This window comes from Quercus robur, chromosome 3 (genome assembly GCF_932294415.1).
Source record: "Quercus robur chromosome 3, dhQueRobu3.1, whole genome shotgun sequence".
In the NCBI taxonomy this organism is placed as follows: domain Eukaryota; kingdom Viridiplantae; phylum Streptophyta; class Magnoliopsida; order Fagales; family Fagaceae; genus Quercus; species Quercus robur.
Window position 1 is genome coordinate 16,556,087 of NC_065536.1, and position 144,179 is coordinate 16,700,265.

At 34.3% G+C, this 144,179-nt stretch overlaps 4 protein-coding genes, 2 long non-coding RNA genes and 1 pseudogene across 8 annotated transcripts; 6 read left to right on the forward strand and 1 right to left on the reverse strand.

The window, feature by feature from the left end:
- Positions 1-9,179: 9,179 nt before the first annotated feature.
- LOC126720047 (uncharacterized) lies at positions 9,180-11,591 on the reverse strand. The gene is made up of 2 exons (XR_007653222.1): positions 11,089-11,591; positions 9,180-9,801 (listed from the first exon to the last, which is right to left on the reverse strand). It is a non-coding gene; the product is annotated as an uncharacterized LOC126720047 (long non-coding RNA).
- A 17,143-nt stretch (positions 11,592-28,734) lies between these two features.
- On the forward strand, positions 28,735-30,374 carry LOC126719320 (probable leucine-rich repeat receptor-like protein kinase At1g35710; the record flags this gene model as incomplete). The annotated part of the gene is made up of 1 exon (XM_050421890.1): positions 28,735-30,374. A coding segment is annotated over exon 1 (1,575 nt), but the record flags the coding sequence as incomplete, so codon positions are not given.
- On the forward strand, positions 30,352-83,587 carry LOC126717290 (MDIS1-interacting receptor like kinase 2-like). 3 transcript variants are annotated; one of them, XM_050418814.1, is made up of 3 exons: positions 30,352-32,370; positions 34,394-34,798; positions 83,342-83,587. In XM_050418814.1, the coding sequence occupies exons 1-2, from the start codon at positions 30,387-30,389 to the stop codon at positions 34,774-34,776; spliced, it is 2,367 nt and encodes a 788-aa protein (XP_050274771.1). In that variant the 5' UTR covers positions 30,352-30,386; the 3' UTR covers positions 34,777-34,798; positions 83,342-83,587. The 3 variants fall into 3 exon arrangements, with proteins under 3 accessions (XP_050274771.1, XP_050274772.1, XP_050274773.1); XM_050418815.1 differs by having other exon boundaries at positions 34,394-34,793; XM_050418816.1 differs by lacking the exon at positions 83,342-83,587 and adding an exon at positions 34,900-35,148 and having other exon boundaries at positions 34,394-34,793.
- Positions 66,213-66,887, forward strand: LOC126719321 (uncharacterized). The gene has a single exon (XM_050421891.1). It carries the CDS (start codon positions 66,213-66,215, stop codon positions 66,885-66,887), a length of 675 nt encoding a protein of 224 aa, XP_050277848.1.
- LOC126719322 (probable leucine-rich repeat receptor-like protein kinase At1g35710) lies at positions 71,380-73,891 on the forward strand. The gene is made up of 2 exons (XM_050421892.1): positions 71,380-73,777; positions 73,878-73,891. The coding sequence occupies exons 1-2, from the start codon at positions 71,473-71,475 to the stop codon at positions 73,889-73,891; spliced, it is 2,319 nt and encodes a 772-aa protein (XP_050277849.1). The 5' UTR covers positions 71,380-71,472.
- On the forward strand, positions 73,997-75,061 carry LOC126717291 (MDIS1-interacting receptor like kinase 2-like; annotated as a pseudogene).
- A 76-nt stretch (positions 83,588-83,663) lies between the features above and the next one.
- Positions 83,664-85,951, forward strand: LOC126717292 (uncharacterized). Its single transcript, XR_007652502.1, has 2 exons — positions 83,664-84,029; positions 85,655-85,951. It is a non-coding gene; the product is annotated as an uncharacterized LOC126717292 (long non-coding RNA).
- Positions 85,952-144,179: the final 58,228 nt, after the last annotated feature.

Here is a 144,179-nt window from a genome sequence, read left to right on the forward strand (position 1 = left end):
ATAATATAATAATACCCTCTAAAATAAAGTGGCATAAATTACAGTTAAAAAAAAAATACCGTAAATTACATGGAAAACTTGTTTACATAATACCCTCTAAATAAGAGTAGTGTAAATTACTTTAGGGAAAAAGTAGCGTAAATTACCACTTCAAGCAGCCTAATTCCCTTAAAACCAAACACCAAATTGGCCAATGATGAACACAATGCCTCCATCAAATAGGTTGCCAGGGTCCACTTCACTTCTACAACACATCTCTACTTGAGTTCGGATACCTCTTTTTTATGTTTTTTTTTTTTTTTTTTTTTTTAAATCAAACGCCTTTTTGACCTTCTAGCTCGTGCTTCGTCCATAACTATCTCAAATAATATACTTGTTCCATAATTATCGAACCAGAAACACAACATTACTGCTAACCACTCACCATATTTGTTAGTTACTTGAAAATTAAATAACTGTGGTATTGACAAAGTTCTGGTAGTTTGTCAATACCATAAAAAACGAATATGTTAAAAGCTCTAACGAAAATCGTATTAACAAGAAGTCATATAATTTACGAATAATAATAACAATAGTATCAGTAAAAAAGTAGCTAACCTTTTTCAAGAGAATAAGAAATTTGATATACATTATTAGGGTTAAATACTAACCACACTGCAATCACAACATAAACAGGGGAAAAAATTGACCTTTGTTAACAAAATAAGCAGGTACTATGGAGAATCACAACTAACTACTTGTCACATAAGGCATAGGAATAATTGACCAATAACTAAGAGGTAGCCTTTGGTAAGGAAATAAGTAGTTAAAAAGCCTCAGTTAATTGGCAACAGAGTTTTCCATAAAGTGTAAAAACATTGATGACGACCTTTGTTGAGACAATAAGCTGTGTAAAGACCCTTTATCATATAAGTTACCGGGCATGTACACACATAAAACTGTAAATATACTATTACGCAATTAGGGGAAGAAGAAGATGTGGAACCAAATCTGATACAATTCATTTTCTAAACAAGTTTTTCGAAATACATCATGGAAATATTAATGCATTATCAGAACTCTCAATTTCAATTCAAACACTACTACTGTTTCCTCGCAACTTGTTATGAAACAGAAAATATACATGCAACATAAATCATAGGAAAGAAAATAATTATATAATTACAGAATAAACATTCTTCACCAAGAGGAAGGAAACCATAGGCAGATGAACGAAAGGAGTAATCAAACCTTAGAAATGGTTGGAATTCGTTCTGCATAGCATAAACCAGGAGCAGTTAAATTCTAAGTTTCCTTGCAACTTCCTATGAAATAGGAAATAAACATGCAACATCAATGCTAGGAAAACAAATAAATTATACAATTAAACAATATAATTTTTTCACAACAGCGAACGAAAGCATAGGCAGATGAAAGGAAGAAGTAATCAAACCTTAGGAAGCATAAACCAGGACCATTAAAATTATCAGTTTCCTTACAACTTGTTATGAAACGGAAAAAAAACATAGAACATCAATCATAGAAAAACAATCAAATTATATAATTACACAACAAAATTTTTTGACAAAAAGGAACGAAAGTTTAGGCATATTAAACAAACTAGTCGCTAACCCGTGCGATGCACGGGAAAGTTCCTAAAAATGCTAAATATTTTTTTTAATCAAATTAAATGCATTTTTTGTTGGGTTGAGAGAAATTTAACTTAAATGGACATTTTCCCTTTGGATTTTAAGGAATAACTCACACAAAAAGGAACATACAAATTTCATTAGGATTTGAGCTAGTCAACCAAGGTAGGTGTGTGTGTGTATATATATGGACGTTTTCGCTTTGGATTTTAAGGAATAATTCACACAAAAAGGAATATACAAATTTCATTAGGATTTGAGCTGGTCAACCAAGGTAGGTGTGTGTGTGTATAGTGACCAAGATTACATATCACATTTAAAAGAAACACTAACATAAAGTAAAATATATGACATGCACACAAATGATCATAATATTCAAAGAGTTTTGTAAATCAACAACAAAATATTATTAAATTGCTGGGGGTAGCTTTGCTAACTATATTTTATCAATAAAAAATAACCTTTTTCATAAGACTTGTTTAAGTTGTCATATTAAATATGAGAAAATAGGTGAAGGCATATTGTTGTTGACTCTACACTGTATCACAAAGAGTCTCTCTTGGATTGCTTCATTCTTCTCTCTGCTCTACAACTAAAGCTCCCCCATTATAAGCAACCTGCCTTGCAAAACTATGCAGACAAAAGCAGAATTCTAGAATTTTCATTTCCTACTTTTGCAGCCCTCAACAAAAGTTAAGATTCATGATTTTATCAAAATCTTACATGCCATTATTATTAAAGTTCTCAATATATACACCATTAGCATAGATACAGATTGATTCAAAAGTAGCCTTGTATTAAAAACACCATAATGCAAAAATATCACCAACAAATAATCGTAATATTTGAAGAGAGAAGAACGAAGCAAAATAAAAATAATTAAAATTCACAAAATGAAGAACCAAATATCAAGAACATAGAGGGAGATTGTTGGAAGCAGAATTAACAAACCTAGCATAAATTGTTAAGATTTTAGACTCGATTGGAAAGGAAGTAACTTTAAAAGTTTTAGCTTGCCAAGCTTTCTTAGGTTGTTTTATACCTCCTGGAGCAGGGATATCAAGGGAGTTATAGGATGAGCGGATAACAGACCAAACATAAATATTTGCATAGGTATGTATTTCCAATTATAGCAATCCAACATATTTTTATTAAAGCACCCATCTACCAGTAGAGAATCAAACAATCAGGTAACAAAAATCCATACATCAGTAATCAAACCTAGTCTTCAAAAATACAATCAAGTCAGTTCACCCCATCATCACACCCCATTTTTCATATAGCAAAAAGTGTAGCTTCCATGAATATAAGTTATAAAACAGAAATACATGACTTAATGACACATTGAACAGCAAGAGGGAAGTTAGTGACCATGGGCCATCATCAAATAGTTTATGCCAATTCATTTATTATTCCAATACATGTACAACAGTTCTCTTGTAGGCCCTTTGTCAAATAGCTAACAGATATAGCCAAGAAATAGAACTTGATTGATGTACACTCATCTAAAATAGAGGGACTTTAAAAAAAAAATTTGAATAATGTAATCTAGAAATTAAAAACTTATTGACATATTAGGATAAAAGATATAAAAAAATAAAAATAAAAAGAAATAAAGAAAGCAAAGAATGAAAAAAAGTACGTATATTTATTTTGATTGATGGTATAATGACTTAAAAAATGAATGAAAATATGTAATTTAATTCAAAGTAAAATTGAATCGATCATTCCCTTAATTATGTTGTGCAAACCTAATCCCTAAATCTAATATACGCTTAAGCCAAAAAATCCAATTTATATAAATATTCCTGATTCCCAACACAGCCCTAAATACATGTGAAGAAGAAAAAAAAAAAACAAAAATAAGATAATACTTCAGAGTTATACTTTTGGTTAGAAAACGTTTTTAAGCTCTTTTCAAGATCAATACCAAACACAGAAAAATGATATGGTTTTCTTGAAAATCACCAATTTTCTAATAAAAAACATTTATAATTAAACAAACAGGGCATTATATTCATATGTTGTTCGAGGTTGGACTCCCTCATAGTAGTCCATTATCAAATTTGAATAGATTGGTTCTATTCCCTTAAAGCATTGATAACAATTTTGTACTTAATATTATAACGTATGATATGTAGCTCACAATATATGAATTTGTACGTAAAAGTTATCTACAAGTCAATTAGAAACTGATAAACAATAAAGGACACACAGATGTATAGAACCAAAATGATTTTACCACCTGACAAACAGATGCACTTAAGGACACATTGCTTTTGTAACTCAAACAATCAGAGAACCTTCATTAATATCTCCATAAAAAATTTGGCTGGAAAAGCTAGATCCGTTTGATGCAGTTTGAATTGTGTTAGTACTTTTTGTAGCAATCTACCATTTGAGACTTGTTATAAAAATATTGTGAAAATATTATAGATATACCGATATAGCATTTCTCAGAGAGTATTTGCCACAGCATGATGGTATTATGGGTTCCTATATATAATTTGTATGGATATAGTCTTTTAGAAGAAAAGAATGTAAGCAAAAAATGCAGCTGCGGCCGATGCGTGCATTCTTATAGTCATAACAAACAAATGATAGCTACGTATATAACTGAGAAAGGCAACCTCTCTTAGCTATTGCTTCAACGCTTCCACAATATTCAGTGTCTAAGAGCGTTTGGATGCCAATGATTGGAAGAATATAGCAATACAGTTGAGATTATGGTGATGGTTAAACACTTGTTTTTGGGAATGACACTATTTACTGTAATTGTTAAAATTATATAGTAATATTTCTTAATGAAGAAAGAAAATTTTTAGATGCAAAATATGGAGTATAAATGGATTGTACCATTTACATTATTGGCATTTATATTAGCGCTAGTGAATTGTGACAAACCTTCGTTCGATGGAAAAAACCTTCCTTATGGTTTCCGACGTCCATATGTTCGGAATTCCTATCCTAGCTGCAACACAAAGAAAAGTCGATGCTGTATATTGATGAAGGAAGGCGAAGGAATATGCTGCAACAGGAATGTTAGTCAGAACATCCAGAATACCCAGTTTGGCCGTATGAGTCCGTATGACCGTGCTAGAAAAACTTATATATAAGCCATCGTCTTGGTCAAAAGAGCTTGGGACAGAAACTGTAGATAAGTTTTTATGAGAGAAATATGTGTTCTTATCACCAATTGAATAAAAAGACTGCTTTGTCATCCAAGAATGTTATTTGTTCAAGGATCACAGCTCTGAAAACTTTTTTTCACTCTTCAATGGTTGATTTATGAGTTTTCTGGGTCTCATTGGAGATAGAGATAGATAGAGATTGGAGTGAGAGAGAAGGAAGGAGGTAGTTGAAGGTTTCACCGTGTGTTTTTTTAGGTTTTTCAAAAACTTGGAGTCGGCTGTGTGTTTTTTAGGTTTTTTAGAAGTTTGGAGTCGGCTTGAAGAGAATTGGGTTTGTATTATTGGGTTTTATCACTTTTATGTATTATTATTAGGTTTTAGAGAAAAAAATAAATTAGAATTTTTGTTTTTTTTTTTAAATGATGCTGATGTGGAAAATTGTGGTGCCAGCAGAGACTTCGGTTTTATATATATATATATATATATATAGATGAGTAATCAAACCTTAGGAATGGTTGGAATTGGTTTTGCAGAGCATAAACCACGACCATTAAAGTTGTAAAGAAAAGTAAAATCGGAATAGATGGAGAACCTCTTCCTATATAAGATACATAAATAGCATTCATTGAAAAATAGGGGAGCTGTATGTTAAGGTGGCGTAATCAGTGAGGTAACTGCGACCATGCACCATTAGTTGAGTGGGAGAGGAACAATCTTGGGTTTTGATTATTGTAGAAGGAGAGGTGAACCTGAAAATACACGGGTGTGGGGGAAAAAAAATTAATAAAATAGGAGCACAGCTAACTTTCACCTAACTTCTATCAGTAATAGTAGCGTAATTACAATTGATCCCAGTTAAATTTAGACAGATAGAGGAAAATTAGACACCAATTTCATATTTAAATTGGTGTCGTCCCCACAAGAATCTAGACACATGACAATGGTAACAATTATGACCCTCTTCATACAGTGTTTTTCTAGCCTGTATTGACATGACAAGCTCTACTAAATTTTGATTGTAATGCTTGAACCATGAAACTCGGTTATAAATGCACCACAATAATGACTTTCTTTCTACTCCCACTAAATTCGTAGATTGAGTAAGCTATGAGTCGCAGCGTCTCAATGTCAAAGCGTAAAATGCGAAACAAGTTTGGATCTACTTCAACATATGGATCATCAGAAGCTCCAGCAGATCAACAACTACAGACATACACAGACCACTATGGAGGGAAATGGGTCGGAAAGAAGAGAGATTTCATTAATATGCCAATATACACGTACGAGAGTCTTGGAAGCGTCGGACACATCATGGTCGGCAAACCCACAAAACTAAGTACAGATACAACCGCAATAGAGTTCACCGTAGCAGAACCACCATGGTCAACCCTATACGAGAAGAGGTGTGAGTTGGAGGTGTATTGTCGATGGCACGGGTTACGAGTTCCTAAGGCACGCTCAGCCGAGTTACCTAGAGATGAACCTGCCAACATACTTGCGCGTCTTGAACAAGAGAACAATCAAATGCAAAGGCGACTAGACCGTTTTCACGCAATCCAAAAAGCTAGGAAGCATCTAAAGGGGAAGGTGCAAGAGCGAGCCATGAAGTCTATTAATGAAATTACTGCGTTAGATGATGAAAGAGATATTTCAGACTTCTCAGATTCAAGCAATGATGACTTCCAGAAATTTCTACCTACGAACATTAGACGTTGTTGTTAATGTCTACACATTCTGTTCACTACAAAATGTTGTTCTTAACGTCTGACAAATGATGATTATGTACGTTCAACTTTTGCATTACTAAAGAGAAGCTATTCATTAGTTTTCGCTAAGTTTAAATGAAATCAGTTTATCATTTTTTACCTGCTGTTCTTTGTTGCTACATATGAAAATTTAAACTGAAAATTTCATACATTCTACAATACAGACTCTTCCAAACCACACACACCAACCACTCTTTCACACAAAAACCATATGGTTCCTAAAGCAAGGACTCGCCGAAGTAGAGTAGGGCCCAACTGAGACCATCACCGGTGAGGTGTAAAAACACACCTTTGTTCAAGATAATACTCCCTTCCAACATGCATTCCGTGAAACTGGTACTATATTAAATTGTTATGTCAGTATGTTGCAATGTTTTCAATGGATTAGCTAAGTGTAGTAGGCTGGTAATTCATTCTTTCCCTGTTGTTCTTTGTTGCTACATATGATTCTTGTGCTTTGGTTGGAAAATGTCCTCTGCTTAGAAATGTTGATGTTTCCAATATTCTCTCTGTGTAAATTGAAATGTTACCCACATAACACTCATCACCCAACTTAGATTTATTGCACATTACTTGTAGAAAAATTTAATAGATCCAATACATACAGACTCATCCAAACCACACATACTAACCACACATATGATTCAATAATACAAATAATTCATATATATGACACCATCAGTTGCTGTATCATATACCCGAATCCGTGTATCTTAGTTCTACAACTGTCCTACTTTATATAAATACATTACATACAGACTCATCCAAATCAGGCCAACCACTCATTCTGTCTTCCTCTTTATGTAGAAGAAAGTTTTTTGTTACTTTCGTAACAAACTTTTGTCTGGCTTCATGTTTTATGGGCAAATCAGCTAAGGGATATGTTTCTATCATCTTCATATAAGTCTATTATTTATAGCTGATGATCTTCCAATTTACAGTTGTTATTGGGTGGATATTGAATCTCAATGGTAGTCTTATCAAATATAAGAACATGGAAGCTTGATTTTCCTTCACATCTGAAAACTAGAAAATAAACATAACAAATAGAATGGTATTCAACGAAATCCTGCCAACCATTACAAAACCAAATGTTGTTATCAACAGGGATTCAATCCCACTTGCCAAATACCACCATAGGGAACAATGAGTGTAGCTACCATGGATAGCTTAGCACTGTTGAACCCTGACCACAAGTACCCATCTACACTCACGTGAAAATACAGAGCATCCCTTCAAAGTTTATGCATTGATTTTGGGGGTGAGCTGTCCACCATTTCTACTTATACACTTTGCAGTGCTGCATGTGCTGCTTAACAGTGCGTCACATTGTTGAACCCTATACAGTCATATCACTTACACGCACATGCGCACACAGATATGCATCCTTTCGCAATGCACCGTTTTCAAGGATGCAGAGCATTCCTGAAAAGTTTATGATACATTTAACAAAGCTCGGCATTGTCTCGTCAAGTCATGTCAGACGAGGCACAGGAATGCTGAATAGTCTTCACGTGAACCCTATCTAGTCATATCACCTACACGCTCGTCAATACACAAATATGCAGATTTTTGCAATGCACCGTTTTCAATGATGCAGAGCATCCTTGAAAAGTTTATGAAACATTTAATGCAACTCAGCACTGTCTCGTCAAGTCATGTCAGATGAAGCATAGGAATGCTGAATAGTCTTCACGTGAATAAACACACAACCTCCTTTGCAGTACACATCACCTGCCTTCTACTGTAGCATAAGCTATATCCATATCAAACAGTTGCCTCAGCGAACCACGTGCACCAACAGGTGCCACTGTATAGCCAAGTCATGTTCGCAGTTAGTATGTGCTCCTCAACACCTCACTAAACAATACAATGTCGAGACATATCATCTTTATTCACGTGAATACTTACCCTTACATATAATCACATCCACGTGAATATTTACCCTTACAAAACTCCTATATATAGTCCTAGTCCCATTTACATCTACCCTTGCAAAACTCCTATATAAAGTCCCACTCCCATTTACATCTACCCTTGCAAAATATCTACAGATACCGATCATAAGTCACATTTTCCAATGTCAATGCGCAATTGGATGCTACCTCGTTTTCCAGATAACTATAGGAGGGAGAGAGATTCCGACGAGAGGGAATACTATGCCGGACTGCAGCGGGAGTGGGACTTTCGTGTGAACGAGTCCAACGCTCTGCACGATGATCTCATGCGAATCGGAGCGCCTCTTGTTGATCGTGTCTCACTCACACTATCACGACAAAATATGCATCAATATGAGCGTGCAGTGACAAAAATAAAAAAAGAGAATAATCTGATGATACTGCGTAGGTCCAGGTATCACATGCTACAGCTAGCGGAAGAGCTGGCCGCCGCCACAAACCGGCAACTCACTCCGACGGAACGTAACAATGTCCTCAACTACGAGGACTACCTGTCAGAGTGAATGCCTATGTGGTATGTGTGTTATGTCTAGGTTAAGTCAATAATGTTAGTAGCATTAGTGTTCGATATGCAATGCATGCATATTGGTGACATCGTGTAAGTTACTTTAAGTTTTCTGTGTTATGTTGTAGGTGCTTATTGTTATGTTCTAGGTGCTTATTGAAAAACATCAATCATGTGTGGGAATATTTGACTTTTATGCGTTCTGTGGGAATAAAGTAGATTACGAATAATGTGCATGGTCCTCACAATCAATAATAAGGTTTACATAGTACAAATGCAACAACAGTGACCCACATACATTTAAAACATAGTTAACAAAAATAGTTAAATAACAAAGTCTAATTACACCACGACACGATTAGTCTTCATCTGACATCTCCACGTCTGACTGATAAATGGGATCAGCAAGAACTGATTGCATGAATTATGCGTGCTCGTACCACCCTCGCTCCACTGACTCTCGAATCTCGACTTGGGTCCGATATCGATTAAGACGTATCTTCATTCGATTATTTTCTTCTCTTATGCGGTTCAATGCTTTACGAAGTTCGTCAATCGTGTCTCTAGGCATCTGCGATGCGAGTCGCCGAGGCACTGGCAACTTAAAACCAGTCAACTCATCATAAAACATTTGTTGTTCACAAAATAACCAATCCCACTCCTGTCTCATGGTATTGTGAACATAAGCACTATTTCGCAGATTTGGATTGATTGGATAGCTAAACTCATCTTCCAATACCCAGCAACGACCCATAGCAGTGAACACATCGTGAGGCCTATAGAGTTGTGGGTTGCCAGAACCAGACATTGACACTGAATACAATAACATCAACTGATCAAGTTAATAGTGTGCATCAATTGTTAGTAAATAATGTAATGCTGCATAAGATGGTACATGACAGTGGCGGAGGTAGGATTTCAATTCAGGGGGGGCAAGCTTAGAAGTCAATATTAACCCAAAAAAAATTATATATATATATTCAAAAAAATTATAAAAACAACTATAAGTGTCATACAAAAACTATGTAAACTATATTTACACATTTAAGTTAATACTATAAAATAAATTGTGGAAATAAATAAATTTTAAAAATATTTAAAATATAGCAATTTACTTGCAAAGTTGTATACACATCTCACTATCTTTTCTTGATTGTTTTTGAAACTATAGGAAAAGTTCGACTTTCTTTTTATTTTACAAACTAATTAAAATTTTAGTTCATAGCATAAACCCACAATTTAAAACTGAAATGTCAACAAATTGAGGACCAAAAAAAAAAAAAAAAAATTGTGTACAATATAGGACTATCGATTGACATATAAGAAAGACACTACAATGCATTATTATTATGCTAGGCTTAAGTGCATGATAATTAAAAGCTAAAAGCTAACAAGTTAAAGCTCTTGGTGTGTGTTATTGTGCCTAACGGAAATTCTTCTAATTATTTTTGCTTCTGTCACGAAACTTTTTCCTTGTTTCCTATTTTTTTTCCTTACACGGTGTCATTGACTTAGGTAAGCTTGTCATTTTCCCTCTATTTCAGCAGGGCCAGGAAGCTTTTTTCCTGATTTGTGTTTATTTTCTGCATCAAGGAGGGTAAAGCATTCTAAATATTCCCTAATAGTAGTACATATGGAATATTTTTGGACAAGTCAAGGGGGGCACTTGCCCCCTCTCCTCCCCCCCCCCCCCCCGACTCCGCCTCCGGTACATGACAAAGACATTCATCAATTTGTGTACTATTACATGCTAAAAATTAAATACTAACACTCAAATTTTACCATAACCATTACACACATAACACGCAATATAACCCAATGTACACACATAACATTTATCACCATTTCTATTGATCCTCGTACGTTTCTTGTAACACCAAACAACTAATATACCTCTAAAATGCCATTCAAGAAAATACACATAACCCTCATTCAAGAAAATACCACAGCATAAGTAATACAAATTATTAAATGAAAATTAAACTCTAACAAAAAACATACATTATGATTGATAAATTTTTATAATATCTACAACTATGTTTACCAACACAATAATAAAATTCTCAATGTATTTCAAAGAAGAGAATGAGTTAGGAAAACCTGAGATGATGGAGAGAAAACGCGTGCCCCTGACCGAAAATTCTAAGAATGAGGAGAATATCTGAAAATGATGAGGAGAACTGCATATAGCAGAAGAACTCGATTATAAAAGAACCGAGTATTAATAACTCGATTTCCTATTAATCGGGTTCAGCTTCACGTGTGTACAACTGATGTGAAATGGCGTCAGAATAGCATAAAACTCGGTTATATAATAACCGAGTAAACCGAATAACTCGATTATCGGTTATTCGGGTTTTAAGTACTCGTTTTCCACATTGACGAGTTCCAAACAGTAACGCTGGAATATTTTATTGCCCAAAAGCCAAGCTGGAACACCAGCGTGGCAAGAACCTGCCCGCAACTCGGTTTCTTCATAATCGAGTTACTTAAGTAACTCGCCGTTACGGAGATTGAGTATACAAACAGGGGCACGCCCCTATATAGTTTCGAAACAGGGGCATTATGCCAAATATGTTTCCCAGAAAGGGCAAAGGGCCAGAATCCTCCGACAATTTAATCTGTTTCCTTTTCCTCCACAGGGCCCATGGATGAGCTCCTTTGCAATGAAATCAGTTGCAGTCCAAAAAAGGCCGATTGCAGTCAAGCTCATATTCAAATTTGTCTTTTGATGAGCACTGTGGGCTCCAGTCACATTCACACATCTGTAAAATAAATAAGCCTTTGCTCACAAATAGACCTGTTCATTTTGCTAGCTTGCCTGGTTAAGGGCTGGTCTCAACCTAGATTCAGGCTCAATCGTGTGCAGGCTTGCACCTAGCCTAGTAGATAGGACCAGATGTTTAAACTTAGGCCTTGTCTTTTATACCGTACTCGACGGAGCCCAACCTAAGCCTCTTGTTAATTTTTCAAGGCTTATTGCACGTGACTAATTTTGGATGATGCAGTTTTCATATAGTTTCATTTCTAGAGAGAGAGAGAGAGTCAGAGAGAGCTTCAAGGTTGCAACTTCCTCTTAATAATAATTAAATAGTAAATACCAATAAGTTATTGCATTATTGTAATATAATCAAAACCTTCAGCATGATCCAAAAATAATGGGAATCTATTACTTTTTCTTATCCTATGAGCATAGCTAAAAGTCTATACAAAATAAAATTTCATTTTTCTCATTCTTCTTTTCAACCTTTAACCAAACAAAACGAAATTTACATCATTTTTTCAGCCTTCAACTTTTTTCTTCTCTACCCTATCAACTTTTAATCAGTAATATTCTTTCTATCCTTCCTTGATATTCTATCTTCCCAACTTTTTATTATCCAGCTCATTGGTGCAGTTTTGCCATATTCAATGGATATATAACATTCTATTGAAACAAATGAATGTGTTCCAATGAATGTGTTCTAACCCATGTAAACGCATGGATACATTTAAAATTAAATACAATTTTTATTATAAAAATATAAATAATTAGACAAATTATTAAAAAAATAGCATTTAACACATGCATTAATGCATACGTATAGATAGATTTAAAATTAAACACAATTTTTATCATAAAAATATATAATTAGTCAATTTTTTTTTTAAAAAGTAAACATAATTAGTCACATAATAAAGTTTTTACCTAAATTTAATACTACTTATGATAATTTTTTTTTTCTAATATTTATTAAGATAGAACGTGTGGTGATTTTTATTGAGTATATGTGATTGGTTTTTTTTTTTTTTTTTTTTTTAAATTATAGTTCATTAATATTAGATTCTTAGTATTTTGCACTCATTAACTCACTTGGCACAAAGATTAAAAAACTTAAGTGGAAACATGACACAAACTTAAGTGGATAATTATAGTGTAGTCCCCACATAAATTAAGACACAACGCAAACTTGGATTTTAATTTTAAATTTTAATTGAACTTTCTCTAAGTTTTGCCTATTGATATATAAATATAAATATATATATATATATATATATTAAAATTAAAATTAATTAAGTTCATTTTGTGGATCCAATAACATTGATGAAGGAATTTAATAAAAAATTTGAAGGAGTGGTCTTTATTCTGAAAACGGAAATTAAATTAAAAAACTAAACTTGAGACTTTCAGATATTGCTGTTTCCATTATGAGCATTGATCAAATGCAGAGGCAGCATACATCATTAAGGTCTATAGCTTTTTCGATTGGGCTAAATTCATAAATCTGGCCTATCACATTCAATAATAAATTTCTAAAGAAATTCGGGGAGAGACATTCCACACCGTTTTAGTAATTTTTGTATTTATTTTGCTGAAACTGAAAAACTATTGTTGAAAGTATTGTAGATAAAGGTAAAAGTTAGTTGAAATAGTATAATGGAGCTCATAAATAGTATCAAAAAGTGCAGTGGGATCTATGAATCAAGGAAGTTAATACCGTACCAGAGGCTGTACCAGTTTGGCTAACGGTACAATATATTTCAAATATTGGTCAATACTAGTATATCGTTTCAAAGTTACCGCTATTTTTATATAAAATCATAAGTCTATGTCTCATTGAATATAAATTCCTAATTTATTCAATTCACCAATAATAATAATAATAATAATAATAAACGTAGTTAGATAATTAAAATAAAAAAAAATTTAAATTTCGAAAGTTGAATAGTTAAAAAGTTACATTCAAATTTTCACTATTTGTTAAATCTTCACAGGTCAAACCAGTGTCAGTCCCTTAAAAAGTGTGCCAATTAGTAGTAAAAAACTGAGGTAATGTGCAAAACAGCAATGCAAAAGAATTGTATATAGTTAGTTAGGCAACGTTTGAAACAAAGAAAAGTAGCATCTCGAGTTTTAGAAACTCGAGATCCATATTACAAAAAGGCCACATAGATCTCGAGTCTTTAAGACTCGAGTTTCATGCGAAAAAAATTTCACCTATAGTGGCGTTTTTAAGCCTTTCAGTGACGTTTTAAAGCCCTATAGTGGCGTTTTCTTGGAAAATTTTTTTTGTAAGTACAGATTTATGGAGTCCTATAGTGGCGTTTTTAAGCCCTATAGTGACGTTTTATAGACCTATAGCGGTGTTTTTATTCAATTTATAGAAATCAAGTCTTTAAAACTCGATTTTCAGCTTAATTTTTTTCCACTTTAGACTAATCCACTTACAAATCGAGACTTAAAAACTCGATTTTTATCTTGGAACACGAGTTTTAGACACTCGAGATGCTCGTTTTCAACATTGTTTCGAAACGTGACAATTAACTAAATTTTTTAATATTTATTGTTATTTAGAAAAAAAATTCATAAAAAACTAATCAACTCTCGTGGGTAGGGGCGGATAAAACGAGAGAAAGGAAGATAAAGAAAAAACTAAGAAAAGGAAGAGAAGAAGAAGAAGAAGAAGAAGAAGAAGATGAAGCTAAAAGAAGAAGAGGACGAAGCAGTAGTAGTAGCAACATGAGGCCGAGAAGAAAAAGCAGAGAACTCTGATATCTTCGTTGTGTCGGTGACTGGATCTGTGGTGGCAAGCGACGACAAGGTTTTTATTTTTTCTCTTTTCATTTCTTTACTGACCGGTTCAGATTTACCGGCCGAAATCTAGATTTTTCTCCAGTACAACCGAAATGGCTCCGATATGGCTGGTATTTAAATCGGTACGAAATGCCAACGTTTCTGTACCGGTCAAGGTAACGGTACGGAAAATACTGGCCAGTACAATATTGTCTTCATAGTAGTAAAAATAAGTTGAATGGTGAAATAATTTTAATTTTTAATCCTAACCTAAACGCACACTTAGTCTCAAACGTTGATGTCCTCAACCATAGGAAAAAAGATTTCTTAGTTCTGACCTTTTCAAAGATGAAAATGAAATTCTACAACAGCATCATCATCTTCAATTTAGTCATCATTTCTAATATATAGATGTGTGTTGTGAAAGGATTCTCATGACACTATCTCATGAGTTACCATCTCAGTCCAAGTCAGTCTTTCATTCATATTTGTGAAATGATGCTTTCCCCTAATGCAGGGGAAGTTGGTCACAGGCACAGCCAAGTAGTCCTCTCTAATGCATGACCAAGTCTCCTTTACCCAAATACACGGCTAGAACAATCCTTTTCCCTGATGCAGTCAATTCTTCCCTCAAATACACGGCCAATTAGTCAAGAAAACAATTGAAAGGGAAGCAAACAGCATCACCTATTAGTCTTCAAGAGACTTTTCTCTAGCGAATCATACGAGAGAAAATAAAAACAAAAACACAAAAACATCCAACAATCAAGTGTTCAAAAAGCTTTGAACACCTATATTAGCTCAAAAATAAAAAAGTATTCAATAGAAATACTGCCTTTGCGACTATCACTTGTAAAGTTTTAAATTTGGTTCAAGCATCTCTTTTTATAAATTGAAATAGAGTATTTTCATACCAAAAATGGTTTGGTTAGCTAAGTTGTAAGGTTTCACAATTGATTTTTTTTTTTTAATAAAAATAAGTAGTTAATATAAAATAATATTAAAAAAATATTGACTTAAACTTTTAGGTCAAGTGATCTACTTATAATAGTCATCTTAATTTTTTTTTTTTTTTTTTTAATGGATAGTTACAATAGGGAGGAGATTTCAACCATGGATGTCTTAAAATCACCAAAAAGTGCTTACCCATCTTATTTGAACTAATTAGTATTTGTCAATACTGAAAATACTGGTGCTAGTAATAATTGACCCACTATGTCGATAAAATATCAAGCTTGATTGCATATAGAAGAATGTGTCATCACTGTACACTCTTGACGTAATAGTCACTTTACAAGTATAAGTGATTGTGGGGTGCTTGTGGGGTGTTGGAGGGAGGGTCGTGATTCAAGTCTCTAGAATATAGTTTCATACACATAAATATTTAGATTAGACTATAGTAGAATTTCTATCATGTATAAAAATGATAATAATAATAAAAATAATATGTTGATGTAGTATATTAGAATTCTTTTTAGGATGGAAAAAAATTTTACAACCATTTTAAATTAGTCTACCATCTCACATATGGGTCATTAAAAAAAATTTAATTGTAGATTGTGGTGAACAGGGGTAAGCTAATTTGAAATATTGTGAAACTGTAGTAATTTTTTATCAGCTCCTTAACTTTATTAAGCCCATAATTCTTGAGGTGTTTGGGTGAAAATGTTTCCAAAATGTAGCTAATAAAGAGGGAGACTTGTGAAAATGACTACCCCATTCTTCTTAACATATTCCATAAATTTTGCTTTCCATTTCTTTCCACGTTAAACATGGAAAAGTAAGCAATAGTAGGGACAGTTAAGTCAAATCCTGTTTCTACTTACTTCAGTTTCGTCGAAAGTGAAATGATTCTTCCCTCTAATGCACGGCCAGTTAGAAAAATGATGATATGGATTGGAGTGTCAAGTAATGACTAATTATTGAGGACCGATCAAATATTTTCTCCAACACATATGATAAGCAAAGTTCATCCCACACCCAACTATCTGCCAATTGAAATAAGCATTCCATCAAAATGAAAGAATGAAAGGTAATTGCTACGTTGTCAATATGAGCATTGCTGCCTTTGCCATCCCTTTCCTTGTCATATCATGTTCATGGTCACAGTTTGAATTGGTCCTCAAAATGCCAATCGAGTATTCATCATGGTCGGCTCACCAAGATTGTAACAGCTTAGTATCTCTTTGTCCATTCATTCAGTTGGGTTGGTTTATTCGAGCTGATATTTTATGATTTATCAACAAGAAATCCAATTGGCCAGCTTTATTAGGTAAATCAAGCAGCTATATTTGTGGATATGCTTTTAATTACAGGATTTTTTTTAAATAAAATAAATTAACTTAATTATTGTCAAGAATCTTGTAATAAAATTGGTGCCTCTTTATGTTTCAAACAGCAACTTTAATTAGAGTTCAAATTTCCCCTCATCCCTTGTAACTATCTAATTAAAAAAAATAAAAAATAAAAAATAAAAATAAAAAAACCTTAATGTTACATATCTCTAGAACACATAGATTGTCATAAGTCACCATTTATTGGGGGTCAAGTGAGTATTCACCAAAAGAATTGATATCCTGGAAGCTTGAAAAAAGCAAATACAATACTCTCTTTTATTAAACAAAAATTAAGCTGTTAATTTTTAGTAGTAAACATTGAATCCACAAGGTGATAGGTCTGAAATCCATTAGAGAAAAAACAATAGACAAAATCTGAATTTTTATTAATAATAATCTGATTTTCCCTTGGAGGCTACAAAGCACATATAAATAATAATAAAGTAAAACCCTAGGACGATTAAGAAACTGTCTAAAACTCTAATTTTCCCTAATCACGAGATTAAGTGGTAAAATTTTGAATTTTACCAAAAATAGTAAAATTGAGTTAAATGCAAAATTATAAACTATTAACCTGGGAGGGGACCCAAAACTTTTAAAAGAGGAGGCCCAAATATATATGAAGTAAAGATGTCATCACATGAATTAAAACAAATGATTATTCATTTGATCATAGGAAAATTCAAGCCTTACTCATAAGCAACTCATTATTTATAATAAATAAATAAATAATTTCTTGATTTCACTTTTACTCTTCAACCATTGCTCCATATTTCCAAATAGTCCCTACCATTTCAAATGTTACATTTTAATCCTTAATATTTTATTCAAGTGTCAAAAAGGTCATCATCATTAACTGGTGGATGGAAAATTTGAGGTGCCAAGTAATATTGACCAATTAATTATAAGGACCGAATTTTTCCTCCAACCCATTTGAAAAGCAAAGTTCATCCGGACCCACCTATATACCAATTGAAATACGCATTCCATCACCCCGGCCCACCCCCACAAAAAGTCACATATCTATTAAAGAATGACAGAATTGATGAAAGGTAATGACAGAATGATCATCGATGGCTTTGCCATCCCTTTCCTTGTCACTTCTTGTTCATGGCCACTGATTGAATTGGTCCTCAAAATGCCAATCGAATATTAATCATGATCAGCTCACAAAGATTGTAACAGCTAAGTAGTTCAAAGTTGGAAGCAGCAGCAACAAGAAACGAGAATGGTTGTATCTCTTTGTCCATTCATTCCGTCGGGTTGAGTTATTCAACCGGATATCCAATTGGCCGGCTTCATCAGGTAAATCAGGTTTGTGGCCACAGCTATATTTGTGGATATGTTTTTAAGTACAGGATTTAAAAAAAAATAAAATTAATTAACTTAATTGTTGTTAAGAATGCGTTTCAAATGGCAACCTTAATTAGAATTCAAATTTCCCCTCATCCCTTATAACTATCAAATTTAAAATTTTAAAAAATATATATATATATATATATATATATATAAAACACATAATTTTTCATAAACCAACCATGTATTCGGGTCAAGTGAGCATACACCAAAAGAATTTAACTAAAAGAATTAGTGCCGACTATCACATGTAAAGTTTTCAATTTCGTTCCAAAAATCCTTTTTATATATTGAAATTAATTATTTTTACTCCAAATAATTATGAGGTATCATATCTCAAAATATTCACTTGTAAATGGTTTGGTAACTTTGATTAGACAAGTAATAATTGTGGCAAAACACAAAAGCCCTTGCGGAAACTCCTTAAATCGTTAATATAACATATAGAGACATCACTTAACCCAAAAAACTTAAACCCAATGGGTATGAGCTCAATTATGTTATATTAATTCTTCATTCTTCTCATAATTATTCAATATGAGACTCCACTCATACATGTATTGTGTACACTCAACACATTTCTCATGTCATGGAACACATAATCAATCAAGCATTCCATAGCATAGTAAAGATGCCATCATATGAATTAAAACAAATGATTTTTCATGTGATCATAGGAAAATTCAAGCCTTACTCATAAGCACCTCATTATTTATAAATTAAAAAAAAAAAAAACATGATTTCACTTTTAGTCTTCAACCATTGCCCCTATCATTTCAAATGTTTTATTTTATTCCTTAATATTATATTCATGTGACAAAAAGATCACATTGTGAGGATAGAAAAATTCGAGGTGCCAAATGGAAGGATTAAAGTAATGAAGTGATGTTGATATGGATGCTAGCTGCATGGCATTTATATATGTAAAAAGAAAAAAATGAAATTACCCTTTTAACATGGATCTCTCTTACGCTTTATTCTGTGACATTTACCTCACTTGTGATTTTCTCCATTTGAAATTTTTGTTAAAGCTTTAACGGAATTTGATGATTTGGTAATTGCCAACTTCAACTACTAGAAAGAATTAAAAAAAGACTATTCTACTCCAATTTACACTGAAGGGCATATAATCCTTTTACTACAAAAAAAAAAAAAAAAAAAAAAAAAAAAAAAAAAACAAAACAAAACAAAACAAAAAACAAAAAACAAACAAACAAACAAACAAACAAACCTTCATAGACATAAAAAGATTGAGCTGAATTTTTAAAAATAAAAATAAAAATAAAAGACCATTCTTTTGAGAATTTTTTTTTTTTTTTTTTTTTCTAATGAGAAAAACATAAATCCAGAAACTTAAAACTGAGCTAAAATGACTACAGAAGAAGAAGAAGAGACCATTCTTTTGAGAATTTTTTTTTTTTTTTAAATGAGAAAAACATAAATCCAAAAACTTAAAACTGAGCTAAAATGACTACCAACTATGTTAAAGTAACAATTTTTTTTGATTAAATGATTTCTTTTTTAGAGAGTGCTAAAGTAACAATATAATTGGTATCAAAATAAGTAATTTAATGTTTGCAACATTAAGAGGGTTAGGTTCACAACCATCTTACATATACATAAAATAAAGGATAAAATTTAGCTACAAAATTGGTTGTAATATAAGACTACAACTTTACTCAATATTATCCATATTATTACATATTTCAAAAATCTAACCCTTGGATTGTATATTCTTTACGCTCTTAATACACATATCAAATTTCAATCGGATATTATTTGTTAGCTCCCAAACTTTATTGAGCCCATAGTTCTTGAGCTGATAAAGAGAGAGACTCGTGCAATGACTACCCCATTCTTCTTAACATCTTCCATAAATTTTGCTTTCAATTTCTTTCCACATTCAACATGGAAAAGTAAGCCATAGTATCCGGCTACTCACTTCAATGTCCTCGAACGTGACATGAGTCTTCCCTCTAATGCATGGCCAGTAAAAAAAATGATGATATGGATTGAAGTGTCAAGTAATAATGACTAATTAATCATAAGGACCGAATTTTTCCAACAACCCATTTGAAAAGCATGCACACCCAACTATATACCAATTGAAATACGCACTCCATCACCCCCACCACCACAAAAAGCCACAGATCTATTAAAGAATGACAGAATTGATGAAAGGTAATGACAGAATGATCATCGATGGCTTTGCCATCCCTTTCCTTGTCACTTCTTATTCATGGCCACTGATTGAATTGGTCCTCAAAACGCCAATCGAATATTAATCATGATCAACTCACAAAGATTGTAACAGCTAAGTAGTTCAAAGTTGGAAGCAGCAGCAACGAGAAACAAGAAGGGCTGTGGCCGAATTCATCAGGTAAATTAGGTCTGTGGCCACAGCTATATTCGTAGATATGCTTTTAATTATAGGAATTTTTAAACAAAATTAATTAACTTAATTGTTGTCAAGAATCTTCTAATTTAATGGGTACATCTTTGTGTTTCAAACCGCAACCTTAATTAGAGTTCATATTTCTCCTCATCCCTTGTAACTATCGAATTAAAAAAACCTTTATGGTTACATAATCAAAAGAACACATAAAATGTCATAAACCACCATGTATTGGGATCAAGTGAGTATCGACTAAAAGAGTAGAGGCCGTGGAAGTTTGAAGAAAACACACACAATGCTCTCTTTGATAAAATAGAAACTAGACTATTAATTTATGATAGTAAACTTCAAATTTGTGAGGGATTTCTTGAATCCACAAGGTGATAAGTCTGGAATCTACATAGATAAACTCTGAATTTTTATTATTATTAATCTAATTTGCTCTTGGAGGCTACTAAGCATATAAATACTAAGGAAGTAAAATTCTACGACAATTAGGAAACCTTCAGAAACCTTAACTCGCACTAATTACGAGATAAGGTGGCAAAATACCTAATTTTACCAAAAGTAGTAAAATTAAGTTAAATGCAAAATCATAAACTACTGACTGTGGAAGGGGCCCAAATATAAAATTGCAATATATATATATATATATATATATTTCACTTCCCTAATGCAAGACAAGTTCTTGTTTTATTCATATACGTGAAATGATGCTCTTTTATTCAAAACTGTCCTCCCCCAATACACGGCCAGTTTGTCCTAATTCAATCCTAATGGATGACCAATTGTCCTTATTCCCCCCAAAAAATGTATAGTCAGTCCTTTCGACAAAGACATGGCCAGTTAATCCTTCCCCTAAAGGCCAATCAGTCAAGAAAATAATTGAAAGGACACCAAACATCAAACCTATATATTAGTGGCAAGTAGAGAGAGACACGAATTAAAGCAATGGTCATAACTCTTCTCTAACTAATTAATCATACGTTAGAAAATAAAAACAAAAGGATATTTAACATGATTAGTGCCTTTTCGACAATCACATTTATCCATGTTTGGTCAGGATGAAAAATAGGAAAAGAAAATAGAGAGGAAAATTTGATTTTCTATTATTCTTTTGGAGTGAAAAATAAGAGAAAAGAAAATGAGGTACTAGAGTTTCCCACCATTTTTTACTCTAAAAAAAAAAAAAAAAAAAGAGTTTCCCACCATTTTCTTTTTAATCCAAATTAGAAAAAAATAGGTGGAGAAATAGCATTTAGAAAAAACAAATTGCAAAATCTTCCCTCATCTTTTTCATCCTTCCACATTTATATATTAAGAGTATAATAGTATATTACTTTCCCTTTTTTACTTCTTCATCCTCCATATTAAGCACACATGGTGGAAACTGGAGAGTACAAATCTTTCTTGTTCTCTCAATATTTTTAATCCTCTAACCCTCTCAATGAAAGTCTTAAAGTGTTAAATATGGTTTTGCAAACCTTTTATATATTGAAATAAAATATTTCCATATAAAACGTTTCAGATGTTTTATATTAATATATATATATATATATATATATATATAAAGGCTCATTAAACTTTCCAAAACCTACAAATCCAAAACTAAAACAAAACAAGAGCTCTTTCTTTTACTTTCCACTTCCCTTTAACTTATTTTGTATATATGGTAAAATATTATTTTCATCCCTAAAATTTGAATGAATTTTGATTTTATTCCCTAAACTTTATGCAAACTTTAGGAACGTATATAATATTTTAATCTAAAAGAATTTATCTTTAATCGAGCACAAAGCCACAAACCCTCCTTTACCCTCGGTTTTCTTGTCTTCTTTTCCCTTAGCACTCAAGTTGAGTGCCCAACCCAATACTTTAAAAAAATTTATCTTTCTTCTCTCTTCCTAATCAAAAAATAATCTCATAAGACGATTCTTACATCACGTGAGACCTGCACGTCTGTTAAGCTTGACTAATATATTATTTCATTTTATGTCTTCAATTCCTTTTTTTTTTTTTTTTAGAAGTTTCTCAAAAAAAAATCCTTTTTTTAGAAGAAATTATGTCTTCAATTCAATTGACCTTGTTGGGACAAAAAACAAAACTTGTGGAGAGCCAAAGACAGAGTTCAAGACATGAGTACTATCTAATGTTCTAAAATCATTGTTTAAAAATGTTAGTTAAGAGAGTCATGATTATAAACTCTAAAAGATCCAAACCCATTTTTTGAACTAATTAGTAATTACTAATACTGATGGCCCTAACAGTTACATTAGCCTCTCTTTATCAGCTAAATTTTGGAACATTTTTATTCAAACACTAGGTCGCTTAGGCAATGGCATTGGCCTAAGGCCCCTAAATGAAAGAAGGATTCACTCTATATACTATTAGAATATACTCCTATGTATCTATATATCTTAAAGTGTAGAAATTTTATTTAAGGTCCCCTTCACTTGGCAATAAATAAATAAATAATGTTCTCTATTGACAAATGGAATGCGCTCTCTATATATTTAACATTGACAAATTTTTATGAAGCCTTAAAATTTTAATCAATAAAAATTATTTTAAAAAACGATCCTTCTTCAACTGTTGGGCACTCTATTAGTATTAACGCATTTTATTCTATTTGTGGCACTTTTAGAGTGCAAATTTCCAATCTCCCTGTAGGGCCACAATTTGTAACGACCCACACATGATAGTGGGCTCATACATAAAGGGCCCAGACAATACAATTTGTAGAGCGTGGTTTAAAAGGTTAGGCCTTGGTCACTAGACAGCGGTCTAATCATGGCTTTTAGGGAAGTTCATATGAAGGTGGGCCTGGCCTGACTAGCTTAAACTTCCATCGGTGCGGCCGGTAGGGTTTTAGTCCTCGGACCCCGTCCGAGGAGCTTAATGCTCTTCTCGTTCTCCCTCTCTTAGGACTTCCTTTTTCTGGGGGGAGGGGGGGGGGGATCCCTTCTCCCCCCGTTCTTTTTCCCTTTTATACTGGTATTTACTCTCCTTTCAATATCCACGTGTTAGTTTCACTTTATGGGGTGGAGATTTGTCCTATCAGCCCATATCTAGAGTGATTAGGAGCAGTTGTAAAAGTTGAACAGCATGGTGAAGAGCATGGACCTGTCAGGCGCAGAGTCCTTTATTACTGTATTGGCAGCTTTTTCACTTGTCCTGACTCTGCACTGAGCTCGTCCTTTCCTTCAGGCGTTCTATGGGGTGCCAAGCATAAGATCGTCCTCAGCCAGATTCTTAGGCCCTTTTTTGGGCTTTCATTGTGCGTCCTCGGCAATTGTTCTCCTCGGCTTAGGTTTTAGGCCCTAATGCAAAGTGGGCCAGGATCGCAGATTCTCTGGCCCCATAATAGTCCCTCAAAATCCTGCTGCCCGACCTCTTGGTTGGGGAGGGGGATTTTGGTGATGTCGGACCTAACCCATGACTCGCCTAGTTTTATCCTTCATTAATATCAGTGTCTCTTCTCTTGTCTGGGAGCTGCGCCGGATTACAAGACATTCTTCTACATTTACTCGCGATGCGCTCTTGCCGGTTCGTCGTTCGAGATGCGTCCTTAATATGTCCCCTTTACGAGGCTACCCGAGTCCTACGGTTGCAGACGGTGTTGGGAGTCGAGCGAAAATTGTCTCGTTCGTAGCGTTTCTTGGAGATCTTCGTAGATTAAATGCCACCAACCTGCCCTCTATATAAGAAGCAGGATAGGAGGTTACTCTCTTCACATACAAACCCTTCACCCCCTTCAAATTCCTAATCCTTCAGTTGTGCTTAAGGTTTTCATTGCCAGTGCTATTAAACCTTAGAGTGATGTTTGAAGCACGAATGGGGATGAAGGAACCACACCCGCTCCAGAAGCACTAGGTCTCTCTGAGTCTTAGGATGGCGCGGTCAGGGCAGGGAAGACAGAGACTCGAGACAGCTCTCTGTTTTCGCAAGGTGGGAGCGATTCCTCAGCCTCTTTTAGTCAAAATCCAAAACAGGTACTGGTCGCGTCAGGTTTTTGGGGCGACAGCAGTGGGATTTCCCGTCATCAGCACCATCCGCTCTATCACGAGAGCTGTTAATATGGAGGCTCATCAACTTCCTGTGTGGCCACTTAAGAATACCCAGCTCCCTGCACCTTTTCTTCAAAAGTGTTTATCCCACGTTAAGTTCTTTTGTTGCCTGAGTTATGAGCATGTAAAAGTATTGAGAAATGGTTTCCTTAGACAAATTTTGGAACTGCTGCATCTCTCTTCTCTGCACCTCTTCTTCTGCTTCTTCTTCTCTCCTTTGTATCTTTTCTTTTTGTTTATGTAGTTAGCTTTTAGTATAGGCTTACTTAAGCTTCCTCATTGTACGTTGTACCATTTCTTTGTCTTAATAAAAGATAATTCTGTTTGCTTCTAAATATTTTCCTTTTCTGCAGTAATTACTTTGTGAATGGATGTATTTCATGTGTATTTTTCTTTAACAATACTTAGGGCAAGAAACCTTGTAACAAACAGTTATTAATTTGAATTTATTGAGACTATCAAATATAATAATATCAACCTATAGTAGATTAAACTTATGAGACTAATCGAGATAACAGCAGAGTGCTCTGTAATGCGTGTGAGGTAGTCGTCCGAGAACGAGAAACCCGAAATAAACCATTCGAGAGGGTTGCCGAGTAGTGAGGGACTTTGGCCGTGTTCTTGATAACACCTGGCCTCTGATCCGAGGACTGAGGTATGGTTGTACCGGTCCCCAACACATTCGCATTAGTTCCCTTGGTATTGAGGATCCGAGGACAGACCGGGACTTCCATTCGGTCTAGGGATTAACCCAATTATTAATGGGTAACCTCTCCATGGGACAGAGTCCGAGGACCATACAATGTCCGGGTTGTGTCCAAAACTCGTAGTTTTTCTTTTAAGTAGTTGGTTTCCCCATAGGCTTGAGTCCAAGGACCATGCAATGCCTTGATTCTGTCCAAAACTTAGTATTTTGCTTCTAAGTAGTTGGTTTCCCCATAGGCTTACAAGGCCTTGGTTCTGTCCAAAACTTATAGTTTTTCTTTTAAGTATTTGGTTTCCCCATAGGCATGAGTCCGAGGACCATGCATGGCCTTGATTTCGTCCAAAACTTGTAGTTTTTCTTTTAAGTAGTTGGTTTCCCCACAGGTTTGAGTCCGAGGATCATACAAGGCCTTGGTTCTGTCCAAAACTTGTAGTTTTTCTTTTAAGTAGTTGGTTTCCCCATAAGCTTGAGTCCGAGAACCATGCAAGGCCTTGGTTGTGTCCAAAACTCATAGTTTTTCTTTTAAGTAGTTGGTTTTCCCATAGGCTTGAGTCCGAGGACCATGCAAGGCCTTGGTTCTGTCCAAAACTTGTAGTTTTTCTTTTAAGTAGTTGGTTTCCCCATAGGCTTGAGTCCGAGGACCATGCAAGGCCTTGGTTCTGTTCAAAACTTGTAGTTTTTCTTTTAAGTAGTTGGTTTCCCCATAGGCTTGAGTCCGAGGACCATGCAAGGCCTTGGTTCTGTCCAAAACTTGTAGTTTTTCTTTTAAGTAGTTGGTTTCCCCATAGGCTTGAGTCCGAGGACCATGCAAGGCCTTGGTTCTGTCCAAAACTTGTAGTTTTACTTTTAAGTAGTTGGTTTCCCCATAGGCTTGAGTCCGAGGACCATGCAAGGCCTTGATTCTGTCCAAAACTTGTAATTTTTCTTTTAAGTAGTTGGTTTCCCCATAGTCTTGAGTCCGAGGACCATGCAAGGCCTTGGTTCTGTCCAAAACTTGTAATTTTTCTTTTAAGTAGTTGGTTTCCCCATAGTCTTGAGTCCGAGGACCATGCAAGACCTTGGTTCTGTCCAAAGCTCATAGTTTTTTTTTTAAGTAGTTGGTTTTCCTATAGGCTTGAGTTCGAGGACCATGCAAAGCCTTGGTTCTATCTAAAACTTGTAGTTTTTCTTTTAAGTAGTTGGTTTCCCCATAGGCTTGAGTCCGAGGACCATGCAAGGCCTTGGTTCTGTTCAAAACTTGTAGTTTTTCTTTTAAGTAGTTGGTTTTCCCATAGGCTTGAGTTCGAGGACCATGCAAGGCCTTGGTTCTGTCCAAAACTTGTAGTTTTTCTTTTAAGTAGTTGGTTTTCCCATAGGCTTGAGTCCGAGGACCATGCAAGGCCTTGGTTCTGTCCAAAACTTGTAGTTTTTCTTTTAAGTAGTTGGTTTCCCCATAGGCTTGAGTCCGAGGACCATGCAAGGCCTTGGCTCTGTCCAAAACTTGTAGTTTTTCTTTTAAGTAGTTGGTTTCCCCATAGGCTTGAGTCCGAGGACCATGCAAGGCCTTGGTTCTGTCCAAAACTTGTAGTTTTTCTTTTAAGTAGTTGGTTTCCCCATAGGCTTGAGTCCGAGGACCATGCAAGGCCTTGATTCTATCCAAAACTCGTAGTTTTTTTTTTAAGTAGTTGGTTTCCCCATAGGCTTGAGTCTGAGGACCATGCAATGCCCTGATTCTGTCCAAAACTCAGTATTTTTCTTCTAAGTAGTTGGTTTCCCCATAGGCTTGAGTCCGAGGACCATAGAAGGCCTTGGTTCTGTCCAAAACTTGTAGTTTTTCTTTTAAGTATAGGGGGTTTTAGCCCCTCAATCAAGGTGTGAGACGTTGATTCGACGTTGAGAGCCCCTAGAACCGTTCGCGTTACTAACGTTTCGAAACGCAGCCCCTAGTGGAACATTACGTTAGGACACGGCAGCAGGCTGCTGGAAGTAATAGAAGGACTTCTCGTTCCACCGCCTGGGCCAACGCACAAGCCTTTCCCACAGACGGCGCCAATTGTAGGGTCACAATTTGTAACGACCTACACATGATAGTGGGCTCATACGTAAAGGGCCCAGACAATACAATTTGTAGAGCGTGGTTTAAAAGGCTAAGCCTTGGTCACTAGATAGCGGTCTAATCATGGCTTTTATGGAAGTTCATATGAAGGTGGGCCTGGCGTGACTAGCTCAAACTTCCATCGGTGCGGCCGGTAGGGTTTTAGTCCTCGGACCCCGTCCGAGGAGCTTAATGCTCTTCTCGTTCTCCCTCTCTTAGGACTTCCTTTTTCTGGGGGGGGGGGGGGTCCCTTCTCCCTCCGTTCTTCTTCCCTATTATATTGGTATTTACTCTCCTTTTAATATCCACGTGTCAGTTTCACTTTATGGGGTGGAAACTTGTCCTATCAGCCCATATCTAGAGTGATTGGGAGCAGTTGTAAAAGTTGAAGAGCATGGTGAAGAGCATGGACCTGTCAGGCGCAGAGTCCTTTATTACTGTATTGGCAGCTTTTTCACTTGTCCTGACTCTGCACTGAGCTCGTCCTTTTCTTCAGGCGTTCTGTGGGGTGCTGAGCATAAGATCATCCTCGGCCAGATTCTTAGGCCCTTGTTTGGGCTTTCATTTTGCGTCCTCGGCAATTGTTCTCCTCGGCTTAGGCTTTGGGCCCTAATGCAAAGTGGGCCAGGATCGTAGATTCTCTGGCCCCACACTCCCAAACACAAAAAAAAGGTGAATATAGTCAATAAACTCTGCTCTCTCTCTCTTATAGTTCTCTAGACAAAGTCATTACTGAAATCCAACATTATTACTTAGAAAAAATTATACAAAAAGTTAAATAAATATTAATTTATAAATATTTGAATCCGGTCCTAATGACTACCCCATTCCCGTTGACATGTTCCAAATAATCTACAATCAATTTCTTAGTATGGTCACTCTCAAAAAAAAAAAAAAAAAAAAAAAAAAAACAACATTCTTAGTATGGTCTACAGGGAAAAGTAAGCAATAGTTAATATTGTTTCTACTCACTTCAATTTATTAGTACGGTCTGTATGGAAAAGTAAGCAATATCTTGGGTTTCGCCAGCTTCATCTGGTAAATGAGGTTTTTGAGTTAATATATATCCGTAAATATTTTTAGATCACAGAATGATTTAATTGTCACGTGATCAATTTAGTTGACTTAATGGTCATATGATAAAAGCAGTAAAGCACACCTAGATAATAACCAAACACGTAAGAAGATTCCTCTAAATATATTTAACCAAAAATTTAGCCAACCAAATATTCCAATCCCTTCTATAAATACCTCTCAAACCATTTGAAATCATTCATCCACTACTCCAACCATAGTGTAAAAGTTCATCCTTCATCCACCGACATGATGACATCCCTTTCAAACAAACCTCTCTTCAACCAATTCATTTTATCTCTAGCCTTCTTCCTCCTTGTTGTCATCATCCTTGATTTCATTTGTTCATCCACTGCTTCTGTTTCCTCTGTAACTTCTCCTTTCGTTCACACTAACAATAAGGTTAAGGTAGCAGAAGAAAGAAAGGATGCAAAGGATCTTTTGAAATGGAAAACCAACCTTCACAGTAAAAGCCAGTCTTTCTTGTCCTCTTGGGCTGGAAGCAATCCTTGCAATTGGGTTGGAATAAATTGCGATGAGTCTGGAAGCGTCACCCATCTAAACCTTTCAAGTCACAGTTTGAGAGGTACTCTTCACAATCTAAGCTTTCATTCCTTCCCCAATCTACTCAGTGTTGACCTTTCTTACAACTCACTATTTGGAACCATCCCCTCAAATATTGTTCACCTCTCTAAACTCTCAATTCTAAACCTTTCTTATAATCAATTCGTTGGGAGAATTCCATCTGAAATAGGCCAATTGACAAGGCTTCACAACTTTTACCTCGCTGCAAATCATATGAGTGGCCTTATCCCTCAAGAATTAGGAGGATTAACTTCTTTGAATGAACTTGATTTATCGTCAAATAATCTCACATGTGTCATCCCTGCTTCTCTTGGAAACTTAAGCAACCTAACCACTCTATATCTTTATGAGAACCAACTTTCTGGTTCCATCCCTCAAGAGTTAGGAATGCTAAGTTCTCTAATAGACCTTGAGTTATCAACAAACAATCTCACAGGTACCATCCCTACTTCTCTTGGAAACTTAAGCAACCTAACCACTCTATATCTTTATGAGAACCAACTTTCTGGTTCCATCCCTCAGGAATTAGGAATGTTAAGTTCTCTTAATGACCTTAGGTTGTCATTCAACACTCTCACAGGTACTATCCCTGCTTCTCTTGGAAACTTAAGCAACCTAACCACTCTATATCTTAATGACAACCAACTTTCTAGTTCCATCCCTCAAGAATTAGGAATGCTAAGTTCTCTAATAGACCTTGAGTTATCAACAAGCAATCTCACAGGTACCATCCCTACTTCTCTTGGAAACTTAAGCAACCTAACCACTCTATATCTTCATAAGAACCAACTTTCTGGTTCCATCCCTAAAGAATTAGGAATGCTAAGTTCTCTAACAGACCTTGAGTTATCAACAAACAATCTCACAGGTACCATCCCTACTTCTCTTGGAAACTTAAGCAACCTAACCACTCTATATCTTCATAAGAACCAACTTTCTGGTTCCATCCCTCAAGAATTAGGAATGTTAAGTTCTCTTAATGACCTTAGGTTGTCATTCAACAGTCTCACAGGTACTATCCCTGCTTCTCTTGGAAACTTAAGCAACCTAACCACTCTATATCTTAATGACAACCAACTTTCTGGTTCCATCCCTCAAGAATTAGGAATGCTAAGTTCTCTAATAGACCTTGAGTTATCAACAAACAATCTCACAGGTACCGTCCTTACTTCTCTTGGAAACTTAAGCAAGCTAACCACTCTATATCTTTTTGAGAACCAACTTTCAGGTTCCATCCCTCATGAATTGGGAATGTTAAGTTTTCTAACAGACCTTGAGTTATCAACAAACAATCTCACTGGTACCATCCCTACTTCTCTTGGAAACTTAAGCAAGCTAACCACTCTATCTCTTTTTGAGAACCAACTTTCAGGTTCCATCCCTCATGAATTGGGAATGCTAAGTTCTTTGACTGTGCTTACATTACGATCAAATAATCTCACAGGTGTCATCCCTACTTCTCTTGGAAATTTAACCGAACTCATGTTTTTATTATTGTTCTTCAATAAGTTGAGTGGTTCCATTCCTTTTGAAATAAACAATCTCACTCACTTAAATCGATTTGATTTATCAAACAACCAATTCACTGGTCATTTGCCTGAAAATCTGTGCCTTGGTGGATTTCTTGAGAGATTCATCGCAAGCAATAATCATTTTATTGGTTCAATACCAAAATCGTTGAGAAATTGCACTAGCCTTATCAGAGTCCGGCTTCAGGGAAATCAACTTAGTGGAAATATAGGAGACATTTTTGGAGTATACCCACACTTAGAATACATGGAGTTGAGTTATAATAAATTTTACGGTGAACTTTCAACTAATTGGGGGCAATGTCAAAACTTGACAAGCTTGAAAATCTCTAACAATGATATTTCAGGTAGAATATCTCCGAAGCTTGGAGATGCAAGTCAATTACATTTACTTGACCTTTCCTCAAATAAGCTATATGGGGAGATTCCAAAGGAATTAGGTAAGCTAACATTTTTGGTAGAGCTTAATCTAGGCAATAACAAAATTTTTGGAAACATTCCTTACAATTTTGGGATGCTATCAAATTTGGAGGGGCTCAATCTTTCTAGAAATAGTCTAAGTGGCCTAATTCCCGAACTTGGGAACTGTAAAAAATTGTGGATGTTGGATTTGAGCAATAATCACTTAAGCAAATATATCCCACTTCAAATTGGAAAAATGAACTTTCTCCAATATCTTGATCTTAGCCTAAATTTTTTAGTCGGAGAGATACCACAACAACTTGGAGAGTTGAAAACATTAGAATTTTTAAATCTTTCTCACAATGCGCTCTCGGGCTCTATTCCATCCAGTTTTGATCAAATGTTAAGCTTACGATTCATTGATTTGTCCTACAATCAGCTAGAGGGTCCTATTCCAAATATTAAAGCATTTTGTGAGGCAACGGTAGAAGCATTTAAAAATAACAAGGGCTTGTGTGGCAATACCACAGGTTTAAAGGCGTGCCCCTCTACAATTAGCCATAATTCACATGTCAAAAAGAGGAATAAAGATATGAAACTAATTTTAGTGTTTTTGGGCGCTGTCTTTCTAATATTTATCATTGTTGGAATTACAATCTGTTTTTGCTCAAGGAAGATGAAGACAGAAATTAAGCCAAAAGAAGAAGAACATCAAAATATGTTTGTAGTATGGAGCTATGATGGGAAAATGGTTTATGAAAAAATTATTGAAGCAACGGAGGATTTTGATGACAAACATATTATTGGTGTAGGTGGCCATGGAATAGTTTATAAAGCTGAATTGTCTACAGGTCAAGTTGTTGCTGTAAAGAAACTTCACCCACTCTTAGAAGATAGTGTGGTCAATCTAAAAGCTTTCACTAGTGAGATACATAGTCTAACTGAAATACGACACCGCAACATTATAAAGCTTCATGGTTTTTGCTCACATCCACGACACTTGCTTTTAGTTTATCAGTTCTTGGAAGGTGGGAGCTTGGAAAAGATACTAAACAATGATGAATTAGCACTGGAGTTTGATTGGGTTAAGAGGGTAAATGCTGTTAAAGGTGTGGCAAGTGCTCTATCTTATATTCATCATGATTGCTCCAGTCCAATAATTCATCGTGATATATCAAGCAAGAATATTCTACTAGATTCAGAATATGAATCTCATGTCTCCGACTTTGGCACAGCTAGGATTATGAGTTCTGACACATCTTATTGGACTTCGTTTGCTGGTACCTTTGGATACACTGCTCCAGGTATGTTATTTAAGTAATGTTGGCAGCATTAAAATTTTCACAATTGCTAATATGACAAGTTATGATTGAAGTAACATCACTTATACATAGACTTTCTTCTTTTTTTCTTGCGTTAGATAAATTGATAATCAGTGGTCGGGGAATTTGAACACTAGGCATTTTAGTTGGAAACATCAGAAGATGTCAGTTCAACTACAAGGCTTTTAGCTTTTACATAAGACTTTCTAACACCGCTTTTTTTTAGTACCAATTATAGTATTTTAAATCACTAATTATGTAAGATATTGTGTCTCTAGTCGTATTCATAGTTGTCAATATTGTATGATACGTGATATGTGTTATGCGATGTGCATCGTATTGTGTACAAAAAATTTTGTATTGTAAGTGTTCATTAATTGTCATAATATTTTAAATCACTAATTATGTAAAATATTGTGTCTCTAGTCATATTCATAGTTGTCAGTATCGTATGATACATGATATGTATTGTATGATGTGTATCGTATCATGTACAAAAAATTTCGTATCGTAAATGCTCATGAATAGTTTGATACATAGGTGTGTATTTTATAAATCAAATAATATCAGTGAATTTTACATATGATGCATAAATATTGTTAGACTTTTTTTAACACAATTATTGGGAATACAAGTTCTTAGACTTTTTATAAACAAAATATTATTGAGATGATACAATTCATGTTTTGATTTATGATACAATTCATGTTTTGATAACTATGTTCGTATTAATGTTGGCATTGTTTGCCTTCAAAGAGGCCTTATTGAGATTCGTCGCAATACATAATGTAATGTATAGTTGTCACAGTTTGAGCTAATAGGTTGGATTCATAATTATGTTTCAGAGGTTCAATTAGTAATTAGAGTAATCTACTTATTTATTGACAAAAAATATATTTTTTTGTAGCATCTTGATTGGCATTAAGGAATTTGGTAGTTGCAATCTATAATATTTTATACAGTCACTTCATTCTTTTTTATTTGTGATCATAATCACAATTACAATTTAAAATAAAAAAAAGTAATGTTGAAATTTAGTTAAGATTTAAATCTATTTGACTAAGTCTTTTTCCCTTTTTTTTGGAATCCTTTTAGATGAAGTTTTTTTTGAGGGACTTTTTAGATGAAGTTAATTGTGCATAAATACCCCCAAATAATTCATGGTTAAAGAATCACATTTTACTTTGTGAAGCTTTGTTTTCTAATTGTACAATTCTTTTAAACTGGATAATTATTTCTTATACGGCCTAGGTTCAATGCAAAGTTTTTAAGATGACATAGAGACCCACCCCTGCTCTCTCTAAAAAATAAAAAAGTATTACCCAAAATTCTAATATTTTCAAGAATTTAGTACTTTCAGCTTAACTTGTAGAGTTGTTCCTATATCAATATATATGTTAGCATATATTACGAATTTGTATAAACTTAAGAAGTAGTACATGTACCACAACCAAAAGATTGTGTGGTAAATTGAATTGCTTGGTGAAAGTAGAATATAACTCTGTTAAAGATCACAAGCTAAACAAGAAGATACAAATCAAGGAAAAACTTTTCACAGAAACTTCAAGAAAGCTCGAGAAACAGAGAATTTCTGAGTGAAAAAAAATCTCATTACTGAATTTCTATGATTACAAGAACTAACTAATTTACATTGCATTACTCTACATTTATACTACTGAATACAGCTCTAACAAGAAAGCAAAAAGAGCGGGAAAATGTAAATAACTCTTAACAACTTTCCTAAAAACACTCCACCAATAATAATTAGCCACCTGTCACTCAATACCTAACTAACGGCTATCTTCCTCACGTGTCTTTCACATGCCTTGCTTTAGCTTCTAAAACTACAAGTAGTTTCTTCAATAAAACAGAAATGCTTCTGTCGTTTTGGTCAGCAAGCTTCCTTTGCACTTTAGCTTTCTTTACCTCAGTCTTGCTTCCTTTCTTACTTCACTCCTTTTCTTCTGAACAGATTTCTTAACAAACTCTGATATTTTACTTTCAGAGCATGCATATACAATGGAAGTAAGTGAAAAGAGTGACGTTTATAGCTTTGGAGTAGTTGCGTTGGAAGTAATTATTGGAAGGCATCCGGGTGATTTGATCTCATCATTTCTATCATCATCGTTCTCATTATCATCCCATGATGTGCTACTAGAAGATGTATTGGATCAACGTCTTGCACATCCTAAAAATACAGTTGCAGAGAAGGTGGTTTTAGTAGCAAAGATAGCATTAACATGCTTACACACCAGTCCACAATCTCGTCCCACCATGCAACAAGTTTATCAGAAGCTATTAAATTGGAAATCTCCTTTCACAAAGCCTTTGCACATGATCACATTAAGAGAGCTCATTGATCTCCGGAATTCGAATGAAGCTTCATAAGTGTTTACATATCTCATGTATGGTATTTTGCTTCTATACATTCCATCCTCATGTAAAGTTTTAAATAATTGTAAGGCCAATACTTCAAAAACCACAATTTACATGACTATTCATCTTCTGCAGCTTCATTGTTCATCTTCGACCCATCCAAGCCTCTATCTTATTGTCGGAGCCTCCATGGCTGTTTACCAAAGCTCCTCAATCCAAATGGAAGCTGAGCTCTTTCTCTTTTTTGTGGTTCTAAAGCTCTCTAGGTGTGGAAAACATGTTTGGTCAAGGTCAATCAGATCACTGGCTTCGAACTTATCATGGTATGTTCTTTGGGTTTCTTCTATTTTATTACAGTTCTTATTGATTATGTTTATATGAGATTGCTATTTGAGATGTTACCATCCAAAACAGGACAGGAATAAAAACAGGACTTCTTCTCTCCTTGTTACCATCGAAAACATGCCAAAAGTAATTTGTTTAGGCCTATGGCAATGTAAAATGGGATTCCGAACATCTAGACAATTATGCATTGAAAGTTTCTTCCAATGGGAATGAAATGAAAGAAACTCAAAAGATAAGGCGAAGGAAACAGGCAAAACTAAACTACAATGGGGAGCCTTAATTTAAATAGGCAGCAATGGAGGGAAGAGGTCACTAGTGGAGGCATGGGACGCATTGCGCAAGAATTACCTACTTTGATTGATTGAGATCCTTTTACAGCCCAGGTAGTTTTTTCTATATATATTTTAAGCTCAAGAATTGTAACAAGTTTTACAATAGATGTTTGGGGTGCAGGTGAACCAAGGCTAAGAAGAATGGAATAAAAAACACTAGGAGCATGCAATTTGTATCCAAGTTCATGAAAAATGATTTGCTTATTTAAAAACAAAAATTTGTATGAAACACATGGCTAGACTTCGACAAGCTATCAAGAAAAACTTAAAATGTCCTGGCTTTTTTTCTATGAATGGGTGGTATGAAATTGTCAAAAATTTTCTTCTATCCAAAAAGTCTTAGAATTTGGATGATAGAATTTTAGGTGTAGAACTCTCACGTAAATTCCCGACAACTAGCAACATTTTTTTTAACCTACAAAAGGATTTTAAAAGAAAAAGAAATAAATCCCATCTTTAAATGTAAATCTTTTACTTCTGTCAAGTCCTGCCATGAGATTGTAGCTAGAAATTTATTCCAGGTTTGGTTGTTGTATTAGTGTTTTTGACCTTGTGGAGTTTTTCTTCAATTGGATTTTTTATTGGTTTTTGATAAATGGTTTCTTACTTACGGCCTCAAGAAACATTCATGGTGAATTGTCTGTTTCTTTTGGTGGAGGCGATCACAGCTATTTTAAAGACAACATTGAAGCTAGGATTAGATTTAAATTATGAAGTCCTGGGAAAAGAGGTGGATACTAAATAAACCATAATTCCAAAATTAATAAGTACCTAAGGATATTAAGAAGCTAAAACTATTGTGTTTGAGCGTAATTAGATGCATTTTGCTTGTATTGGCATATTTGGAGTTACTTTGGGATTATGTGCATTTTGTTCGTTTGTTTGGCCTCTAATTTGGTTTTAAGACCATCTTTGAATGCATTTGGAGCCTATTGGCATATTTGGAAATAACTTGAACTTGGTTTTGTTGGTTGGGCTTGGTTTTGATTTGGCATTTGAAACATTTGAGGCTTGAGAGAAGTCTCTATAAGGTGGACAAGAATTTGATTAAAATTGGTGATCTAATAATTTCTCCATTGTGAAGGATGGTTGTAGAGTTTGGAAAAATTTGTAATTTTTTTTTTTGAATTAAGGAGAAATTATTTAATTAACTTGTCTAAAAGATTGTATGGCAAAGATTTGTTAGATTTTGCATCATATTCATATTTTGAATATTTGGGGTTTGCAATTTGAGATAACCAATAGGGGCTTTGATGAAGATGACAGAGGATTTTTTTTCTTTTCAGGTTTGTATTGAATTCAAGTTAAGTTGTGGTTTTGTCAAATTTTGGCTTGACCATTCATGGGTGGCTTTAGTTTCACACCTACATTAAATGCATATATTTGTGTGTACTGCAGCCCATCCGTCGTTGTTCACTTTGGTTTCCTCTTGATTAAATATATATTTGATGCTCTCTTATTTGGTTTGTGTGGCCAGTCTAACAATTTGGGTGTTGCAGAAATTGTAAAGGAATGGAGTGGCAAAATGTGAGTGTGAGAGATCTCTTTGAAGAGGGCTGTGTGAAGGAGGCTGTGCAGCAATTTTAGAGAAGCAAAAACTTCTCCTTGTTTTAGGTGTAGTATCGAGCTTTTTATTCAGCCCTATGCTTTGTATTGAGAGAGAGTGCTTCTGTTAGGTTCTAAATATTTAGGATAAATGTTTAGATTCTAAATTTGTGTATTTTGGCAAACCAAGAATAAAAACATGTCTAGTTTAGGTGTTAGACATTGCTCAAGATTGTTCAAGTCAAGATTCAAGAACAATTAAGCTGCAGAAAGAAGAGTTCAAATTCTATGAAGCTCGACTGATCGAAAGAAAGGTTCTACCAATCAAAAGTCGTTTTCTACAGATTTTAAATCAGGCCCAAAGCCCATGAAACATGTAGCATTTCAGTTCAACACCACAAGGTATAAAAGGAAAACCCTAACTACATTTTAGAAGTTCTTGGAAGTCTTTTGAGTTACTCCTGTGAGATCTGAGAGGTTTCTGTAACTTTATAACTCAATAAGCATCTATCGGAACAAAATCTACAATGAAGAACTGGTGGAAAGAAGTTGCTGCATAAAGATCAACTACTAACGGTGATCTAAAATCTTTGAGTGGGATCTCAATGTCACAAACGGGGGTGCTTGTGTACTGTAGATTCAAGATAAAAGAGTCTGTGGATTTAGAGCTAGACGTGGTCGTGTGAGTAAGTTCTACATGAGGTCGCTTTAGATTTTAGGGAGAAAATCTATTGTAAACTTCCATTCTATTGTAGTAAATTTGTTTACCTTGAGGATAGTTAGGTTAAATCCTCCCCAGGTTTTTTACCTTGAAACTGTTGGTTTCATTGGTTTTCCTGGGTCATCATATTGCCATCTTCTTTTCTTTTCCGCACTTAGTAATATGATTGCATGAGAGCGGGTTCAATCTCATTTATAGGGGTCTAAATGAATCTGATTTATAGGGGTCTAAACAAACAAACAAGTGGTATCAGAGCGAGTTCACTCTGATTGGATTAACATCTTGAGTGAGACCCTTTATCCCTGCTATCGTGGATAATTTTAAATGTCTTTACAGCTTTTGGCTGTGATAATTTGAATAAAAAGGACTTACGACAACTCAAGTTTTTGTATAAAGTTTTGAAAAGAATTTATACTACAATTTTACCTTTTATTTAATATATATATATATATATATATATTTTTTAATTTGGTACCTTTGAATTATGGTTTTGCTTTTAAATAATAATAATAATAATAATAACTTTGAAGTTTTTTTTTTAAATTTTTTTTAATAAATTTATAGCCGTAGAAGTATTAATGTTGTAAAGGCTTAGTAAAAAATTGAAAAAAGTTCCCAAAAAACGTCCATAAATTCCACACGATATAACTATTGACACTGGTTATGATTTATACAAATAACAATTTTATAATGTTTTAATGTACATAAAGATATGCATAAGAACTGTCATTTGAGTTCATATTTGGCACCAAAAGTCTAATATCTCAACTAGTTTGCACTTCCTAATTGAGCATCATAGATAATTATCATAATAAAAGGATTTGGAAATTATAAAAAAATTAGCTTATAACCCGCACAATGTGCGGGATACTTTTATTTATTACAAAAGACAAACCATAGGTGAAATTTTAAAAATTTCATAATTAGATACTACAATTTTTTTTTTTTTCAAATTGCAAGAAAGAAACCTAAATTCAAGGAGTCTTACATAGAGACAATGAAATGTAATTTTGAAATTTCTTGCTCATTCAACAAAATTTGAAATAGACCCCCAAAAAAAAAAAAAAATGTTTTCCTTCATCACACATGCACTCAAGAAAATGAAAGAAAGTGATTTTTTTTTTTCTTTCTTTTGACTCCAAGAGTTAATTATTTTGTTTCTAAAAAAAAAAAAGAGTTAATTATTTAAAGCATGTTCAAAAGTTCCAAAAAGATAAATTTAGGGTGGGCCAAGAGAGATAATAGTTGTCTTTGTTTTTGCTAGAAGCAAGTACCAGTGTCTTCAACTAACAATAATTAATAATTAAAATATCATGAAATTCAAATCCTTTAGTAATAACCTATGAATTACATCAACTACAGTAGTAAATAGTCTCACAAAATTCACTTAGCCCAAAAAAGAAAAGAAAATTACATTCTCACTATAAGAGTGATTCCAAAAATGTAGTGCCACTAATTTATACCAAATTATCAATTTCATTTTTTATTCTTATTTTTATTTTTTTATGACAATACCTACTACACGAAAGGAAAATGTAGATAATGCTTATAACGTAAAAATATGAAAATGTAAGAAACCATGGGTGAAGCCTACCAATTGTATTAAAGCAACAAAATATTGAATAAAAACCAAATGAAGGCGAGTTTAACTGTGAGAAATCTCAAGCATGTATAAAAATCAAACTGAATATTACAATTTTTTTGTAGATAACTGAGAGATCTCAACCTTGTATAAAACTGAATATGTTATTCATTTAACTACCGATATAGATTATCTATTTAAGGTAGCAAGATCATACGCTTTACCAACAACCTCCTCATCATAATATTCACTTGTATACAAAACGTAAATAAATGAATACACAATTTATATGAGATAACACATCTATTACCAAGTTTATCCCCCATAAGTCTATGGAGGTCCATTTGGATTCTAAAGTCATCTTACTTTTTGAACTTTCACAAATAAGAATGATCTCTTAAAATTTCATCAATAGTATCCAAAAAATATTAGATATCAAGGTCTCATTTTGGCCACAAACAATATAATATTCATATAGTGTTACCAAGTAAAAAGAATAGGTATTTGCTTCGTAGACACCCTTACTTCAATCCAACTATTTTGAGAGTTCAGCTTGTATTTTCTAGGGTTTTTGCTTTATGTTTTGTTTATTGAATTTTTGCTGTGTGATGCAATCAAAGCAAACATGCAATAGTTGTATTTTGCTTTCAGTTGTGATGTATATTAATAGTTTTTTTAAAAAAAAATAAATCAATTTTAGTAGGAAGAATTGAAGCCTTTTAGAGGCAGGGCTATAGAGTTGAGTAAAAAACTATACCAATAAGGATGTAAATTTTGAATGATTTTTGCAATATTTTTGAATGTCACTCTTCTCCCTATGTCTCTAATCGGTGAAATTCACTTGCTGCATCATTACAGTATGTTTACTTTATTCCTTTAATTACAAATATATCCAATTATGACCTTTTTAAAAAACATGCAAATAGAATTTGTATCACTTCTAAAATATGATTTTAGAGAATTAACATGGGGACATGAATATACATGTTTGTATGATCTACAGGACAAATGATGGGAGACTCATTACAAAATCATTTCCTATTGCCATACATGCAAGAAGAGGCACTCATAAAAATAAAATAAAATAAAAGCCTAGTGGAGCTCAAAATCAAGGAACAAAAAATACCCATATCATTTTTGTAATTGGATACACATGCTTTAAAGTAAATATTTGATAAAAGGGAAATACATGTACAAACACATAACAACCCTGTAAGCATAAATACAAGGGAACAAAGACCTGTTCTGCAGAAAAAAAAAAATGCAACAAAATCAATACAGCCCATGGACATACAATACAGGAACAGAAACAGCAACAGATATTACAATTACCCCTCTGTAAGCACAGATTATGCAGAAAATCCTGAACCTGTTCTGTAGAAAACAAAATATGCAGCAACAGAAATACAGCCTATGGACATACATCAAAGAAACAACAACAGATATTACACTCAGCCCCACTGTAAGCACAGATTATGCAGAAAATCCTGAACTTGTTCTGCAGAAAGCAGAAAATGCAGCAGCAAAAATACAGCCCATGGACATACATCACAGAAATAGCAACAGATATTACACTCAACCCGCCTGTAAGCACAGATTATGCAGAAAATCCTGAACTTGTTCTGCAGAAAACAAAATATGTAGCAGCAGAAATACAGCCCATGGACATACATCACAGAAATAACAACAGATACATCGTTTTTCTTTGGGTCCGAATAGATGCATCGATTTTCTTTGAGTGTGGCGTTTCAAGTTTGTTTTTTATGCATGTTTGTTTTTTAAGGGTGTTTTTTTCCTACATGGCAGAACAGCCAAATCTAAATCAATCCAACGAAGAAATTAAAACCTAAATCATATTCCATCAAAAAAAATAAATAAATAAAAAAGCAATAACTTTACCGATTATGGGGTAATGGGTATGCGGCCTCTCTCTTTGTGCCTTCCAAACTATATCTCTGTGTGCATGTGGTTCGGATAAAAAAACCTAAAATAAGATTGAAAAAGAAAAAAGAAATATCAGCATAATATTCAATTCTATACTTATTTGATCCCAATGAAAATTTCATGGAGAACTCAAAAACCCGAAACAAAAACGAATGAAAGCCAAAATCAAATCTATACCTATACAACAACAAAAAACTCAATAAAAAGTAACATTGCATCCCCAAATCTGGAAAAAATAAAAATAAAAATACCGGTGCTGGTTCCAACAATCTGATGGTGGCAGATTTTCTTTCTCTATGTGCTTGCGGTTCTATATCTGTGTGGTAAGTTTTTTTGTTTTTTGTTTTTATTTTTTATTTATTTTTTGTCTCTATATCACAAGTTTTTTTTTTTTTTTTGGGAGTATTGCAAGCCTTTGCCGTGTATTTCAAGCGGTTTGTTTTCTTTTTATTGAAAAAAATACCCAATCCCTAATTTAACTTGAATACCCCAAACTAAAGCATTCTTACCTAGATTCCTTCATCAAAATCAAATTTAATCCAAACACCTAAATTGATATCAATCCGACCAAAATAACCAAATCTAAATAAAAATTAATCCATAAATTTTAACAATGAAATAAGAAACAATAGGTTATGTGCAGCGTATATGTAAATATAAATCTAAACCAATCCAACCAAGAAATTCAAACCTAAACTATATTCAATTCCCAGATTTGAAAACGAAAAGAAAAAAGAGGGTTTGGCTTACGTCCAGTACTTTTTTAATTGAAGATGTCATTTTATTTTAAATACATAATAACAAATGGTAGTGGATTTTAATCTTCACATTTTATTTAGTTAGTGGGTGATGTGTTAGTTCTCATTAAAACAAAAGGACACCTCCAGTTAAAAAAGTACTAGAGGTAAGCCAAACCCAAAAATAAAACAAAAACAAAAACAATAACTTTACCAGTTATGGGTACATGGCCTGTTTCTCTGATGGTGGCAGATTTTTCTCTCTCCCCAATCCCTACTCTGTGTCTTCTCTGTTTACCATTCTGCCAAGGTTTTGGGTCTGCAAAATCTTTTTTTGAAAATTTTTGATTTCGTCGCCTCATTCTTTCTTTGCTTCTTTCTCCGTGTGCTCATTGCCTCTCTCTATTTCATCGTTTCTCTCTATTTCTATCTTGGTGTACATCTAAGTTTGACCGATTAATTTTTTTATTTATAATGAGAGGTTTTCAAACGGTGTACCAATTACCAAACAATGTAATTTATCGCTTTTTAACTTAGCCGTGGCTTTACTCAAAAAAAAAAAAAAAAAAAAAAAAAAAAAAAAAAAAAAAAAAAAACCTTAAACTTGGCTAAAAGTTAGATTGACATTTTCCTACATGGCAATACCACCTTAATTGCAGGAAAAGGCTTCTGCTATTACATATAGTATATGAAATGTTCCTATATATCAACAATTCCACAAATATATAATCATCTGAAAATTTTTGGTACATGCAACTTTTTCAACTAATGTTATGCTTCCTTCATGAGAGGTTCCATTGATGGAACAATAGCAGAGGTTGCACTATGTAATCATTCCTCAACTGCTTCATTTTGTAGTCTTTTTTAGACCTTCGTTGAAACTTGAAAATGGAAGATGTTATGTTTCCATTTTCCATTAGTATTGCTTTCAAATTCTTGTTTTGACAAAATATTGTTTCCCTAAAATGAAAAATATTGCTTTAAAAAACAAAAAAAAATATCAGAAAGATTTTTTTCTTAGTCATGGACAAAGATTTTGTGGCCAAAAAAAAAAAAAAAAAAACAAAATCTTATGTAAAAACAAGTGGCCTGTTTGAAGCATTTGGGGACCAAATCTTATATCCCTCATTTGTAGACCATGGGCAAACTAATGGGCAGGGTGTGACTAAATCATATACGGATCAAGCCCACTCCATGACTGCTTGATTAAAGACTCAACCGCCTAAAGGGCCCAAATCCAATTGACTCACGTTTCTGCTATGATCCAACAGGTTGAACTCTATTCTCCCTATCAGATTATCTCAGCAACACAGACTGCATTCTTTCCTTCCAGTTCCCGATTCACGCGTAATGCTTTAATAGCTCTTGAAATCCTACATTATCATAGGACCGAATAGCACTGCTAATGTTGTTTGCAATTGCTAGGACACTCAGCTTCCAAAAATGGGCTAGATATCAAGCTGATTTACTCACTTTTTTTTATTCATATTATTCTGCAGAAACTGGTGGGTGCAAATATAGAGGGGAAAATGGGCTTTTGCCCTTATTTTTAAAAATATCTAGCACAATGTCTTTTTTTTGAAACTATTAAGCATTGTGTCCCTATTTTGAAATTCGATTTTCTAAAAATCAAGTTTTAATGTAATTTGATTTTCTAAAAATTGAGTTCCAATAAAACTCGATTTTCTAAAAATCGAGTTTCAATAAAACTCGATTTTCTAAAAATCGAGTTTCAATAAAACTCGATTTTTAGAAAATTGAGTTCTAGGTAAGTTCAATCACTTAAATTTTTTTGAAAATTTAAGTGGAACTCGACATTGCTAATGTCAACTTACACTTAAAAATATATACAAAACTCGATTTTGAGAGTATCAAGTTTCAAAAATAGGGTATTTTGCTAAATAGTTTCAAAACAGAGATATTTTACTGCTTAGTTTTAAAATTAGGGGCAAATGCCCATTTTCCCCCAAATATAGAGGGCTTTTTTGTTATGGTCGGGTGCATTTGGCAGAGAAAATCCAGTTACATTTTAATTGGATTATCAATTTTGGGCCATGTGTCCCATTTAATTTTTAATTTTGTAACAAGTGAATTATTGATTGTAAAAATCGAAGAAGTCCAAATTCAATTAGATTCTAAGTTGAATTTCAATTGGAGTCCAATTTTTCGCCCAAATCCATCTAAGTTTTTAATTTTTGTGGTAAGTAAATTATTAAGTGCAAAAACCAAAAATTGTCAAAACAATCCGTTTTAGGAAAGTTTTGATAATACTTTTATGGGAAATAAAAAAAACTGTCAAAACATTAATTAATTTTTTTTTTTTTTTTTACTTTTCCCATAAAAAATTTTTAAAATGAATTATTAACCAATGCCCTAAGGTCATTCGTTAGTATTTCCCATTACACACACACACACACACACATATATAATGATAAAACATTACATACTTTAGAAATGTATGGTTTAAAAAAAGTGTATAATTTTGATTGTTTTTAATTGTACCATGTATAATTTGAATCTCTTTTTTAAAAAATGTATAATTTGAACCATATAATTGTGATTATTTTTAGTTGTACCCGTACATGTGCATGGAGCTACATACTAGTTTTATATATGGAGTTAAATATATAATAGGTTTTTTATGGTTTAATTATAGTGGACTCCTTGTTTTCTACATTAAATTAACTCATTTGGCATAAAAATTAAAAAACTTAGATTAGATAGGATACGTGGTGCAAAATTAAACTTTAATTGAAATCCAATTTTTACACATAATTAATTCACTTGGAACAAAAATTTAAAAACTTAGATTAAATGGGACACGTGACGCAAAGTTAGACTCTAATTCGAATTCCAATTTGAAATCTAATTAGATTTTCTCTTAGTTTTGCCTATTAATATATACTAGTATGTAACTCGTACTAACGCACGAGAATGATAAATTATAGTAGTGCTATTGATGTTAACTTAAGTTATTAAATATATAGGATATTAGTTCGACTAGGACATTTAAATGTACTAAAATGGTTTTTCCTTGCAATTTTCATGATATTGGCTATGCTAAATTTCTCATTACAGTGCTATTACATTTATAATTTTAAAAATCACTATTAGATAGTACACATGTAATATCAATTCACAATCACTGTTCGCAAAATTCTACTAAATACAACACAAAATAAAAGAATAAATAGAATGTGTGGTGATTTTTATTAAGTATATGTGATTGGCTTTTTTTTTTTTTTTTTTTTTTTTTTTAAAAAAAATTTATAATTCATTAATATTAGGTTCTTAGTATTTTGCATTCATTAACTCACTTGGCACAAAGATTAAAAAATATAAGTGGAAATATGGCACAAACTTAAGTGGATAATTATGGTATGGTCCTTACATAAATTTAGACACATGACGAAAAATTAGATTCTGATTTTAAAATCTAATTGAACTTTCTCTAAGTTTTGCCTATATATATGGGTTGGACTCAAGTTACACCCAGTGTAACTCTAAGTAATGTTACACCATCCAATAACTTGTTATAGAAATCATATTTTAAAAATCTCACCATTGAATTATATGTTTTTAACATTCTTGCTAATTTTCATGTTAATTGGATATTATTTACAATTTGATCCATAAACTCATATTTTATGCATCATTTTAAACTACAAAAATTTTAATTTAAACAATTTAATGATGACATGGCTATTAATCTTTGATCACCATGAAAATTGGCAAGGATGGAAAATTAATTCTAAAGGGGTAAATTAAAATTAAAATTAATCTAGTTCATTTTGTGGATCCAAGCACATTGATGGAGGAATTTAATAAAAAATTTGGAGTGGTCTTTATTCTGAAAACGGAAATTAAATTAAAAAATAAACTTGAGACTTAGCTTTTTTCCATTGATAAGCAATGAGCAAATGTAGAGGCAGCATACATGTCACAACCCAAATCCATGGAAAATGAATTTAGATGCATGACTGACCTGCTAAACTTATATAAATCCCTAAACATAATTAATCCAAAATAAATCAATACTCCAAAGAAACAGTACTCTTAAAAACCTCTTACAAAAATCTAAACTCCACAAAAGGGAAATTAATCTCCACCATAACAACAAAACATGAATCACAAAATAAAGGTAACTAAATTCTATAAGTCTTCAATTCATATTGAAGTCGCCTATAACTTCCAAGCTCTACCTTGCACCTTACAAAGCGACCCAACGGTTCTATATTCCCAACTATACTTTAATCTGAAAAATAGTAATTGATGGGGTGAGCCACACATCTATTAAGTAATTATACATAATACACAACGGAAAGGAGTCAAGCAAAGCACGAGTATTTTACTTTTTCACAAACTCATTCAATGATATCAAAAATAATTATTCCACAAAGCATATAATGAATCACTTAATACATATGTAATCACATCTTAAAATCATTTGAAATCACATACATAAAATTGATCAGAGCACAGTGTCACACATACACATCACATATTCTCACATACAATCTTGTGAGTGGATACCAACATCTAACCCCTGCTGGTGAGGGATCAACATATATTCTCACATACAATCCTGTGAGCGGATTTACACATATATCTGATATATCTGATCAATTCTAAAAACACTTATTTTGAGTCACATATCACAAAGCAAAGTTTATACAAAATATAATAATTTACTTGATATTAACAATTTCTTTTCAAATACAGAGGCATATCAAAGATCACAATATCGAATAGAACATAAATCGAAGGATGGTTGACTCTCTTAGAGAACGAATAGAGACTGAGGAGTTTATGTAAATATATTACAATTCTTGAGTAAATCTGAAAATTAAATTTGCTAAAAGAAACATTTTAAATACTGTGGGGGGTAAAATCTGTCAGCTGATGTTGGGCCGTAGTTCATGTACCAAGCCCAACCACGATAAGAAGAAAAGGCATGGGCGCAGGATATCCCATCCTAACCATGATGGGCCGGGCCTGCTTAAGGGCGTCCGAGGAGGAGTACCTCCTCGGACTCACCAAGTGAGTGTAAAATTAACACCCCCTACCTGGCGAAAGGTCACCCAATACGAAGGAATGGTGCGTGGCGTTCAGGAAGGGGGGCAACCACAACTGCCGCATTAAATGCCAAGGAACTACTTTTCCAACCGCATTAATGTGGAAGGGACAGGAAGGCAGAATCATCTTGGCCAGTGCAACTCACAGAAAAGAGAAAGGATGACCTATGGGACAGGCACTCGAGTGGAAGGTCAGATGGTTGACAAGTGTAGGGTCATGATCTTAGAAAGGATGCTATATAAGAGAAGGAGACCCCCATGGAAAGAGGATCGGAAGAAGAGAGGAGGAAAAGATAAAGAAAGAGGAAGGAGATTGAAGTAGAAGAAACAGCCCCAAGGATCGTTACTCCAAAAAGTTTGAAGGAATAATCCTTACGTCCAACTGGTTGCATGGCTTGGTCATAACTACGTTTCCTCTGTCAAGGACCCAGTTCTGCAACCTACTCTCTACAAATTCATTGTTGAGGGACTTTTGGGCCAGAATCACCCACCTGTTGGGCCTGAGCCCCAAAACCGCCCCCCTACAAATACCATTTGGAGAATAGGAATATGACCTTGAAATCACTTGGTTTTAAACAAATTTAAAGAACAAGAACCTTTTTAGAAAACTTACATTAAAACTCAATTATTTACAGAAAATAATTTAGTTTAGAAATCATCTTTTAAATGAGATTTGGACCTTCAAAACTTATTTAAAATTCGAAGTATCTCTTTATTTAATAGTCAAAATTTCTCTTTCAATGATACAAAAATACTTTTGACAAACTTTAGAAAATACAAGTTTGAAATACAAAACTTTTGAAAACTTTTAACTTCTAAGAACCTAATGGACAAAACTTGTGCATATTATGCATAATTACTTACAACACTTGAATCACTCTGAAAGTCCAGCTGAAACACCCTCCAAATAGTTTCAAAATACTCTTAGATAGGACCTAGAATCAATCATGAAAATTACTTAATATCCTCGACAAAATATAAATTTTATTGACCTAAACAAATTGACTCACTAAAATTAAACGTGCTGAACTAAATGATAACACTATTGCAAAACATCTCTACCCAAGAATATGTTTCCTTGAATTATCAAAACTTAGAGCCAGCAGCCAATACTTTAGGATTTAATATATGTCCTAAACAAAAGTAAAACCCGAAACATGAATTTAGGCTCTATAACTGAAGCTTTGTTCTAAAATACACATTATGGGCAAACCTAGGATTTAATATATAACCCCAATGAAGACCGTGGGCCAAAACTAATATGACCTGTTCAAGGACTTAATATCATTGGCCCTAATGTAATACATATCTAAGCATTATTTTGAGATTAAAAAATAGAATTTGGGTAAAAGAATAAGTCTGCCATTAACCTTTGCAAGAATTGAAAACGTGTTGATCTCTAATGGTTCCTTGTAGTCAAAGTCCTAGGCAAAGACTACCAAGGCCATCACTTTATCCATCTCTAATGATTCATTGTAGTCAAAGTCTAGAAAAAGGCTACCAAGGCCATCACTTTATCCATCAGAGAAACTTGAACTTTGACAAAAATGTGAGCAAGCTAGTGTGAACACTATAAAACCTTATTCATGGTTTAATAGCATAATCCCAACGGCAAGGAAAACGGTGGCAGCAATTGTTGACTTATAAATTAATTAATTAATTATATATATATATATATATATATTTATATATATCCTAATGAAAACGTAGAAGTCATGCCTTAGTTCAAGGGTACATAGCGGCAATCTAACCGTAAAATATAAGTAGAATTTTAGGACCAAAATCAAACTTTTGTACAATCTAACATCACAACTGATTCCAAGATAACCTTATAAACTTTTAATTCTTTGTTTTTAATGGTGAGAAATCATACCTTGAAAAATCTGATCGCCTCTTTAATTGTATGTGCTCTAACTCCAAGGAAAACCTCTTAGCCTCTTTGATAAAACCCTTTCTATGAAAACCCTAACGTCTCTTCCTCTACCCTATAGTTTTAATTAGAGATGTGGGCTTAGTGGGGTAGCGGGCTGCAGTTACAAATAAAAAGAATACCTATGGTCCATCAATTAAATTTAAAAGAAATTTAGTAATAACCTTAAATAAAAGTATGTGGGGGTATTACAGTACATCATTGAGGTCTATAGCTTTTTTCATTGGGCTAAATTCATAAATCTGGCCTATCACATTCAATAATAAATTTCTAAAGAAATTTGGGGAGAGACATTCCACACCGTTTTAGTAATTTTGGTATTAGTCTCAAACATTGATGTCCTCAACCATAGGAAAAAAGATTTCTTAGTTCTGACCTTTTCAAATATGAAAATGAAATTCTGCAACAGTGTCATCATCTTCAATTTAGTCATCATTTCTAATGCATGGCAAGTTGGAAAGTTGCCAAATGTATAGATGTGTGTTGTGAAAGGATTCTCATGGCACTATCTCATGAGTTACCATCTCAGTCCAAGTCAGTCTTTCATTCATATTTGTATGTGAAATGAAGCTTTCCCCTAATGCAGGGGAAGTTGGTCACAGTCAAGTAGTCCTTCTCTCTAATGCATGACCAAGTCTCCTTCACCCAAATACATGGCTAGAAGAATAGTCCTTTTTCCTGATGCAGTCAATTCTTTCCTCAAATACATGGCCAGTTAGTCAAGAAACAATTGAAAGGAAGCAAACAGCATCACCTATTAGTTTTCAAGAGCCTTTTCACTAGTGAATCATACAAGAGAAAATAAAAACATCCAACAATCAAGTGTTCGAAAAGCTTTGAACACCGATATTAGCTCAATAATAAAAAAGTATTCAATAGAAATAGTGCCTTTGCGACTATCACTTGTAAAGTTTTAAATTTGGTTCGAGAGTCTATTTTATAAATTGAAATAGAGTATTTTCATACCAAAAATGGTTTGGTTAGCTAAGTAGTAAAGTTTCACAATTGACAGTTTTTTTTTTTTCCAAAAAATAAGCAGTGAATATAACATAATAGTAAAAAAATATTGACTTAAACTTTTAGGTCAAGTGGTGTACTTATAATAGTCATCATAAATTTTTTTAAATGGATAGTTACAACAGGGAGGAGATTTCAACCATGGATGTCTTGAAAACACCAAAAAGTGCCACCCATCTTATTTGAACTAATTAGTATTTGTCAATATTGAAAATACTGGTGCCAGTAATAATTGACCTGCTATGTCAATAAAATATCAAGCTTGTTCATATATATAAGAATATGCCAACACTGCATACCCTTGGTGTAATAGTTACTCCACAAGTACAAGTGCTTATAGGGTGTGGGGGGGGGGTAAGGGTCGGGGTCGGGGTTCAAGTCTCTAGGAGGGAGCTTCACACACATATATATTTAAATTAGACTTGAGTAGAATTTCTATCTTGTATAAAAATAATAATAAAAAAAATAATATGCTAATATAGTTTATAGGAGTTCTTTTTAGGACACAAAAAAAACTTACAACCATTTCAAATTAGTCTACCACCTCACATATGGTTCATTAAAATAATTTTAATTGCAGATTGTGGTTGTGAGTTTTTAGACCCCTTAAAACACAATTGGATTAACCTAGTTAATTAGCCAAGTGATTACTTAGTCCAAATTTCAAATCTAGGTTAACACAATCATATAATCATATCAATGTAAAGTGTGGAATATAAAGAACACAAAGATATGATGACCCAGGAAACCACACTAGTAAAAACCTGGGGAGGATTTAACTTAGCTATCCTCATGGTAAACCTGAATCCACTATGAAAGAATCGAAATTTTACAATAGCGACTTAGACCACTAATATCCTATTACTACCCACCAGTAGAAAAGTTATTGACACGACCACGTGCAAGCTCCGAGACCACGGACTCCTTCTTTCTTGGATTCTCCAACAAATACAAGCACACCCGCTTGTGTATCTTTAAGCTTTTATTGCAGCAACTGAATGATCATCAAGCTTTCAATGAAATCTCCTTCTTGATAATCCTAAGCATGTGTGAAGACAACCACCTCTAGATCTCACAAGAGATGCACACACACAGCAAAATAGAGCAACATCAAAAACATGGCTAGGGTTTCCCTTTTATACTTAGGGCAAAAAATAAAACCCTACACGTCATATGGGCTTAGGGCTGAGTTGGAAATTCTGCAGAAAAAACATTCTGCCCAACTTTCGATCGGTCGAGTCTAATTCTTGATCGATTGAGCCAGACCGAATTGAACAATGAATTTTGCCTCAGCTCGATTCCAACTTTACATAAAACACATAATTTGAGCAAGTCTAAAATAAGACTAAAAAGCTGTTTTGATCATGGTTTGCCAACAATACAAATTAGAGTTCCAATACATTAGTTCCTAAGTACTTAGAACCTAACAATGGTGAATAGGGGTAAGCTAATTTGAAATGTTGTGAAACTGTAGTAATTTTTTATTGGCTCCCTAACTTTATTAAGCCCATAATTCTTGAGGTGTTTGAATGAAAATGTTTCCAAAATGTAGCAGATAAAGAGAGAGACACGTGAAAATGACTACCCCATTCTTCTTAACATATCCCATAAATTTTGCTTTCAATTTCTTTCCATGTTAAACATGGAAAAGTAAGCAATAGTAAGGCCAGTTAAGTCAAATCTTGTTTCTACTCACTTCAGTTTCCTCGAAAGTGAAATGATTCTTCCCTCTAATGCACGGCTAGTTAAAAAAATGATGATATGGATTGGAGTGTCAAGTAATGACTAATTTATAAGGACCGATCAAATATTTCCTCCAACCCATTTAATAAGCAAAGTTCATCCCAAGCCCAACCATCTGCCAATTGAAATAAGCATTCCTTCACCACAAAAAGTCACAGCTATGAAAGAATGAAAGGTAATTGCAATATGAGCATCACTTCCTTTGACATCCCTACCTTTGACAATGGCACAACATACCATCCCTGCCTTTGCAAAGGCAGCTATGAGCATCACTGCCTTTGCCATCCCTTTCCTTGTCACTTCATGTACATGGTCATAGTTTGAATTGGTCCTCAAAATGCCAATCGATTATTCTTCATGATTGTAACAGCTAAGTAGTATCTCTTTGTCCATTCATTCAGTCAAGTTGGTTTATTCGGGCTGATATTTTAGATATTTTATCAACAAGAAATCCAATTGGCCAGCTTTATCAGGTAAATCACGTTTGTGGCCGTATCTATATTTGTGGATATGCTTTTAATTACAGGATTTTTTAAAATAAAATAAATTAACTTAATTATTGTCAAGAATCTTGTAATAAAATTAGTGCCTCTTTATGTTTCAAACGGCAACCTTAATTAGAGTTCAAATTTCCCCTCATCCCTTGTAACTATCTAATTAAAAAAAAAAAAAAAAAAAAACAAAAAAAGAAAGAAAGAAAGAAAAAAACCTTAATGTTACATATCTCCAGAACACATAGATTGTCATAAACCACCGTGTATTGGGGGTCAAGTGAGTATTCACCAAAACAATTGATATCTTGGAAGCTTGAAAAAAGCATATACAATAATCTCTTTGATGAAACAAAAATTAAACTGTTAATTTCTAGTAGTAAACCTCGAATCCACAAGGGATTCCTTGAATCTATAATGTTGGGTTCTAAGACTTTAGGTTTAAATGTATTAGAACTTCAATTTGTATTGTTGGCAAACCATGATCAAAACGTTTTAGTCTTGTTTAGACTTGCCTAAAGTATGTGGTTGTATGTAAAGTTGGAATCGAGTAGCTGCAAGATTTATTATGTAAATTTGCCTGGCTCGATCGATCAAAAATTAGACTCGATCGATCGAAGCTCATGCAGATTATCTTTCTGCAGAATTTTCCAACTCAGCCCAATCCTGTTTGACATATAGGGTTTTATGTTTTGTCTTAAGTATAAAAGAGAAAACCCTAGCCACATTTTTAGATTACTCCTTATGCTGTGTGTGTGAATCTTTTGTGAGATCAAGAGGTGTTTGCCTTCACACATACTTAGGGTTTCCAAGATTCAAGATTATATCAAGAACTAGGTGATTAATTCAGTTGCAAATTTAAGAGCTTAAAGATACACAAGTAGGAGTGCCTGTACTTGCTGGGAATCCAAGAAAGAAGTAGTCCATGGACTCGGAGCTATCACGCGGTCGTGGTAGTAAGTTTCCTACTCGAGGTAGCAATAGGATGTTAGTAGTCTAAGTCGCTATTGTGTAAACTTCAATTCTTTCATAGTGGATTCAGTTTTACCTTGTGGATAGCTAGGTTAAATCCTCCCTAGGTTTTTTACTAGTTTGATTTTCTTGGGTCATCATATCTTTGTGTTCTTTATTTTCCACACTTTACATTAATATGATATATTTGTGTTAACCAAGATTTGTTAATTTACCTAAGTTAATCACTTGGCTAAATAACTAGGTTAATCTGGTTGTGTTTTAAGGGGTTTAAAAACAAACAAGTAACATCAGAGCGGGTTGCTCTCTTGTTGGAGATCCTTTGATCTCTGAGCTTATCCTTGATCCCTATTGTCATAGAACACGAACACTCTCTTGTTATTCCACCTCACTTTGATGGGAATAACTATGCTTATTAGAAAGTAAGGATAAAAGCATTCCTGAAATCTATTGATGAGAGAGTTTGGAACTCCATTGAATACGGATGGGAGAAGCCCACTACTCCTTTGAGTGAGTGGCAAACTTCTCAGAAAGAAGCAGCCGCTTTTAATAGCAAAGCTATGAATGCTATTTTTAATGCTGTTTCTATGGAGGAATTTAAGAGAATCTCTAATGTTGAGATTGCTCATACTGCTTGGAATATCCTTTAGACTGTGCATAAGGGTACAAAGGCAGTTAAAATCACTAAGTTACAACAATTAACAACTAGATTTAAAAGCACAAGGATGTCTGAAGATGAATCATTTGATGAATTCTATGCTAAGCTTAATGATATTGTTAATTATGCTTATAATCTGGGTGAAATCTATGATCAACTTAAAATTGTTAGGAAGAATCTTAGATCTTTGACTAAAGATTTTAGACCCAAAGTGACTACCATTACTGAAAGCAAGGATGTGGACTCCATCCCTATTGATGAACTTATAGGATCTTTTCAGTCCTATGAGTTGGACCTACCTAAGACTAGCAAATCCAAATCAATGGCTCTTAAGTCTATTGATGATGTTGATTTGAGTGGATTTGATGATGAGCTCTCTGCTACAGAGATTGCTTATCTTGCCAAGAACTTTAGAAACTTTCTTAGGAATAATAACAGAAAGGCAAGAGGTAAGAACACTGCTGAACCTAGAAATTTTAGGAGGAATGATCCCACTAAAGTTAATAACACTGAAAAACCTAAAGAGAAAGTATGTCAACCTTCTAATAATTCTATGGGTCAACAATGTTTTGGGTGTCAAAGGTATGGTCATATGAAATTAGAATGTCCAACATTCTTGAGGTCTAAGGGTAAGGCTATGGCTGTAACCCTTAGTGATGATGAAGTTTCTGACAATGAGTCTGGTAGTGATGAGGATGGAAACTTCATTGCTTTCACTGCTACTGCTGTAGTTGATGAAAGTGTTGTTGTTGAGGAGAACCCTTCTGATAGGAAACTCTCTGAGGATGCAGATTTACAAGAAGCTTACAATAAACTTTGCAAAGTTGCTGCAAAGGATGCTATGAGTGTTGATTTAGGCTCAAAGAAAATTGCATCTCTTGAACTTGAAAAGAAAATTTTGCTTGTGTAACTGTTTGATGCTAATGAATTGTTGAATAATGTGAAGACTAAGAACATGCTTTTACTTGATAAAGTTAAGAACTTGGAACTTGAATTATCTACTGCTAGAGAACAAACTAATAGGTCTGCAAGCTCCAAACTTGATCACATGCTAAGTGTTCAAAAGTCCTCTTCTAACAAAACTGGGTTAGGTTTTGTAGAAAACATTAGTGTGTCTGCACCCCATTCCACTAACTTTGTTCCTTCTTCTTCTTCTGAACCCCCTGTTAGTGAGTTTGTGAGTGAGGTGCTCAAACCCATAGAAGTTTCACCTCCTAGGAAGATTAGGGTTGTTCTGAAAGAGTCTGAACCTAATAAGTCTACCCTTTCTAAGGACAAGTCACATGATAAGCCTACCTGGGTTTGTCATTTTTGTGGAAAGTCTGGGCACATTCATCCAAACTGTTTCAAGTTGCAAGCTGCTAAGCGAGCAAATAAGCCAAAAGTACCTGTGCCTCAAGCACAAGATCCTATGGTACTCATTGGTGAGTTGGTAAAGGCTTTAAACCTTTATTCCAATCCTGAAGTTGCTCAGAATTCCACAAATATATAATCATTTGAAAATATTTGGTACATGCAACTTAATGAAATAATAAAGCTAGAAAAATAGAGTGATAATAAAAAATTAATTTAAAAAAAAATCATAATCCACTTAAACCATTTCATGCCCTGGAGAAGTTTTATGGGGTAGAACCCATTTTTAGCACCAAGCATTCTGGCATATATTAGTCAAGTAACTTTTTCAACTAATGCTTCTTTCATAAGAGGTTCCATTAATGGAACAACAGCAGAGGTTGCACTATGTAGTCATTCCTCAACTGGATCATTTTGCAGTCTTTTTTAGACCTAGGTAGATGTGATGTTTCCATTAGCATTTGCTTTCGAATTCTTATTTTGAACAAAATATCGTATCCCTAAAATGAAAAATATTGCTTTAGAAAAACAAATGAAAAATATCAGAAAGATTTTTTCTTTGTCATGGAGAAAGAGTTTGGAGCTCAGTGACATAAAAAAAGAAAATATTCGACATCATTTGAGGACTTATGAAAAAACAAGGGGCCTGTTTGAAGCAATTGGGGACCAAATCTTATACGGATCGTGGGCAAACTAATAGGCCGGGTATGACTAAATCATATACGGATCAAGCCCACTCCATGACTGCTTAATTAAAGACTCAACCGCCTAAAGGGCCCAAATCCAATTGACTCTGGTTTCTGCTATGATCGAACAGGTTGAACTCTATTCTGCTATCAGATTATCTGAGCAATACAGACCGCATTCTTTCCTTCCATTTCCAGATACACTCATCACGTGTAATGCTTTAATCGCTCTTAAAATCCTACGTTATCACAGGACCCATTATCACTGCTAATGTTGTTTGTAATTGCTAGATTTCTTGAGGAAGTTCATATCATAAAAATCCTCATCAATCCTACTTTGCTTTGCGAAATCAAGTTTCCTATACAGAAAAGCAAATTAATTATTTAAAAAAAAAATCCATTTTCACTATAAAACTTACTACATTATATAGATTAAAAAAGACCCATTAGTTAATAAAACAAAATTAAACCTCTAATTTCCATGTCAAAAAGGACATTTTTAACCCAAAAAAAGGGACCTTTGGAGCAGGTGAACCAAGAGACAATATCATTGCCGAGTTCGTGTACAACCATGTGTTATTCTGTAGTGCCATTTGGAGTCCCCACTAGGGAGAGAGGACTAGGAATATCATTTCTCTTAATATTGATAGACCCTCCGCCGACAAAGCTCTTCGAGGATCACCACCTAAATCCAATGGAAACTCTCTCAGCCAAAAACCCTAAACCTCAACTTTCATTTTGGTTAGAATCATTTAGACTTGGCAAATGGTTGGTTGGTCGGGTCGGGTTAGGTCAATTGGGTTGCAAGTAAAAATGAATCGAGTTGAAAATGGTCAATTTAAATGGGTTGAAAACAAGTTCGAGCCAATTGGGTTGCTGGAGGGTTAGTCAGGCCAACCGGTATTTTCACATAAAAAAAAAAATTTAAATAACCAAATTTTTAGAGAGAATGAATTAAATCAATAAAGGAAACGAATTGTACCTAATACCATTATTATTATTATTATTTTTTTTTGGGTTAAGTACTTACAATTATTACTATATTATTTGTGTTATTATTATACATGCAAAGGGAAAAAAACAAACAAAACAAAAAATATAAAGTTTTCCATATCCTTCCAACTCTAATAGTTTTGAGCATTATTAAAATTCTTTATAGTTATGATAACAAAATCTTTCATGTTAATAGCTCATAGTCAGAATGCTTTTAATTACAAATTTACAACTTGAAAGAAAGATAGATTCTAAGGAGCACCAAAAAGAATATATTTTAAATTTACACACTTCAGATTCAGAATTCAGAAATGATATGAATTTTTTCAACCTTTTCTTTTACATTAGCATTTTTGTGTTAGTTAGACTTAGTGTTAGTAACTTAGTCTTATTATTTAACTTAGCATTAGACATATGGTAATATAGACATGTAGTTGTAGATGCTTTTTCCTTTTGTATTTGTTTTCCTTTTAATTAATTTTTTTTTTTTTTTAAATGGGGGTATACCATTGCCACTAGCGGCTACTAAATGGCTAGGTAGTGCAAGTGGAGTGCTTTGTGCTTTTATGTCTATGTACCTAGCACTTTGGCATGTAGTCTAAATATTTTGTAAAAAAAAAAAAAAAAAAATGGTTAAAAAACAACAGGTTGAGTCACAGGTTAGCCAGGTCGAGTAAGGTTGGCTAGCAAAAAAAAGGAAAGTAATGGGTTGGGTTTGTATAGGGTTAGAAAATTTCACCCCATTTTGCCATGTCTAAATTTGGTATTCATCATTCAATAACACAATAAGAAACAAAAAAAAAAAAAAAAAAAAAAAAAAAAAAAAAAAAAAAAAATTGTTGAATAAAATAAAATTCACACATATAGTTGGAAAAAGTTTCTCAGAAACTCTTCAAACTTTGCTAATATTTTTTTTATTAAATATGAATTTTGAAAATATAACCGTTAGATTGCATATTCTCATTATATCCTAAATACTTGAAATTTTTGAAGAAGATTAAAAATCAATAGTTATGTCATTAATCAAATATTTAAATTTCAAGTTTTATGATATAAAATTGTGCGTAAAAAATAAGTTTATTGATCAAATAATAAATAAAATATGATTTGAATGAAATTTTACTAACGTATTAAGAATATAAGGTATATGAAATCTAACGGTTAGGTTTTCAAAATTTACATCCTATAAAAATATTTAGAAGAAGTTTGAAGGGTTTCTCTTCAAAATAGTTTGGAGAGAAATTTTGTCTCATATGGTTATTAGTAGTTAAAAAGGTGACGTGAATTTAAATAAAAATCAATAAAGAGTAAAAAATTATCAATTCAACTGTTGTGAAAAAAAATTAAAGGATTAGATCAACAATTAGTGGATCAGATAAAGAATTATAAGATTTTTTTACTAAATAGATCATAATATTAAGTATTAACTAATTACAAATACATTTTTTACAAAATAGCTCAAGTTTATCAAAAGTGAGCAAAGGTTCCACCATAGACACTTAGACAGTGGTTCACTCAAAATATAGAAGTCTATTAATTGTACGGTACCAATTTTAGCTAAACTATTGGCACATCTATTTGCTTCTTTGAATATGAATATATGAGTCATGGTAGAGTTAAGGAAGGCCCTTAGCAGGTTCCTACAGTCAGATAAGAAGGGTTCCAACATAAGGTTAATAGTTGATGGACTCGTAAACATATGAACAAGAACTTCAGCATCCATTTTTGCATTAACGTTATTAAATACCAACTACAGAGATAAAATAAGGTCATTTTTAAGGCCCAGAGTTATACTATAAGTGGTCCCTAAATTTCTAATGAAGCCCAACATCCAATCACTTGCACTATTACGAAGAACACTACCTCCACAAGCCTTTTTGCAGCTCCCAATGACTAATCCATCTATATTGATCTTCACCCATCTTGGCATAATGGCATGGGTTTGTTCCATTTCACTTGTGCCTGGATTCTTGGGAGGTTTGGTAGAACTATTTGTTGCAATTGCATAAAACTCTGCTCCTTTCTTATACAATGGGAGTGGATGTTTTTCTCAATCAGGCCTTATGTTACCTTCAAATTTATTCTTGTGAAGCCAAATAAGTTAGATGGCTTGTGGGAACGAAATCATTCAGAGAATATGCGGATGCTTGAAAGTAGTTTGGGATTCACTGTTCCTTTTCAACCGCTTAGACGGAGGAAGCCCCCCCAAAAGAAAAAGAAAAATCATGTTTAGTTCCATTGATATCCAATGCTACCCAAACTCTTTTGGCCATTATAAAGTCGAACCATAAGATCTTACCTTAAAAAAAAATTGATGTAAGAAAAATGTGATGTACGTTTAATAATAATTTGTATTGAGCAATTTTTAAAAACATTTGTTCTTCAAATTTAAATCATCGTATCTAGACGCAACCATCGCTTCTTTTAAAAATAATGGTTTACTAGTCAATATTCGTATAATGCATTGAAAAGTTTAGCAAAATATGATTTTTCTTTCCATTTTCTTTTAATATTTAAATATAGAATTTGATAATAATATTTATTCATAAATATTTATACAATTATGTTTGTATATATTTATTATTTAATCATCTGCTTTATTATTTAAATTAAAGACTAAACTTAAATACAGTACCTTATGTACTATTCCTTAGATATTCATCTTAAATTTTAGAAATAACTCAACTAATTAATGGGAGTTTAACATCGTCTCTTTATTTTTTTTTCTACTTTTTTTTTCACCGTCTCTTTCATTGAGAAAACCTGATAGCTTCTCAGACTTGAAACTTCTCATGCATAATCTCAAAAGTTAGAACTCAAAAGAATTTGATGGCTATTATGCTTCTGAAACCCAAACTCGCAGAGTTCTAATAAAAATCAAGCAAAGAATGGCAAAGGGATTGGCTTGTGAGCATCACATCGACAACAAACTCTAATTTTTCATGCGCTATCACAGAACCCAATGGCTTCTTTAAATCAACAATCCTTTAACGATATTTGGCAAGTGTTAACGAAATTATTTAATTAGACAAGTGTTTGCAACTTAAAAGGGGTACTTAATGAACAATACATAAGGTATTATATCTAAGTTTCCCTTAAATTATACATGACATTACAATATTTTAATGGAGGTTATAAAACATAGGGTGTAAATATTTAAGCTTTCAAAAACTTATATGTCAAATTAACATAATACAACAAAAGAGTCAAAACTTTTGACTTTATGTGTGTATTTGGCAAAAATTATTTTTGCTAACTTATTTTACTATTCAGCTTATTTTTATTACTATTCATGGGCCTCACTGCACTTTTTGGTACTATTCATGGGTCCTAATGTACTATTTCAGCTAAATTTTACCTTTATTTACAGTATTTTCAGCAAAAAGTTTTCAGTTTCAACAAAATAAGCAGATTCCAAACAGACCCTATATATAATTATAAATTATAGGTTTTAAATTATACATTGATCACAAATTATTAATAAATATTAAGTTCAAAAAAGAAAGAAAGAAAAAACGCATTCACATCTAGTAATGTACAATTTATCTATTTTGGCTCTTTAAAAAAAATTCTACTTAACTAACTATTATTATAATACACTCTACATCTCAAATTCCGTTCTTTTACCACTCTAAACATTCTTTCTTTTTTATATGTTTATATTCACCATTCAACTGGAGTAAGCTTAATACGGCATATTGGTTTGGTAGAGCTATTTGTTGCAATTGCATAAAACTCTGCTCCTTTTTTTATACAATGGGAGTGGATGTTGTTCTCAATTAGCCCTTATGTTACGCGACCATAATATTTTGTTGCCTTCAAATTTATTCTTGTGAAGCCAAAGCTAGATGGCTTGTGGGGACGAAATCTTCTAGGGAATATGCTGATACTTGAAAGTAGCGGGGGATTTATAGATGGAGGCCCAAAAAACATTCTGTTTAGGTCCATTGATATCCAGTGCTTCCCAAACTCTTTCGGCCTTACAGAAAAAATAATGTAAGAAAATATGGTGTATGTTTATTAATAATTTGTATTGAGCAATTTGTAATAACATTTTTTCTTCAAATTTAAATCATATTCAAGCGCAACTGTTGCTTCTTTTTTTTTCTTAAAAAAAAAAAAAAAGTTATTAGTGAATACTGTGTAATGTATTGAAAATTTCAACAAAATAAAATTTTTATTTCTATTTTACTTTTAATATTTAAATATAAAATTTGATAATTTTGATAGTTATTTATAGATATTTATATGATTGTGATTGTATATATTTATTATTTTATTATTTAAATTAAATATGACAATATTTTAAGGGAAATTATAAATATATAAGTTTTTATAGAAATTGGTATAGAATTTGAAGTTTTAAACTCAATTAAAAAAGGACAGAATTTGGCATGAAACATGTTTGGAGTCCTAGGCTCCAACTATCAATAGGATATAGTTTCAAGTTTCTTATCTTTTACTGTAACTATCAAATTATTATAATAAAAAATAATGCCAAGAGCCTTATTCTTGAAGTAGAATTGTGCTTTGGTTCGCAACTTTGCATACATCCCCTATTTTGTGGAAAACAATCAAAACATGATCAATTTCAATTATTTTATTTTATTCCGAATCTAATAATCTATCTAATATTAGTGGAATTTTGTGCAGGGGCAATAGTAATAAGGCTATGAATGGATTGAATATTCAGCTCCATTCAACACGCTCCACTAACTCTTTCTCACACTTAACTAACTCCTCAATTGTCTATGGAGAATTTGTAGTCATATCTTATTACTTTAACTAACTCCTCAATTATTTATGGAGAATTTTGCAGTCTTATCTTATTTCTATGGTTCAACAATTATAATCAATCTTCCAATTAATGTTGACGTTAGTCCTGAATTTTCAATTTTAGACTATGTTTATTTCAATGTAAAGTGTTTCTTGAATGTATTTTCAATATTTACAGGTATATGAAAAAATAATGATGAATTTTCTGTTTGTTATATTATGTTTTGTGAAATTTACAGTAGATCTTGGTATTGTGGATTTGTTGGTACTATGGATTTGAGTTATTTGTGTTAAATTTTGCGAGATTATTCTCTGTAAAATGTTGGAATGGTAAATTTTTTTTTCTTGGACTATTTTTATTTCAACATGAAAATATGATTTTTTTTTTTAAATATTCCATAAAAACCAAACATTAGAAAATGTTTTTCTGGACATTTTCAAGATCACAATTTAACCACCCCAAAAAAATTGTTTCCTTGAAAATGTTCATTATAAAAAAATTTTCACTTTGAAATAAATGCAATCTCAATAACAAATCGTGATGCTCGAACAAGTCAGTCCTTCCCATCTCCCACTAATGCAGCATGACTCATTCAAGGTTTGCAGACCCGGATCGTTCATTGAACCGTAAAAGGGAGAGGTTCAAGATTTTTGAGGTCAAACCGAGGTCGAACCGGAGTCGAACCGTGATGACGTCATAATTAATTTAATAATTAATTAAAGCCTAAATATAGATATTAAATTTATAAAACTAGCAAAATTGACAATATATCTATATATGTGAGGGAAATTTAATGATTTTCAACCATATATTTAATAATTAAATAAGAAAGTTAATAAAATAAAATAATAACCATGAAAACATTAAAATTTATGATTAATTTTTGAAGTAAATTTGAATATCTTTGAAGGATTTTAATTATAATTTTTTTTTATTCTTTGTAAGAGATGGATAATTTAATTAAGTAGAATAAAATTGTAAAAAAAAAAAAAAAATTGCTAGGGGTTGGACCGCACGGTTCTCATCGGTTCGTGCGATTCAACCCCGGTTTTAGCGATTCACGGAATTAACAAAAAATCCGGTTCTTTAGACTTAAAAAACCGGTTTTCATCCCGGTTCTCGATTTTCACGGTCCGACCTCCCGGTCCGGTCCGGTTCTGAAAACTATGGACTCATTTAGTCCTTCCCAAAACACACGGCTAGTTAATCTTTCCACCCTAATGGTCAGTTAGTCAACAAAACAATTGAAAGCACATCAACATAAGTAAGAAAGTAAAAAAGTAGAACAATTAAGTCAATCTGATTTCTATATTTTATACCAACACTTTCATTTTTTTTTAAACCTAACATGATACTTCCTTCTAATGTACGACATGTTGATTCCCAAGCATGACTAGTTAGTTAACAAAGCAATTGAACAATTGCAAAGATCATCATAACCTATTAGAGACAAGTAAGAATTATGAAATATAGAAACCTTCATTTCAGCAACGGAAAAAAAAAAAAAAAATTATAATCTAGACAACCACTAAATGGGTTGAAAAAGAATCCTTGAATATGATGGATATAGCTAGTTACACACTCAATTTCACTACCTGCTGAGTTGTGTAACTATGAGTGGTGGAAATTTTTTTCCTTGCTCAACCCACCACTTTACGTAAACTTCTCACAATATCATAATTCAGCAAGTTGTGAAATTAAGTGTGGGAATGGTTGTATTTGTAGGCAAACTCAATCTCTCTTACAACTTAATTTGTAGAAAAATTCCTCCACTCAACATATTACAATGGTGAAAATTTAAGGATAAAGCAAAATCTCTCAACATTTTTACAATAGCCTTTTAGTTGTGGTGGTTTTTGGTATAATCTTATTTTAATTTTATTTCATTTTATTTTGACTTATAGTGGGTTTATACCTTAGCTTGTTGTGAACATGTGCAATTTTCTTATGTTCATAGTTTTTTTCTCTCTTTATTTTGTGGTGATGACAAGATTTGTGAACTCTGGATTGTGTAAAGGTAAAAATATTTGTAAGATTTAACTTTTATTTTTTACTATTTTGTTATTTATTCTTGTATTTGTAATAAAATGAAAATAAGTACATTATTATTAAGTGAAAATACAATTCAACTTGAACGAGATTGACCTAACTTATACCCTGATTAACCCAAACCGTTTTGCAATTGATTTAGGATGGCATGTTTTCAACCTGAACTCAGTTGAGTCAAACTCAAAACGCAATCAACCCAGCCTGTTTTCCAAGTCCACCACAGTACCACTACGCACAAGTCATTAGAAAACCATGCAAAATTCTGGATGACTGCCCCATTTTCAGTACGGTCATTATGGAAAAGCAAGCAACAATAGGCTAGAGTAAGGATACTGACTGTGTAAGTAATGGGCTAAAAAAATTCCTATACATGTCAAAGAAAAGAAATAGTGGATCAGATGTAGAATTAGAGGATTGAAGCAAGAGTTGTAAGAATTTTTTTAGAGAAATGATATGTCCATAATATTTTTTCAACATAATATGTCCATAATATGTCTAAAAGACTAAAAACTACTAAGTACTAACCCATCTTATTTGGACTAATTAGTAATTATTAATATTGAAAATAAAGGATCTTGTAATAATTTTGACTTGCTACTTCAATAAAATATCAAGTATGTTCACAGCCATAAGAACATGCTTGTGTACGACACAATAAAATCTATAATTATTTTAAGTCAGTATACCACCTCAAATATGGGTCATTAAAAAAATTTTGAATTGCAGATTGTGGTGAACAGGTGGTAGGATATATAATTTGAAATGTTGTGAAACTATTGTAATTTTTTGTTAGCTCCCAAACTTCTATAATCCTTTTACTACCAAAAAAAAAAAAAAAAAAAAAACTTCATAGACATAAAAGATTGAGCTGAATTTTTATAAAAAATAAAAATGAAAGAAGAGACCATTCTTTTGAGAAAATCTTTTTGTTTTTTTGAGAAAAATGTAAGTCCAAAAACTTAAAACTGAGCTGAAATGACTGCCAACTATGTTAAAGTAACAATATATTTTTTATTAAATGATTTTTTTTTAGAGAATGCTAAAGTAAAAATATAATTGTTATCAGAATAATCAATTTAATTTTTGCAACATTAAGAAGGTTAGGTTCACAACCATCCTACATACATATAAAATAAAGAACAAAATTTAGCTACAAAATTGGTTATAGTCTAAAACTACAACTTTACTTAATATTATTAACATTACTACATATTTCGAAAATGTAACCGTTAGATGGCATGTGTTTTACGCTCTTAATACACATGTCAAATTTTGTGCCAATTGAAGAAGAAGAGAGACCATTCTTTTGAGAAAATCTTTTTTTTTTTTTTTTAATGTAAAAAACATAAATCCAGAAACTTAAAACTGAGCTGAAATGACTGCCAACTATGTTAAAGTAACAATATTTTTTTATTAAATGATTTTTTTTAGAGAATGCTAAAGTGAAAATATAATTGTTATCAGAATAATCAATTTAATGTTTGCAACATTAAGAGGGTTAGGTTCACAACCATCCTACATACGCATAAAATAAAAGACAAAATTTAGCTACAAAATTGGTTGTAGTCTAAGGCTACAAATTTACTCAATATTATTAACATTACTACATATTTTGAAAATCTAATCGTTGGATTACATATTCTTTACACTCTTAATACACGTTAAATTTTGTATTAATTGGATATTATTTACTATATAATAATCTATAAGTTTATATTCTACGCATAATTTTAAACTACAAAAACTCGCAATTTAAACAATTTATTGATGACATAACTATTGATCTTTAATTTTTAAGAAATTTGGCAAGCATGGAAAATAAGAAAAAAAATTATAATCCAATGGTGGATTAGTCGAAATTCACCTCCAATAAAAAGATATTAAGTAAGGTTATAGCCTTAAAACATAACTAATTTTATAGCTAAACTTGATCCTAAAATAAACAAGAATGAACATACAATTGCAAAATAATTCTAAATAAAATCGGTAATTGACACCTCCCTCATATGAAAATTATAGCGTGACAATTTCATCACTCAAAAGGGAAAAAAAAAATGCAAATCTTGCTGCGGATTTGCATTTTCCTAATATATGAAACCCCTCTAGAACCAAATTTAAAACTATACATTTGATTGTTGAAAAGGCACAAAGTGGCCATTAGGGGAAGGACCAACCGGCCGGGTATTTCGGTAGAGGAGACTTGACTTGGTCATTCATTAGAGAGGACTAAATTGGCCGTGGTCAAAGTCAAAGAAATTGAAAGCAAGAATTATGCGGTATTTCATCATGGCTTGGAGTGTCAAGTAATAATGACTAATTGTCCTGTGGATATGGGATTCTCTGGCCCAAGGTACACTTGGACAAACAAGCGGGATGTTAGTAATCTCATCTTGGAAAGGATTGATCGGTTCTTCATGAATCCGGAGTGGTGTGTCCTTTACCCTGAGGCGAAAGTTACCCATCTTCCCTAGTGTCACTCTGACCATTGTCCGGTTCTTATGGAGACCATTCCGGTTAGATCAGTTCGGCTCAACCGTCCATTCAGATTCCAAGAGTTCTGGCTCTCAGATATGTCTTTCCTTAATGTTGTTTCTAGTGCTTGGGGTGGTAACCGGAATTTAGCTGAGTCTATTGAGGTTTTCTCTAAAGAAGCTACCTGTTGGAATAGGAATCATTTTGGGAATATCCACCAAAAGAAGAGAAGAATTATGGCGAGAATCTATGGTGTCCAAAAAGCTATCTCCAATTGGCTGAGCTCCTCTCTCATTAATCTCGAGGATAAGTTGCATCAGGAGCTTGAGGTGGTTCTAGATCAAGAAAGGGACCTCTGGATGCTTAAGTCCAGAATTAATTGGATGATTCAAGGGGACTGCAATACCTCTTTTTATCATGTTTCTGCCCTTGCTAGAAGGAAAAGGAATCACATTGCCTCGGTTAAAGATGAGAGGGGTGTGTGGTTAACGATGGAGAGAGAAGTAATGGAGCATTTTAGAAATGGTTTTATCTCCCTCTATACCACTTCTTTAGAGGAGGCCTCTTGGGTGCCAAGGCAGAATGTGCGTGGCCATGTGCATCTGTCCGAGGAAATCAAGGACATGATTGGTGGTATGGTTACCTCGGAGGAAATCAGAGATGCTTTATGGTCTATGAAACCTTATAAGGCGCCAGGCTAGGATGGTCTTCATGCCGGGTTTTTTCAACGGTTCTGGCTTATGGTTGGGGGGTCTATAGTGGAGGAAGTAAGGAAAGTTTTCAGTGATAGAAAGGTTCCTGATTATCTTAATAGGACCCATATTGTGCTCATTCCTAAAGTCCAAGGCCCTGAAACCATTGGTAATTACCATCCTATCAGCCTGTGTAACACTATCTATAAGATCATCACTAAGGTTATTGTTGCTCGGATTAGACCTCATTTGGAGTATCTTGTCTCGCCTTATCAAACAGCTTTTGTTCCGGGTAAGGGAGGGGCGGACAATGTTGTAATTGTGCAAGAATTGATCCATTCTATAGGTAGAGCTAAAGGTCGCAAGGGGTATATGGCTATTAAGATTGATCTGGAAAAAGCTTACGATAAGATTGAGTGGAGTTTTATTAGGGAAATGCTGATTTTTTTCAATTTCCCTGCCTCTCTTATTGATATTATTATAAGCTGTGTTTCCTCGGTCTCGATTTCCCTTCTTTTTAATGGTGGCTGTTTAGATGCTTTTTGCCCATCTAGAGGTATTAGACAAGGAGACCCCTTCTCTCCTTATCTTTTCATCCTTTGTATGGAATTTTTGGGCCATTTGATTGAGGAGAAGTGTGAGGCTAAGCTCTAGAATCCAGTGAGAGCTTCTAGGAGCGGCCCCTTTTTTTCGCACTTATTTTTTGTGGATGACTTGGTGTTGTTTGCTAGTGCAGATCAGGACAACTGTAATACCATTAAGGAAGTGTTGAATGATTTTTTCCAAAAATCTAGACAAAGGGTGAGTGAAGCCAAATCTCGTGTGTTTTTCTCTCCAAATGTGGATCCGGATCAAAGAGAGCTTCTCTCTGATAGTCTTGGGTTTAATTCGACTTCTAATCTTGGTAAGTACCTGGGTTTTCCGTTGAAGCACTCAGGTGACTGCAAGCATGACTTTGATTTTGTGCTAGATAGAGTTAAGAAGAAGTTGGCAGGGTGGAAAGCCAATTTACTCTCTATGGCTGGTCGGGTAGTTCTCATCCAGGCTTCTTCCTCAACGATCCCAAATTATGTGATGCAATATGCTTCCCTTCCTACAAAAATTCTGAATGGTATTGATAGGGTCAATAGAAGCTTTCTATGGGGGTCTTCAGATCATGCTAAAAAAATGCATTGGGTCAATTGGGGTGAAGTGACTAAGCCGAAAGAGGCAGGAGGGTTGGGTTTACAAACTGCTAAAGGTAGGAACACGGTGCTTTTGGCCAAGCTCAATTGGAGGTTTCATAAAGAGGGGAATGTGCCTTGGGCTAAGGTTTTGAGGTTCAAGTACTGCAATAGGCAACGAATCAGCTCAAGGAATGAAGCTAGACTTCCAAGCTCTCCAGTATGGAAAGGCTTAAAGAAAGGTGAAGAATTTTTCAAAAAAGGGGTTAAATGGATCCCAGGTCACGAAAGCAATCTAAACTTCTGGTCTGATACATGGACCAACCTTGGTCCCATCCGGTCTCTTATCCACGGCCCGATCCCGCAAGCTTTGGAGAATTTACAAATCAAAGATGTGTTTTCTCCTGCTGGCTGGGATTGGACTACTATTCCTTTTGAGCTTCCCCCTGAAGTTAAAGTTGACATTCAAGCTATCCCGGTTCCTCGTGTGGCAAGATGCAGTGATAAACTAGCCTGGAAGTCTTCTTTAAAAGGAAATTTTGATATGAGAAGTGCCTATCTCCTTGCCATAAACTCTCCTGGTATCGGGTCCTTCTCTGGTTCTTGGATTTGGAAGCTTTCGTCACTGCCTAGAATTCAATTGTTTATTTGGAAGTGTATGCAATAGAGTATTGGTGTTAAGGAATGTTTAGCTAATAGAGGGATTTCGCTTGATACTACCTGTCCATTGTGCCATTTAGAAGTCGAATCTATTTTGCATGCCCTCAGAGATTGTAGCCTGGTTAGACCCATTTGGCAACAATTAAGTTTATACTGTGTACAATCTTCCTTCTTCTCTCAAGGTATTAGAGATTGGCTAATCTCTAATGGTGGCCTTAAATCTTCTCAAAATGCTGTGGGTATTCCTTGTTATGTCTTATTCTCTTTTGCTCTTTGGTGGATTTGGAAGCAGTGGAACCAGGTTGTTTTCAATAGAAAGAGTGTTAATCCGAACCTGAGTAAGAGTATCTCTTCTCAAGCTTTGGAGTTCTTCCTTTGTGTCTCTAAGCCAAGTCGGAACCGGCCTATGATGATCAAGCAAGTGAAGTGGGAAAGACCGAAGAGGGGATGGTTGAAGTTGAACACAGACGGGTCTTGGAGTGCAGCGTTAGGCAAGGTAGCTGGGGGAGGCTTGATCAGAGATGATACGGGCAACTGGGTGATTGGGTTTTCAAGGCAGCTGGGCAATGTGAACAATTTTTCTGCAGAAATCTGGGCTTTACAAGATGGTTTGATGCTTATCCATCAAATGAAGCTTCCTGCCATTATTATTGAACTAGACGCCAAGGCTCTTGTGGATGCTCTTAAAAATCCCTGTTACGGTAACTCTGTTATTTCTCCTCTATTTGATGATTGTAAGGTACTGATTTCCCAAATCCCCCAAGTTCGTATCAATCATGTATTTCGCGAAGCTAATAAATGTGCGGATCAGTTAGCGAATTCTGGCCATTCTCAAGCTTCGGAGTTTATTATTTATTCTGTTCCTCCTGTGGAATTAGTCTCCCTTGTTGAGGCTGATATTCACGGTGACTCTTGTAACAGGCGCTGTCCTGGGTTGGTTTCCGGTTGTTAGTTGAATGTTAATTCCAGCTTACCAAAAAAAAAAAAAATTTAATGACTAATTAATTACAAGGACCGAATATTTCCTCCAACCCATTTGAAAAGCATGCAAGTTCATCCACACCCAACTCTATACCAATTGACCATGATTTAGCGCTGCTTTGTTGCCAATATGATCGTCGCTGCCTTTTCCTTGTCAGTACTTGTTGTTCACGGTCACAGTTCGAATTGGTCCTCAAAATGCCAATCGAATATTCAGCATGACTGGCTCACCAAGATTGTAATAGCTAAGCCTAATAAGTGGTTCAAAGTTGGAACTTGGAAACAGCAGCAACAAGAAATGAGAAGGGCTGTATCTCTTTACCCATTCATTCCGTTGGGTTGGGTTATTAGGGCTGATATTTTATTGACCTGAAATCCATCTGAATTAAACAGGGTGGCTTTGAGTTTTTAAAACCCAACTTCGATAGAATTATAAGAGTAAATTGGCCGGCTTCGTCAGCTTAATCAGGTTTTTGGGCACCCCTATATTTGTGAATATGCTTTTAATCACATTACTTTTAAATAAAGTTAATTTGAAGGTTCTCAATAGTCTTGCAACTCAACTAGTCTCTCTCAAAAGTCTTGTAATCAATAGTCTTGCACACATATTGGGGTCAAGTGAGTATCCTCCAAAAGGATTTAACCAAAATTTTATCCCATTAAATATTCCATCCTCTTCTATAAAAATTGGAAAAAAAAAAAGAAAAAGAAAAAGAAGAAAGTCTCCTTCACCAAACCTGAGAATTGAACAATCTCATAAGACTTCTTTCTCACATTCCCTATAGACCAAGTTAGTCTTTCAATTGAGTGGATTGAGGTGCAATTCACATAAAGTATTTACTTATTTTTCTTTATCTCATAGTTATTTTATTATTTTATATGTAATAGGTGCACTTGAGAAGGTGGATAACTTGATATGATCCACATTATCTAGTTCTTTTTTCTTTTTCTTTTTTTCCCGTTATTTTGTGGTGATGACAAGATTTGTGAACTTTGGATTGTGTAAACCTAAAAATATATATAAAATTTTACTTTTATTTTTGAGTATTTTGTTTCTTTATCATCTTATTTGTAATAAATGAAAATAAAGACATTGTTATTATTATGTGAAAATACAATTCAACCAGTAATCAATTAACGCAACTCAACTCGTTTACAAACTCTACCACTTCACACCTTTTTTTTTTTTTTTTTTTTTTTTGGGGGAGTACCACTTCACACATGAGTCACTAAAAATGAAAATAGAATACAAATTGTAATGGACCTGAGGTGGTAAGCTAATTTTTTAAAATACTATGAATTTTCAGTGTGTCCCTAACTTAATCCGCATAATTATTGTGTTGTTCCTTTGCAAAATCTTGTTGAGAGAGAGAAAAGTAAGGACAGAATTGTAACCAAAAAAATTCCAATATACGTCAAAAAAAAATTTGTGACATTGAGTTGAGTATGTAAGTAATGGGTTAAAAAAATATTCCAAAATACATCAGAAAATAATTTTAAAAAAAATTCGAATAAACTAATTATAAGGACTGAAATTTTCCTCCAATCCGCCGAAGGACACAGAGCAATGAAAGCTGCCAGATCTATCTATCTACGGACTTTGATAGGCAATGTTAGCACTGTTATCATGTTTAAGGTGTAGTTCAGATTGAATATTCAGCATGAAGTCATTTGTCCACTCCTACAGTCCCACAGTCCCATCTATAAATTAATATCTCTATCCATTTCAACCCATTCATCCACTTCTTCTTCCAACCTTACTTTATCCTTTCCTTCCATCACCCTACATTATGACTTCCCTTTCAAACAAACCTCTCTTCAACCAATTCCTTTCATCTCTACTCTTCTTCCACCTTCTTCTCATCGTGCTCCATTTCATTTCCTCATCCACTGCTCCTGTTTCCTCCCTATCTTCACCTTTTGCTCACTCTAGCAGTAAGGTTAAGATAGAAGAGGAAACAAAGGAGGCGATGGCTCTTCTAAATTGGAAAACCAGCCTTCACAACAAAAGCCAATCTCTCTTGTCCTCGTGGGTTGGAACCAATCCTTGCAATTGGGTCGAAATAAATTGCGACCACTCTGGAAGCGTCACTCATCTAAACCTTTCAAGTTATGGTTTGAGAGTTACGCTTCACAATCTCAACTTTCAATCCTTGCCCAATCTACTCAGTCTTAACCTTTCTTACAACTCACTATCTGGAATCATTAACCCAAATATTTCTCATCTCTCCAAACTCTCTCTTCTTGACCTTTCTGTTAATCAATTCACTGGGAGAATTCCTTCTGAAATAGGCAAATTAACCAGCCTTCACATCATTGACCTTTCTGTCAACCGTATGACTGGACTTATTCCTCAAGACGTAGGAGCATTAATTTCTCTGAGTAAGCTTGATTTCTCATTTAACAATCTCACGGGTGTCATTCCTACTTCTCTTGGAAACTTAAGCAACCTAACCACTTTATATCTTCATACGACTCAACTTTCTGGTTCCATCCCTCAAGAATTAGGAATGCTAAGTTCTCTGATTGACCTTAAGTTAACAACAAACAATCTAATAGATGTCATCCCTATTTCTCTTGGAAACTTGAGCAAATTGACCACTTTATATCTTTTTGAAAATCAACTTTCTGGTTCCATCCCTCAAGAATTAGGAATGCTAAGTTCTCTGACTGACCTTGATTTATCAATAAACAATCTAATAGGTGTCATCCCTACTTCTCTTAGAAACTTGAGCAAATTGACTACTTTAGATCTTTCTATAAACCAACTTTCTAGTTCCATCCCTCAAGAATTAGAAATGTTAAGTACTTTGACTGACCTTTTGTTATCAATAAACAATCTCACGGGTGTCATCCCTACTTCTCTTGGAAACTTAAGCAGTCTAACCACTTTATATCTTCATACGAATCAACTTTCTGGTTCCATCCCTCAAGAATTAGGAATGCTAAGTTCTTTGATTGACCTTGAGTTATCATCAAACAATCTCACGGGTGTCATCCCTACTTCTCTTGGAAACTTAAGCAATCTAACTACTTTATATCTTCATTCGAATCAACTTTCTGGTTCCATCCCTCAAGAATTAGGAATGCTAAGTTCTCTGACTGACCTTGAGTTATTAGTAAACAATCTCACGGGTGTCATCCCTACTTCTTTTGGAAACTTAAGCAACCTAACCATTTTATATCTTGATGAGAACCAATTTTCTGGTTCCATCCCACAAGAATTAGGAATGCTAAGTTCTTTGACTAACCTTGGGTTATCAGAAAACAATCTTACAGGTGTTATCCCTACTTCATTTGGAAACTTAAGCAAACTAACCACTATATATCTTCATACGAATCGACTTTCTGGTTCCTTCCTTCAAGAATTTGGAATTGTAAGTTCTCTAAGTGATCTTAAGTTATCATTTTACAATTTTGTAGGTATAATTTTTGCTTCTATAGGAACCTTAACTAAGCTCACTTATTTCAGATTGTTCACTAATAAGCTAAGTGATCTCATTTCATTTGAACAGAACAATTTTACGCAATTGAAGGAGTTCCACATATTTGGAAACCAATTCACCGGTCACTTGCCCGAAAATGTGTGCAGTGGTGGATTGCTTGAGAATTTCACCGCATATGATAATTATTTTATTGGTTCAATACCAAAATCCTTGAGAAACTGCACAAGCCTCAATAGAGTCCGACTTAATGGAAATCAACTTATTGGAAATATAGGAGAAAGTTTTGGGATATACCCACGCTTAACATACATGGAGTTAAGTTATAATAAACTTTATGGTGAGCTTTCAGCTAATTGGGGGCAATGTCAAAACTTGGCAAGCCTAAAAATCTCTAACAATGACATTTCAGGTAGATTACCTCTTGAGCTTGGAGAAGCAAGTCAATTACAAGTGCTCATCCTCTCCTCAAATAAGATACATGGGAAAATCCCCAAGGAATTAGGTAAGTTGAAATTTTTGTTAGGCCTTTATCTAGATGGTAACAAATTTTCTGGACAAGTTCCTTACAATTTCGAGATGCTATCAAATCTGGAGCAACTTAATCTCGCCAATAATAATCTAAGTGGCCTTATTCCTAACCTAGGGAAATGTAAAAAACTTTTTCTCTTGAATTTGAGCAACAATCACTTAAGCAAATATATCCCACTTCAAATTGGTAATTTTCAATTTCTCCAAAATCTTGATCTTAGCAAAAACTTTCTAATGGGAGAGATACCACAACAACTTGGAGATTTGAAAACGTTAGAAACTTTGAATCTTTCTCACAATGCGCTCTCTGGCTTTATTCCATCTAGTTTTGATAAATTGTTAAGCTTGACATCCATTGATTTGTCCTACAATCAATTGGAGGGTCCTATTCCGAATACTAAAGCATTTCGTGAGGCGCCAGAAGAAGCATTTAGTCATAATAAGGGCTTGTGTGGAAATGCCACTAGTCTGAAGGCTTGCCCCTCTACAATTAGCCACAATCCTTATGTCAAAAAGATGAATAAAGTTATAAAACTGATTTTAGTCTTTTTGGGCATTCTCTTCCTTATATTTATCTTTGTTGGAATCACATTATATGTTTGCTCAAGAAAGATGAAGACAAAAATTAAGCAAGAAGAAGAAGAACATCCAAATATGTTTGCAATATGGAGCTATGATGGGAAAATGGTTTATGAAAAAATTATTGAAGCAACAGAGGATTTTGATGACAAACATATTATTGGTGTAGGCGGCCAGGGAATTGTTTATAAAGCTAAGTTGCCTAGAGATCAAGTTTTTGCTGTAAAGAAACTTCATCCACTCTCAGAAGATAGTGTGGCCAATCTAAAGGCTTTCACCAGTGAGATACGTAGTCTAACTGAAATACGACACCGCAACATTGTAAAGCTTCATGGTTTTTGCTCACATCCATGACACTTGCTTTTAGTTTATCAGTTCTTGGAAGGTGGGAGCTTGGAAAAGATACTAAACAATGATGAACTACCACTGAAATTTGATTGGGATAAGAGGGTAAATGTTGTTAAAGGTGTGGCAAGTGCTCTGTCATATATGCATCATGACTGCTCCAGTCCAATAATTCATCGTGATATATCAAGCAAGAATGTTCTACTAGATTCAGAATATGAATCTCATGTCTCTGACTTTGGCACAGCTAGGATTATGAGTTCTGAAACATCTTATTGGACTTCGTTTGCTGGTACCTTTGGATACTCCGCTCCAGGTATGTTATTTAAGTAATGTTGGCAACATTAAAATTTTCACAATTGCTGACATGGCTTTTACATGCACCTCCTAACCTTGCTTTTACTAATACCAATTATAGCATTTTAGATCAGTAATTATGAAAATACCTGATGGGAGATCAGTAATTATGTAAAATATTGTGTCTCTAGTTGTATTGATGTTATTTCAAGTGGCATTGTTTGCCTTCAAAAAGGCTTTATGGAAATTCGGTGCACTACACAATGTGATTTATAGTTGTCACAGTTTGAGCTAATAGGTTAGATTAATAATTGTGTCTCAGAGTTTAATTAATAATCAATGTGTTCTACTTATTTATTGATGAAAAATATACTTTCAATAGCATCTTGATTGGAATTAAAACAAACATCACACTATTTGAGGAATTTGGTGGTTGCAATCCATGATATTTTATATAGCCACCTCCTCCTTTTTTTTATTTGTGATCATAATCACAATTTCAATAAAAAAAAAAAAAAAAGGTTATGTTTAAATTCAATTATTAAGATTTTAATCTTTTTTACTAAGTTTTTTTCCCTTCTTTTTTGGAATCCTTTTAAATGCAGTTAATTGAGCATAAATACTTCCAACTAATTCAAGGTTAAAGAATCACATTTTACTAAGTGAAGCTTTGTTTTCTAATTGTTCAATTCTTTCAAACTGGATAATTATTTCTTATATGGCCTAAGTTCAATGCAAAGTTTTTAAGATGATCATCCACCCCTGCTCCTCTAAGAAATGTATTAGCTATTTCTTATAGGGCATTGTTTATTTCACACACAACTATGTTTTTAGAGCTGAAAACATGAGACGTTTTTAGTTTTAAAAGCACTAGTTGTAAACATGTGGGAAAAGATAATTATTTTGTAATTGTGGTATAATGTATAATTTGTTTTCTAAAATTAATTTTTTATTATTACGCAAATAACTGATAGGCATATTGAAATGCATAATCATGGTTGTGTTTTGATATAAATATAAATCCTCACTTCCAAAATAATTACTAAGTATTAACTCAAACAAAAATTAAACCAAAGTTATAAGAGGGAGAGAGACTACTTGTAACAGAAACTAAAAAATACAACACCAAAACGTATTCACCCAAAATAGAGTTATAAAATACACAATGATTCATCAACCTAAAGTTGAGTTGAAAGAAAGAATAAAAAATCAATAGAGAGAGAGAGAGAGAGTACTCATTTTTTTCAGAAGATAATGTAAGAGAGAATAACAAATTTATAGAAAATAAGATGAAAAAAAAAAGTAAAAATAAAAGATATAGTAATAAACACTAAATTATTTAAGTCATACTATGTAATAGAATAACATTATATTCTGTAGGGACACGATTATTTAACGGCCCAATAATGATGTTGGGCTCGTACATGAAGGATCTCTCACAATATGATTTGTAGAGAGTGGGCTTGAAAGGCTAGCCATTGATCACGGGGCGATGGTCCGGTCTTGATTTTTGAGGAATTCGTGCAGAAAAAGGAGTTGGATTTGAGCATTTAAACCTTATAGCGTTGTGTCTTGCGGGGTTGGTCTCCTCGGACTTGGTCCGAGGATCATTATGGTCTTACCCCGGTCACCCAACAGTGGGTTTTTTCCATCATGTGCATGAGTTGTTCAGATATTTTCCTCCATGGAGTCGTTTTCCTCCGGGTGGGACGAGAGTCCCCCCCCCCTTTCCAGATTTACTTACTTCTTCTTTTATACTAGTCTGCGTTTGCTGTCCTTCGTCCACGTGTAGGGTCAACCTTTACAAGACTGATATTTGTCCCGTCAGTCTAATCCCAGAATTGTTGGGGATGGTTGATAAAGCTGAAGAATACGGCTCTGTTAGGTGCAGAGTATTATCTGGGAAGGGTAATGAGGGCAGCTTTCCCAAGATATTTTAGGTCTCCTTTCCAGTCTGGTCCTATACCGTTTTTTCCCCTCTTTTTGGTGGAATTTCGGCTCTGCCGAGGACTGAACTGTCCTCGGCAACATCTCCAGGCCATTTGGGCTTTATGTTATTGAGCTTGGGCCGTAGTCTTCTTTGGCTTGGGCCTTTGGACTTCCCACGAGCAAGTGGACTTGACCCAAAAATTATTGGGCCCCATAATAGCCCCTCAAAACCCTGCTGTCCGACTTCCTGGTTGGAGAGGGGGGTTTTGGTAATACCAAGCCTTTATTATGGCTCATTTAATTCAGCCCTTGACTGACGCTGGCGACTCTTCACCTGCCCAGGGAATGTACCGATCTACAAGACGTTCCCCTTAATCTGCGCACAATGCGTTTATGCCGTTTGGTTATCCGAAGCGCGTCTTTAATATCTTCCCTTTACGAGACCTCCCAGATTCAACGGTTTTTGATGGCGTGGGGGAATGAAACGGGCGTATTCATGTTTGTAGGTTTCCTTAGAGATCTGAACACATTAAGTACTCTCCTCTTCGTCCCTTATATAAAGAGAAGAAACAAGAGTTGTTCCTCCCACAGATGAATCCCTTTAACCCCACTAAAATTTGAAACCCTCAGGTTCCTTCCTGAGTTTACTTTTACTCTCCGGTTATACTTCAACCTGAAATACACTCACCGTAGTAATAAGCAATGAAAAAATCATTCCCCTCCCAGAAACACCAGGTTCTAACAAAGCTCGAAATGGCTCGGTCAGGGCAAGGATGGCGGAGACTCAAGATTTGTCTCGCATTCCTTTCAGCCAAAATCCTAAGCAGGGACTCGTCACGTCACACTTTCGGCGTGACTGAGCCGAGGAAGCACATCATCAGTACCACTCGCTCTCTCATGAGCATATCTAATATGGCTCCAGTGTGTTAGGAGTCAGGACTGGGGCAGGGACTAAGTGCCCCTGCTTCTTCCTCTCTTCGTTCACTGGCGCCTCCTTTTGCCTCTCTTTCTTCCTTCTCATCTTTTCCCTCCTCTTCTCCTCCTTCTTTTACTCATGTCCTCCATCTTCCTCATTCATCTCCTCCATCTTCCTCTTCCTTCTCCTTCATCTTCCTCATTCATCTCCTCCATCTTCTTCTTCCTTCTCCTTCATCTTTTTCTAAAGAAGGTTCTTCTCTCAATATGAGCAATAATGAGGCAGAGATTGGAGAGAATTTGAAGACGAGTTTAAAAGACACCTGACTGTTTACTTATCTGTATTACGGATGTTATTGTTGCTTCAGCAGTTCACCTTTTGTATAGGCTTGTTTAAGCCCTTCTTTGTACGTTGTAATAATTTTTCATATTAATAAGAATTGTTGTTATTTTCTTTGCATTTTCTGTCTATGTTTTTACAAATTTGCAAGCGCTGCTCGGCATAATAATATAGCATTTGAATCAATAACAACTAAGGCCAAAATACTTGCTAATAAAAAGATGTCACCATAACTTTAATAGAATCATTTGACATGGCAATGCGTACCTGTGAATAACGATACTTACCCGAAACAATGCCGAGATTAGAACTGGATGCTCTATGCGGTGTAGGAAGTAATCATCCGAAGACATATCACCCGCAAAAATGAACAGCCCCCTTAGGCTACCGAATAGTGGGGAGTACCGCCATCATCCTAACACTTTTGTTGGCCTTAACATTTTACCGTATTTGAGCCGAGGACTTTCCCTATCCGAGTAGTTGGCGTCCCAATAGGCTTGAGTCCGAGGACTTCGCAACGCCTTGGTTCTGTCCAAGACTTTTTGAGTACTTGGTTTCCCCATAGGCTCGAGTCCGAGGACCATAGTTCAGTTTCTCCCTTTCCTCAGGTATTTCACAAGGTGCCGAGCAGGAGGTTGTCCTCGGCAACGGTCATTCCTCGGCGTGGGCCGTAGTCCCTGGGCCACGAATTTACTAGGCCCACTAATTAAGATGTATTTCTTTAGTCTTTGGTCAAGCGGTACTTTTTGGCGTCCCACTGTTCGAGGTGTGCCTTCACGAGACTCCTTTATTCTCATGGTTGCAGGTGGCGTTGAAAATCGAGCCGGAGACATTTTGTCTGTAGCGTTCCTTGGGACGCTGCGAGAATTAAATGCCACCACCTTATCTTTTTAAATAAATAGGAGAGAAAGGTGTTTTACCTTCGCACAAGTCCTTCAGTTTCCTCCCTTAGTATATCATATCTGAGGCGAGGGTTGGGGAAAAGGAATTCTTTCTGCCACAGAGGCGCCGTGTCCTGAGACTCAAAGTAGTGAGGTACGGGCGAAGGAGGCATAAATTCAAGAGAATATTCCGTTTCGACAGAGGGGAAAGGGTGTTTCTCCCTCTTTTAGTCAAAATCCGAAGCAGGTTCTGTTCATGCCAGAATTTTGGTGTGTCAGAAGAAAGATTCTCCGCCATCATCGCCTCTGCCTTGTTGCAGGCAAATTTTTGGTGAAGGCTCCTCAACTTCCGGCTCCCTGCGCTTTTCCTTCAGCGGTGTGAGGCTCAAGTTGGGTTTTCTCTCTGCACCTTTTCTTCGATGATGCAGGCCCTAAGCTGGGTTCTTTTACTACCTGAATTATGGGCATGTAAAAGCATTGAAGAAGAACAAGGTCTTGAGGCAGTAGCCAACCTCTTTTCTTTGCTGCCTCCTCGGCTTTGTCTTATTCTCTTGTATCTTTCTTTTCAATTATGTAGTGAGCTTTGACATAAGCTGATTCCAGCTTTTTAATGTACGCTGTACTATTTCTTTGTTTTAGTAAAAAAGGGAAATTTATTTACTTGTTTTGAATACTATTCTTTTTGCAACACTACTTTGTGAATGGGTGTGCTCCATGTGCGTGTTTCTTCAATGGCATTTAGAGCAGTGAACCTTGAAACATAGTCCAACTAATTCTGATTTACCAACACTACCAGGCATTATGACGATAATTCATAGTAAGTTAGACTTAGGAAACTAACCGAGGTAACAGTTGAATATTGTGTGATAAGTGCGAGAATACCGTCCGAGAATGATAATCTCTAGATAATCCACCCGAGGAGTTGACTGAGCAGTAGGGAATTTCGATGGTGTTTCAGGCGACATATTGCTCTATCTTGCATCGATCCCCTTTGGTGCTGAAGATCCGAAAGCAGACTTGAGAATCCTTGCGATTTAGGAATTAACCCAATTGTTAGCGGAGAGTTTTCCTCAGATAAATCCTAAAGTCCATGTAATATAGTTTTTCCTTGTAAGTAGTTTTGAGTATTTGGCCATGCAAGGCCTTGGTTCTGTCCAAAACTTTTTGAGTACTTGGTTTCCCCATAGGCTTGAGTCCGAGGACCATGCAAGGCCTTGATTCTGTCCAAAACTTTTTTGAGTACTTGGTTTCCCCATAGGCTTGAGTCCGAGGACCATGCAAGGCCTTGGTTCTGTCCAAAACTTTTTGAGTACTTGGTTTCCCCATAGGCTTGAGTCTGAGGACCATGCAAGGACTTGGTTCTGTCCAAAACTTTTTGAGTACTTGGTTTCTCCATAGGCTTGAGTCCGAGGACCATGCAAGGCCTTGGTTCTGTCCAAAACTTTTTTGAGTACTTGGTTTCCCCATAGGCTTGAGTCCGAGGACCATGCAAGGCCTTGGTTCTGTCCAAAACTTTTTGAGTACTTGGTTTCCCCATAGACTTGAGTCCGAGGACCATGCAAGGCCTTGGTTCTGTCCAAAACTTTTTGAGTACTTGGTTTCCCCATAGGCTTGAGTCCGAGGACCATGCAAGGCCTTGGTTCTGTCCAAAACTTTTTTGAGTACTTGGTTTCTCCATAGGCTTGAGTCCGAGGACCATGCAAGGCCTTGGTTCTGTCCAAAACTTTTTGAGTACTTGGTTTCCCCATAAGCTTGAGTCCGAGGACCATGCAAGGCCTTGGTTCTGTCCAAAACTTTTTTGAGTACTTGGTTTCCCCATAGGCTTGAGTTCGAGGACCATGCAAGGCCTTGGTTCTGTCCAAAACTTTTTTGAGTACTTGGTTTCCCCATAGGCTTGAGTTCGAGGACCATGCAAGGCCTTGGTTCTGTCCGAAACTTTTTGAGTACTTGGTTTCCCCATAGGCTTGAGTCCGAGGACCATGCAAGGCCTTGGTTCTGTCCAAAACTTTTTGAGTACTTATTTTATTTTTCGCAGGTCAGCCCCTTGACCAGGGCGGGGAGAGCTGATTTGAGGTCGGAAGCCCCTAAAGCTGCCCGTGCCGTTGGCACTACAGGACGTAAGCCCTAACACAAGTTTATGTCGGAGCAACAACTGCATGTCGCCGGAGATGGGGGAAAACCCACGAATCTCTGCTTGCTAGAGAGTTGACTCAAACGCCACCTGTGCCAACGTGCAAGCCTTCCCACAGACGGCGCCAATTGTAGGGACACGATTATTTAACGGCCCAATAATGATGTTGGGCTCGTACATGAAGGATCTCTCACAATATGATTTGTAGAGAGTGGGCTTGAAAGGCTAGCCATTGATCACGGGGCGATGGTCCGGTCTTGATTTTTGAGGAATTCGTGCAGAAAAATGAGTTGGATTTGAGCATTTAAACCTTATAGCGTCGTGTCTTGCGGGGTTGGTCTCCTCGGACTTGGTCCGAGGATCATTATGGTTTTACCCCGGTCACCCAACGGTGGGTTTTTTCCGTCATGTGCATGAGTTGTTCAGATATTTTCCTCCATGGAGTCGTTTTCCTCCGGGTGGGACAAGAGTCCCCCCCCCCTTTCCAGATTTACTTACTTCTTCTTTTATACTAGTCTGCGTTCGCTGTCCTTCGTCCACGTGTAGGGTCAACCTTTACAAGACTGATATTTGTCCCGTCAGTCTAATCCCAGAATTGTTGGGGATGGTTGATAAAGCTGAAGAATACGGCTCTGTTAGGTGCAGAGTCTTATCTGGGAAGGGTAATGAGGGCAGCTTTCCCAAGATATTTTAGGTCTCCTTTCCAGTCTGGTCCTATACCGTTTTTGCCCCTCTTTTTGGTGGAATTTCGAGTCTGCCGAGGACTGAACTGTCCTCGGCAACATCTCCAGGCCATTTGGGCTTTATGTTATTGAGCTTGGGTCGTAGTCTTCTTTGGCTTGGGCCTTTGGACTTCCCACGAGCAAGTGGACCTGACCCAAAAATTATTGGGCCCCACAAATTCTTATATACTATCTCTGCAGTGCAATAGGACAACACCTATGAAATCAATGAAAAGAAAAAAAAATAACAATTTAAAAATACAAAACTAAATCATATCAACCCAAAGTAGAATTCTAAAGATCACAAAAATTTATCAACATAAAGTAGAAATAAAATAAAAAAATCCATCAAAAATGAAAAAAAAAAAATTAAGAGAGAGAGAGAGAGAGATAGAAATAACTTTTTTGTGTTCGAAAATTATTCATAGAATGAGAGAGAGAATTGCAAATTTATAGTAAGATGGTGGAAATAAGAATAGTAAAAAACAAAGGAAGATAAAGGGATAGAGGAAGAGTGACATTAAGGTAGATAATAGTGGAAAGATAAAAAGGTAAAAGGTAGGGGAAAGATTGGAGAAAGTGTAACAATTAGTTGAGAATTAATAAAAAGAAAAAGAAGTAAAAGAAGAGAGAGAGAGAGAGAGAGTTTTGAAAATATGTGGATAATGTGGCTGCTAATTTGACTCAACAGAAGCATAGAAACATAAAATATTACACTTCAGTTTTTAGATATATATATATATATATAGAGAGAGAGAGAGAGAGAGAGAGAGAGATAGATATAAATGTGTGTATGCAACACAGTATGTGCAAGAGCTTTAACTCTTTCTTATATCGGCCTTCAAAATTTTAGTAGTATGTAATTCCCTTATAAGTTGCCTCCCCCACCTAATTCTAAAATCCTAATACTTACAAGAGTTTAGTACTTTCAACTTAACTTGTAGAGTTTTTCCTATATGAATATATAGGTTAGCATGTATTACAAATTTGTATAATTACTTGGTGAAAGTAGAGAATAACTCTGATATTTTACTTTTCAGAGAATGCATACACAATGGAAGTGAGTGAAAAGTGTGACGTTTATAGCTTTGGAGTAGTCGTGTTGGAAGTAATTATGGGAAGGCATCCGGGTGATTTGATCTCATCATTTCTATCATCATCATTTTCATCATCGTCCCATGATGTGCTACTAGAAGATATATTGGATCAACGTCTTGCACGTCCTACAAATAGAGTTGCAGAGAAGGTGGTTTTAGTGGCAAAGATAGCAATAGCATGCTTACAAGCCAGTCCACAATCTCGTCCGACCATGCAACAAGTTTATCAGAAGCTATTAAATTGGAAATCCCCTTTTACAAAGCCTTTGCGCATGATCACATTAAGAGAGCTCATTGATCTCGGGAATTTGAATGAAGCTTCATAAGCGTCTACATATCTCATGTATGATATTTTGCTTATATACATTCCATCCTCATGTAAAGTTCTAAATACTTATGACGCCAATAATTCAAAAACCATAATTCGCATGACTATTCATATTCGGCAGCTTCATTGTTCATCTTCGACCCATCCAAGCCTCCATCTTACTGTCGGAGCTTCCATGCCTCTTGACCTAAGCTCTTCAACCTAATTGGAAGCCGAGCTCTTTCTCTTTTTTGTGGTCCTAAAGCTCTCAAGGTGTGGGAAACATAGTTGGTTAAGGTCAATCAGAACACTGGCTTCGAACTTATCATGGTATGTTCCTTGGGTTCCTTCTAATTTATTATAGTTCTTATTGATTATGTTTATTTGAGACTGCTATTTGAGATGTTGTATCAAGTTCTAGAGAATTAGTTCTTCTCAAGTGTCTCACTCTGCCAATGTCGTAGTATCTTCACACTTGCTCTCATTGTTTCTGACCACATAACTCATCCACAAGACTGGAATAAAAACAGGACTTCCCCTCTCCTTGTTCTACTCTCCAAAACATGCCAAAAGTAATTCGTTTAGGCCTATGGCAATGTAAAATGGGATTCCGTACATCTAGACAATTATGCATTGAAACTTTCTTCCAATGGGAATGAAATGAAAAAAACTCAAAAGGAAAGGCCAAGGAAACAGGCAAAACTGAGCTACAATGGGGAGCCTTAATTTAAATTGGCAGCAATGGAGGGAAGAGGTTAACTAGTGGAAGCAAGGGAAGCATTGCGCATGAATTACCTACTTTGATTGATTGAGATCCTTTTACAGCCCAGGTAGTTTTTTCTATATATATTTTTAAGCTCAAGAATTGTTACAAGTTTTACAATAGATGTTTGGGGTGCAGGTGAACCAAGCCTGAGAAGATTGGAATTCAAAAACACTAGGAGCATGCAATTTGTATCCAAGTTCATGAAAAATGATTTGCTTATTTAAAAACAAAAATTTGTATGAAACACATGGCTAGACTTGGACAAGCTATCAAGACAAACTTAAATGCCCTGGCTTTTTTTTATGAATGGGTGGTATGAAATTGTCACAAATTTTCTTTTGTCCAAAAATTCTTAGAATTTGGATGATAGAATTTTAGGTGTGTAGAACTCTCACGTAACTTCCCGACAACTAGCAACATTTTTTTTAATCTACAAAAGGATTTTAAAAGATAAAAAAAATTAAATAGCATCTTTAAATGTAAATCTTTTACTTTTGTCTATTCTTGCTGTGAGATTGTAGCTAGAAATTTATTCCAGGTTTGGTTGTTGTATTTGTGTTTTTGACCTTGTGGAGTTTTTCTTTAATTGGATTTTTTTTTTTCTATTGGTTTTTGATAAATGGTTTCTTACTTACGGCCTCAAGAAGCATTCATGGTGAATTGTTTGTTTGTTTTTGTGTTTGAGCGTAATTGGATGCACTTTGCTTCTATTGGCATATTTGGAGTTACTTTGGGATTATGTGCATATAGGGCAAAAATGGCCCATTACCATTAATTTTCAAAATAATTTGCCCAGAAACACTGTTTCCAAACTATATAGCAATATACCACTTTTTTAGGTACTCGAGCTTGCCAAGCTCGAGTACCATGTTTTTTTAATCCACTATCGCCCCATATTCAAGGAGCCCTATAGTGGCGTTTTTAAGCCCTATAGTGACGTTTTCGGGCCAAAAAACGCCACTATAGGGCCCCTTGAACCTGTTATGTGGACTTATAAAAAAAATTTGCAGGAAAACGCCGCTATAGGGCCCAAAAACGTCACTATAAGGCTTAAAAACGCCACTATAGGGCCCCTTGAACCTGTCCATGGACATAAAAAAATTTTGCAAGAAAACGCCGCTATAGGGCCCGAAAACGTCACTATAGGGCTTAAAAACGCCACTATAGGGACCCTTAACCTGTTATGGGGACTTATAAAAAAATTTTGCAGGAAAACGCCGCTATAGGGCCCGAAAACGTCACTATAGGGCCCCTTAACCTGGTATGGGGGCTTAAAAACGCCGCTATAGGGCCCGAAAACGTCACTATAAGGCTTAAAAACGCCACTATAGGGCTCCTTGAATATGGGGCGATAGTGGATTAAAAAAACATGGTACTCGAGCTTGGCAAGCTCGAGTACCTAAAAAAGTGGTATATTGCTATATAGTTTGGAAACAGTGTTTCTAGGCAAATTATTTTGAAAATTGATGGTAATGGGCCATTTTTGCCTGCATATAGTTCATTTGTTTGTCCACTAATTTGAATGCATTTGGAGCCCATCGGCATATTTGGAAAGAACTTGAACTTGGGCCTTTTGGTTGGGCTTAGTTTTGATTTGGCATTTGAAACATCCGTCTTTGTTCACTTTGTTTTCCTCTTGTTTAAATATATATGGTTTGTGTGGCTAGTCTAACAATTTGGGTGTAGCAGAAATTGTCAAGGAATGGAAGATCTCTTTGAAGAGGGCTGTGTGAAGGAGGCTGTGCAGCAATTTTAGAGAAGTGAAAACTTCTCCTTGTTTTAGGTGCAGTCTCGAACTTTGTATTTAGCCATATTCTTTGTATTGAGAGAGAGAGAACTTCTACTTGTATGAGAGAATAATTTTGGGTGTATTGGGATTGGGTTTTGTAAGAATGCTTCCACACCATTTTGTATTCTCTACATTTATTAGTGAAATTTTTTCTTGTTGCAGCTTGTGGATGTAGGCCAAAGGCCGAACCACGTAAATCTTGGTGTACCCTTTTGTGTGTTTGTATCTATTTTTCCTTTTGGTTTTCTTCATTCCTACAATATTATTTACGCTCTGTTTGTTTCGGCGATAATTTTTTTAGAAAATGAGTCATTTTCCAAAAAATGTTTTCTATAAAACTATCTCATTTTCCTATGTTTGGTAGTAACTTTAAATGAATTGAAAAACAATCTTTTAATTTCCCTTATTTAGTTTACTGTGAGATAGAGTTGTTTTCCAAAAAAAAAAAAAAAATAGTGGAAAACAATTTCTAAAAATAAGCCATATTTTTTATGTTGACCAAAAATAGTTTTCCTTTGACTTAGTTTTTCTAATGTTATCAAAGACTAAAAAACACGGAAAACTATCTTTACACAATGTTTTCCATCGAAACAAACAAACTAATTTGGATATTTTTCTAAAAACCATATTTTGCCATCAATCTTGTATGATAATGGTATCAAGAAAGGCCATTTCCTATAACAAATTAATAATAGAACTTTAGTTTTTACAATTAGTTGATATCTGTGATTCATATTTTACAACATTAATGACTTACAACAACTAAAGTTTTTGTATAAATTTTAGCAAAGAATTTATACTACAATTTTACCTTTTATTAATAGTTTTCTTTTTTAATTTTGGTAATTGGGATAGCTATACCTTTGAATTATAGTTTTTCTTCAAATAATAATAATAATAACTTTGAAGTTTTTTCAATTTATAGCTGTAGAAGTATTAATGTTGTAAAGGCTTAGTTAGAAACTGGAAAAGGTTCCCAAGAAACATCCACAAATCTCACATGATTTTACTATTGATTGTCGTTGTGGTTTATACAAATAACAATTTTATAATGTTTTAATTTACACCATAATATGCACAAGAATTGTCATTTGAGTGCATATATATTAGGCACCAAGAGAATTATATCTCATTAGTTTGCACTTCCTAGTTGAGCGTCATAGTTAATTTTCATAATAAAAGGATTAGGGCATTGTAAAAAAAAATATTCCTATGTATCAGCAATTCCACAAATGTATAAACATCTAAAAATGTTTGGTACTAAAGCTAGAAAAATAGTGGTAATATAATTTTAATTTAAAAAAAAAAAAAAAAATCCTAATCCACCTAAACCATTTCATGCCTTCGAGAAGTTTTATGGGATAGAACCCATTTTTGGCACCAAGCATTCTAGCATATATCAGTAAACCTTTTCAACTGATGCTTCCTTCATAAGGAATTTCATTGATGGAACAACCGCAGAGGTTGCACTACGTAATCATTCTTCAATTGGATCATTTTGCACTGTCTTTTTTAAACCTTGGTTGAAACTTGAAAGTCGAAGATGTTATGTTACCATTAGTATTGCTTTCAAATTCTTATTTTGAACAAAATATCGTATCCCTAAAATGAAAAATATTGCTTTAAAAAACAAATGAAAACTATCAGAAAGATTTTTTCTTCTTAGTCATGGAGAAAGATTTTGTAGCTCAGTGACCTTAAAAAAAAAAACAAAACAAAACAAAACAAAATATTTCGACATCATTTGTCAACTTATGTAAAAACAAGGGACCTGTTTGAAGCATTTGGGGACCAAATCTTATATCCCTCATTTGTAGACCATAACTAATGGGCTGGGTGTGACTGAATCATATGCGGATCAAGCCCACTCCATGACTGCTTAATTAAAGATTCAACAACCATCACGAATAATGCTTTAATCGCTCTTGAAATCCTACATTATCACAAGACCCATTATCACTGCTAATGTTGTTTGTAATTGCTAGGACACTCAGCTTCCAAAAATGGGCTACATTTCAAGCTAATTTACCCACTTTTTTGCTTCATATTATTAGTTCTGCAGAAACTGGTGGGTGCAAGTCTTGAAGCCTTTGTTGTTACGGCCGGGTGCTTTTGGCATCAATGAAACACTCTCATTCATGGTAGCCAGTTGCCTGATGCTTGTGTTGTTGCTGGAAATTAATAGCATGAATTTTTTGGCAAAATTTTAGACAACAAGCTTCTATGGCAAAGGTTGGAAGTGAGATGTAAATCTTTTCCTTGTGGGGGGTATAAAGTTAATTGGGCTGCTGCTGTCATATTGCAGGATTTTTGGAATTTGTAAGGCTGGGTATGTATATACTTGATGACAAAGGAAATGTCATCAGCTGCTATGCGCTCGATCTAGAGGAGCTTCCTTATTAGGTATGGCTGAAGCAACTGCATTTTGTGCTATTTGAGCTATTTCCTTTGCTCTTGAAACTGGGATCCAAGAGGCTTTTTTGGAAACTGATGGGCAACGAAAGCTCTGCTGATGCCCAAACTAGATTTATCAAGTATAGTTATATACGGTGCATTTTGTGCTTATTTGATATGAAAGTAAATTAAAATTAAATTCATTTTGTGGATCCAATCACATTGATGGGGGGATTTAATAAAAAAATTGGAGTACTCTTTTTTTTTTTGAGAAACAAATTGGAGTACTCTTAATTCTGAAAACAGAAATTATTTTTATTTTTATTTTTATTTTTATTTATAAGTAAACTTTATGGGTTGGGGAGAGAAATTCAATAATGGATTTCTAGAGAAATTCGGGGAGAGAGACATTCCATACCGTTTTAGTCATTTTGATATTTGCTTCAAACATTGATGTGTTCGGGGGTGGGGGTGTCAGATTTTAAAAGATATTGTGTGAATGCAATAGTGTCAAAGATGAAAATGAAATTCTGCAATAGTGCCTCAACCATAGGAAAAAAAATTATTAGTTCTGAACTTTTCAAAGATGAAAATGAAATTCTGCAATAGTGTCATCACATATATAGTGCACAATAAATACAAGTAATGCTGTTTTGGGCAGATGATACATATTTTTAAAAGTACGAAAATATCCCCATTGGCCCAATATAAATTTATGTAATAGGTAATTTTAATGGCCCTTTTGATCAGGCCCAGAAGTTGGCCTTTTTTCTTTTTCTTTTTTGGTTGAGAATTTTGGGGCCCCTTTGGTTGTACTTAGATGGCCATTTGAATTTTGAAGCACTTTTTTTTTTTGAGGAGAATTTTGAAGCAGTATATTTTTGAAGAAACTAAAAAATAATATAAAGAACTAACCTCATTACATATGCTTTACGCGTGCAACAAGACTTTTTTTTTTTTTTTTTTTTGGGTTTAGTGCACGTGGTCTTGAGCAAAATAGTGGATTGAGAAGTGTTTTTTTTTTTTTTTTGGATAAGTTTGTTTGAAAACATAAATTAGTATAAGAGTGTTATATTTTGTAGGCATTTTACGTAGGGATGGTAATTTGTGTTTGTGTGTTAGGTTCATGTCATGTCGACTCATGAGTATCCAACTATATGGATCAATACTAACCCGACATGTTTATTAAACGAGTCAAGATTCCTCAACCGTAACAAAATTATTTATTAAATGGGTTAATCGTGTCGACTTGTTTATCAGATTTGATCAAAATGAAAAAAAAAAAAAAAAAAAAAAAAATTCTTAGTTCTCAACTTTTCAAAGAAGAAAATGAAATTCTGCAATAGTGTTATCATCTCTAATGCACAGGAAGTTGGAAAGTTGCTAATTAGCCTTTCAGCATGATGCATGTTGCAAGAACATTGCCAAATGCATAGATGTGTGTTGTGAAATGTTAAAATTCTCATGTGTTTAACCTTACTTATTAAGGGGAAGTCTATGCTCACACATGAGAAGAATTTTTGAAATTATGGTTAATTAAACAAATTCACTATTTCCTAACAACTTATGCTTTTAGAACAATTGGTTATTTATCATTAACTACTCAGTTGGAACCCTTACGAAATTCACACACACACACAACAAGAGCTCATTAAGTGACCTTTTAACTTCTTTTTTGGCACAACCTTTCACTTTTTTATTTTCTCTTCTCTTTATCCAACCATAAACCGCCTCTCTTTTTTTTTTTTCTTTTTCTTTTTCTTTTTTTTCATAAAAGTGGTCTCATATATATATATATATATATATATATATATATAAAAGAAGAGAGCCTCACACTTGTGATCACTACTCCTTACCAACTTTAACCTGCACTTAGATGGCATAGGACCATCTGAGGATGATGGGACTATTGCTACTTGAACTTCCCTCCTACCTAAGTCACGTGTGAAAGGACGAATGGGCTCAAACCAACAAACCATGCCCCTTGGGGTGTAAAAAAGAAAAAAAAAAAGGGGGGGGGGGGGGAAAGCATCCTTAGTTTCTTTTTTGCAAGCCTCAAAACTAGATAAAGGATAGTATACAGGATGTATAATCAACCTCTCACATAGGGGTGGACCCTACAAGCGCGAAACCTACCCCTATGTAAGATGGTGATTACATATACCCTCTCTTCAAGTTGAGAATCCAACCCATATTTTTAATATGTTTTTTCTTTCTTCCTTGATCTCTTCCCTTAATGGAAAATTATGTCTCAAAGGAACACTTTCACAACATATGGCTCCTACATGTCTCTAAAGCTTGAATAATAGACTGTTTTGATTGATTATTTTTTATAAATGTTTTAATTGATTTATTTTATTTTATTTTTATTTTAAGAATTTGATAGTTGGGGCTTTGACAAAATAAAAATTATGGATAACTGGAAACAAAGTTATCTATATTATTTATAAGAGGATTTTCCTCCTTAAACTGGACAGTTTTTAAGTCAAAATTACCTTCATCCAATATTATCCAATTGCTTTTCTTGCAAATGTTTTAAGAATAGGGTGATCAATAACGTTAAAAAGAAAAGTCCTAAAATTTAAGTTTTTTTCTTTTCACGTTCTTTTTTTTTTTTGGTTCTAACATTTAATTCACGTTCATTTGTTCCCCAAAATTTAGCCCTTTTTCTATTCATTTCGTCCCCTTTCACGTTGATCCTTATATTTTCCCTAAAATTTAACATTTTTTCATCTGAATAAAACACCTCCAGTAAAAATAAAATAAAAAAACTCTTACCCATCTTATATATATATATATATATATTTAAAATTTAAACAAACATGTTCTATTTGAATTCAAATTACTGCTCATTTAAAAAAGAAATACTTATCCATATCCCAATCTTTTCTCTATATTAGTTTTATTATTATTGCAGAGGCCCATTTTACAAATTTCAAATATAGGTTCAAAAAATAAACTACACTTTAAAAAAAAAAAAAAGAAAAGAGATTAGGGCATATAAGGAAATTCAGTAACTAAATTCAAAAAAAAAAAAAAAATATATATATATATATATATGTAGGGACACGACTCTCAAACGGCCCAACAACGACGTTGGGTTCGCGCGTGAAAGATCCCCCACAATAATATTTGTAGAGAGTGGGCTTGAAAGGCTAACGTTGGGTCACGGGGCGTTAGTACAGGCCGGACTTTAGGTGAACCAAGACAAGAAAAGGCTTAGGACTGGATATTCAGGCCTTACACCTTTGTGACTTGAGGGATTTGGCTCCTCGGATCATGTCCGAGGAGCACTAATGTTTTCTCCGGTTACCCGACGGTGGGTTTTTCGGGGTGATGCGCATATATTATCCGGGAATTCTCCTTCCTGAGGTTTTTCTCCAGAAGTGAGATGGGAGGGCCCTTTACTTTGTTACCTTACGTTTTCTTTTATACTAGCCTACGCTTGTTGTCCCTCGTCCACGTGTAGGGTCGATCTTTCCGAGACAGATATTTGTCCCATCAATCTAATCCCGAAATTGTTGGAGATGGTCAATAAAGCCTAGGAATCCGGTTCTATTAGGTGCAGTGTCATATCAGTGAAGGGTATTAAGGACAATTTCCCTGAGATATTTTCTGATCTTTTAAGTTTGCTTGTATGCCACTCTCATCCATGAGACTTTGGGCCTGCCGAGGACTAAGCTGTCCTCGGCTGTATCTTCGGGCCACTTTGGGCTTCCTATTTTTGAGTTTGGGCCCTGGCCTCCTTCAGTTTGGACCTGTGGACTCCCCATAAGCGAGCGGGCCGGGCCCATAAACTATTGGGCCCCACAATATATATATATATATATATATTTTTTTTTTATAAAAATTCTAATCCCATGTTCAACCCCCCTAAGCAGTTCTACAACCTTTTTAAAAAACAATTTTCATTTTAGTGCATAGCATTTACTCCTATAAATACCAATGCCAATATTCTAATATTCAAATTACTGAATACTAAAATTTGAAGGGTATTAATTCTCATGTTATTTATTGTATATTGTCGTTACATATCACTCATTTCAAATTTTATATAGACAACAATTAAAAAAATAAAAAAGGATATCACGTTTGAAACTAAGAACATTGTGTGTATATGGTGACATTAACAAGTGTGAGAAAACAATTACCGCATCTGAAGATTGAGCAACATGAGTAGCTTTCACCTTATAAGAATTTGGACATTGTCAAAATAAAATGTTACCGTGTATCAGCAATTCCATGAATGAAAATGTTTGGTACGTAAAACTTAAAGAAATAAGAAAGCTGGAAAAATGGAGTGATGGTAACAAAACATCCTAGTCCACCTAAAATAATTCATGGCATTGAGAAGTTTTCTTGGCAGAACGCCAGAACCCCTTTTTGCCACCAAGCATCCTGCCATATATATCTGGCAATTATCTTTTCAAGATGATGTCTACTTCAATTCTTAAGGGGTGTCATTGACGGAATAACAACAGAGGTTGCACTATGTAACCGTATCTCAACTTGATCATTTAGAACTATCTTTTTTAAATCTTGGTTGAAAGTAGAATACGCTCTGTTTCCATTAGCATTTGCTTTCAAATTCTTCTTTTGAGTAAATTATCATATCCCTAAAATGAAAAATAGGGCTTTCAAAAAAGGAGAAAAATATTAGAAATATTTTTTTGTTGGTCATTGAGAAGATTTCGAAGCTCAGTGACATGAAAAAAATAAAATTTAAAAAAATAAAAAAATAAAAAAGATTAGAGATGGCAGAAATACTTCCCTTCATTTGAAGTGACTTATGTGACTCATCTGCTGGGCTTTCATTGAAGAATTTGGGGACAAAATCGTTTTGCCCTTTGTTTGAGCTAACGACAGTTGCATGAGCTCTCAAATAATGAGTTGAATTTGACCATTTATTTGAGCAATTAATGGGCCTGGTTTGACTAAATCATATACGGATCAAGCCCATTCCACAGCTGCTTAATTAAAGGCTCCATCACCAAATGGGCCCATATCCAATGTTGTGGGCCTACCAAGTGACTGAAGCATATGCGGATCAAGCCCATTCAACTTTGGAACTACAACACAACAGTAGCTTCCTGATCCCATTACAGAAGTGAGATGGAAATGTCATTGATGCTATGCGGTCTAGAGGAGCTTTCTTATTAGGTATTTTGTGCTATTTGAGATCTTTCCTTCGCTCTTGGAACTTGTATTTGAGAGGCTTTTCTTTTGGAAACTGATGTGCAACAAGTGTTGAGAGCTCTGTTGATGACCAAACCAGATTTGTCATGTGTAGTTATATTCCGTACATTTTGTGCTTGTAATAAGATCTTGGAGTAAATTTAAGTTAAAATTTGCCAAGTTTCATTTTGTGGATCCAAGCACATTAATTAGTGGAGGGATTCAATTAAAATTAAATAAAATTTGAAGGAGTAGCATTAATTCTGAAAACAATAATTAAATTAAAAACTAAAAATAAACTTGCGGATTTTGGAGATTGATGTGTCCATTGATTAGCGGTAAGTAGCCTCATCAGTCATCAACAAATGTGCAACATTGAGATCTATAGCTTCTTTCTTTGGGCTCAATTGATAAATGTGGCCTATTGCATTCTGTGAGACCATGACCTTGATTTGGATGAATGCGGGGCTTGGCGAATTTTTTTTTTTCCCCCAAAATAGTGAAGATTTTTTTTTTTTTTTTTTTTTTCCAAAATGATGACCTTACTGACACTATCGTACTTTCTAAATTAAGGGTTTCATACTTGGAGCCACTTCTTTTATTGAGTCAAAAACAAAAAAATAATTTTGAAATTACATTGATCTTAGAATAAAAACTACAAAATTATAAATTTTCCTTCCTCATCACAATTTAGGGAAAATATACTACTCTGATTCTTAATTAAACTCCAAAAATGTAAGATTACATTGAAAAATGCTTAGTCTAGAATCAATAAAGGAAGCTCTCAAGCAAATGGCTTATCTCAAAGCACCTGGACTCGAAGGCATGCCACCTTTGTTCTACTAGCACTTCTAGGGTGTAGTTGACAATGATGTAACGATTTCTGTCCTCTCCTAGCTTAATTCAGGTACACTCCCATACCCCCTAAACCACACCTTTATTACACTCATTTCTAAGACAAAAAATCTTGAATATGTCACTCAATACCGCCCCATTAGTTTGTGCAATGTCCTATATAAATTTTCTCCAAAGTTCTTGCAAATAGACTTAAGAAAATTCTACCCACCATTATCACTGAGCACCAGTCTGCCTTTGCAAAAAATAGATTGATTACTGATAATATACTTATTGCATTTGAGTCACTAAATAGTATGAAAAATATGAGTTGAGGAAAGACAGGGTACATGGCAATTAAGCTCAATATGAGCAAAGCATATGATCAGGTGGAATGGGGGTACCTTGAGAATATCATGAGGAAAATGGACTTCAATGAGAGATGGATGGGACTAATTATGGTGTGTGTATAAACAGTCACTTACTCCATCATGGTCAATGGTGAACCTCAAGGATTAATCCACCCCACTAGAGGAATTCGCTAAGGAGACCTATTATCTCCTTTCCTTTTCCTCCTATGCACGGAAGGTCTTCATGGTCTCATCCAACATGCAGCAAGTGTGGGGGAAATTAAAGGCTTCTCTCTTTGCCGGAGAGGTCTAGCACTAACCCATCTTTTGTTTGCAGATGACAGCCTCCTTTTTTGTAGGGCAACGGGAGATGAATGCAGGAAAACCATGGAAATCCTTAAGACATATGAAGGGGAATTGGGCCAAAAAGTGAACAAGAACAAAACAACCATATTCTTTAGTAAATCAACCGATGAAGCAACCAAACAAGAAATCAAGAATGCCTTGGGTCTACAAGAAATTGTACACTATGAGCAATACATTGGGCTGCCATCCTTGGTGGGTAGGAGGAAGAAGGAAGGGTTCAATTTTATTAAAGAAAAAGTATGGCATAAGTTACAAGGATGGGAAGGAAAGCTCTTGTCTCAAGCTAGTCGTGAAGTACTCATAAAAGCTGTCATTCAAGCCATTCCTACATATGCTATGGGATGTTTCAAATTGCCATTTGGGTCTTTGCCATGAAATTGAAACCATGATCAAGAAATTTTGGGGGGGGCCAAAGAGGGGATAAAAGGAAGATACATTGGTTGAAGTGGGATGAATTAACAAAATCAAAATTGGAGGGAGGTATGGGATTTAGAGACATAGCCATGTTCAATGATTCCTTGTTGGCTAAACAAGCTTGGAGACTCTTGAAAAAACCTAAGTCATTATTTTACAAAATCTTCAAAACACGTTTCTTCCCAAATTGTACAATCATGGAGGCGAAACACACAAGTGGTGATTCACATGCTTGGAATAGTATATTACATGGGAGGGATGTTTTACTCAGGGGTTGTCGATGGAGGATTAGGAATGGCAAGGCAGTGAGTATATGGAAACACCATTGGTTACCAAGGAAAAATCCACCACAAGTTCTTTCACCTATGGTGGAGACATTAGTAAATGCGAAAGTGGCAATATTGATTGACGAAACTACAAGACAGTGGAACCATGAGATGATAGATAGCATCTTCACCCCTGTGGAAGCAAATTTGATCAAAGCGATCCCACTCTCACAGTGTGAAGCAAAGGATAGACTATTTTGGCCATTCACAAACAACGACATTTACACCTCTAAGTCCGGGAATAGATTCCTGAAAGCAGAAGAACAAACTGAGCTAGATGAAGAGAAAAGGGTGAAAGACAAATATCTGTGGAGGACACTTTGGTCTATGCAAGTTCCTAACAAAATTAAAAATCTAGTGTTGAGGGCATGCCGCAACTCACTGCCAACCAAAGAGAACCTGGTGCGTCGAACTATTATTGATAATCCAATCTGTGATTGATGTAAGCAGGTACCAGAATCATCACTCCATGCTTTGTGGTCATGTGGAGAATTAGATGTGATTTGGGATGATGACACGCAGTGGCAATGCCGAAGAAATTGCACCTTTTTGGACTTCAAGGAATTATTATCGTGGATCATCACTAATCAGTAGGAACTGGAGCTATTTTCAACTTCAGCTTGGCTAATCTAGACATAGAGGAACCAGGTACGCTTGAACAAACCCAGCATCAGCTCTCATTTGCTTGCTGCAATGGCAAAAGAGCATGTTACTGAGTTTGCACAAACTGTACCTCTGCCACCTTATCCTTGCCTTGCAGCCACTCTCACTTAGACCAGGTGGCTGAAAGCTTTTGCGGAAGCAATATAAAACAAAAAACATATTTTCATTTAAAGATCGTTGTACCACACAACCATGGATTCTAAATAGAACAAAATTGCGTACCTCTCTTAGCAACTCAAGCGTGTTGCCTCCCAAGGTATTCACGTCTCTCTCTCTATTTCTTTTGAGTTTTCAGAAGACTGCAGTATCACACAGTAGTTCTGATGGCCAACCACTAAATATGATATTATAAAATCTTATTTTATAGTAGACTTCTAAAACCCTAGAGAGAGATTGGACGTGGGATCCTTAGGGATCCTAATCTTCAGCCGTAGGATTTTTTATCAATAACTTTTTGAACATTATTGACTTATCTTGAAACTCTTTCCAAAATTATTTCTTAATTTTCTCAATCATATCAAGAAAATATCTGAACTTCTACATATTGCAATAATGTCCATCAACACATTGCAATTGACCCCTGAAGATTAGAGAATTACAAATGAGGTCCCATTTCATACAATTTTATATCTATGTCCTTCCACCATACTATATTCCCACAAGCCACTAGGACTGGATAAATATCATTGTCATGTCCCTAGCTTATGTGACCCTTAATTTCTTGATTTCATAATTTCTATTGGACTCCAAAATATTTATAAAAACTCTTTAAATATATATATATATATATATATATATACACAATATTATATATATGAAAAAACATTTTTGAAAAATGTCACCGGCCGGTTTTGTTTTGAGTCCAACTTCAATATGAAAATCAACTGAATATACTATCTTCTTTAGAGACTGGTGGATTCATTGTTGAGCATTTATATATTTTACTCATTACATACATAACCCAACGTGTCTGTATATAGCCTTTAAAATTGGCATCACCAGTTGACATTGTCAAAGTTATGTGCATAATAAATAAATATACACAAACCCCTCATGTTTGAGGACAATAGAAAAATTGCGATAGAACAACCTTTTAAATAACAATGATCACTCCATAAGTTGTTCTTGATCGGATCCAATTCAGTGTATGTACTTGTTACATTGCACCCACTTGTTTGCTTAAAGTCACTACTTCAATGATGGAGTAAATCATCCTATCATATAGCAGCACGACAAGTGTAGGCTTTAATGGTAATATTCAATTAGTATCCATAGCCTAGAACAATTTAATAATATATGAAAAATCATTACTCCCTGTCTTTGGTTCCTTAACCATTAACATGATTTTTCCTACAGAGGTGACATCACATGCCACATTTAAACAATGAAATATACCTATAAAAATTATGAATGTGAAAATAGAATTTTATCATCAAATAAAAATGCACAGTATTGTTTTTGAGGGCACATAATTCTAACAGTGGCGACCTCCAACACAAGGAATGGTGAAAATTAACTGTGATGGGGCTACATTCAGATATCCAAAAAAGTCAAGCATTGGTGTGGTGATCCGAGATGACAACGGCATGGTTTTGGCTTCAATGTCCAAGCAACTACCATAACTATACATGGCCTTGGAGGTCGAGGCAATGGCAGCTTCCATAGCATTTTCCTTTGCATCATAGATGGGTTTTCATCGTGCTATCTTAGGGTTTGACTTATTGATGTTGGCCATGACATTGATAAATAATAGCACCTATCTTTCCTCGGACAGTTTGCTAATAGAGGATATTAAATTTCATGCTAGGTTTTTTTATTCAATTACTCTACTCTCATGTAAAGAGAGAGGGTAATAAAGTTACACATAAGTTAGCAAGACATGCCCTTTGTATTTCAGATTTTTCATTGTGGATGGAGGATGTTCCACCACTTTTACTTTCTGTAGTCCTAAATAACATTGCTGGATTTTCTTAATAAACTTTGACGTGCTTTCTCTCAAAATAGAATCAATGATCTGAAATTAATGGTCATTATGTTGGAGAGATAAACATCTTGGAAAATCTCCTTAAGTAGTTAATATAATATATAAAGACATTACTTAACCCAAAAAGCCCAATCCCAATGAGTATAATCTCAACTATATTGCATTAATCACTTATTCTTCTTATCATTATCTAATTTGGGAATTCACTCACACAAGTACACCCAACACATTACTCATGTCATGCAACACACAAGCAATCAAACATTTCATAGCGTAGTAAAGATGTCATCATATGAATTAAAATAAATGATTATTCATGTGATCATAGGATGATTCAAGCCTTACTCATAGGCACTTCATTAATTAAAAAAAAATTAATTTCACTGTTAGTCTTCAACCATTGCCCCATGTTTTAAAATAGTCCCTATCATTTAAAATTCTTAATTTTAATCCTTAATATTTTATTCATGTATCAAAAAGGTCATCATCGTTAACTAGCGGATGAAAAATTTGAGGTGCCAAATGGAAAGATAAAAGTAATGCAATGATGTTGATGCGTATGCCAAGTGGCAATTTTATATGTAAAAAAAATAAAATAAAATGAAGAAGAAATTACCCTTTTAATATAGATCTCTATTACGCTTTATACTGCGACACTTACCTCACTCGTGATTAGTTTTGTAAAGTTGTGATTTTCAATTATGTTATGTTGGCTTTAATTTTGTGTCAAATTTGATTGTGATTCATCAATCATTTCCTTGTATTTTTGTAGAATTAAATGTAAGGGGTTTAGTGTGAGAATTTGGTGAAGAACTTTAAATATAGGACATCTCGTGACTTGTCTCATGACTGGCTCGCGAGTGGTGCAACTTGCAAAAAGTTACGTGAGGAGCATATGTTGGAAGTTCAAAGGTCTCAATGTCAGAGGCATCTCACAAGTGTCTCGCGACTTGGCCAACTCATGACTTGACTCATGAGATGCATTGCCAACTTGTTTTATGTGTGGCTTTCCTTATTTTTTTACCTACACTATATAAGTCTACATTACCCACGAAATTGTAATAAGAACAATGAGAGTTTTAAAGAGAACCCCAGAAATCCATTTGAGAGTTAGAGATTGCATACCTGCAATCCTTTATACATTTCTCTTAGTTTTCCTCATACTCTTCCCTCTCCAATTCCATATCCTTTGAGAGATTCTTAGCCAAAACACAAACCACACCCATTTTGAGTGTTGTGAGTTGCTTTGGAATTTTTGAGAAGCATTGGGTTATGCCATTCTATGGTGTAATTAGTGATAATTGTGGGATCTGGAAAGCTAGTGAAGACAAGGCTAGGTGAAGCCCGTTGGTAGTTGAGACTTGAGGGATCTAAGTACATAGAGTAATCTAGACTTGGAGGGTCTATATTGTAATCCTTGTACTCCAACTTATTTACTAGTTGATCGATTCAGTTTTGAGGGCCGCGGAGAGGTTTTTACATCGATCACTTCGATTTTCCTTTGTGATAACACATCATTGGTAGTTGAAGACCATGGGTTGAAAGTTATAATCCATGTAGCATTAGAGAAATTTTGGGTTTTTTAGGTAGTAAATTGGTTTGGCCTGTGGTCTAATATTTTATTGGCTAAAATGTAAATTGCATACTCTAAGTTTGACTAAAATTCATTTAAGTTCTCTAAGCTTACTTTCATTTAATTGAATCCTTTAAATTATAAATTTATTAAATTTAGTCATTTTCATAAAATTATTTAAAAATGTTCTTTCATATATTTATGTGAGAATTTTATGAAAGAGCATCATAATAAATTAGTAATAAAAGTAATCCACTTCTCTCTCTCTCTCTACGTCAATCTAATTAAAAAAAAAAAAAAAAGTAACTTGAGTATGGGCCTTTGCTCTCCATTTTTTATTTTGCGCACTAGGCTCTCCATTTCTTATTTTGTGCATAATAGTGTAATTTTGTTGCTTCTTCTGCATAACTACTTTTTTTTTTTTTTTTTTTTTTTTTTTTTTTTTTTTTAATTTTTGGTACCTAATTGATTGAAATGTGTAATATTTTGATGAGTCTAGGTTGTTGACCAATACAGTCAACGAGCTCCCTTGGCACCACCAACCAAGTTTGAATAATATGGTGGTGGGCGTGGTGGTGCAATCACTATTGGTGAAGCACTCATAGCCACTGCTAAGACAGCCGGGATAGAAGCCCGTGAATTGGAGTGATGTTGCTGCTATTTAGGCAATGAAGTTAGAGCAATAGGGTAAATCAACATAGTCCCAGGTGGGGTTACCGCAACAGCCTAGTCAGCCACAAGTTCTAATGCCAAAGCAACAAGCAATGAGAAAAAAACAAAACTTGTCAATATTCTAGCAGTAATATATTAATTCACACTTATTTATATCTAGAATTTGACATACATGTCCATAATTAATACAGAAATATCCACATTTTAATGCGAAAATATCCATATTTTAATGCAAATAAGTAGTGAATGTATAATAATCAAAATCCTTAATTTTCAGGTGTGAGAATTGAAACCCTTAATTAGTGAAAGGTTAATTATTAACAGTGCTCCACTTTGGTATTTTGTTAAAACTTTTAGGTATTCCTCTAATTGGTGTTATTTGTTTTTTGAGAAACAATTGTTTAATTAATGACAAATTTGAGAGAGAAAATTAAAATTGAAATTTTTTTTTTTTGGAGAATAAAAAACTGTTGGCAAGTATGTGTGTGAAGTATGTGTGTGTGTGTTTATATATAGACGAAACTATTTACTTACAATGTTCTCTATGAAGCTCCTTGTGTTACACGTACAAATCATTGTTTTATAGTCATTACTGTAACTACATACTATTTTACAAAAAATGAATTTGATGCTTTTAATAAGTTTACAATGACAATTTAATCTATTTCCTTTTCCTCCACAGGGCCCATGGATGAGCCCCTTTGCAATGAAATCAGTTGCAGTCCAAAAAAGGCCAATTGCAGTCAAGCTCATATTCAAATTTGTCTTTTGATGAGCATTGTGGACTCCAGTCACATCCACACATCTGTAATATAAATAAGCCTTTACTCACAAATAGTCCTATTCATTTTCATTTTGCTAGTCTACCTGGGTTAAGCGCTGGTACCAACCTATATTCAGGCTCAATTGTGTGAATACCTGCCTGGCCCAGTGGATAGGACCAAATGTTTAAACCTAGGTCCTATGCTTAATAGTGTACTCAATGGAGCCCAGCCTAAGCCTCTTGTTATTTTTTCCAGGCTTATTGCACATGACTCATTTTGGATGATGCAGTTTCCATATAGTTTCATTTCTAGAGAGAGAGATACAAGGTTGCAACTTCCTCTTAATAATAATTAAATAGTAAATACCAATAAGCTATTGCATTATTGCAATAAATTAAAACCTTCAGCGCAATCCAAAAATAATGGGAAACTATTACTTTTACTTATCCCATGAGCATAACAAAAAGTCTATACAAATTAAAATTTCATTTTCTCATTCTTCTCTTCAACCTTTAACGAAATAAAACGAAATTTACATCATTTTTTCATCTCTACCCTAGCTATCAATTTTTAATCAGTAATATTCTTTCTATCCTTCCTTCGTATTCTATCCTCCCACCTTTTTATTATCTAGCTCATTGGTGCAGTTTTGCCAAATTTGATTGAATGGGTCTCAAAATTGGGTCCTCTGTTTCATTTTTATGTATGAATTAATCTAAATATTGAAGATTTTCTGTAATTCAGCCCATTTACCCATTCTCTCCAGAGTCCCATACCGGATCCATCATTCTCACAAGTGCCAACCAAAAAGATGCAGAGAAAGCTATGAACAAATCCAGGACTGCTATAACTCTTTGAACTTCAAATCTCTCCTTGACACTGGGCCATGGAATTGAACTCCTCAACACTATATTTCATCTTATGCAGATTCCAGTGTGGAAAGTTATTCGATTTCTATTCCATATCTTGCGAAGCCTTCTGGGAGAAGTAGATTCTTGTGCTCCGATTGGCATTAAAATCAAACTGCTTTTGAGGAAGATAAGAGGACATATTAGGTGTTTCCTAACAAAGTTTTTGTATCAATGAAAAAGTAATTAAAAAGTTAGAATTCCCATTTAAAGATGCCAGGAAGTCCCTGGCCATATAAGATTATCCCCTTCATAGTAGATTATTAAGCTAAAAAAATTAAATAATCACTCTCTCTCTCTCTCTTTATTGACAAAAACCTTATACTAATGTAACTAATAACATGTCATTTTTATTGCACTATATATATAGTAATTTGGTGCTGTTTTTAAATGCAGTATATTCTAGCAATCAAGCCATAGCTTTTCAGAATACAAATCATCTATTTCACCTTTTTTGTGTTCCACTGTATATATACTCTACAAATATATGCTGCACAAGGATCTTCTAAGATGCAAAAGTTATTTATATGTGTAGGTCAGAGATTAGATGCTACACAAAAATCGACAAAATGTAATGTTGTATTATTAGGGAGTGCCATTACTTTTTCTACAAAAATGCATATTTTTATTTTTGTCTAAATAATGGTCTTTTTTTTTATTTTTTATTTTTGTAAATTAAGATAAGACATTTTTCTCCAATGAACTACCTCAAATTATTTTAAATGTTTGAGAGGATTTCGTTGGTAATATTTTTCTAAACATTGTGATTGGACTAGGAAAAGGTAAACAAGAAATGTTATTCAAGTTGTTTTTCTAAACATTGTGATTTGAAATTAAAAAAAAAAAGAACAATAGAAATGTTATTCAAGTTGTTCTTTTGATTTAGTCTATTATTAAGAAATGAAATATCCTGCAATTTTTAACTCTAATCCTTTGCCACTTTAGATAGAAACTAATAATTCTTGCCTTATCCTCAATTGCACACTTTCAAAGCTCTCCATATTGCTTACTTTTTTTTTCTTTTCTTTTTTTGAGAATGATATTACTTACTTTTTTATTATAAAGAAAAACAAAGGAAATAATTTTTACTTGAATATAAAAATATTATTATTATTTTTTTAAATGTTCTATACAAACTCAGTACTTGAAAATGTTTTTCAGAGCATTTTCAAGAACACAATTAATCACTAGAAACAATTTGTTTCCTTGAATTTTTTTTTTAAATCAAAATCATTTTACTTTCAAATAAATGCAATCTCAATCACAAATTGATATTTATTTTATTTTTTAAATGTTCCATACAGACAAAGCACTTGAAAATGTTTTTCAATGCATTTTCAAGAATGCAATTAATCACTAGAAAACAACTTGTTTCCTTGAAAATATTTCTTAATCAAAATCATTTTATTTTGAAATAAATGCAATCTCAATCACAAATTGATATTTATTCAGGGTACCCTATGTGCATACTACTAATATCCATAAGCATAAGAGTTCTCGTGTGCATAGTTCCGTGAGGTATTTCCGTTAACTTAAGAGAACTATAGAAGTTGATAAAGTGGCAAATGGAAAGATATAGAAGCAATGACAGAACAATTATTAAACTAGAGAAAATGTTAAGAGCCTTATTCTCGAAGTAGAATTGTGATTTGGTTCGCAACTTCGTATACTTCTGCCTATTTTGTCGAAAACAATCAAAACATGGTCAATTGCAATTAAATTATTTTATTCTGAATCTAACATCTTATCTAATATTAATGGAATTTTGTGCAGGGACAATAGCAATAAGGCTATATAATTGCTTTCGAATGGTCTATTGCAATTAAATTATTTTATTCTAAATCTAATATCTTATATCTAATAATAGTGGGGTTTTGTGCACGCTCCACTAACTCTTTCTTTTCCTTTAACTAAACTCCTCAATTATCTATAGAGATTAATTTGTAATTTGATCGTATTTCTACGGATTGACAGTTATAATCAATCTTCCTATTGAATTCAGTCCCGAATTTTTAATCTTAGATTGCATTTATTTCGAAAAAAATATTTCAAATTTTGGTAATTTAATCCCTTTTTATATTTTGGTATTGGGAATCTGTACATGGGTATCGTGAAATGTGTTATTTTGTTAAATTTTGTGAAACTATTCTCAATTAAATGTTGGAATGATGAATTTCGTGTTCATTATATTATATCTTGTGAAATTTATAGTAGATTTTGGTATTGCGGATTTGTTGGTACCATGTGTTTGTGTTTTTTATGTTAAATTTTGTGAGATTATTCTTTGTTAAATGTTGGATTGGTGAATTTTGTTTCCATGAATAAAAAAATGTAAATTTGTTTGAATATAAAAATATGATTTAAAAAAAAAAAAGTTCCATACAAACCTATCACCTGAAAATGTTTTTTTAGAACACTTTCAAGAATGTAATTAATCACTAAAAAAATATTTCCTTGCAAATATTTTTTATTAAAAAAAAATTACTTTGAAATAAATACAATCTCAATAAAAATTTGAAAGGTTGTTGCTTTATTTTTATTTTTCCTTAAAAGCTTTTAAAACAATCAGTAATTTAATATAGTATCAGACCGAGAGAATATTTTTGAAGCTCAAGAACTGTAACAAGTTATATAATGGATGTTTGCTATAACTCAAAAAAAAAAAAAAAAAAATGGTACGAAACACATGGCTAGACTTGGGCAAGCTATCAATACACAAACCTAAATGCCCTGGCTTTTTATTTATATATGAAATTGTCAAAATATTTCTTTTGTCCAAAAAATTATTTTTATCATTTTTATCTTAGAATTTGGATAATATAATTTTAGTTGTGTAGAAATCTCACTTAACTGCCTAACAGCGAGCAACATTTTGTAAAGCTACAAAAGGATTTAAGAAAAAAAAAAAAAAGTTAATCCCAACTTAAATGTAAATCTTTTGCTTCAGTCAATACCAGCCATGAGATTGTAGCCCAAAATTTATTCTAGGTTTGGGGTTAAGACTTCAATAGGATTTTTTTTTTTTTTTTTTTTTTTTTTTTTTTTTTTTTTTTGGTTTTGGTCAAATGGTTTCTTGCTTAATGCCTCAAGAAGAGTTAATGGTAAATTGGTCATTTGCTTTTGTTGAGGTGATCATAGCTTTTTTAAAGACGATTTTGAAATTAGAATAAAAGGATGATATCCTAGGAGAAGAGGTAGATACTGAAGAAACCATAAGTCCAAAATCAATAAGTACGAAAGCATATTAAGAAGCTAAAACTATTGTGGTTGAGCATAATTAGATGCATTTTGCATCTATTGGTGTATTCGGAGTTTGCTTGAGATTATATGCATTTTGTTCATTTTTTTGGCCTCTAATTTGGTTTTAACGCCATCTTTGGATGCATTTGATGCATATTGGCATATTTGAAATAACTTGAGATAATTTCATTAATTTGCACTTCGATCTTTTGATTGGGCTTAGTTTTGATTTGGCATTTGAAACATTCAAGGCTTGAAAGAAATCTCTGCTAGGTGGAGAGGAATTTGATTAAATTTGATGATCTACAAATTGTTGAGAATGGTTGTAGAGTAAGAAACGACTTGTAATTCTTCTTTTCGAATGAAGGCGAAATTCTTTAACCTACTTATTAAAAAGGTTACTTGGTGTAATTTGAATTAGGATATGGTGAAAATTTGTTGGATTTTGTTTCATATTCATACTTTAAATTGATAATGTTTTGCATTTGAGATAGAAAAAGTTTAGAGATATAAAAAATTTGATACTTGTTAATGTGATAAATTATTAATAACATGTAAAAAAATGACGTCAATGATAAACCAAAATAAAAATTAATGAAAAATTATCAACTCAACATGTGTAAAAAATATTGTCAAATTTTTTGTGTGTATGGCATTACCCTTTGAGTAAATCCATGGAAGCTTTGAGCCTCTGACGATGGTGATGACGGGATTTTCTTTTTTGTGGTTTGAGTGAATTCAGGTTTAGGTGGAGTTTTGTCAGATTTTGGCTTGACTTTCATGCTTCACCAAAGGCATGAATTGTTAGGCATGGGTTTTGTGAGAGTGAGAGACCTCTTTGAAGAGGGATGCGTGAAGGAGGCGATGTGTGAGAAAACTTCTTATTTTAGGTGCAGCCTTGAACTTTGTATTCAGCCCTAAACTTCGTATTGTGAGAAAGAGAACTGCGTACTTGTATGAGAGAATAATTTTGGGTGTATTAGGATTGAGTTTTGTGAATGTCTTGACATTATTTTGTATTTTTTAGTGAAATTTTTTCTTGTTGCCATTTATGGACGTAGACTAAAAGACAAACCATGTAAATCCTCAGTACTGTCTTTTGTGTCTTTGTTTATATTTTTCTTTTTAGTTCTTTTTGTTAATATTGCTTAATTTAGATATTTTTCTAAAACCCATATTCTACAATCAATTTGTGTGGGAATGTTATCTAAAGGCCGTTTCCTATGACAAATTGATAATAGAACTCGGTTATTACAATTAATTGATATATGTGCTTCATATTTTACAACATTGCACTAGTTTTTATATAACTTTTTGCAAAGCAATTTGATTACAATTTACCTTTTATTAATATATATATATATATATATATATATTGTGGGGCCAGAGAATTTATGACCCGGCCCACTTTATATTAAGGTCCAAGGCCCGAGCCGAGGAGAGGCATTGCTGAGGACATACAATGAAAGTCCAAATGGCCTAGGGATATAGCCGAGGATGATTTTGTCCTCGGCATCCCAGAGCACTCCTAAAAGAAAGGACGAGCACAGTGTAGGAGCGGCCCAAGTAAAAGACTGCCAATACTGCAATTAAGTACTCTGCGCCTGACAGGTCCATGCTCTTCACCATGCTCTGCAGTTTTTACAACCACCCCCAACCACTTTGGGTATGGGCTGAAAAGACAAGTACTAGCCCTAAAAAGCGAAACCTACACGTGGACGCATAAGAGAGGGGAAAAGTTAGTATAAAAGAAGAGGGAAGCAGCCAAGAAGGGGGGGAGACGGATCGTCTCCCAGACCTTTGAGCCCTAAAAAAAGGAGAATAATAAGAACATGAAGCTTCTCGGACGAGGTCTAAGGACCGGAGCCACTCAAGCCGTGTTGGAAACAAGTCTTATTAGATACGCCAGGTTCACCCTCGTGCAAATTACCATGAAAACCATGACTAACCATCGTCCGGTGACCAAGTTCTATCCTTTCAGCCTACTCTTTACAAATTTTATTGTTTGGGCCTTTAACGTTCGAACCCAACACACCAACAACTTGGGGTCGTTACAAATTGAGTCCTTACAATTGGCGTCGTCTGTGGGGAGGCTTGTGCGTTGGCACAGGTGGTGGTAGAATCAAGCCCTTGTCAAACAAGGATCTGCGAAAACCCCTCCATCATTTCCAACAGTACGCTGTTGTTGTTCTAATATAAAGTTCCACTAGGGGCTACATTTCGCAGTGTCAGTGGCACGGGCAGTTCTAGGGGCTTCCAATATCAAGTCAACACCCCACATCTTGGTCGAGGGGCTAATCCTCGAAACTTAAAGAAAATCTAAGTTTTGGATAGAACCAAGGTATTGTATGGTCCTCAGACTCAAACCTATGGGGGAAACCAACTACTTAAAGAAAATCTAAATTTTGGACAGAACCAAGGTATTGCATGGTCCTCGGACTCAAACCTATGGGGAAACCAACTACTTAAAGAAAATCTAAGTTTTGGACAGAACCAAGGTATTGTATGGTCCTCAGACTCAAACCTATGGGGAAACCAACTACTTAAAGAAAATCTAAGTTTTGAACAGAACCAAGGTATTCTATGGTCCTCGGACTCAAACCTATGGGGAAATCAACTACTTAAAGAAAATCTAAGTTTTGGACAGAACCAAGGTATTGTATGATCCTCGGACTCAAACCTATGGGGAAACCAACTACTTAAAGAAAATCTAAGTTTTGGACAGAACCAAGGTATTGCATGGTCCTCGGACTCACACTTATGGGGAAACCAACTACTTAAAGAAAATCTATGTTTTGGACTGAACCAAGGTATTGCATGGTCCTCGGACTCAGACCTATGAGGAGATTAGTTATTAGAAAAGGGATTAAGTCCTAGACAGAATGGAAATCCCGCCCTGTCCTCGGATCCCCAGCTCTAAGGAAACTAATGCAAACGAGTGTTTAGGCCCGGTATAGCCATACCTCGGTCCTCGGATCGGATGCCAAAAACAGTTAAGGCTATGAATGTTATCAGGAACGTGGCAAAGAACCCTAGTACTCGGCGGCCCTCTCGGATAGTTCATTTTGGGTTACCCATCCTCGGATGATTACCTCATATGCAATACAGAGCATTCAGCTATTATCTCGGTTAGTATTATACGTTTAATCTACTTCAGGTCGACATTATTGTGCCTGTTAGTCTCAATAAGTTCAAAATAATAGTTTTTTGTTAACAAGGGTTTCGACCCTAAGTATCGTTCAAAAAAAAAAAAAAAAAAAAAAAAAAAACCAGCACATCCATTCACAAAATAACTAGTGCAGAAAAGAAAGAATACGTAGAATAGAATAAAGTCATCTTTTATTAAGACAAAGAAATAGTACAGCGTACAATGAGGGGCTTAAGCAAGCCTATACCAGAAGCTAACTACAGAAGCAAAAAGAAAAAGATACAAAGGGAACGATAAATGCTTCAAAATTCTGCTCTAGTAGCGACTAAGCATGTCAGGATGGCCATATTGATGGAAGAGAAGAAGAAGCAGAAGAAGAAGCAAAAGCACTAAGATGGCCCTAGTGAAGGAAGAGAGGAGGAAGCGGGGATGCCTAGTCCCCGTACCAGCTCTGACTCTCATCAGGCAAGTGCCATATTAGCAGCGCTCGAGAGAGAGCGGATGGTACCGACGATGAGAAATCCCAGTGCTGTCGCACCCAAAATCTGATGCGACCAACACCTGTTTCAGATTTTGGCTGGAGGAAGAAGAGGCTTCTTTCTCGCCTTATCAAGGGGGAGAAATGTCTTGAGTCTCTGCCTCCCTTGCCCTGATCGGGCCATCTTGAGTCTCGGAGAGACCCAGTGCTTTTGGAGAGGGTGTGGTCCCTTCACCCACATCTTCGCCTCAACCATATCACTCCCTAAGGATTAATCACACTGGTAGTGAAGACTTTGAGCACAGCTGGAGGTTTAGGGATTTGAAAAGATTGAGGGGTCTGTACGTAAAGGAAATGACCTCCTACCTTGCTTCTTATATGGAGGGCAGGTCTGGTGGCATTCAATTTGTACAGATTTCCAAGAAAAGCTACAAACGAGATAATTTCTACTCGACTCCCAATGCCGTCTACAACCGTTGGATTTTCGTTGCCTCGTAAAGGGAACTTATTAAAGACATGCCTCGTGCACTGAAACGGTAGGAGCACGACGTGAGTAAAACTAAAGGAATGTATCATAACCAGGAGTATTTCCCAAGCAAATGAAGAGACATCGACATTGATGAAGGACAAAGCAAGGCAAGTCGTGATATAGGCCCGACATCACCAAAACCCTCCTCTCGGACCAAGGGGTCGGACAGTAGGATTTTGAGGGGCTATTGTGGGGCCAGAGAATTTATGACCCCCGCCCACTTTATATTAGGGCCCAAGGCCCGAGCCGAGGAGAGGCATTGCCGAGGACATACAATGAAAGTCCAAATGGCTTAGGGATATAGTCGAGGACGATTTTGTCATCGGCATCCTAGAGCGCTCCTAAAAGAAAGGACGAGCACAGTGTAGGAGTGGCCCAAGTAAAAGACTGCCAATACTGCAATTAAGTACTCTGTGCCTAACAGGTCCATGCTCTTCACCATGCTCTGCAACTTTTACAACCACTCCCAACCACTTTGGGTATGGGCTAAAAAGACAAGTACCAGTCCTAAAAAGCGAAACCTACACGTGGATGTATAAGAGAAGGGAAAAGCTAGTATAAAAGAAGGGGGAAGCAGCCAAGAAGGGGGGGAGACGGATCATCTCCCAGACCATTGAGCCCTAAAAAAAGGAGAATAATAAGAACATGAAGCTCCTCGGACGAGGTCTAAGGACCGGAGCCACTCAGGCCGTGTTGGAAACAAGTCTTATTAGATACGCCAGGTTCACTCTCGTGCAAATTACCATGAAAACCATGACTAACCACCGTCCGGTGACCAAGATCTATCCTTTCAGCCCACTCTCTACAAATTTATTGTTTGGGCCTTTAACGTTCGAACCCAACACACCAACTTGGGGTCGTTACAAATTGAGTCCTTACATATATATATTTTGGTAATTGAGATACTTATACCTTTTGAATTATAGTTTTAAATATAATAATAATAAATTTGACTTTTTTTTTTCTTCTATTTTTAGCCATAGAAATATTAATGTTGTAAAGGCTTAATCAAAAATTGAAATACAAATTTTACATGATTTTGCTACTGACCATCATTGTGGTTTATACAAATAACAATTTTACAATATTGTTATGTACATAGGTATATGCACAAGAATTGTCATTTGAGTGCATATTAAGTGCTAAGAGTTTTATAACTCAACTAATAGGCACTTCCTGGTTGAACTTAATGGATAATTTTCATAATAAAAGGACTTGAACATTAATTATTAAAAAAAAAAAAAGGTTTTTGTGTATCAGGAATTCCACGGATGTATAAACATCTAAAAATGTTTGATACATGCAACTTAATGAAATAATAAAGCTAGAAAAATAGAATCATGTTAAAATTTTAATTATAAAAAATTCTAAACCATTTCATGCCCTTAAGGAGTTTTATGGGGGTAGAACCCATTTTGGCACCAAGCATTCTGGCATATATCAGGCGATTATCATTTTTAACTAATGCTTCCTTCATAAGGGGTTCCTATGTAATCGTTCCTCAACTGGACCATTTTGCATTGTCATTTTTAAACCTTGTTTGAAAGTGGAAAATGTTCTATTTCCATTTGCATTTGCTTTCAAGTTCTTATTCTAAACAAAATATCGTATCCCTAAAATGAATAATATTGCTTTTAGATAAAAATAAAAAATATTAGATATTTTTTTTCTTCTTAATTAGTCATGGAGAAAGATTTTGAAGTTCAGTGACATGAAAAAAAAAATAAATAAATAAAAAATTCAACATCAGATTGGAGATAGTAGAAATACTTGACCTTCATCAGATTGGAGCTGGTAGAAATGCTAATGGGCCTGGTGTGACTGAACCATATTCGGATCAAGCCCATTCCGACTACTTAATAAAAGACTAAACCACCTAATGGGCCTGAATTCAATGGCGTGGGCCAGCCCAGTCAAGGTTTTGCTATGATCAGGTAAGAATCTCAGAAACACAGACTGCATTCCTTCCTTCCAGATCGACTCATCAAGATTAATGCTTTAATCGCTCTTGAAATCCTACAGCACCACAAATACTCATTATGCTCTTGTGTCACTGCTAATGTTGTTTGTAATTGCTAGGACACAGCTTCCAAAAAAATGTGCAAGATATCAAGCTGATTTACCCATTTTTGATTCATAAACATAATATTCTGCAGAAACTGGTGGTGGTTGCAGATCTAGAGGGCTTTGTTGTTACGGCCTGCTACATTTGGCATCAACTATAGTTTTAAACCTGCGTTTTAGAACTCAAGGGCTTGTTTGCTATGATTTGACTTATGGTTTTATGATTCTTCAAAATGTTTCATTGATAAAGGGAGGATGCACGGTCACCGACGTAATACGGATATAAGTATGGTACAATATGGCAACACAAGCAATTTTTAAAAAATTATAACATGATATGGTATATAGGACACTGTTATGACACGAGCACGACACCCTAATAATTTCAAACTTCCCAATACAAAATTGTACATATTTAAGAGGCAAATTGAATTCAATATATGTATAAATAAAAATAACCACCCAAAAAAAAAAAAAAAAAAAAAAACATATGCATCACATTTTCTCTATCTATCCATTGGTTTTTGTCAAAAGGGTGACATTTTTCAGTTTTATCCAAAGGACAGTTCAAAGATACTGTTTATCACAGGTTGTATCTTGTCGAGTTGGAAATTTTTAGTAAAATATTAATGTTGCTACTTGCTATTGTTCACTACTAACCTCTGCGCCTAATACCAGTTTGGTCTTCTATAAATATGGATTTGTGGGTGATACCATAGTTTCAAATTTCATTTAATGAATGCATGAATTAATTACCAAGACAGAATCAACAATAAATGATTATGTACCACAGCACATCCTTGATACAATGGTCACTGCACAAGTATAAATACTTGCAGAGTGTAGGGGGTAAGAGTCGGGGTTCAAGTCTCCAGAAGGGAACTTTATACACATATACATTTAAATTATGCTAGAGTAGAATTTTTATCTTATATATATAAAAACAAAAAAGAAAAAAGAAAAGAAAAGAAGTTCCTTAAGTCCTCATAATATGAATATCCATGAGATCCTGAGTATGAAACTTTTTGCCGTCATCTTGGGTTATCCTTAAGGGATTCCTCCCTATAATAACCTGGTGCGTGTTGGACGAGGAATTGCATTGGGATTAGCAGTACTCAAAGATGTCTAGATACCTTCGTTTGTCCGAAAAGAGTGAAAAAAATAAAAAAAGAAGAAGTTTTTTTGTTGTTATGAAATGTTATGAGGATCAACAACACAAACTCCCTTAGAAAATTTCTCCAAATTTATTTTATATTGAACCTTATGGAGAATAATCACTCAATTATGAATATAAAGGATATGTAATAAAAACCTTAATTAATATTTTCATTAATAATTAAAGAATAGTTGGATTTCTATGAGTAATTAAGGAATGGTTGATTAATTAATGATTATGGTTGTTCAATAGGGCTTTCTTCATGAAAGCACAAACAAAATAAGCTTTATTATTTTTATGCTTATCCTCTGTGCATTAAGAAACTTTTAAAAAATAAAACTAACCACCCACCTACAAATATTTTTTTCCATATTCTACTTTGTCAACTTTATTTTTTGAATATAAGGACTTATATTTTGATTCAATCCAAAGAAGCTCAAAGTTGATGCAAGTGCTAAACATGCTTACGGAATTTTTCAAAGTCATAGGAGTAAAAAGCCTAATGACATAGCAACTATCCATGATACTGATAGCTAGGGGTGTGCAAAAAACCCACCGACCCGTTAAACCCAACCCAACCCAACTTGACCCGCCGGGTTGGGTCGGTTTTTAAGGCTTGGTGGGTTGGGTTTGGTTTCAAAAAAAATTTTTATGGCGGGTTGGGTTGGGTTTAGGTCATAAAATTACAAACCCGCCAAACCCGACCCGATCCACCCATATTTAATATATTTTTAAAATGTATTTTTATATTTAATAATTTTTTAAAAATCAATTGTAGGGCACTTAATTATATATATATATATATTTAATAATTAAAAAAAAAACAGTTGTAGAGTAGCATTTCCTCAATTCCTCCTACTAATACTAATTTAATATATATATATATATATATATATAATATTATATAATTAATAAAAATTTTTAAATAGCCAGTTCTTTCTATCCTATATAAAAGCCAATTAGTTCATACAAATCCTAATAAATTACTATTATTGTTTAGTCATTACTGTTGTTTGCCTTTAAAGAGTTACATTGATACTAATCTTTAGGTTTTTTTAATATATTAATATATATTTTTTTTTCTACTCAATTTAACAATAATAAAAAAAAAATTTCAAACCATGGGTTCAACCCGACCCAACCCGACCCATGTGGGTTGGGTTGGACTTTTGTGATGGGTTGGGTTGGGTTGAATTTTTTTTGACCCACCATGGTGGATTGGGTCAAAAAATCCCCTCAACCCTACCCAACCCAACCCATGCACACCCCTACTGATAGCAAGACTTCACATGCAAATTAAATGGTATTGAAACATTTTCGGAAAAGTAGTTCAAAGTTTAGGGTAAGCAACCCCTCCACCTATAAATGTTTTCTCTCACATAGTTGTTGGGCTCTGTGGTGATGTTGCTATGTCCACAGATGCCAATGCATTGAATAAGCTTCTATGTACAATAAAGCTTATAGGTGTTAATTTAATAATTGTACTTAGGCTTAAAAAAATATATAGATTTTAAATTATATGTGTTAGTACATTTTAAATTAAATATGTTAAAACTCAAAATAACTGAAGATGAATAAAGAGATAAGTTATAATAAAAGTTGTTAAAGAAAGAGTTACTTGTATGTAAGTTAGATTAAATAAATTAAGAGAAGTTTTCTAAATTAATAAATAACATGTAGGTTATATGAAGGGTTGGAAGACTATATATACGGCTATGCTATGGACTAATTTCATATCAAGAGTGAATGAAGAAAATAATTAAAAGCAAAGTGTATTGTGTGAGAGAGTGAATTCTATAATATTCCTAAATACTTAAGAAATTTCGGGCCAAAGAAAGGTGTTCTTCTGGTGGAGATTTGGGCTTGAACACTTTGTGCAGAAGTTGTTCTAGTCATACAACATTTGTTGGGCTGTTGTATCCTGGGGGAGACAAGTCAGAGAAGGTCTGCATCGGTTACAAAGTTTAGCCAACCAAGGGCTTGAATCTCCTTAAAGAGAGCGAGTGCCGCGCCTCAGTCCAAATAGTGTTGTGTAATTTTTCTCATTGAATTAATAATATTCAGAAGTACTATTCAGTTTCTCTTTGTGTGTTATTTCCATTATTATTGTGTTTGCACCAACAATTTTAAGGAGATTCAACACATGGAGCCTACACAAGAGAAACCAAATGAGCCTGTTGGAGATCTCAACAAGCCCTTTCACTTTAAGGGAGCCCATTTCAAGAGGTGGAAAGGAAAGGTCCTCTTTTACTTGAGTCTTCTCAAAGTCTCCTACATCCTCACTGACAAGAATCCGTCAAAAGTTCCTACCGATGAGATGAGTGAGGAAGAATATATTCTCCATCAAGAAAAAATAGATAAGTATACAAAAGATGAATATATTCCATTACAATTCTGCCAAAAAAATTTGGAAAGCTTTACAAAGCAAGTATGATACTGAGGAGGCTGGTGCAAAGAAGTATGTTGCTAGTAGATTTTTCTGTTACCAAATGGTGGATGGAAAATCGGTGGTGGATCAAGCACAAGACTTCCAAATGATTGTAGCAGAATTGAGATCCGAAGGCATAAAGATTGGAGACAATTTGGTGGTAGCTGGCATAATTGATAAAATACCACAATCTTGGAGGGAGTTCCAAAAGACTTTGCGGCACAAACAAAAGGAGACATCCTTAGAGACTTTGATCACACGCATCCGTGTGGAGGAGGAGGCTAGAGGACAAGATGCACTCATGACACAAGAGAGCAATGGTAATTCCACCACAAAGGTAAACCTTATTTCATCCAATAATAATATGCCCAAAAATCATTTTCCTAGAAATGTTCAATTGAAGCCTAAAAAAAGAGCCTTTAAAAATAATAATAGACCTCAAGGAAGGGGAAACCCAAACAAAAATTACAATAAGAACCAAGGACCCCCTTCACAAGATCAATTTAATAGATCATGTTTTGTCTGTGGCAAGAGTGGGCATATTGCTCGATTTTGCAAATTTCGGAAACGTGAATCTGTCCCACAGGCTAACGTAACCGAAGAGCCTTTAGTGGCTATGATTATAGACATTAATATGGTGCAATATGTTGAAGGGTGGTGGGCAGATTCTGGTGCTAATAGGCACGTCTGTTATGACAAAAATTGGTTCAAATTGTACACTCCTTTTGAAGAAGAAAAAACTGTTATGCTTGGTGATTCTAGCAAAACCAAGGTTCTTGGGAGTGGTGAGGTTGAATTGAAATTCACTTCTGGACGTGTGCTAACATTGAAAGATGTTCTTTACACTCTGTCCATGAGAAAGAATTTGATGTCAGGTTTTTTGCTTAACAAGGCTGGCTTCAAGCAAACTATGGAATCTGATAATTATGTAATCACTAAAAAGGGATTATTTGTGGGCAAGGGTTATGCTTGTGATGGAATGTTTAAATTGAATGTTGAGAATAATAAAGCATCCACCAGTTCAGTTTATATGCTTTCTTCTATTAATTTTTGGCATGTCGTTTATGTCATATAAATAGTAGATATGTGGGAATCATGAGTAGTTTAGGATTAATTCCAAGATTGTCAAAAGATTTTGAAAAATGTGAAACTTGTAGTCAAGCTAAGATTACAAAAAAGCCTCATAAAAATGTTGTAAGAAATACCGAATTGCTTGAGTTAATTCACTCCGATTTATGTGAATTTGAGGGAATTTTAACTCGTGGAGGAAATAGATATATTATCACTTTTATTGATGATTTCTCAAAATATACAACTATTTATTTGTTGAAAAATAAAAGTGATGCTTTTGAAAAATTTCAAGATTTTTTAAAAGAAGTTGAAAATCAATTCGGTAGAAAAATAAAAAGAATAAGAAGTGATAGAGGCCGTGAGTATGAATCAAGTGCATTCAACTCATTTGTTCAGTCTTTGGGAATTATCCATGAAACTACTGCACCATATTCACCTGCTTCTAATGGTGTGGCTGAAAGAAAAAATAGAACTTTAATTAAGTTAACAAATGCTATGTTAATTGAATCTAGTGCACCTTTACATTTTTGGGGTGAAGCTATTTTAACTGTATGTCATGTTTTGAATAGGGTGCCACATAAAAGTCACACACCACACCTTTTGAGATGTGGAAAGGACATAAGCCAAATTTGGGATATTTGAGAGTATGGGGTTGTCTTGCTTATGTAAGGCTTACTGACCCTAAAATACCTAAATTAGGTATAAGAGCTACTACCTGTGCTTTTCTTGGTTATGCGATTAATAGTGCAGCCTATAGATTTTTTGATCTTGAAAACAAAATAATTTTTGAATCTGGTGATGCAATTTTTCATGAAGAAAATTTTCCTTTTAAATTGAAAAATAGTGGGGGTGAAGAAAATATTTTGTCACAACCTAGTTCTTCTACATCACATTTACAAAATCAAGAAAATTTTGAAATGGAACCTAGAAGGAGTAAAAGAGCTAGAGTTGAAAAAGATTTTGGTCCTGATTATTATGTTTTTAACATTGAGGAAAATCCCCAAAATTTAAAAGAGGCTTTAACATCACCTGATGCTATATTTTGGAAAGAGGCTGTAAATGATGAGATGGAATCTCTAATTTTTAATAGAACTTGGAATTAGTAGATCTTCCACCGGGTTGTAAGACCATAGGTTGTAAATGGGTCCTTAGAAAAAAGTTGAAACCGGATGGATCAATAGATAAGTTTAAAGCTAGACTTGTTGCAAAAGGCTTTAAACAAAAAGTTGATCTTGATTTCTTTGATACATTTTCTCCGGTAACAAGAATTACATCTATTAGATTGTTAATTGCTATTGCTGCAATTTTTGATTTGAAAATTCATCAAATGGATGTAAAAACTGCTTTTCTAAATGGGGACCTAGAGGAAGAGATTTATATGGACCAACCCGAAGGCTTTGTAGAGCCTGGACAAGAAAGCAAGGTATGTAAGCTAACTAAATCCCTATATGGCTTAAAACAAGCACCTAAGCAGTGGCATGAAAAGTTTGATTCCTGCATGATTGAGAATGGTTATAAATCAAATGAATGTGACAAATGCATTTATTCTAAATCATGGAATAATCTACATGTTATTATTAGCCTCTATGTGGATGATATGTTGATTTTTGGCTCAAATATGCATGTTATAAATGAAACAAAAAATATGCTTAAAAGCCATTTTGATATGAAAGATCTTGGTGAGGCTAATTTTATTTTGGGCATGAAAATTACAAAAACATGTGATGGAATATATCTTGATCAATCACATTATGTTGAGAAAATATTGAGAAAATATAATTTTCATGATCACAAAAGTGTAGCTACTCCTTTTGATTCTAGTATTCATTTATTTCCTGTGAATAATAATGAAGAGATTTTTAATCAAAAGGATTATGCTAGTATCATTGGTAGTTTGCGTTATGCTACTGATTGTACTAGACCTGACATTGCATATGCAGTAGGAGTGCTTAGCAGATTTACTAGCAAGCCTGGTAAAGATCATTGGCTAGCTATTGAGCGAGTCATGAGATATTTAATTGGTACCAAAAACTATGGCATACTTTATAAGAAGTACCCTGCTGTGATTGAAGCTTTTAGTGATGCCGATTGGAATACTTTGTCAGGTGATTCTCTCTCTACCACTGGTTATATTTTTACCTTAGGTAGTGGTGCTATTTGTTGGAAATCTAAAAAACAAACAATAATTGCTAATTCAACAATGGAAGCTAAATTAATAGCATTAGCTTCAGCTAGTGAAGAGGCAAATTGGCTTAGAGATTTGTTATATGAAATTCCACTTTGGGAAAAGCCAATTCCACCTATATTAATTCATTGTGATAGCACTGCCGCAATTGGTAGAGTTAAAAACCGTTACTACAATGGTAAATCCAGACCTATAAGAATAAAGCACAGTACTGTGCGATCTTATTTGAGTAGTGGCATCATAATTGTGGATTATATTAAATCTAATGATAATCTTGCAGATCCATTTACCAAGGCCTTGGCAAAAGATAGAGTCTGGAATACATCGAGGGGGATGGGACTAAAGTCCATAGAATCATGAGCCATGTATGAGGATACCCAACCCAAGGACCAGAGATCCTGAGAATTGGGTTCAATAGGAAAAACGAATCATACGATGGTCGTAAGAAATGCACTATTCATTTTTTTTAATTATTTATTCTGTAAATAATTTTTTAATTGTTCATCCCTATGATGTAAGTGCATTTATCCTGTAATGTGGAGAGGTTGAGTAAAAAAACTCTTAATGAAATTTGTAGCTTGTATGAGTGGGGTGTCAGAATTACAGAAGCACCCTTGACAAAATTTCACCTATGTGAGTGTGGGGGTGGGGCCGCTCCCTATGAGATTTGGACTTAATCTCAAATACACTCATGAAACTGGGATCAGCACACGGCCATAAAGTGCTAGCTATAAAAGCTCATGTCAGCACCTGGATCATTATGTGTGAGCATCAATACTTTATTTCCCTTAAGCAATCATAGTTCAAGTCGGAGACCACTATTGACTCTGGAGTAGAGATTGTTGTTTCACTAAGTGAAGGTTCAATGCAGAGCACACTTTCATGATGCATAATAATCCCTCTTTGCCTGGTAATCTCTCATTTTCCAAATTTAATATTAAAATGAGTGAGGGAATGTTAGTACATTTTAAATTAAATATGTTAAAACTCAAAATAACTGAAGATGAATAAAGAGATAAGTTATAATAAAAGTTGTTAAAGAAAGAGTTACTTGTATGTAAGTTAGATTAAATAAATTAAGAGAAGTTTTCTAAATTAATAAATAACATGTAGGTTATATGAAGGGTTGGAAGACTATATATACGGCTATGCTATGGACTAATTTCATATCAAGAGTGAATGAAGAAAATAATTAAAAGCAAAGTGTATTGTGTGAGAGAGTGAATTCTATAATATTCCTAAATACTTAAGAAATTTTGGGCCAAAGAAAGGCGTTCTTCTGGTGGAGCTTTGGGCTTGAACACTTTGTGCAGAAGTTGTTCTAGTCATACAACATTTGTTGGGCTGTTGTATCCTGGGGGAGACAAGTCAGAGAAGGTCTGCACCGGTTACAAAGTTTAGCCAACCAAGGGCTTGAATCTCCTTAAAGAGAGCGAGTGCCGCGCCTCAGTCCAAATAGTGTTGTGTAATTTTTCTCATTGAATTAATAATATTCAGAAGTACTATTCAGTTTCTCTTTGTGTGTTATTTCCATTATTATTGTGTTTGCACCAACAATATGTTTATAAACATATAAATAAATACATACATACATTCATACATAATTATACATATACAAACACACAAAGCTACTATAAGCAGAGTAAAAGATAGTTTAAACTGTTCAGTATAAGAATTGAGCTAGGCAATGTTCAATATTAGGCAAATTGGGGATCTTGTTAACCTTGTTTTAATAAGTAACTTAAATGTTATCAATTTTAATAAAATAATAACACATGGTAACGATGAACCCTTAGTTCCTCCAAAATCTTTGACAAGTTGATGCAATCAAACAAGCTAACAAGTTGATTGATATCCAAAATCAGATAGGATTTGGAGTTTGGACCCAAACAATGTCACATTGCCTTAGTAATCATGGTTGCCAAAGCAATTGAAAGACTAATTTATTGTCTGCCACTTGCCAAGTGTGCCAAAAGAAAGAAAGTTGACATTAATCATAGAGACCAAGACACTATTTTTTGCCAAAATTGTAATATGGGCAGAGTATAAGTAGTAGAGAAAAAAAAATAATAAGTGTATGTGTAAATGATTGGAAAACTCTTATAGTCTGTCACATTAGTATTGTAAAAATAAAAATAAAAATAAAATAAAATAAAATGTGAACTAGCTTTTAGTGCCAACCTATCCTTACCTACCTACCCCTTGTCCATTTGTCCTGTTATCACCAATATACAATCATAAATACATTTTGCACATAAAAGAAGAAACGTTGTGTGAAAAGAAGAGGGGTCCGGTCAAAAAAACAGAAGGAGAAAAGGAAGGGGAAAAAAGTGAATAACAATTGGATACTTTTTAAACACTGAATGACCAGTCTTCTTGGCTTCCAATGAAATTTCATTATCTAAAACGTGAATCAGACCACAAGCAGTATGGTAGTTAGTGACAGAAGGAGAGATAGTAATTAAAGCAATGGTTGTGACTTGTGAGTCTTCTCTAACAAATCATACGCGAGAAAATGAAAACGAAAGCATTCAAAATAATTGGTGCCTTTTTGACAATCACATGTATGCTGTGTTTGGTAGTGTGGAAACTGAATAGGGAGATGATGAAAAAATGGAAAAAGGAAATGAAGAGGATAGTTATATTTTTCATTTGCTAGCATGAAATATGAGAGAAAAGAAAAGAGGTGATTGGAGTTTTTCATCAAGACCTTTTTTTTTTTTAATCCAAAAAAAAAAGGGTGGAAAAATAATAACATTGAAAAGAAAATTTCAAAATTTTCCCTCAAATCTTTCTATCATTACCAAGGGCTTAATAATAATTTATTTTCCGTCTATCTTCCATACCAAACACGTGGTGGAAAGTATAAATCTTTCCTATATTCTATTCTTCAAATCTTTTCCATCTTCTAGCCCTCTCAACCAAAGTCATAAACTATAAATTTGATATCACAAAACTTTTGAAATAAAATATTTGCATCCCAAATAATTCGGATGTACTGTATATATATATATATATTTTATGGGTACTGTATATATAATGATTAGTTATTAATGGGACCAAAAATTATAAAGGTGGCCCGTAATAATTAACCTCCTATATCGATGAGACATAAAGCGTCTTCACAAAAGTTTTATACATAAGAACATGTAGCCCATATTTCTTAAGATGCTTGAATGAAAAAGCTTCCAAAATCTAGCTAATAAAGAGAGATTAATGTAATAGGTCCGTTTGATTAGAATGGTGAAAAAATAAGAGGATAAAAAACAGCAAAAACAGATAAAAACATTAAAAAGAAAAAGTGAAAAAGTTAGATGAGCACAAAAATAATAGAGGAAAAGGAAACCTAGAACCAAGTGAAATTCAAGAAACTGAAAAATCAAAAGAAGAAAAATACAAAAAACTTGCTTGTTGGTGGGGAATGACAATTTTATCAAAATCACACATTCCTCTTTTTACTTTCATTTTCTAGATACCTGATTTTGGGAGATCAAGTTTTGGTGGTCCCAGAGATATAATAGTCAGGCCCACCAATTTTTGCTTTCCCTATACCCTTCCAACCAAACACCCCTCCCATCCATCTTCTCTCTTATTTTCCACTTCTCTTTCCATCCTCTGAAAAATCATCCCAACCAAAATACCATAAATGATTGTCGAGGTTAGCTTAATCACTAGGCTACTTAGTTAATGGTATAAGGCCACCAAATTGAAAAAGGACCCATTGTATTAAAAAAAAGAGAGAATATACTATTATTAGTGAATCTTAGCTAGTGTTTTTAATTTGTACACCAACAAAAAAGAATCCTAGTGTTTTAAATTTGTCTAAACTCTAAGAGTATAATTATTTCGTGATTACAAAACCTACATCAAATCTTAGGAAAATTCTTAAATACTCCTGAAGCACGAAGAAATTGTGCTCTCCCCTCTCACATTCATGGTCGACCCCACAATGCATTTAATGAGTGAACCCCACCATAAATGTGAAAATAAGGATTACCATTCTCTGTACTCTAGGAATACCTAAGAATTACTCCAAATCCTGAATAATTTTTAATTTTTCGTGAGGCACCTATAAAAGTATTTAGGAATAATAAGGCGTTGTGTGGCAATGCCACCGGATTGAAGGCTTGCCCTTCTACAATTAGCCACAATCCTATTGTTAAAAATTGGAATAAAGTTATGACACTAATTTTCATTCTTTTGGGCATTGTCTTACTTATATTTATCATTGTTGGAATCACATTATATATTCGCTTAAGAAAGAGAATACATGGACACGGACACGGACATCGACCCGGATACGAATATGGATACAGGTATGATACGATGACATGAGCAATTTAAAAAACATTATAACATGATATGGCCTATGGGACATTGACATAGGTATGACACTAATACGACACAGGTACGACATCCTAATAATTTCAAACTGTACAAAATTGTACATGTTTAAGAGGCAAATTGAATTCAATATGTATAAATTAAAATAACTAAAAAAAAAAAAGTTTATTCATCACATTTTCTCTATCAATCCATTAGTTTTTGTCAAAAAGGTGACATTTTTCAGTTTTATCCAAAGAACAGTTCAAAGATACAGTTTATCACAAGTTGCATCTTGTCAAGTTGGAAAATTGTATATAACTTGCCCCACCCTCCCTTAAAAGTTACCATGACTTTTGAGTGGAGTTGTGGTGTGCCTTTGTGTTAGAACCCCTTTCCCTCTCCCTTGTGTGTGTGTGTGTTTGTTTCTAAAAAAAAAAACGTTGGAAAATTGTAGCTCAATACTAATGTTGCTATTGTTCACTACTGACCTCTGGGCCTAATACCACTTCGGTCTACTATAATATGGATTTGTGGCTAATACCATAGTTTCAAATCTCAATTAATGCATGCATGAATTAATTACCAAGAAAGAAGCAAGAAGATACCGTTTTATGTAAAGATAAGAAGTTCCTTAAGGCCTCATAATATGATTATATGAATATCCATGAGATTCTGAGTATGAAAATTTTTACCATCATCTTAGGGCACCTTCAAGGAATTCTTCCCTATAATAGCCTGGTGTGTGTAGGACGAGAGACTGCATTGGAAATAGCAGATACTCAAAAATGTCTGGATACCTTCATTTGTCCAAAAAGAGAAAAAAAAAAAAAAAGACTTTTTTTTTTCTTTTGCTGTTATGAAATGTTATGAAGATCATCAACCCAAATTCCCTTAGAAAATTTCTTCAAATTTCTTTTATATAGAACCGTAAGAAGAATAATCACTCAATTATGAATATAAAGGATATGTAATATAAACCTTAATTAGGATTTTCATGAATAATTAACGAATAGTTGGATTTTCATGAATAATTAAGGAATGTTTTAAGAGCCCTAGTATACTACTATGATGGGCAAGCTAATCTAGCCTAGCCTATATACAAAAATGTCTTTAAGCATCTACGTACAACTAAGCTTACAGAATACATGAATAATTATAGACAAACACACACAAGAACATTAGCATTAGTAATAGCATTGGGGATGTAAAACACCTCCAAAAAGCTATTTTAGATCCACACATTCCTTAAAACTACAATTATCTGGGTGGCTATTGCTAAAAAAATTTAGGAACTACGAAAAGTAGGTTCTTAAATATAAGAATTACTGTAGATTGATGGTAAAACTAAAATATCACATTTTATTGTTGGGTAGAAGAGAGAGATGGGAAAGAAGAGAGAGAAATAGATTTTTTTAATGTTATTCGATTGTGTAGTTTATATTATTTTATTGAGTTGTATGTAAAAGTGAGAAATGGAATGTTGGATGTATTGTAAACTGAGTTAGTAAAATAGATAAAATAGATTTTTAGAGTGTAAAATATGTACTTTTTTAGAAACTCGGATAAAAATGCTCAAGCTAAGTGAAAAACTATTTAAACTTATCAGTATAAGCATTGAACCAGGTAACGCTCAATTTTAGGACAACTGGGGATCCTGTTAACCTTGTTTTAATAAGTAACTTAAATGTCATCAATTTTAATAAAATAATGTCAGTTCCTCCTAAATCTTTGACAAGTTGATGTAATCAAACAAGCTAAAAAATTGACTGATATCCAGAATCAGATAGGATTTGGACACAAACATTGCCACATTGCATTAGTAATCATGGTAGCTAAACCAATTGAAAGCCTAATTTATTGTCTGCCACTTGCCCAGTGTGCGAAAAGAAAGAAAGTTGACATTAATCATATAGACCAAAACACTATTCATTGCCAAAACTGTAATTTTACACTGCATGAATAGTACAGAAAAAATAGTAAGTCTATGTGTAAGTAATAGAAAAACTCTTATAGTCTGCCACCTTAGAATTGTGAAAAAAAAATGTGAAATAATTTTTAGTCCTAGAACCACTCTTGCAAACAACCTATCCTTACCTACCTGAACCTTGTCCTGGTATCACCAGCACACAATTATAAATACATTTTGCACATAAAAGAAGAAGTCCGGTTAATGTGTGCCCTTAGGGCACACATTAACAAATCTAGTTTTAGAAAAGTTTTATTGGGAATTGAAAAAGCTGTCAAAACTTTTTCAATTTCCGATAAACTTTTTCCAAAATTGGTTTATTATTGTGTGCCCTTAGGACACACATTAGTAAAATCCAAAGAAGAAAAGTTGTGTGAAAAGAGGAGGGGGCCGATCAAAAAATGGAGAAAAGAAGGGGGAAAAAGTGAATAATAATTGGATACTTTTTAAACACTGAATGACCAGTCTTCTTGGCTTCCAATGAAATTGCATTATCTAAAATGTGAATCAGACTACAAGCAGTATGGTAGTTAGTGACAGAAGGAGAGACACTGATTAAAGCAATGGTTGTGACTTGTGAGTCTTCTATAACTAATCATACGTGAGAAAATAAAAACAAAAGCATTCAAAATAATTGGTGCCTTTTTGACAATCACGTGTATGCTGTGTTTGGTAGTGTGGAAACTGAATAGGGAGATGATGGAAAAATGGAAAAAGGAAATGAGGAGGATAGTGATATTTTTCATTTGCCTGCGTGAAATATGATAGAAAAGAAAAGCGGTGATTGGAATTTTTCATCAAGACCTATCATTTTTTAATCCAAATTAAAAAAAAAAAAGTGGGTGGAAAAATAATAACATTGAAAAGAAAATTTCAAAGATTTCCCTCAATCTTTCATCCTTTCCCTTTTATATACTAAGAGCTTAATAATTTATTTTCCGTCTATCTTCCATACCAAACACGTGGTGGAAAGTATAAATCTTTCCTATATTCTATTCTTCAAATCTTTTCCATCCTCTAGCCCTCTCAACCAAAGTCAGAAAGTATAAATTTGGTATCACAAACCTTTTGAAATAAAATATTTTCATCCCACCACTGCTCCCCTTGGTGCGGTAGTCACTTTACAAGTATAAATGCTTGTAGTGTGTGGGGGGCAAAGGTCGGAGTTCAAGTCTCCAGGAGGGAGTTTCACACACATATACACTTAGATTAGGTTAGAGTAGAAATTCTATCTTGTATAAAAAAAAATATACATATATTTTCATCCCAAATAATTCGGATGTACTATATATATTTATGGATGCTATATATATAATGATTAGTTATTAATGGGACCAAAAATTATAAAGGTGGCCAATAATAATTAACCTCCTATATCGATGAAACATAAAGCATCTTCACAAAAGTTTTATACATAAGAACATGTAGCCCATATTTCTTAAGGTGCTTGAATGAAAAGGTTTCCAAAATCTAGCTAATAAAGAGAGATTAATGTAATGGGTCCGTTTGGCTAGAAGGGTGAAAAAATAAGAGGATAAAAAATGGGAAAATGGATAGACAAGTAAGAGGATAGAAAAGATGTAGTTTTCTCTTATATTTGTTTAATTGAGATGATAGAAAAGTGGATCCCAAACAAATGATAAAATAAAATTTAAAAAAGAAAAGAAAAAAAAGAACGACAACAAGAACGGCAGAAACATATAAAAACAATAAAGTGAAAAAGAGAAAAAGTTAGATGAGCACAAAAATAATAGAGGAAAAAGAAACCTAGAACTACAAAAAACTTGCTTGTAGGTGGGGAATGACAATTTTATTAGAATCACACATTCTTCTTTTTACTTTCATTTTCTAGTTGCCTGATTTTGGGAGATTAAGTTTTGGTGGTCCCGGAGATAAAATAGTAGGCCCCACCATTTTTCTCTCCCCTGCACCCTCCAACCAAACACCTCTCCCACCCATCTTCTCTCCAATTTTCCACTTCTTTTTTTCCATCCTCTCAAAAATCATCACTACCAAAATACCATAAATGATTGTTGAGGTTAGCTCAATTGTAGTGCACTTAGTTAATGGTATAAGGCCACCAAATTGAAAAAGGACCAATTGTATTAAAAAAAAAATAGAATATACTATTATTAGTGAATCTTAGCTAGTGTTTTTAATTTGTATCCCAACAAGAAAGAATCCTAGTGTTTTAAATTTGTCTGAACTCTGAGATTATAATTATTTCATGATTACAAACCTACATTAAATCCTAGGAAAATTCTTACATACTCCCGAAGCACGGAGAAATTGTGCTCCCCCTTCTCACATTTATGGTAGACCCCACAGTGCATTTAATGAGTGGATCCTACCATAAATATGAGAGGAGGGAGTACCATTCTCTATACTCGGGATTTACCTAAGAATTACTCCAAATCTTATATAATTTTTAATTTTTCATGAGGCACCTTTTTTTTTTTTTGAGAATCCTCATGTGGCACCTATACAACTATTTAGAAACAATAAGGGGTTGTGTGGCAATGCCACTGGATTGAAAGCTTGCCCTTCTACAATTAGCCACAATCCCCTTGTTAAAAAGTGGAATAAAGTTATGACACTAAATTTCATCCTTTTGGGCATTGTCTTATATTTATCATTGTTGGAATCACATTATGTATTCGCTCAAGAAAGAGGATACATGGACATAGACACTGACACGAATACGGATACGGATACGGGTATGATACGACGACACAAGTAATTTTAAAAAAAAATTATAACATGATATGGCATATAGAACACGACACAGGTACGACACTAATACCATTTTGGTCTACTATAAATATGGATTTGTGGCTGATACCATAGTTTCAAATCTCAATTAATGTGTGCATGAATTAATTACCAAGAAAGAAGCAAGGAGATACTGTTTTATGTAAAGATAAGAAGTTCCTTAAGGCCTTATAATATGAATATCCATGAGATCCTAAGTATGAAACTTTTTCCCATCATCTTGGGGCACTTTCAAGGGATTATTCCCTATAATAACCTGGTGCGTGTGGGACGAGGGATTGCATTGGAACTAGTAGATACTCAAAAATGTCTAGACACCTTCGTTTGTCCAAAAAGAGGAAAAAAATAAAAATAAAAATTCTTTTGTTGTTATGAAATGTCATGATCATCAACACAAATTTCCTTAGGAAATTTTTCCAAATTTCTTTTATATGGAACCTTATGGAGAATAATCACTCAATTATGAATATAAACGATATGTAATATAAACCTTAATTAGGATTTTCATGAATAATTAAGGAATGGTTTAAGAGCCCTAGCATACTACTATGATGGGCAAGCTAATCTAACCTCGCCTATATACACAAATGTCTTTAAGGATCTACATACAACTAAGCTTACAGGTGTTATTTCAATAATTGTACTTAGCTTATAAAATATGTAGATTTTAAATTACATGTTTATAAATAGATAAATAAATAAATAGATAAATAATTATAGACAAACACACACAAGAGCATTAGCATTAGTATTAGCATTGGGGATGTAAAACACATCCAAAAAGCTATTTTAGATCCACACATTCCTTAAAACCACAATTATCTGGGTGGCTATTGCTAAAAAAAATTAGGAACTATGAAAAGTAGGTTCTTAAATATAAGAATTACTATAGCTTGATGGTAAAACTAAAATATCATATTTTATAGTTGGGTAGAAAAGAGAGATGGGAGAGAAGAGAGAGAAATATATATTTTTAATGTTATTTGATTGTATAGTTTATATTATTTTATTGGGTTGTATGTAAAAATAAGAAATGAGATGTTGGGTATATTGTAAACTGAGTTAGTAAAATAGATAAAATAGATTTTAGAGTGTAAAATAGGTACTTTTTTAGAAACTTGGATAAAAATGCTCAAGCTAAGTAAAAAACTGTTTAAACTAATCAGTATAAGAATTGAAGCAGGTAACACACTCAATTTTAGGCAAATTGGGGATCCTGTTAACCTTGTTTTAATAAGTAACTTAAATGTTATCAATTTAAAAATAATACCATTTCCTCCTAAATCTTTGACAAGTTGATGTAATCAAACAAGCTAACAAATTGATTGATGTCCAGAATTAGATAGAATTTGGACTCAAACAATGCCACATTGCGTTAGTAATCATGGTAGCTAAACCAGTTGAAAGCCTAAATAAATAAATACATACATACATAATTATATATATACAAACACACAAAGCTACTATAAGCAAAGTATAAGACTGTTTAAACTGTTCAATATAGGAATTGAGCTAGGTAACGTTCAATCTTAGTCAAATTGGGGGCCCTATTAACCTTGTTTTAATAAGTAACTTAGAAGTTATCATTTTTAATAAAATAATGCCACATGGTAACAATGAACCCTTAGTTCCTCCAAAATCTTTGACAAGTTGATGTAATCAAACAAGCTAACAAGTTGATTGATATCCAAAATTAGATAGGATTTGGAGTTTGGACCCACACAATGTCACATTGCCTTAGTAATCATGGTAGCCAAACCAATTGAAAGCCTAATTTATTGTCTGCCACTTGCCAAGTGTGCCAAAAGAAAGTTGACATTAATCATATAGATCAAGACACTATTCTTTGCCAAAACTGTAATGTGGCAAAGTGTAAATAGTAAAGAAAAAATGATAAGTTTATATATAAATGATTGGAAAACTCTTATAGTCTATCACATCAATATTCTAAAAAAAAAAAAAAAATGTAAAATAGTTTTTACAACCGCTCTTGCAAACAGCCTATCCTTACCTACCTACCCCTTGTCCAGTCCAGTTATCACCACTATACAATTATAAATACATTTTGCACATAAAAGAAGAAAAGTTGTGTGAAAAGAAGAGGGGGCCGGTCAAAAAAAAAAAAAAAAGGAGAAAAGAAGGTGGAAAAAAATGAATAATAATTGGATACTTTTTAAACACTGAATGACTAGTCTTCTTGGCTTCCAATGAAATTGCATTATCTAAAACGTGAATCAGACTACAAGCAGTATGGTAGTTTGTGACAGAAGGAGAGACATTGATTAACGCAATGGTTGTGACTTGTGAGTCTTCTCTAACTAATCATACGTGAGAAAATAAAAACAAAAGCATTCAAAATAATTGGTGCCTTTTTGACAATCACATGTATGCTGTGTTTGGTAGTGAGGAAACTGAATAGGGAGATAGTGATATTTTTCATTTGCTAGCATGAAATATGAGAGAAAAGAAAAGAGGTGATTGAAACTTTTCGTCAAGACCTATATCATATTTTAATCCAAATGTTAAAAAAAAAAGGGGTGAAAACTTAATAACATTGAAAAGAAAATTTCAAAATTTTCCCTCAATCTTTCTATCCTTTCACTTTTATATACTAAGGGTTAAATAATAATTTATTTTCCGTCTTATCTTCCATACCAAACACGTGGTGGAAAGTATAAATCTTTCCTATATTCTATTCTTCAAATCTTTTCCATCCTCTAGCCCTCTCAACCAAAGTCATAAAGTATATATTTGGTATTACAAACCTTTTGAAATAAAATATTTTCATCCCAAATACTTTGGATGTAATGTATATATAATTTTTTTTTTATGGGTACTGTGTATATAATTATTAGTTATTAATGGGACCAAAAATTATAAAGGTGGCCGGTAATAATTAACCTCCTATATCAATGAAACATAAAGCATCTTCACAAAAGTTTTATACATAAGAACATGTAGCCCATATTTCTTAAGGTGCTTGAATGAAAAAGTTTCCAAAATCTAACTAATAAAGAGAGATTAATGTAATAGGTCCGTTTGGTTGGAAGGGTGAAAAAAAATAAGAGGATAAAAAATTAGAAAAGGGATAGACAAGTGAGAGGATAGAAGAAATGTAGTTTTCTCTTGTATTTGTTTGATTGAGATGATAGAAAAGTGGATCCAAAACAGATGATAAAATAAAATAAAAAAAGAACAAGAACGGGAACGGCAGAAATAAATAAAAACAATAAAAAGCAAAAGAGAAAAAGTTAGATGAGCACGGAATAAAAAAAAAATGAAAAGGAAAAAGAAAACAACCAAACGTGCCTCCCACCGATCTTCTCTCATATTTTTCACTTCTCTTTTTCCAGTCTCTCAAAAATCATCCCAACCAAAATACCATAAATGATTGTTGAGGTTAGCCCAATCTCTAGGCCACTTAGTTAATGGTATAAGGCCACCAAATTGAAAAAGGACTCATTGTATTAAAAAAAAATAGAATATACTATTATTAGTGAATCCTAGCTAGTGTTTTTAATTTGTACACCAGCGGGAAAGAATCCTAGTTTTTTAAATTAGTTTGAACTCTGAGATTATAATTATTTCATGATTACAAAACCTGCACAAAATCCTATAGAGATTATAATTATGTCGTGATTAAATTCTATGGCAGAGGAATTAGTTTATAGTCCTAAACTGCAAGATAGTCGCCGAGCTAAGTAACGTAGACATGTCATCAAGTGAGGCAATAAAAGTTATTGGATATTTGTTGGATTTGTCAAGGTGGAGATTCGATGTTGGCTGAAGACCCTTGGCCCATGGGTTAATGAGCCAAACCCTATCCACCATTGCTGGGTAGCCAACAACAAAAATAAACTGCAAGATAGTTTGCGTCTCCGCACTGGCTGTTTTCCCAAGGAACATTTATTTATATCCTGCACCAAGTCCTTCTCCATGACTTATTATAAAATACTTTTAGAGTATTATAAATGTATGCTCTCCCATTTACATAATAGTATGTTCTATTAATTAAATTCATGATGAGATCGAAAATTTATGAGAAGAGAGAGTATGTATTTATGATACTCTTGATGTATTCTATAATTTTCCTATCTCCAATCATAGTAATTAGAAACCGTTAGCTGGATAGAAAGTACCAAATTTATGCTTGTAAGGACAGCTCTAATTAGTCACACCATGACTATGAAAAAAATGGTAGTAACATAATATCAACCAACTAAGTTTTAATCTAAAGCCTTCAATTAAAAAACTAATTAAAAAGAAAAAAGAAAAAGATATGGGCTAGAACTTGCTATAATACTTCATGAGTAATTCAAAGAACAAGAACCAACTTCATAACAAATTTAAACTTTTCAAGAAAACAATTTAATGAATACCATACAAATTTGACCCACATTTTTTTTTCTAGGAATCCATTACTAAAACATGTAAACATATTGCACGTCAAAAAGCTCAAATGGTCAAATGAGAAAAAGACTTATTAACTCAAATTTCCTATGTGGAGACCGAACCACGTAATTTTTTTATATTCTTGTTCTACTTTATTTTATGCTTCCGCATATACAATATATATATATATATATATATATATATATTTTCCTCCAATTTATTTGATATCAAAATATCTTTAACATGATTCATTCAATGATTTTCTTCGCAAGTTGATCGATGTTCCACAAACCTGTAAAATAATAATATTATATATAATTATTTAGTGGTCCTAGAGCACAAAAAATGTGTGCTCTCCTCTCTCACATGATTAATGGTTCTTACCATGAATTTAATTAGTGAGACCAACTATCTTATGAAAGGGGATAGCACACATTTATTGTGCTCCTAGAACACTAAATAATTATTCTAATATATATATATATATATATATATATATATATATTTTAGAGTTTTAACCTATGGCATTAGTTTTTTATGATTGTGCTTTTTTATCATTAGATCAAGACACTAATCGGTTTTTTATGTAGGTGCAGATTGAACCCCCAAATCTTATATTTAACCATTAAAGACTTTAGCAGTTTAGCTAACTAGAATCCATAGTTATCTAAAATTAGTATAAGTTTGCACATGATAGCTAGAATTGCATGCATCAAAGCATTGATGATCGATCAAACAAACCTTGATAATTTCTACTGGCTTGTCCACCGCGTTTTCTCAAGGAAACAATGGCAATTGTGTGATTTGGACATGTGCTAAATTGGGTAAATAAATCATTTAATTTAATTTAATTTGATGATACGATTAATATTATCAATTTATTTATTAACCACAAGAGAGGTAAGAATACAAAAACAAAGCATAAGAGACGTCTGCCATGGTAATTTGCCCCCAAAAAAGGAAAAACTAGTAAAAGAGACCAAGTGAGGATCTGAAATTGGGATTTCAGAATGTCAAAGAAAATACTCCAAGAATTCACCATTGCAAATAGGCACCAGGTACGGCAACGAGGATTAATTGAGCTCAGCAAACTTATTGAACATTTATTATAAGATTGAATTTTGTTATAGGAAAATATTTATAGCTCTGCAGGAAATGGTTTTGTTGGGCTAATTGAAGTCAACACATTCTACCGCCTAATGCGCTGCATATAAACCAATTGCAAGTACAATATTTACTTATAACTTCTTACGTTACATACACAAAATTTGACCACCTAATGCACTGCAACAAGCCTGTCATTGCGCAATTAGTGCGTCCCCTAATGCAAGACCCAAGTCGGTGTTTTATATTTTATACGTGAAATGATGCCTCTATTAATGCACTGGAAGTTAAGTCAAGTCTCCTTCACCCCCAAATGCACGGTCAGTTAGTCCTTTTCCTGTTCTCCACTAATATACATCACAAGACCAAGAAAGTCCCCCAAAATACACGGCCGATTAGTCATATGCCCCTAAAGGCCAATTTGTCAAGAAAACAATTGAGAGGACACCAAACGTCATAAAATAACCTATTATTGACAAATGACAAATGACAAGTAGGGAGTCTACTCTAGCCAATCATGCTTGAGAAAATAAAATTTTTCTCAAAGTTGTGGCTTCATATTTTTGTTTTTTTGTGGTTTCATATTCAATAAACACTAAAAAGAATCTCAAAGTTGATGCAAGAGCTAAACTTGCTTACGAAATTTTTTGAAGGTGTAAGTCATATGAGTAAAAACTAATAAGCCTAATGACTTCAAAGTTTACGGTGAGCAACTCAGCAACCCCTCCACTTATAAACGTTTTCAATCACACAGTTGTAGGGCTTAGTGGTGATGTTGCTATGTCCATAGATGCAAGTGCACTGGATACGCATTTACGTAAAACTAAGCTTGCAGGTATTAATTCAATAATTGTACTTAGGCTTATAAAATATGTAGATTTTAAATTATATGTTTATATACAGATTTAGATATATAATTAGGTTTTTTATGGTTTAATTATAGTAGACTCTTTGTTTTCTACATTAAACTAGTCGCTAACTCGTGTGATGCACGGGATAATTAAACAAAATTTATACACATTCACTTTTATTGGTACAATCATTTGAAAATAATTCTAACTAATACCCAAATGTAAGAGACACATTGACTTACTATTTAAAGTAGCCTTCTGAAGAATTTACACATATTGTGCAATAGAGCCTTAATTTCTCATCAACAATAAAAACATGGAAATTCAAAACATGGAAAGAAAATAAAAATTACAACAATTAATTCCATTATCTTTCATGCTATACTTTGTAATTGTACGGAATTAAGTCAACTCAATTTAAGTAGTTGTAATAAAATTGGCTTCTACTATTCTCTATTCTATAGAGATATGAACATATTGGATTTTTCAAACAATTACCGGTATTGCAATAAAATGATTTATTATTGAAAATAAGAAACAAAGAAAATCTGTCTATAGCTTAAGAAACACAATATATTAAAATTAAAGAGATAAAATTTTAGGAGGACAAAATATTATAGATAATTTTAGAAACAGATTATACACTTAAAATGGTTAGTAATTTATAGCATTTACCCTCCACTATTAGTATACAGACACCAAGTGCGGTCGTCGTAACCCTTTGAAAGAACCTTCCCCAATTGGACCCTATCAAAAAAAAGAAAAAAAAAAACACCCAATTAACAAAATTAATCCAAAAGGGTCTAAAAAGCACACAAAATCAATTCAAAAAACAAAAATATGAGACAAAGTAATTACTTTCCGCTGCCAATGAAATCGTCTTTTGTATTGATGTTCCAAACTGCAACACTTATCTCTCTAAAGCCTTCAATTAATGAAAACACAAACTTCTCTTGGAATACCGGAGTATTATGACCATCTATACACACACACAAAAAACAAAATCAGCATAACTCACTATAAGGGGTTGAATTTGATATTTACGTTTGGAGAGAGAGAGTTTGTAGAAACTGTGGCTTTATATTTCTTAACTTGAGAGAGGGGTAAGGTTGCTAGGGTTTTGAGGTGTTATAATGTTTTTGTTTTTATTTTTTATATTTTAAATATTGTGCTTACGTGGAAAATTGTGGTGCTAGCAGAGGGTTCGGTTTTATATATATATATAGATTAACTCATTTGACACAAAACTTAAAAAACTTAGATTAGATAAAATACATGGCGCAAAATTAAATTTTAATTAAAATTTAATTTTTATACAGAATTAACTCACTTGGCACAAAAATTTAAAAACTTAGATTAGATGGGACATGTGGCACAAAATTAGATTCTAATTTGAATTCCAATTTAATTAGATTTTCTCTCAGTTTGCCTATTAATATATACTAGTATGTAACCCGTACTAACGCACGAGAACGATAAATTATAGTAGTGCTGTTGATGTTAACTTAAGTTATTAAATATATAGGACATTAGTTCGACCAAGACATTTAAAGGCACTAAAATAGTTTTACCTTGCAATTTTCATGATATTGGCTATGCCAAATTTCTCATTATAGTGCTATTAAATATATAATATTAAAAATCGCAATTAGATACTACATATACAATATCAATTTACAATCACTGTTCATGAAATTCTACTAAATACAACACAAAATAAAAAAATAAATTGGTGCAATAGTATCTCCTATTGGGATAGGTGCATGGAATCGTTAAGCTCAATTACAGTTTGTTACGTTCAAGATTTTTGCATACAAAATATTTGAATAAAAACAGTTTAAAAAATATATGCATTAGTTTAGAGAAAAAAATCACAAAAATAGCATCCAATAAGTGAAATCGCTTACCATTACATGACCAAAATCTAACCCAAGTTTTGCCTGAAAGTCTCTCTGAACCAAATAATACCTTTCTAGATGCAAGATATTTTAGATGTGGGTTGGTCAATTTATTTTTGCCATGAGAGAGCTACTTAGTAGCCAAATAAGAGCACCATGCCTTTTTCTTTTCCTTTGGAAATCTCCATAGTTATTAATCTTTGATCACCATGAAAATTTGCAAGCATGGAGAATTAATTCTGAAGGGGTAAATTAAAATTAAAATCAATCAAGTTCATTTTGTGGATCCAAGCACATTGATGGAGGAAATTATTTAGTGGTCCTAGAGCACAAGAAATGTGTGCTCTCTTCTCTCACACGATTAATGGTTCTTACCATGAATTTAATTAGTGAGACTAACTATCTTGTGAGAGGGGGTAGCACACATTTATTGTACTCCTAAAACACTAAATAATTATTCTAATTTTTTTTAATAGTTTCAACATATGACGTCCATTTTTTATGATTATGTTCTTTTATCATCAGTCTAAAACACCAATCGGTTTTTGGTGTAGGTGGAGATTGACGCCCAAATCTTATATTCAACCATTAAAGACTTTAGCAGTTGAGTTAAATGAAATCCACAATTATCTAAAATTAGTATAAGTTTGCACATGATAACTAGAATTGCATGCATTAAAGCATTGACGATTGATCAAACAAACCTTGATAATTTCTACTGCCTTGTCCACTGCGTTTTCTCAAGGAAACAATGGCAATTGTGTGATTTGGGCATGTGCTAAATTGGGTAAATAAATCATTTAATTCAATTTAGTTTGATGATACGATCAATATTATAAATTTATTTATTAACCACAAGAGGGATAAGAATACAAAAACAAAGCATAAGAGACGTCTGCCATGGTAATTTGCCCCCAAAAAAGGAAAAAACCAGTAAAAGAGACCAAGTGGGGATCTGAAATTGGGATTTCTGAATGTCAAAGAAAATACTCCAAGAATTCACTATTGCAAATAGGCACCAGGTACGGGGACGAGGATTAATTGAGCTCAGCAATCTTATTGAACATTTATTTTAAGATTGTATTTTGTTATAGGGAAATATTTATAGCTCTGCAGGAAATGGTTTTGTTGTGCTAATTGAAGTCATCAAATTCTACCTCCTAATGCGCTGCATATAAACCAATTGCAAGTACAATATTTACTCGTAACTTCTTATGTTACATACACAAAATTTGACCTCCTAATGCACTACAACAAGCCTGTCATTGCGCAATTAGTGTCCCCTAATGCACGACCCAAGTCGGTGCTTTATTTTTTATACGTGAAATGATGCCTCTATTAATGCACTGGAAGTTGAGTCAAGTCTCCTTACCCCCAAATGCACGGTCAGTTAGTCCTTCTCCTGTTCTCCACTAATATAAATTAGATGACCAAGAAAGTCCTCCTCTAAATATACACGGCCAATTAGTCATATGCCCCTAAAGGCCAATTTGTCAAGAAAACAATTGAGAGGACACCACACATCATAAAATAACCTATTATTGACAAATGACAAGTAGAGGGACGAATTAAAGTAATGGAAATGACCCATGAGTCTACTCTTGCCAATCATGCTTGAGAAAATAAAATCAAAAGCATCCAACAGATCATTAGTACCTTTTCAACAATCACAAGTATTTTGTGTTTTGGTTCGTATGAAAAGTTAAAGAAGATTGTTACGTCCACAACATTGTCACAATACTTTTATAACAAATCATAGATGGTATTGATAAGTTGTTATTAGTTCAAATTTAAATCCATAACTTAAATTACTTTTTTTTGCCACCTATAACAACCAATAACAACTTACAACTTAAAATTTGTTGTGAAAGTATTGAAAAATGTTGTGGACATAATATTTCAAGTATGAAAAGGGTGGTTAGAAAATAAAGAGGAAAATGTAATTATTTATTGCTAGGTAAAATACTATTTTAGTTCCTAAACTTTTGAAAAGTTTTTTTTTCATTCTTAAACTTTGTAAATAATTTTTTCAATAGTTTATAAACAAAAATAGGAATGAAAAAAATAAATTTTTTAATAATTTGGGGATAAAAATCAAACTTTTGGTAAATATTTTTCAATATATGTTGGAGACAGAGTTCAATACAGTAATACACTATTATTATTATTATTATTATTATTTAAGGATTGATCTGACTATCATTTACTTACAAAATCATTACTCAACTCTCTCAAAAAAGAAAAAAAAAAATGCAAAATCATTACTCTCGTAGACAATGATTTTCGAACTCTGGCTCCGCCACTGTCAATTTCCTTCCACGTTGAACATGGAAAATTAAGCAATAATAGGCTAGGACATTTAAGTCAAATCCAGTTTCTGTTCACTTCAATTTCCTCGAAAGTGAAATGATTCTTTCCTCTATTGCACGGCCAATTAGAAAAATGATGGTATTGATTGGAGTGTCAAAATCAAAATCTCGTTTACAAAAACTTCTCATTTGATGTACAAAATCAAAGAGACTGTTAAAATAAAAGAGACCGTTAAATATCATCTTCAATTTTATTGCAAAACTTATTTTTAATAATATTTATGACTGAAAAAGTTTGTTTCATATTTGTAATAGAAACTGAAAGTGTAGTACAACCACAAATATGTTATTGATTTTCTATTCCCTAGTAGCCATTGGCATGATTAAAATATTTAACAATTCTTTTGATATGTCTCCAATTACATTATGCTCATAATGGTGAAGTTCCATTTTTAACACTAATTTTTCATGATTTAAATCTTGTTTACTAATAAACAAATTTCACAGCCTAATTTCGCTACCACCTTCACCAAATCGATCTGGCTCTGTTAAAATTGCAGGGCATACTGCAGGGCATAATGCAGGGCAGAGTAGCATGAGACAAGATACAAGTGTGATGGCTAGTGCAGTTGTTGCTGAGGTGAAGAGCATTAACCAAGCCACGGGGGTCGTAAGGAGTGCAGCACTAGCTGATAGGCAGTGCAGGGACCAAGCCACACAGGATGCATCAATATCTGACCAGAGTGGCACTGAAGTCTGGGAAGCAATTGAAGCAGTTCCACATCACGAGTTCTTCATTCAAGAGCGCTGAGGATTTGATTCCCGTGATTCTAGGAAGTAGTTAGTCGCAATTGACACGTGTATGATTCTAGAAGTTTAGCTAACTGACTTTGGCGCCACATTTGATAGTTAGTTATGCTCACTGTGTATATAAACAGAGCACTGTGTATTTTATTCATTAACTTCGTGTATTCCATTTTGATCAATGAAATTCTCTCTATTCTATTTAGATTTCTCTCAGATTTTTTCATGGTATCAGAGCAGCTAGCACAGTTTACACTGATTTCCTAGCTTTTAGTTTGGTTCCAGAAGATTTTCTTTCGTTCCAAACAGAAATTTTTCTCAAGAAAATTTCCTCGTTTTTTCTTTTGCTGAGAAATTGTTCGAGAATTTCTTTCTGTTTCTTCTTTTCATTGAAGTTTCTTTCGTTATTCAAGCTTTGAAGATCATTCATGGCTTCTGTTGAAGGAAATGATCACTCTGATTCAACACAACCTCAATCCACGTGACCAGTTTCAAGTTCTAATACACAGACCAATTCATCCAATCCTTTTCTGCTGAGTGCAAGTGAGAATCCAGGAAATATCTTGGTCACACAGCCATTGTTGGGAATGAGGAACTATCAATCTTGGTCTAGGGCTATGGTTCTAGCACTCACTGCCAAGAAGAAGATAGGCTTCGTAAATGGAAAGATTGAGAAACCTGAAGATGATTCTCCATTGTATGAAGATTGGGAAAGCTGTAACACAATGGTGCTTTCTTGGTTGATCAATTCAATGCATTTTGATGTGTCAAGTGGTATTATGTATTGTGAGACTGCGAGGGAGATGTGGCTTGAGTTGCAACGTGTGTTTTCTCAAGGAAATGGACCAAAGATTTATAACCTTCAACAAGAAATTTCACAGATAACTCAGAGTCAATTGTCAGTGACTGAGTATTACTCTAAGTTCAAGAAACTTTGGGATCAACTACTTCATTATGAACCCTTGCCAGCATGTACTTGTGGTGCGATGAAGACACTCAGCATTGCTCATGAGAAATCTTATGTGATGAGGTTTCTAATGGGGCTCAATGAGAATTTTGAGACTGTGAGGAGTCACATTCTCATGCTTGAGCCATTTCCACCAATGAGCAAGGTGTATTCCTTGATTCTTCAAGAGGAGGCACATAAAGGAATTGGTCATGGTAATGGTGCTGCATACATTCCTAAACCTGATTCAGTGGCCATGTATGTTAATGCCAAAGGGAATTCTGGTAACAAGGCTGGACCTAAGAAGGAAAGACCCTTGTGCACCCACTGTAACATGCTTGGACACACTGTGGACAAATGTTACAAACTCCATGGCTATCCACCAGGTTATAAGCAAAAGGGGAAGTTCAATGTTAATCAGGTTTCCTTTCCACAAGGAACTGATGCTGAGAATACATCTGCTCAATGTCCTATTACTAAGGCACAGTGTGAGCAGCTCCTTGCTCTTTTCAAACCAGGCTTTGATCAAGGTCAAAAACATCATGCTGCATCTGTCAGTACAAGTGGAAGTGTCTCTGGTTTGACTACTGAAGCTCATGGTGTGGCTGCTGCAATTGGTGTGCCTCTCTCATCAGCCCTTAACAATTCCAACTTCATTGACACTATGTCAGGTACTGCTTCCAGCTTTTCTTTCAAACCTACTTTGCAGCACTCTATATTCTCTGCTAAAATAGTTGATAAAGAGTCTTTTCATTCCACTGATTGGGTCATAGACATAGGTGCCACTGACCATATGGTACATTCAGTCACTTGCTTTACTTCTATCACCACTGTCCTAAATACTCATGTTAATTTGCCAAATGGTGAGATAGCTTTAGTCACACACATTGGCACTGTGAGGATCTCAGACAAATTTACTCTTTACAATGTGTTATGTGTTCCATCATTCAGTTTTAACCTCATCTCTGTCAGTCAGTTGGCCAAATCTATTTCTTGTTGTCTTATCTTCTTTGGGACATTGTGCTTTATCCAGGACCTTGCTCATTGGAGCACACTTGGTCTGGGTAAGGAATGCAATGGGCTCTATCTGCTGGAAAGGAGCAACTCCACTTCACTATCTGCTTCCATTTCTGCTGCTTCCATTTCTGTTGCAATACCTTCTGTTCTTAACACTCATGTATGGCATTCTAGATTAGGACATCTGTCTAATGCCAAATTAGTTTCAATTAGGAATAATGGTGAACCACTTTGTACTTCAGTTGAGGATCTTACTTGTGAAATCTGCCCACTTGCAAAACAAAAACGTTTACCCTTCAATAAAAGTTCTCAAATTTCTGCTTCCTGTTTTGATTTGATACATTGTGACTTATGGGGTCCCTTTTCAGTATCTACCATTGATAGTTGCAAATATTTCTTGACTATTGTGGATGATTGCTCAAGGTGTACTTGGGTTTATCTCTTAAAACATAAGTCTCAAACCCAATCTGTTTTAGAAGGTTTTTGTACCATGGTAGAAACTCAATTTTCTAAAAAGATCAAGACCATTAGGACTGACAATGGTACATAATTTTTCATGAGGGATTTCTTTGCTAAGCAAGGCATTTGTCATCAATTGAGCTGTGTTGAAACCCCTCAACAAAATGGTGTTGTTGAGAGGAAACATCAACACATCTTAAATGTAGCTAGAGCTCTCATGTTTCAATCACACCTGCCTTTACACCTTCGGGGACATGCTGTCCTTGCAGCCGTTTACTTGATAAACAGAACTCCATCTTCAGTTTTATCCAATCAAACTCCTTTTGAAACTTTGTTTGGTTCTCCACCATCCTATTCACATTTGAGAGTCTTTGGCTGCTTGTGTTTTGCTTCTACCCTTTCTAATCATAGAACAAAGTTTGCTCCTAGAGCAAAGAAATGTGTCTTCTTAGGGTATCCTTTTGGGGTAAAAGGATATAAGGTTCTTGACTTGGCCACTCAAAGTGTGTTTCTCTCTAGGGATGTTGTTTTTCATGAACATTCCTTTCCTTTTGCATCTGTTTCTGTTAATGTTTCAGATTCCATTCTTTTTTGTGATGATGTTGTTGCTCCCTCTTCTTCAGCAGGTAATGATTCCTTTGTCACTCCCATTAGTGTTCCTGATTTTGTTCCAAATGATATTGATAATGCCTTATTCCCTTCTTCTGTTTCTACTGATCCTGTTATACACAATGACATTACTTCTTCCTTAATGTCTACTGATGTTTCACCTAGTTCTAGTCAGGTTCCTTTTCCAGCTGCACCTTCTTCTCCACCAGATGTACCAGCCTCTCCAGTGCCTATCAGGAAATCAACTAGAGACACTAGACCTCCTGCATACTTGCAGGATTATGCTTGTACTGCATTTGCTCCTGGTGCTGCTTATGATCTGGCTGAGTGCATCACTTACTCTCACTTGGAACCTGGTTACCAATCTTACCTCATGACAGTTGGTTCTAGTCCTCAAGAACCTCAAAGCTTCTCTCAGGCAGTTCAAGATCCTCTTTGGAGAGCTGCCATGGACAAGGAAATTCATGCTCTTGAGAACAATCACACTTGGGATGTGACTACTTTACCTCCTGGTAAAATTCCCATTGGCTGCAAATGGGTTTATAAAGTCAAGCTCAATCCTGATGGAAGTGTTGAAAGGTATAAAGCAAGATTGGTAGCTAAAGGTTATACCCAAAGAGAAGGCCTTGATTTTCTAGAGACTTTCTCTCCAGTTGCTAAGACTGTTTCAGTAAGGGTCTTGATTGCTTTGGCTGCTGCTAAGTCTTGGCCTTTACATCAATTAGACATTAATAATGCCTTTCTTCATGGGGATTTGGATGAGGAGGTTTACATGGCCTTGCCTCCTGGTTTTCACAGTAAGGGGGAGTGTTCAGTTTCTTCTTCTTCTTCAGTTCCTAAGGTAGCATCTACTCCTAAAGTGTGTAAGCTGGTGAAATCCCTTTATGGCTTGAGACAAGCTTCTCGGCAATGGTACACAAAGTTGTCAGCAACAATTACACAGCTTGGTTTTGTCCAGTCCCAAGCAGACCATTCCCTGTTTGTCCATAGCAAAGGATCTTTGTTCACTGCAATACTAGTCTATGTAGATGATATGATCATTACAGGTAATGATCTTGATTGTGTTACTTCTCTGAAGTCAGTCCTAGATCAGAAGTTTGGGATCAAGGACTTGGGATCACTCAAGTTTTTCTTAGGCTTGGAAATTGCAAGGAACAAGACTGGCATCAGTTTAACACAAAGGAAATATGCTCTTGAAGTTCTTGAAGAAACTGGAATGACAGGTTGCAAACCAACTCAAACACCAATGGAGCAGCAATTGAAGTTATCCAAAGGTGGTGGGGACCTGATTTCTAATCCTGGCCAGTATAGGAGGCTTATTGGGAAGCTAATGTACTTGACTTTGAGCAGACCAGATATCACATATGCAGTACATAGGCTTAGTCAGTTCTTGGCACAACCTAGAGTACCACATATGAAGGCTGCTACCAGAATACTTCAATACATTAAAGGCACACCTGGACAAGGTGTTTTCTTCCCCTCAGATTCTGATTTGCATTTAAAAGCATACTGTGATGCAGATTGGGCTGGATGCCCTGACACAAGGAAGTCCTTGACAGGCTATTGTGTGTTTTTGGGTGATGCCTTGGTGTCTTGGAGATCTAAGAAACAAAGTATAGTGTCTAGATCAAGTGCTGAAGAAGAATACAGGGCAATGGCCACAACCACATGTGAGCTGACTTGGATATTACATTTATTAGAGGATTTGCATGTTAAACATGATAGACCTGTTTTGTTGTACTGTGATAACCAGGCAGCACTTCACATAGCAGCAAACCCAGTGTTTCATGAAAGGTCCAAGCACATAGAAGCTGATTGCCATGTTGTGCGAAATAGGATTCTTGATGGTACTCTTAAGACCTTCTATGTCTCAACCAAAAATCAGTTGGCGGATGTTTTTACAAAAGCCTTAGGAGTTGAAAACTATTTGAGATTGATCACTAGATTGGGTGTAATCAATATCTTTGCTCATGTAGTGGAGTATCCTTCCCCACCTAAGTCAAGTCAGAAGGCAAGAGCTGTGCTCTTGAGGGGGAGTGTTAAAATTGCAGGGCATACTGCAGGGCATAATGCAGGGCAGAGTAGCATGAGACAAGATACAAGTGTGATGGCTAGTGCAGTTGTTGCTGAGGTGAAGAGCATTAACCAAGCCACGGGGGTCGTAAGGAGTGCAGCACTAGCTGATAGGCAGTGCAGGGACCAAGCCACACAGGATGCATCAATATCTGACCAGAGTGGCACTGAAGTCTG

Bases quoted from the DNA above. Each gene is read 5' to 3' on its own strand.
- LOC126719322 (XM_050421892.1), top strand. From the start codon at position 71,473: ATGACTTCCCTTTCAAACAAACCTCTCTTCAACCAATTCCTTTCATCT.
- LOC126717290 (XM_050418814.1), top strand. From the start codon at position 30,387: ATGTTAAGTTTTCTAACAGACCTTGAGTTATCAACAAACAATCTCACT. The intron at 32,371-34,393 runs GTATGTTATTTA...TTTTACTTTCAG, and splicing joins CTTTGGATACACTGCTCCAG to AGCATGCATATACAATGGAA.
- LOC126719321 (XM_050421891.1), top strand. From the start codon at position 66,213: ATGGAGACCATTCCGGTTAGATCAGTTCGGCTCAACCGTCCATTCAGA.